This window comes from Misgurnus anguillicaudatus, chromosome 8, assembly GCF_027580225.2.
Source record: "Misgurnus anguillicaudatus chromosome 8, ASM2758022v2, whole genome shotgun sequence".
Classification (NCBI taxonomy): domain Eukaryota; kingdom Metazoa; phylum Chordata; class Actinopteri; order Cypriniformes; family Cobitidae; genus Misgurnus; species Misgurnus anguillicaudatus.
In genome coordinates this window covers 34,501,356-34,639,159 of record NC_073344.2, presented here as the reverse complement: position 1 = coordinate 34,639,159, position 137,804 = coordinate 34,501,356, and the positions used below count along the sequence as shown (strand labels likewise).

At 37.0% G+C, this 137,804-nt stretch overlaps 10 protein-coding genes and 1 long non-coding RNA gene across 16 annotated transcripts; 8 read left to right on the top strand and 3 right to left on the bottom strand.

The window, feature by feature from the left end:
- Nucleotides 1-6,480: 6,480 nt before the first annotated feature.
- cep20 (centrosomal protein 20) lies at nt 6,481-8,409 on the bottom strand. The gene is made up of 5 exons (XM_055213971.2): nt 8,252-8,409; nt 7,817-8,014; nt 7,404-7,488; nt 6,882-7,002; nt 6,481-6,770 (listed from the first exon to the last, which is right to left on the bottom strand). Exons 1-4 carry the CDS (start codon nt 8,277-8,279, stop codon nt 6,885-6,887), a joined length of 429 nt encoding a protein of 142 aa, XP_055069946.2. The 5' UTR covers nt 8,280-8,409; the 3' UTR covers nt 6,481-6,770; nt 6,882-6,884.
- Nucleotides 8,410-10,262: 1,853 nt separating this feature from the next.
- ube2g2 (ubiquitin-conjugating enzyme E2G 2 (UBC7 homolog, yeast)) lies at nt 10,263-35,169 on the top strand. The gene is made up of 6 exons (XM_055213972.2): nt 10,263-10,386; nt 10,743-10,778; nt 17,113-17,158; nt 25,480-25,598; nt 34,067-34,207; nt 34,904-35,169. The coding sequence occupies exons 1-6, from the start codon at nt 10,344-10,346 to the stop codon at nt 35,014-35,016; spliced, it is 498 nt and encodes a 165-aa protein (XP_055069947.1). The 5' UTR covers nt 10,263-10,343; the 3' UTR covers nt 35,017-35,169.
- Nucleotides 17,890-21,751, bottom strand: LOC141365863 (uncharacterized). 3 transcript variants are annotated; one of them, XR_012370816.1, is made up of 5 exons: nt 20,151-21,751; nt 19,971-20,078; nt 19,787-19,890; nt 18,613-18,762; nt 17,890-18,503 (listed from the first exon to the last, which is right to left on the bottom strand). It is a non-coding gene; the product is annotated as an uncharacterized lncRNA (long non-coding RNA). The 3 variants fall into 3 exon arrangements; XR_012370814.1 differs by having other exon boundaries at nt 19,971-21,751; XR_012370815.1 differs by having other exon boundaries at nt 18,613-18,758; nt 19,971-21,751.
- LOC129429644 (uncharacterized) lies at nt 28,798-32,914 on the bottom strand. The gene is made up of 7 exons (XM_073870069.1): nt 32,670-32,914; nt 31,601-31,686; nt 31,415-31,483; nt 31,103-31,326; nt 30,847-31,018; nt 30,599-30,717; nt 28,798-30,009 (listed from the first exon to the last, which is right to left on the bottom strand). Exons 3-7 carry the CDS (start codon nt 31,467-31,469, stop codon nt 29,692-29,694), a joined length of 888 nt encoding a protein of 295 aa, XP_073726170.1. The 5' UTR covers nt 31,470-31,483; nt 31,601-31,686; nt 32,670-32,914; the 3' UTR covers nt 28,798-29,691.
- A 5,819-nt stretch (nt 35,170-40,988) lies between the features above and the next one.
- Nucleotides 40,989-61,832, top strand: tspeara (thrombospondin-type laminin G domain and EAR repeats a). The gene is made up of 12 exons (XM_055214218.2): nt 40,989-42,119; nt 45,287-45,507; nt 46,998-47,224; nt 49,043-49,133; nt 49,219-49,375; nt 50,163-50,294; nt 51,423-51,655; nt 55,208-55,397; nt 55,666-55,898; nt 58,475-58,653; nt 60,270-60,371; nt 61,289-61,832. The coding sequence occupies exons 1-12, from the start codon at nt 42,008-42,010 to the stop codon at nt 61,440-61,442; spliced, it is 2,031 nt and encodes a 676-aa protein (XP_055070193.2). The 5' UTR covers nt 40,989-42,007; the 3' UTR covers nt 61,443-61,832.
- Nucleotides 61,833-62,514: 682 nt separating this feature from the next.
- Nucleotides 62,515-81,577, top strand: usp40 (ubiquitin specific peptidase 40). The gene is made up of 31 exons (XM_073870762.1): nt 62,515-63,213; nt 63,289-63,356; nt 63,452-63,565; nt 65,017-65,181; nt 65,339-65,485; nt 65,842-65,985; nt 66,160-66,288; nt 67,809-67,937; nt 68,288-68,395; nt 68,672-68,966; nt 70,910-70,991; nt 71,078-71,249; nt 71,642-71,726; nt 71,821-71,891; nt 72,011-72,372; nt 72,747-72,897; nt 72,976-73,036; nt 73,138-73,191; nt 73,274-73,362; nt 76,605-76,691; nt 76,775-76,811; nt 76,886-76,950; nt 77,048-77,122; nt 77,216-77,324; nt 77,808-77,887; nt 79,379-79,497; nt 79,615-79,680; nt 79,760-79,970; nt 80,194-80,289; nt 80,439-80,536; nt 80,728-81,577. Exons 1-31 carry the CDS (start codon nt 63,018-63,020, stop codon nt 80,837-80,839), a joined length of 3,777 nt encoding a protein of 1,258 aa, XP_073726863.1. The 5' UTR covers nt 62,515-63,017; the 3' UTR covers nt 80,840-81,577.
- A 2,967-nt stretch (nt 81,578-84,544) lies between these two features.
- LOC141365587 (uncharacterized) lies at nt 84,545-85,633 on the top strand. The gene has a single exon (XM_073870068.1). It carries the CDS (start codon nt 84,617-84,619, stop codon nt 85,409-85,411), a length of 795 nt encoding a protein of 264 aa, XP_073726169.1. The 5' UTR covers nt 84,545-84,616; the 3' UTR covers nt 85,412-85,633.
- Nucleotides 85,634-102,862: 17,229 nt separating this feature from the next.
- LOC141365861 (uncharacterized) lies at nt 102,863-104,179 on the top strand. Its single transcript, XM_073870761.1, has one exon. It carries the CDS (start codon nt 103,019-103,021, stop codon nt 103,769-103,771), a length of 753 nt encoding a protein of 250 aa, XP_073726862.1. The 5' UTR covers nt 102,863-103,018; the 3' UTR covers nt 103,772-104,179.
- Nucleotides 104,180-107,888: 3,709 nt separating this feature from the next.
- Nucleotides 107,889-109,332, top strand: LOC141365586 (uncharacterized). Its single transcript, XM_073870067.1, has one exon. It carries the CDS (start codon nt 108,075-108,077, stop codon nt 108,774-108,776), a length of 702 nt encoding a protein of 233 aa, XP_073726168.1. The 5' UTR covers nt 107,889-108,074; the 3' UTR covers nt 108,777-109,332.
- Nucleotides 109,333-119,546: 10,214 nt separating this feature from the next.
- Nucleotides 119,547-125,351, top strand: LOC129451285 (uncharacterized). Of its 4 annotated transcripts, none has more exons than XM_073870760.1 (2): nt 119,547-119,745; nt 119,834-121,033. In XM_073870760.1, the coding sequence occupies exon 2, from the start codon at nt 119,850-119,852 to the stop codon at nt 120,591-120,593; it is 744 nt and encodes a 247-aa protein (XP_073726861.1). In that variant the 5' UTR covers nt 119,547-119,745; nt 119,834-119,849; the 3' UTR covers nt 120,594-121,033. The 4 variants fall into 4 exon arrangements, with proteins under 4 accessions (XP_073726861.1, XP_073726859.1, XP_073726860.1 ...); XM_073870758.1 differs by having other exon boundaries at nt 119,551-119,745; nt 119,827-121,033; XM_073870759.1 differs by lacking the exon at nt 119,834-121,033 and adding an exon at nt 124,146-125,351 and having other exon boundaries at nt 119,587-119,745.
- Nucleotides 125,352-127,479: 2,128 nt separating this feature from the next.
- Nucleotides 127,480-128,918, top strand: LOC141365860 (uncharacterized). The gene is made up of 2 exons (XM_073870757.1): nt 127,480-127,630; nt 127,712-128,918. The coding sequence occupies exon 2, from the start codon at nt 127,735-127,737 to the stop codon at nt 128,479-128,481; it is 747 nt and encodes a 248-aa protein (XP_073726858.1). The 5' UTR covers nt 127,480-127,630; nt 127,712-127,734; the 3' UTR covers nt 128,482-128,918.
- Nucleotides 128,919-137,804: the final 8,886 nt, after the last annotated feature.

The window sequence follows — 137,804 nt, the reverse complement described above, 5'->3', positions numbered from 1 at the left end:
ATGAGTTTATTATTATTATGTTATATGGAATAATGTATTAATAAAGAATAAGTAAGTGTGTCCAAACTTTTGGTCTGTACTGTAGCTTATTTATAAGCCATGCTAAATTTTATTGATATTTGTGCTTTTGAGCATATAGGTAGATTATCATTTAATTTAATTTGGTATTGGGACATGTTGTCACACTATGGGGTCATCTATCACAGCTGAACCTGGCTGCCACTAAATAACAATCTACAGACGTCTATGAAGAATTTAAAATGTAAAACAAATATAAATCAATTATATTTAATCACTACTGTGCCCAACAAATATTGAAATTGATATAGTGTGTCATGAAATGCATAACATAAAACAACTTGTCCAGAGTCTCTTGGTTAAAATGTACTTTCATTATACTGTAAACTATATTTAGCTCTTGTATATGTGTTTGACAGTGTAGTTTTATTATGAAAAGATAAAAAACTTCACATTTATTTGAAAAGCCACATTGATAAAGAAAGAATTTGTGTAGTTAAGATATTACCAGCTTTCCCGTGTGACAACTAACCCCAGTCACTGGTGTATATGCATATATCAGAGGTTTTTAAAATTTACAGTCTTGATCCAACAATCCTAAACTTAGTGGTTGTGTAGTGCCAACGCCTTACCCTACCAAAAAGGCCAACACTGTAAAAAATCAAATGTTGCTGTCTTAAATTTTTAAGTATAATCTAATTGGCTGTCATTTTAACTCTTGACAAGTGATGAATTGTTGTAATAAAAAAAAGGTTGAAATTGCTTACATTATTTTAATGAGTAAATGTATGTTACTTCATCGCATCATATTGCTTATTTAAGTAGTTACCCCTAATACAGTACATACAGTATAAAAGCAAAAGATAAAGACAGCAAGGGAGATTCCCTAGATTAGATGCTATACACTTCATCTGGAAGAGGCGAATCCCCCAGAGATCCTTTTTGGGGCCGCTATCGTTACGCACATCACATTCCGTCCTCCTTATTCCCACAACATGCCCTTGCTATCTAATGGAGCTTCCTATATAAGGACAACGTCCAATGGCATTCACTAAATCATGTTTCCAGGGAATAGGACCATTGCTGGTATGCTTTAAAGGGCCTTGCAATGATCCAACAGAGAGATGGAGGACGAAACATGGCCTGCAGGCAAACCGGCGACTCTGTCACTGGTCAGCATCAAACGTGCGACGGAAAGCGAAGGAGGTGGAGTGCTTGGAGACAGATAGAGGAATGGTGTAGAGCGAGAGAATAAGAGAGACAGGCAGATCCATGTGCCATATAAGGACAATGGGGTCTCGCCTGGAATCTCGCCTGCATTCAGTGTTTAGAAGGTAACAGCACAATATTTGGATGGAGTGACTAAATATGGTGCAACGGCAGTGTCATTGTTAAGACAGACAGACATTTATTGGGATATCTCTCTTATGTTTACTCACCAACAATAAACTTCGGAGTAGCTGCAAACTCTCATGCCGTGCAACGGTTCACACACACCAATTAAGGAATGCGAGGTATTACACCTGCTCGTGCAGCAATAGAAACAAAAAATGATTGTTACTAGGTACTGTGGAAAGACGTGTTGGTATGTCATCTTATAATATAATAATATTATTATTGAATAGGTTTCACCTTATATGGTACTAGTATACGGTAGCTGTCAGCAATACCATTTATTTAAAGCAGAGGTGTAGGTGGTAGCTACTGTATGTTATTATGAATGGAAATGGGTTAAATCCTTTTTACTAATCAATATTCAGTTTAGTATAAAACTTAAACTATACTTCGTGAAATCATGTGTCGTAGGAAAGAAATGATAATAGACAGATTTGGACATAATAAAGACACGCCATCTAGATGCTTGGTTGTAAGTGAATGGAAGAATCCTCTTTCTGTAATTAGATCTGTGTCTCAAGAAGAGGAGGGAGGGGACCAGAAATATGTGCTAGATTAAAATTGAGCGAACTACAGTCTGTTCAAAGTAGACAGCCTCAAGAAAAACCAGGCCAAAAATTCATTTGGAGTAAAGCTATTTAGAGTAAGCTGTATGATTAGTGCATAAAGATTTGCCAACATTAATACAGTGAATGAGAAAACCGTACTAAACAGACTCTTCAACACACCGAAAAGTGTCAAGGTGCCACTTATGGCACGAAAAATATGCACCCCAGATGTCATTGAGGCTGTACCACTTTTAAAGGGACATTCCACTTTTTTTTTGAAAATATGCTAATTTTCCAGCTCCCCTAGAGTTAAACATTTGATTCTTTCCGTTTTGGAATCCAGTGGGCTGTAACGATATATCGCGTGTCCAAGGCCTGTCTAAAATTGAATCTGCATCGCGATTCTGTTTCATGCGCAGCTTGTGCGTGTACTATGGCGTTTTGGTCAGTAAAAAGTCCGTTATCAATCTAAAATCATTATGAGTCTGAGCTGTTATAACGTGCATTTGAAAAAGCAACACTCGTTAAACAAAGTCATTCAAAATATCCTTTATTATCATGAAAATACAATTTGAAGAACAGCGATATACATATTCCTGTAGAAATTTCCTGGAATAGGGTTTGTAACGCTACTTCTTCTGTGGCACAACTGGCGTTTCTGCACGAGAGCACCACTGCGCCACCTGGCTTTTGGATGTGGCGGCATTTCACCGTAATTCATTTAAATTCATTCATTGAGAAAACGCGGTTTGCACAATAAATCGTTACAGCCCTAGAATCCATTTAGCTGATCTCCGGGTCTGGGCTAGCACTTTTAGCATAGCTTAGCACAGTCCATTGAATCTGATTAGACCATTAGCATCGGGCATAAAATAACCAAAGAGTTTCGATTTTTTTTTAAACTTGACTCTTCTGTAGTTACATCGTGTACTAAGACCGACAGAAAATTTAAAGTTTGCGATTTTCTAGGCAGATATGGCTAGGAACTATACTCTCATTCTGGCATAATGATCAAGGACTTTGCTGCCGTAACATGGCTGCAGCAATGATATTACGCACTGCCCGAAAATAGTGCCCTGCTATTGAAAGTAACCAAGGGACTATTTTCGGCTGCTGCTTAATATCACTACGCCTGCTGGAGCTATGTTACATCAGCAAAGTCCTTCATTACGCCAGTTTAAGAGTATAGTTCCTAGCAATATTTGCCTAGAAAATTAAACTCTTAGTACACGATGCAACTACAAAAGTAAAAGGAAAAATATCGAAACTATTTGGTTATTTTTTAGCACGATGCTAATGGTCTAATCAGATTCAATGAATTGTGCTAAGCTATGCTAAAAGTGGTATCACCAGACCGGGAGATCTGAATGGATTTTAAAATAGTAAGAATCAAATGTTTAACTCTAGGGGAGCTAAAAAATTAGCATATTTCCAAAAAAGTGGAATGTCCCTTTAAAAAGTACATCTTTGTACCTAAAGAGGTCATCTTAGTACCTCAAAGACACATGGTACCTATTAGGACCGTAAAGGGTACTTCCCCTAGTAACATAGCTGAAGGACATATTATGACATTTTTTCGAGCAATGCAGCAATACACATAATAATTTATGTATGCACTGTCAGAAAAAAAAGTGCAAAACTGTCCTAATCTCTAGAGATTTGGAGATATCCCCATTTCTGAGGTTAACGTGTGTTTGGATATATTTACTGTATACTTGGAATGCATTTCCAACGTAGCAGCATGAAAGCAAGCAAATATTTTGACAGCTCATATTTACAACGTTTCCCATGATCTGTCGGCTGGTGAAAATAACAGCAGGAAACCCTTTAATGAAAGAATCTCACTGCATTGTTTAAATGGTTCAGATACCCCATATATGTCATCATTTTCTTTGTGAAAGGCTAAACATATTAAGGAAAGCATCCAGCATTACCTTTCCTTTTAAGGAAAAGAGAAATTTTAATGTTTACAGTATGTGAATGCGTGGTTGTTTTGAGAAAACACTACAACATGACTGAATCAACACTAAATTAGTATTTTAGCATTAGGAGAATCAGATGCACTTGAGATATACTCGAATGCATAATGGCCTTTACCAGGAACTATAGTTCAAATGACATTATTAAAAGACATATTAGCTTTTCCAGGATAGTTTGAGTGACTGATGATAACCAGTTCAAAGAAAGAACGTGTACAGTTCAGCAGACTCATCTTGCAAAACATTTTCGGCTTGTTTTGGCAGCTCTTGCAACTAAAGATGAACATCCAGTGAATTGTTTTAAAGGAATAGTTCACCGAAAAATCATCATTTGCTCGCTATCAAGTAGTTCCAAAATGTCTTTGTTATTTCTTAGATATTTTGAAAAACGTTTGTAACCAAGCAGATCTGAGGTACCATTGACTTCTATACATTTAGGCATTTAGCAGACGCTTTTATCCAAAGCGGCTTACAAAGATAAGGAAACAATCAAGCGTATTGTCATAGGGAGTCAATAATACAAGAGTTGCTTATACCGAGTTACAAGTTTTCACAAATCCAAGATTATACCTGTTGAGAGAGAAAGAGGTTTTTTTTAGATAAAGAGGTGTTTTTACAATCAGCATCAATTTGTCAAGTATATTTCAAAAAGATTTGTTTTTAGTTGTTTTTGTAATGTAGCAAGAGATGTGGCTGATCGGACTCATTCCACCAGCATTCCACTATACAAGGAAAAATAATACAATGGAAGTGAATGGTGCCCCAGATCCGTTAATAACATTTTCATCTTCATTTGTGTTCAGCATAACACAGAAATTTATAGAGGTTTGTAACAACTTAAGGGTGAGTAAATTATTACAGAATTTTCGTTTTCAGTGAATTATCCAACTTTCCCCCTTTAACATCATCTTTACAATTTTGAAATACAACTGCAAAATTGTGTATGTGGTGTTTAAAAGGTTTTACAGTGAATGACAGAATGAAAGTATATACTGTAAAGTAATGCATTTCATTGTGATGGAAAGGACACTTTTCATTTTTATAACATAGGGGAGAGCGGGGCACAACCTAACGCTTTTTGACTTTGGCTCTATCATTTAATTTTTTTTAAAAGTTAGATTAATCTTTTTTTTATTACACAATCAACACACACATTTCTGCTACAAATAAACACTTAAAGTTTGTTTGTGGGACCTACCATTATCATACAATAACTTGTAACAAACAGAGGGTTTGTTGTAACACCTACTAGAAAATTTGGTTTAAACACCAATAATTCAATAAAATATATACTAAAGGTGGATATTGTTTATATATCTATAATAGATAGATATCCACACATTCATCCATCCATGATCCTTCATCTAACCATCCTTGTATTATGCATCAATGAATATAGATTTTTTTGAAAGGGCTTCACAAAAACAACAACACAAAAATAATAATAGTTAGTTATTTCCCCTGATATTGTATTAACAAATCCTAGCCATCAGTTTATGAGTTGCTGACTGTTTCAAAATGGTGTTATGTTTAAGGTAACAAGACAGTCATTAAAATAATATAAAATTGGATTTTGTGACATACATCCCAACACAGAAATTGAAAAAAGCACAAGTTGAAGAAAGGTACTTTATGCCTCCAAAACACTCTTTGTTTAATATCTTAATGAAAAACACATCAAAACTTTTCACAAATTCACCGAAGATCACCTCAAACCAAAAGCACAAATTGCTTGGACCTGTACAGGGTTCCCACACCTTCTAACCTAGCTAACTTCAAATTCAAATTCAAGGACCTTTCAAGGTGCAAATTCCCCTCAAATTCACAAACTAAATGTGGGGACACATTTCAAGTGAGAGCAAGGTTACATCGTGTTACTTTTTAAGATACATTGTTACAGTTCCCTTTTGAGGGAACTCGCGCTGCGTCACTGCGGTGACACTTTGTGGATGCCTCCAGGGGTAAGTGCATCTGAATGTGTATATAAAATTCAACCAATGATGAGGCTTAACATCAAAGACAGGGTGACACGGGAGCCAGGAAGTATATCGCTATCCGAAATATTGCCAAAGACGCCGTTACAGGGACGCAGGAAGTATGGCACGGGAAACACAGCGTCTCGTTCCCTTCTCAGTGAACAACAGTTACATATGTAAACCGAGACGTTTTCATGAATCAACATTCGCACACAGAAGATATAAGCATTTAAAGCGAACAGTTTAGCATGTGTCCTTAAAAAATCTAGAATTTTTATGATATTATCCTACACTACACAGGAAATAATATGGATTTTTTCCCCCAGAAAACTTATTGCATAAAATAGATTCAAGCACTTTTAATGACCTGTACGTATATTTTCAAAAACTTCCCAGGGCCTTGAATTTTCTCCCCCAGATTCACAAACTTTCAAGGATTTTATGGACCCATGGGAACCCTGTGTATAAATATGTAAAGTAGCCGTGTTACAATTAACCCCGCGTTAGTGCCCCGTTCACCCCTATTGACACCAATAAATTTGTGTATACATGAAAAAAGAACAAGGCTTTAGTTATTTTACTGCAAATGTAATATGCTATTATTTATTTAACGAAAAGGTACAAAACATCAACACCTGTTGTTAAAAAATTATAATATATTGTAATATATTGCACCTAAAAACATCTCTGTAATCCTATTCAACTGACTTACATTCAAGAACGGAATAATAACATTTTATAAAGACAACAATTGATGACACAAAAAAGACACTAAACAGCCTAACCTAAACAAATTTTGGCATCTTTGACAGACAAACTGATCAAATGTTTTTTTTCTGTGAGCGTCAGATCAACTGTAAAGAAAATACAAAAAGGTCACTTAATGTAAGAAACTTATGATTACAGTTGTTTTATAAAACCAAAAACTTAATCTTAAACTTATGTCCTATGATATTTTGTCTCACCTGTCAAGGTGATGACTCTGCATTAAGATGGCTGTGTGTTGTTGAACCTCTCAATAAGACTTTTCCCTTGTTCTCTTCCTTACTGCTGAGGAAATGATGGAGCAAGCCGTACAGCAATGGCCTATCCGACAGAAAAAATAAGGATCTGAATGCTTTACCCATCTACTACTGTATACAATGAAAGTGAATGGTGACCGAGCGACGTCATGCTCCACGCATAATAAATATTGACCATAACAGTATCAGAACAGTAGTGCACTTATGTATGGCTTAAGAAAACTTGGAATAAAGCCCACAAGTTGTATGGCCTATTTGAATGTGCTTCAAAACAGAAGTTTTACAGCCCTTAGGCACCATTCACTTTCATTGTATGAAAGATATCAGGTGCATTTTCTCAAAGTGCTTTTTTGAGCTACATTCTGTATAAGTACATATATTTGTAAATAAACACTTAATATAAAAGACCAACTAGCACTACAGTTTTAGTCTACTGTAAGGGTGTTAGTCAAAAATTATGCTTACACTGTTTTGCTACTTGCATCTTCAGCAACATTGAGCTCATTGGCCATGAACTGACGGTCCAGGGGAACTTCAGGTTGACCTGATTCTGAAAGATGAGAAGATGTTAACCTACAAAACCATGTACTGTAGTATACTTTACTATCTACAATAGTAAACTGTAGTAAATACTACACTTTGTAAATGCATACATACTGTACTGTAGTGTTAACTATGGTGAATTAATAAAATGTAGTAAATGCTGCAGTATACGTTTATATTTAACAATGCATACTTGCAAGGATAAAAGAAATGAATAGCAAGAATGCACTGTAGTCGCTTTGGATAAAAGAGTCAAACGCAAAGTTTCAAATAGTTTACTATACTGCAGCAAACTAAGTTATTTTTTATGTGGGATATGGCTCTTATATGCTCACCTGCGGTCAGTACAGATGCTGTGTATCTATACTTGTTGAAGTCCAGGTATTCTCGGATGAGTTCATTGATCAGCAGGTTCTCGTGGGAGAGAGGCGGTCGGGGGGTGCTCTGATCATCCAGGGCGCTGAACACTTCGGCCCGGATCCTCGCCTTCAGCTGCTGGAGGACACCACGAGTCTCGAGAGTCTCTTTCAAAGCTATAGTTCATTCATTAAAACAATACACACAGACATCAGTGACTCGAGCAGATCCGTGCAACACTAGCATACACAAAACCAGTGGCGAGATCTAGTGGTTACGCTTGGAATTTAATTAAACATCTTATCATTTTATCAAACCAGATGATGAGAGACTATATATAGACAACATTTAGACATGAACATAGCGTTATGACACGCATTATATTATTATAATATTTTGGTTTATCAACTCACCGCTTTTCAACTCGGTTACGGTTGCCATTGCACTTCTGTGACGCGTCCGCTAGAGGTCAGTGCCTCTCTTACTGCGCACATAGATGTTTGCTGCTTAGCTTTTCCACACAGTTCCAGTCAGTCTTTGGCGCACAGATAAAATATCCCATATGAAAAAATGCAGTAGTATACATTATTTTTATAGTAAGCTGTAGTAAGTTACTATACTTGTTAAGTTGTACTGTAGTATTAACTATAGTGAATTGATAAACTGTAGTAAATACTACAATACAATATTATTTAATATTGACTATGGTAATGTTCAAAAGCACAATAGATATTACCACAACAATTTACAACAATAAATACTAAAGTATACAAAAATCAGATGATCGTTTTTGTTTTTAAATAAAAAACAATACATGAAGTACACAATTTTTAAATATAAAACTTTAAAAGTCCATATAAACAATATTCTGTACACTGTATCAGGGCTGGCGTCAAGGGGGGGGGGCATTCGCGGGCCGTGCCCCCCAAACAGGTTGTTGTGCCCCCCTACACAGTTTTTGATTAATTTAATATATATCAAAATAATTAAAATAAATTAAACATTGAATGTTTCATGACTTTTAATGTAATCAAACGAGGAAAATATAGTTGATATAGGTTTTCTTTAATAAAAATAGACCAGTTTCTCTGATTGGTTGTATTGCCGGGTCTCATGCGTCATTAGGCTTTAGCATTTACTTGATACTAGCAACGTGTTTTTTTTTTTGCGGCATTTTATGGATCGTGTAAAATATGGAGATTAGAACATTTAGAATGAACCAGCACCGCCTGCTCCACCTGACTTCATGCAAACACCGATTGGCTCCAACTCGGAGATTAGAGGTCGAGGTGGAATTTTCAAATCTACAGGACACTGTTTTAAAGGGATAGTTCACCTAAAAATAAAAATTCTGTCATTACTCACTCTCATGTTGTTACAAACCTGCATAAATTTCTTTGTTCTGATAAACACAAAGGAAGATATTTTGAGAAATGTTTGTAACCAAACCGTTCGTGGACCCCATTCACTTCCATAAAAGGAAAAAATAATACTATGTAAGTAAATGGGGTCCAAGAACAGATTATTACAAACATTTCTCAAAATAGCTTTCTTTGTGTTCATCAGAACAAAGAAACTTAAACAGGTTGGTAACAACATGAGAGTGATTAAATGATGACAGAATTTTCATTTTTGGGTGAACTATCCCTTTAAGGAAGTTTAATGTTTGTACACGCCGGCTTCAGCTTTTTTAAAGGTAAGTTAGCGTTGTTTTAAATTACGTAAGCTTAAATGTGAAGTGTGGCTATAGACCGTTAACAGCATTGCGACGTGATTATGGTAAAGCGGCTTTCATAACGGCTTTTACTTAGGACGCGATGTGCGCTGGGCTGCGCTATGAAACTGTTCATTTCAATGGCTTGCGCCGCGCGAGGGCGGTTTGTTGTTGCGTCGAGCAAAGCGCGAGCGCAGCGACAGTCTGTAACAGTTGTATAAGTGTGTGCTTGCACTGTATTTGTTGTTTTAATGCCTTGTTTTTGCAAGGTATTGTTGCTAATTGCGTGCCCCCCCCCGTTGGAAGCCACGTGCCCTCTGTCAGTTATGGTCTGGTGCCGGCTCTGCACTGTATTATGTATTGTTACATGTACATTATGCATGTATGGTTTATATATATTCTTATAACTGATAATGTTTGTGTGTTTATTTATGTATTTATTTTTTATGGACCATGGATGAATGAAATGAATGAAAGATTTACTGGTTAATTATTGACATCATTGATTTAGTAAAGTAAAATTTTTGCCTTTTATTGTATGAGACAAAAAGTATTAATAAAATAGTAATCCAAAGTGAAAGAAGAAAAAATTATTTATTTTTCATTTCCAGATTAGTCCTCGCGTAATAGAGGCCACGTGATATAATGCGGAAGTGATTGTCAAGTGGAATCGTTTCCGCCTAGTGAGAAACTCTTTGCTAGCTTTTTGTCCCGGAAGAAGAATATTTTTTGTCCTGTCAGTTGTCGTCATCGATCGTGCCAAAACAACTCCTTACTAGACTGGAATAGAAATGGCTGGAACAGCTTTAAAAAGACTCATGGCAGAATACAAACGTAAGTTATCTAATGCGCGAAATGATTTTCTGAGTTTTACATTGTAGCGACAGTTTATCAACTGGCTTCCCTCAATCAGTATTATTTGCTTCCAGAACTTTACCAACACTTGCTGACACTTTAAATTATTTACATAATTTGGGCAAAACGAATGACCACAGGTCTTACTTCTTGTTTACCTGCGTCATTCAGTGACACACCGTAACCTTGACATATTGTATCAATGTATGGGTTTATTTATTGTGTTGTACCTCCTGACACATGCTGTATACTTGTGCTATAAACTGCAGCGTAGTAAAGAAGGTGTGATGATGTAGCTGTTAGTACTTAAATTCAACACATTTCTTTCTTAACAGAACTAACACTTAATCCTCCAGAGGGAATCGTGGCAGGTAAGAAATTGAACTGCTAAATTCACCTGTATGTTTACACTGAGTAGTTACACTCTAAAAACAAACGGTGCTATATAGCACCAAAAGTGGTTCTTTGCTCGTAATCATAGAAGAACCGTTTTTAGTGCCACACAGCACCGGCGAAGCACCAGTGAAGCACCCGTGCGGAACCACATAGTGCCACGCAGAACCATATTTGGTGCTATAGTGGTTCTACATGGCCCCTATATGGCTCCACACAGGTGCTTCACTGGTGCTTCACCGGTGCTATATGGCACTAAAAACGGTTCTTCTATGATTACGATCCAAAGCAACAGTTTTGGTTCTATATAGCACCGTTAGTTTTTTTAGAGTGTAGTTTATTTAACATTATGATATACCGTATAATTGTATTATTACTATTATTGTAACGAAAAATGTCATACAATAATAATATTACAATAGATCAGGGCCGGTTCTAGATATTTGGAGGCCCTAGGCAAAATTTATGTTGGAGGCCCCTCACACCCCTCAAATTTGTAAAATAATATGAGAAAGTGTTTTTTCTACCCTGTAAGAAATTTCTACCCTGTAAGAAATCATTTAAGCACTACAGTGATTAAACATTTTTTCCCATTCTTTTCTGTTTTATCAAGTTAACAAATTGATTAAATTTATGTAAAATTTAATTAGAAATTATGCAAAACCACATGTGTTTTAAACATTTTAAGGCGGGTCAAATTTTTTGTTGTTGTGGCTGCAATAATTTATTTAAAACACCACCTTTTTGGGATAACACAGGATAAGAGTAATTCCTCTCTTATTGAACCAATCTATAGTATTAAGCTATCTATTAGACCAGTGATTCCCAACCGGGGGTACGCGTACCCCAGGGGGTACGTGAATAGTTTCAAGGGGGTACGCGAAAAGATTTACATTTTGCTTTGATCTGATTTACTTTTAATAAAAATGTCTTTCGTTTGTCCAGTCATTGACCTACGATTGATTTTTGTGAGGAATTGTAAAAAGGACAACTTTGTAATTTTAATCTTATCATTAATATAATTAGCCGTCAAGAGTAAATGCGCTGCATGATCCAAAACGCAATAGTGATGTCCAACTCAAGAACGATCTGACTATTTTTAATGAACCTGAATAGTTTCTAAAGACACAAAGTTTATTAACTATAATTAATGTTTAAATAATGTTATAATATTCATTCCCGCTGCCGTTGCATTTTCAAATTATGCAAAAAAAAAAAACTTTTGCATTGTTCTTGGCTAACATATTTTGTCCCATATGATGTCTTTTGTATTTATAGAGAATGCCTTAACACATTTTGTTTCTCTTTATATTTGAACAGAATAATTTAACTTATTTGCACACTTTAATTATCAGTAACTTAAATTGAGATTTTAGTAAATTTAGGGCATTTACTAAAAAGTACGTGAGAGCTCAATTCCAAATAAGCGCCGGAGTTGAAAATTTGCGTGTGATTTACTACAAAGGCGCAAATAAAATACACAGGCACAATAATGACATAAGCACATTTCTCTAATGACCACTACAATCTACTAAGAGCAGCGCAAATTAGTACAGGGTCGCAAATAAGAGACCTCGGCAGGACATCGCAATGAAAATGCGGACTGCGGAATGTGAAATTCCAGCTAAGTAAAACTACACTATGAACCGGAGGACGAAAGATGAAGGGTAAAATAAGTTTTGAAATACCTGATTTTACTTCTTGTGAGTTCTCCTCCTCTTTTCTCCAGCAAATTAAACATAGCATGGCTTGGCAAACTATATTTTAAAGTATGTTCCTCTGGCAAAATGTAATACTCTCCTCGCATTAATGTTGCTTCTAAAATGAAAACTTCCACAAATGTATATGCAATAAGGTCGCAAAATAACACCTTTTCAGAGCTAAATATCTATTGCGTGTCTTTAGTAAGTTCAGTCGTTATTTAACGCCAAAATGATGGTTTGCGCAAGCTGTTAGTAAATCTGGCCCTTAAAGGGGTCATATGATGATTTTTTTAAATTTGTAAAATAAGTCTTTGGCGTTCCCAGAGTCCATATGTGAAGTTTTATCTCAAAACACCCTACAGATAATTAATTATAGCATGTCAAAATTGCCATTTTGTAGGCCTGAGCAAAATGTGCCATTTTTGGGTGTCTTTGCAATGCAAATGAGCTGATAAAATGCAAACACTGATCGCAATGGTAGTGGTTTGTTAAAATAAACATGCTTCATCAGTCAGTGCTTTTTACTTTAATGTTTAAAATTAATTAATTAATTAAAATTACTAATTATTTGTCTTTAAAACACAACTTTGGTTTAGTTGCGATGAAGGGGTACTTGAGCCTTACTGATAGGGCTGTGGGGGTACTTAGGGCTAAAAAGGTTGGGAACCACTGTATTAGACTATGGATATATTCATATGTATTTCAAATTGCAATACCTTTTTATACCTTAAATATCCAAATCAGCTGCCACTGGAAGTTAAACAGATAAACTACTAAGATTCAAGAATATTTTATTGTCATTCTAATACACTACAAGAAGTGCAATGCAGAACGAAATTACGTTGCATAGGACCACCACAAAAACACACAAGTAAACATCATCAGCAGCCATAGATAAATGAGAATAAATATACTATCAAAAAAATAACAAGCAGAGACATAACACAGCTAACAAATCCCATATATACAATAATAGTCAGCATATACATATACACCCCACAGCCAATTTATTTCACCTAATCTATAGCGTGGTATTGTTCAGCAGTCTGATCGCTGTCGGAAAAAAACTGTATAATGAAAAAGCAGAATAAAAAAAAAAAAAAATGCTTCATGTTTTCATGATTTGAAAACTAAAATAGTGTAGAAGACTTACAAGATATACAGACAGTTACTTTAGGTAACGCCAGTGTTGTTTGCTGTTTGACTTTAAATACAAACTTTTTAACTTGGCTATTTTGATAGTCAGCTCCCCACACGATGCTATCGTGCACACGCATTCAAAGTGTCTAAACACAGAGTCAGCAGCGCTCAAGTTTGATCTGTCCTGAAATGACGTTGATACACAGAACAAAGCAAAGTTTATTTTTTAAATGCATTATTTCAAAATACCTGCATCATGTTCCTGCTAAGCAGGAAACAAAGGACGCGATAGCCGCTTTCAGCATCACGCAAAGTCGGTCATCTGCAGAGATTTGAATGCTGTTCATCTAGGCTTCTTTAACTTCATGAGGCGGTGCAGGTGGATGATATCAAAGCACCGCGACAGCGAATCAAAAAATCATACAGAGGAGTCTGCTTATCAATGGTTCTCGCGTTACTTTAATGTCATCTGATTGCGGTTCTTGCGGCGGCCGCCGCTGCATACAGTCGAACTCACCTTAAAACTTTATTTATTGCTATATATAGTGATTGTCGGACTAGCGCACATGGATTTAGCAGTTATGGAGGCCCCCCTCCAAGCTCTACACTGAATTCATGATAAATTAATGCATTTTATAAAATGTCATAAAACTGGGGGCCCCCAGTTTGAGAACCCCTGCGATAAAGACAAATGATAGTTTATATTTGACTTTATTGTGGAAAAAGCTATCTTTTTCTGAAATAGCAAATTTCTTAATATTTTAAGCAACAACACTGGAATATATTTTAAAAGGTTTATTAAAGAGTAAAAAAGTAATGGTAAATTAAGGTAAATGTCTAGTGCTGGGCAAAGATTAATCGCATACAAAATAAAAGTTTTTTTGCATAATATTTGAGTGTGTGCTGTGTGTAATTATTATGTATATATAAATACACACACATTCATGTATGTATATTTAAGAAACATGTACATGTGTATATATATTTGTTTATATTATATTATATATATATATATATATATATATATATATATATATATATATATATATATATATATATATATATATATATATATATATATATATATATATATATATATATATATATATATATATATATATATATATATATAAAATCTGAAATGAATGTATGTATGTATGTATGTATGTATGTATGTATGTATGTGTGGTTAATTATACATAATAATAACACACTCACTTTTATTTTGTATGTGATTAATCACGATCTTTGTCCAGCACTACTAAATATTTAATAGCTAAATCATTTTACAATAATCAAAATAAGGTTGTAACTAGGGCTGCACGATGAAATTAGATTATTCACCTTGATATTGTAATTGTGGTTATTATTTCCGATTAATTTTTAGTTTTGAAATGTTTTAAAACTTTCTATCAAGCAGCAGCTTCACTCTAAAAATGGCTGGGTTATTTTTGACCCATGCTGGGTAAATATTGGACAGAACACATGCTGGGTTAAAAAATGACCCAATGCTGGGTTATTTTAACCCAACTGCTGGGTTATTATACCCCATGGTTGCATAACAACAACCCAACATTGGGTCATTTTTAACCCAGCATGGGTACATTTTTAACCCAGCACGTGTTCTGTCCAATATTTACCCATTATGGGTCAAAAATAACCCAGCCATTTTTAGAGTGTTGGTAAATCCTAAACATCCCAAGCTAAATAATATAATGTAAATAACAAATAATTTTGGGAGTTATGTATTCGTAAAAAAAATTGCTGGCTAAAAGACAAGTCAACTTATCAATTTTAAAATGTCTGATATTACGTGCCCAAACGCACAAAAATTATTTTTTTGATTAATTGTGAAGCCCTAGTTGTCACGTTGTCTTATTTGTATTTAGTTTTTTTTCAATTTCACTTTATGTTGGTATGCTTAAATTAATTCAATTACAATTAATTCAATTTAATTCGCACACAAAATAATGGTTTGTATTTGCATAATATATGTGTGTGTGTGTGTGTGTGTCCTGTGTGTTATTATTATGTATACATAAATACACACGGTAACGTTTGGATGAAGGCAGTCAGAGGCAGCAGATCCATATGCAAGCAAACTTTAATAAATAAACTCAAAACAAGACATAACACAAAGAAGTTAAAACTGCAGGCAGAACACAGGAACCAACGCATGCATCCAACAAAGACTGACAAAGGACAACTGAAACACTAGGGCTGCGTCCAAAATTGCATAGGTACTGAATTAGATGATGAAGTACACAGTATGTTTTTATAGTACGAATATGAATGAATTCGGACGTACTACAATTGCCATGTTGAAACATCACGTGACATACATCGTCATAACAACATGTTAGTCGTTAACTGGAATGACGTTAAACTAGCGAGATTTAACCACAAGGGGCAGCTGTTTAATATATGTATTTGCATTTGAATAGAGCTGCGTTGCCGCTTTTGGACATTTTTTAATAAAACAACGCCCCTTCGTCGTCTTCTTCATTGGATAACTACTCTCACAGGGACTCACGGGATAGCAAAGTGTCCATTGAATGAACACTTCGGGATCTTGCCAGAAGTAATAGATGCTATGAATTCGGACATACTAGTCGCTTAGCCTACTGCTTTTCGCAGCTTTACTACAAAGTATAGAAGTAGGCGGTTTCAGACGCAGCCCAAGGCTATATATAGACCATTTCAGCAGTAACAACATAAACAAGCGGCTGCACGTAGCTTCCGGTAAACTCCGCTAAGAATAAATAACAACAAAGTTCTTTAAACGTAGTTTATTTATATAACAAGCAAAAAAACAACACATAGATTACCTAGGAAACCAAAACATTTGTTATTTTCGACGAGGCATTTGTTCAAGAGATCAGTTTAGCAACTAGTCAGACCATAAAAAAAACGAAACCGGAAGTATGGTTCGGATCCAGACGTGTATCACGTGCTTCCAATGAAACCGTCTATAGGCTACACATGGTAGAACAGGATAACAAGACATGCCTGGGGAGACAATCAACACACCAAACAATTAAGAAACAGAACTACAGAGAACTACAAACATGGCTAACAAGACATCTTTTTACACAAGACAAAACTTCAGAATAAAAGACAAGGACATGTATGTATTTAGAAAACATTTACATGTGTGTGTGTGTGGGTATATATATTTATATATTATATATAAATAAAAATGATATATACGTTTTTTTTTTCTTAAATTTACATGTTTGTATGAGTGTGTATTATTTATATATACATAATAATTACACGCAGTACACGCACATAAATAATGCAAACACAAACTTTTATTTTGTACGTGATTAAAAGAGATTAATTGCTTGTCAGCACTAGCAATTGACAAAATCGGGATCAGAAATGGCCAGTGTTTGTTGAAATCAGTATCCGCCAAACAAATCCTATTAGTGCATCTCTAACTAATGTCAATCATATCTCTCTCCAGGGCCTGTGAATGAGGAGAATTTCTTTGAATGGGAGGCTTTGATAATGTAAGTATTTTTTTTATGTCTAAATCAGAAATGTGTCTTATTTTGGGCTTTCATTTTGTTCATCGAAGCTTTATAAAGTTACAGGTCATCTAATTATTTGTAGACTGTTTTCTCTGTCATGTTTATAGTGACCCAGCAGAGGGCCACAATCTCTCACTTAATATGAAAAATACACAGCTGATATTTATAAGTACTCACTAGGTTATAAAACTGTTGCACAAAATGAGAATTGCTCATGGAGAGATGCTTTGTGCCAATTTGTTCACAATGGACACATGAGATAAAGAAAATCTGTGCATTTCATAAAAAACCCTAGAAAAAATTAGCCAGACTCACCTTTGGTTTCTGTAGCTCAACTAGTAAAGCACTGCATGGGGTGCACAAGGGTCATGGGTTCAATGCCCAGGCACAGCAAAACCACCAGTGTTAATTTAACTCTATGAGAGTTGATTTCAACACTATACCAGTGTTTATATAATTCTCACTGCCCAGAGTTAAAATAACACTCCAGCTAGTGTTAAAGATTTTACTCCACCTTGGTGTTGATAATTTTACTCTGACAGTGTTAAAGAATTAACTCCAAACACTGCCTTTAAAACACCCATGAGAGTTAATTACACTAAAGTAGAGTCAATATTAAAACACTGATAGAGAGTTACTTGAACACTGAAAAAAGTACTTCATCATACATCTTTGATTATTAATGACAACAAGAATCAAATGAAACAAAGTTATTGACCACAAATTTATTTAACACATTTATTTGACATTATTAAATATTTATAAAAAAATAAAGTATCACTGTTGAACTTTTTCAACATTTTCAGAAAGTGGTTATGTATTCAGTCCTTTCAATTTTGCCAAGGAGTTTAAATAAACATGGATAAGTGTTTTAAAATCCATGTCTGACACACATCTAGGGCAAATCACAGCAAATCTTTCACTAAACATTCTGTAAAACAATACATCACAAAAGTAATCACAATTTTCTTCAGCACATATTAATTAGAAATTTGGGCAAGGATAGAATGCATGCTGAAACCTTAAATGAGATACTAGTTACCAGCTAGTTAAAAAAAAGTTTCCTCTCAGCTCTCAATCTCTAGTTTTCCCAACATGTAAACTGTTGTTTGATTAAATTAGTTAAAGTGAAGGAGTCCATCATCATACATTACATTAAAAACAAAGTCAAATGCTAAAAGGGAGCCTTCCGACTGACGGGGTGAGATTCTTATCAAAAGCCACGTCAAAAATCTCAAATCTGGCCACAGATCCTGCCAACCGCAGTTAGGTGCGGTTGTCATCCTACTCGTTGCTGAAGATGTTCTTCAAGGCTGGTACAAGACTATAAAAGATAAAGAACAACAGTTATTATATTAGACCTATACATCTGCATAACATTGAGAAAATCAGAGCCATACAGACAGATTTAGAAAGCAGGCTCTCCTACTTACCTTATGATACACCACAAGCCTGCTCACTGCAAATCTGATGCACTGATTCCCTTGAGGTGATGGTGGAAGGAGATGGAGCAGTAAAAAGCAGTGTTGCAATGTCACTATCACAGTCTATGATGCTCTCACTGGTTCCTTGTAGGAGTCTTCCTTAAACAACATAAACAGACATGTCACAATACTGTACAATACATAATAGAGGTCGACCGATTTATCGTCTGGGCCGATTAATTGGCCGATTTTTAGCATATTTTTAAAAATCGGCTTTGGACGATTTTGCTGCAAAATTAGTCAGATTAATAGGCAGGCGCATCTGCGGGCACCTAAGCGTTGTTGTAGAACTCGTGACGCTGCCTCTTGCTGCAAGCAGATCGCTCCCGTGTGTGTGCAGCCGTGCCTTGTTCACAGACAGCTTTAGTAAACAATGGTGGGACAAAACGTCACTGTCAGCACAATCAGTCACTTATAGCGCCTCAGAAATGAGAATGTAAATGTGTTTAGAAAGATTTGCCCTAAATAACAGTCTCAACTAAAAAACAGACTTTACTATGTTAACTTTATGATGAATAAATAATTTATCAGGTCTACCAAATAAGGATTTTATCCTACAAAGCAATAAAAGCCATGATAAAAAACTGATCATAGATGATGACATCAGAGTGTCAGGTAATATCTGTGTCTGATAAATGCATGGTGCAGAGGAGATTGTAAAACTCTTCAGAAAGACCAGTCATAATTTTTTTTAATACTTTGACTTAAATAGTGACATTTTTACATTTAAAATATCTGCTAATGATGAGAACATTTTGATTATTATGTACATATAGAAAATCGGCCAAACATATCGGCCATCGGCTGCCCTGATTTCTAAATATCGGCATCGGCCAGAGGAAAAGCCATATAGGTCGACCTCTAATACATAAGATGACAGACACATTTCAATTTGACATATGAATAAAGATTTTAAAAAGTCATCATTTATGAAACCATGTATTTTGACAAATTAAATTAAAATAATGAAGTGCATTTACCAATATGTGCAACAAAAATAGACTTCCACTATTCTGCTTAACGGCACAAATGACCATCTTCCAAAACACAACAAATGTTTGCATGTTACTTCTTCACACACATTTAATTATGCATAGTGAAAATACTATGTGTACTCTTTTACCTCTTTTGCCTCGGTCATGGAGTCATCTGTTGTCTTAGATTACTTGGAACGACTTTGGTCAAGTTCAGAGGGTAAATGACAGTGGCAGAAGCTGCTTGTTGCATCTGGTGACAAAAATTCGTGAACACACAAAAACTGAAAAATAAATTAGTTTTATAAAACAAAGATAATCATCACACTGTACCTTCATTTTGTCCTCTAGCTGTTAGCAGCACATCTTGCAAAATGTCTTCCTCGATTTCAGTGTCATCAACAATGCATACGTTAGTCCACAGTCAGTTGGGCTTACCACCTATGACAAAACACAAATTGCATTTTATATATGTAAGGAAGCAACAAATAAATAAACAGTAAAAAAAATCACCTTCACTAATGAGCAAAAATAAATCAATCCTGCAGTTTGATACATTTCCTGGAGTCCTGATAACCAACTTCAGCAGCATGTTCCAAACCTGAAATAGTGATTGAATAAAAAACTTTGTATTATCAAACAAAATTTACTATAACATTAAATGTGAAAATGTTTTTCATAAAGTTATTGCATCTTATTATAAAGTAATTTAACAAAAATATATGCAATAAAAAAACTGTGGCTTAGGTGAGTGACTTGGTTAACAAAAACTATTCAGGACAGGTTTTAGTACATTGATGATGAGTGTTCTTTTAATGTATTCCCATGAATCCACCTTTAAAGACCTCAACGCGCTCACGTGCGATTCCTTAATTTTCTACCTTCTGTAAAGTTGTGCATTCAAATCGCGCGTGGTCATGCGTCGTCATACGTAGGTCAGACGCGCGTGAACAGCTTTGAACGCGGTTCAACAATCAAATCCAATTCCAGCTATCTGTCACTATTAGGGCGAATTCCAATCGTTAGTCACCATCCCTATGCCCTACTCCCTTCAAAGTGCAGATATACTCGTGTGTGAACTCTGAAAGAAGCAGCACATATTTAAAATGCTACATTTTAAGACAAGTTACATTAGGCGAAAAAACAAGCAAATCATTTTCTCTCACGAAGTGAATGGCGCAGCCATTTACCACACCGCGTGTAACAAGCAGAAATAACTAACATTCACAATTTAATTACATTTACACAGCGAAAATAACCCCCAAAGTCTAATTTATTAACAGTCTAAAATGAAGATATTGTGACAAATGTACAATTAAGGTGTTAGTGATAAAGGTTGAATACCACAAACACCTGCATTGCATCATGTTTCTCTGCCCACAGTGCTTGACGCACTCCATAATCTGAAACCACCACCCTGAACGTAAAAGAACTGCACTAACTTAACTGTTTAAATGTACCCGCAAATACAAAATTAGCTATTTTTGCGTTGTTTTGCAAATACGTCGAGCACATACAGAATTATAGATTTTATTAATTATGTAATGTTAGACAAATTGTAGTGTTAGTTACCTCAATACAAAATTAAGAAAGCACATTTAATAACGTTAGTCTCTTAATAATAATTGGTTAACGTTACATATTTGTCCAAAATCACTCAAAAATTGAACTCATTGCATTATTTAAACAAAACTGCACCGTCATGAGGTAACGTTAAACCGATTAAACAACGTCAGCCAATTACCAATTGAAATTCAGTTCAATTTTAAAGATTTCCTTGTGGTCACTCACCAAAATATTAACGATTTAACAAACCTACACGGATTATTTGCAGTTTATTATACATTTATCACCATCATATTTAACTTATTTGACTTACCTCAGTAACATGAGTCCAGGTCGGTCGATGCTGAGTAACTGACTTTCCCGCTTCAGAAAGAAGGGGCGTGGCGTGAATCTTAACTCCCCGCAAACGTAATTATTGGAACACTGGAAAGCAACACCCCCTTGTGGAAGTTTCTGACACTGTGAGTGATGATAAATTATAAACGAACACTACAACTAACACCTGACCACTCTAGAGTAGCGAACTCTGTAAAATCAACACTGGTGGTTTTGCTGTGGGGAACACTCAGTGAAGACTGATACAAATGTATAGTCACTTTATAAGTCGCTTTGGATAAAAGCATTTGCCAAATGCATGAATATAAATTATATATAAAAATTGGACAGTTGAAGACTGGAAAAATGTTGCCTGGTCTGATGAGTCTTGATTTCTGTTGAGACATTCAGGCTATGTCCACACGAAGCCGGTTCTGCCACAGATATACACTATACATGGAGAAGAAGACTTTGAGCATGCGCATAACCAACGTATGGTGTTGTCCATTATCGCTTGTTGGTCACCACAATTGCATAGAAGCAATAAATTTTGCTGTAATAAAGCTAGTAGGCTTTAGTAGCTTCTGTAGCACGAACACAATCACGTAGTCCGCCGTTATTGTTGTTGCTGTTACGTGTGACGCTTCCGACACGTGACGTGATGACGTTTTCGCTTCACAAAATATACGGATTGGCTGTACAGACGAAACCGCAAGGGTGTCGGTTTTAGGGGTGTAACGGTACGCAAAAATCACGGTTCGGTGCGAACCCCGGTTTTGAAGCCACGGTTCGGTTCATTTTCGGTACAGTAAGGGAAAAATGCAAACATTAAACTGCAGGTTGTTTATTACTATAAACTTTTTTTTACAATTTGTTTACACTTTTTTTAAACACTTTTTATTAAAATATAACACATAAAATATATATAAAATGAAAAAATAATAAATAAAATACTACTGCAAAGTTCTTTTTTACATTATTTTATAACAGAAGGTAACTCTTTTCTACTAAACTCTTTTTTTCTACTAAAACCTTGAACTAACAAACTCAATTCCTGAATACATTTATGAACTATTAGCCTACATTTTTGCCACCAAAAATTTTCTGTTTTGATTTATTTTGGATTGTTTAACTCACAGTATTGAATTGGCTATGTACCATCTCTGTATAAAAATAATATTACTGCTCTATGTGTAACTGCATAGCAAGCAACATGATGATATACTTATTATACACTCATTTTGAGATTAGTGAGGTGCATACATAGCCATCTTGGATCTTTTGCACGTTTCTCCTAATCTTTGCTTGTGTCATCAATGTAAGCTGTGACTTTACTTACGAACCCCTCCGCAGCTGAGTAACAGCTGAGTAAGCCCGGGTTACAGCTCTTCTCTGTCCCGACCAGCTGATCGCATTGTGACAATGATATGATTGACGTGATGTGCAGATGAAAAATCTGATCACGCATTCCTTATTCTCGCTGTCACAGAAAGCGCGTCTCATGAATGCGTAGCAACGAAAGACGTGCATCCTCTCACGGACTTTTGAAAGAACAAAGCAGCGCGTTGACACGCGTTTAACATGCGCTTTTAGATACGACACGTAAACGTTTACATCAATAATCAAACGAATATACAACTAAGTAAATAAAAATCTTTCTGCGGGCCGAATTATGTTATATGTTTGACAGAAGACTTGCGCTGAACGCGGAGACTTTCGCCACTTAATATGTTCGTGCGGAAACGCACGTATTATGTTCCGCACATGCACACACAAAATGCATTCGGCCTTTCGGTGCACGTGTGCACCGTGCCGAAAGCCCTGAACCGAAACGGTCCGGTTCGAATACACGTACCGTTACACCCCTAGTCGGTTTCAGATTTATCCACTTTAGGACCCGGTTTCAAAAAATACCGGATTCAGTCTCCCAAAACGCCGGATCTGTGTGGATGAAACGCCAATACGATAACAAATTTATACGTATACGGTGATACGCGTCTCCGTGTGGACAGCCCCTCAGATGGTAGAGTCAGAATTTGGTGTAAACAGAATGAGAACATGGATCCATCATGCGTTGTTACCACTGTGCAGGCTGGTGGTGGTGATGTAATGGTGTGGGGGATGTTTTCTTGGCACACTTTAGGCCGCTTAGTGCCAATTGGGCATTGTTTAAATGCCACAGCCTTTCTGAGCATTGTTTCTGACCATGTCCATCCCTTTATGACCACCATGTGCCCATCCTCTGATGGCTACTTTCAGCAGAATAATGCACCATGTCACAAAGCTCGAATCATTTCAAATTGGTTTCTTGAACATGACAATGAGTTCACTGTACTAAAATGACCTCCACAGTCTCCAGATCTCAACCCAATAAAGCATCTTAGGATGTGGTGGAACGGGAGCTTTGTGCCCTGGATCTCCATCAACTGCAAAATGCTATCCTATCAATATGGGCCAACATTTGCTTTCAGCACCTTGTTGAATCAATGCCATGTAGAATTAAGGTAGTTTTGAAGGCGAAAGGAGGTCAAACACAGTATTAGTATGGTGTTCCTAATAATCCTTTAGGTGAGTGTATAATGAAAAAGTTCTTAATCTGAACAATTATGTTTACTGCTACCCATAAAATGAAATCAGTATCAAATACACATACCTTTTAAAAATTGCATTTCGCTTTAAAGTGGAGCTGCACCATGGGGCTTAATAAGTCTGGAGGTAATGCTGCACCTCAAGGCCCACTAAGCCTACTTGTGGAGCTGCACCACAGAATTTTAATTCTTCAGAATTGTTGAAGTGATTCTGGATGCAGTAGTTATACATTTCAAATGAACAAGGTCTGCGACTCATTACATTATGTCTTAAACAATTACTTGCTAATAACAAGACTGGCAATCACTAAGGTGAATAAAATTCATTAAAGTCTATAGAACTGCAGAGTTTGTTGAATTTGTCCTGCGGTAAACTAATCTGGTGGTTTGATCAGTTGTTTAACCCGATAAGTACTTAAGTGAAGCCTAGTGCTAAGTGAAACAAGTAACTCCCCGACTGCTGGTCTACAGATACGGAAGTAAGTTTGTTTGATGTGCACTCTTGTCACGATTTCCGATCTGCCCATAGAAACTGTATTGTGATAGACAGGTGGATATGGTAAAGTTAACCGGGAGGCATTTGCATTTAAAATGGGCCTTTGAGTTTTATCACTGGGTGAATTTGAGTGATTCATCTATTCTGTCTTGGCAATAACGTATGCACTTTGTAGGATTTATGTTGGGCGAAACTGTGTCAGACACACATACCGAAGCACGTTTACAAGGCGATAACAAATCTCAGCATACAGATTTGTTTACCAAGTTCAGTGGTGTTGAAAGACAAACTTTTAAAACGAAAATGACACCGTAACTAAACAAAAGTTGGTAATTTACAGGCTTTTATGGCAGAGTTGAAAGAAGATGAAGAAGATACAAAGTAGGACTAAATGTTTTTGGTTTGTAAATGATTTGCTTGTTTCTTGGATCAATTGAAAAATGCTGAATTAAGTTTTCATCTGCGACTGTAAAGTCATTTGGTCTCACTTTCTATAGCCTATAACTACAAATACATGTTAAATTAAACTCTTCAAAATGCTTTGTATTATACCAAAATACAAAAAATTGTTTGTCCAGACATCCACATACAACCAATGCTAAAAGGGGCAGAAGTGCGTGGCGCAATTTTTGTGCTGTATGCGCACTGCCGTTTTTTACATTGTACGTGTAGGTCATGCATGCGCCTGCAGGAGAATGTGTAGTCCAGGAGAAGCATTGCATCTTGTTTCGCAATGCGCATGCGTCGAACGTGTGTACACATACGAGTCAAATAAACTATACTTAGAAAAGCTATGCGTTCGACCATTTGCATATATGTGAAAAACAGACTATACTGTGGGCTTAATGTAACACATTTCTATGTTTTCTTCTGTTAGGGGGCCAGAGGACACATGTTTCGAAGGTGGCGTGTTTCCTGCTATCCTCAGTTTCCCGTCAGATTATCCCCTCAGCCCTCCTAAAATGAAGTTCACCTGTGACATGTTTCATCCTAACAGTGAGTGCTCTTTAATACAGGGCTTTATGCAGCATTTAGATGTTGGGTTTGGTGGCTAAAATACATTTGAATGTTAAATTGCAATGATGTACTACAACTTTTGTAAGTCTAGCTTATTTGCAAGTCACTAGTTGCTAAACTGAACTCTTGAACAAATACCTCGTCGAAAACAACAAATGTTTTGGTTTCCTAGATAATCTACGTGTTGTTTATTTTGCTTGTTATATAAATAAACTACTTAGAAGTTTGTTGTTATTGATTCTTAGCAGAGTTTACCGGAAGTTACGTGTTTTCCACGAAAGCCGCTTGTTTATGTTGTTACTGCTGAAACTGTCTATAGACAGTTTCATCGGACGCACATGCAATCTGCATGGATCACGCATCTGAGCGGAACGTTACTTCCGATTTCTGTTTGTTTACCAGTCTGACTAGTTGCTTAACTGAACTCTAAAACAAATACTTTGTTGAAAGTAACAAATGTTTGGTTTCCTAAAGACGACGGAAGAGGGCGTTTATGGATTACCGCTATTTGATGGGAGGTTTGGCAGCCAATCTGTAGTTAAGATTGTATACATTATAGTAAACATTTTACACAATAAAGTGTAGTTTGTGATATGCTTTAGTTATGATTTGAACTAAGGTAATCTACTTGTTGTTTATATTGCTTATTATCAGAAATAAACTACTCTAAAAGGACTTGTTATCCACACTATTCCTGATGTAAATGCGGGCGACGCCATCTTTGAGCTCAGATGGGTAAAACTTCCGGTGAGCCACTACAGCTATTAGTAGTCCTATTGCGAGGGATACGAGTCTGCCGTTTTGACTGGCATTTTTATGCTTATTATGAAATCCAGGAAGACCGGCATAATTTGTGCAGTTAGGGGTTGCCATAATAGATGATACAAACGCAGTAAATCTCTACAAAACATTTGTTTTAACTATAATACACGCACAAGAACTGAATGTGTATGTGGCGCACGTGCATTTATTATCCACACTTCCATCCAGTAAAACCTTTCATAGAAACTGACAGTGAACAATAAATACAATCATTATTAAAAACAACATACTATGCTGATAAAAATATGCTGATTTATTTATTCTGCTACTATATATTATTACAAAAATGAGATTACATTAACTGCTTATTAGTTAATGTTTATAATAGTTTGTGATGTGTTTACGCGTACCATTACTTTTGTTATGTTTTAAATGATTTTTTTTAAGCAAATAATTTCATAAGCTCATGTCTTATACTGCATAATAATATTTCAATAAAACGAAAACTATACTGAAACATGTAATAGTAGTTTAATATGTTTATTATGGTTTCTTTAAATAACTTACAATGTTGAATGAGAAGCATAAGTAACTGCTGCTGTCGGATCGCGTGAAGCTTGATGTGCCACCATAAAAACTCAAACAAGTAAATTAAACATTGCCATTTAAAAAAACTCGCAACAAGGGGACAGTTGGGACATTTTAAACCATCACCTGAAGGTTAAAAACATCTCTGTATATTCCATGTATTAAACACTCGACTGACTGTCCCACTGTAGAGATACTGGTATGCCTCTGTGCTTTTATATTTGCTCATTGAAGACCCGTCACCCCTGAGGAACAACATGAAACGATTGAATATATCTTCATATGATGTATCAGGACACTTCTTAATTTCATCCTCATACTGGCTCATACATGAAATTATGTCTGTAATCATCATGGAAAACGCCGGGTCTGGTTCAGTGACAGTACGCACCGGAAGTCGCATCCATAATTTGCGCAAAGCGTTATGGGGCGTAGGATTAGTGTGGATTGATTCTTTGCGGAGTTTACCGGAAGTTACGTTTGTTCCTGAAAGCCGCTTGTTTATGTTGTTACTGCTGAAACTGTCTATAATCAAATAATATAATTTTAATATATAATGTACTGTATATATATATATATATATATGTTATATATATATATATTACTTGTGTGCATTTTGAGGCAAAACAAAGGGCACTGATTAGGGCTGGGCGATTAATCGAAATCGAACCGCAATCGCGATGTGAAACGTTGCGATTAGCAAATCGCGAAAGGATGCGATATGATGCGATTTGAGAAATATGCGGAGAGGCTTTGTGACAGTCTAAACAATTGAGCGAGCGCAAGTATGGTTGTGCTTTCTCCGTGAGAGGTACGTCAGCCAAAACAGCTTCTCCTAAACTGACAAGGGGTTTCAATTTAAAGCATGCGCGCAGCCTGTGTCTCTCAATGCTTGTTAAATACTTGCGTCTGGTTCTGCATCGCAAGATTTTTCGCGCGCGTCTTCCACCACAGACAAGGTGTTTAAACTTGAAGCACACGCGCAGCCTGTATCTCTATGCTTATTAAATACTCCCGCCTGTCTCCGCAAGTCCGCATCGCAAGACTTTGCGCGCGTGTCTTCCACAACAGACAGGTGTTTAAACTTGAAGCACACGCGCAGCCTGTGTCTCTATGCTTATTAAATACTCCCGCCTGTCTCCGCAAGTCCGCATCGCAAGACTTCACGCCCGCGTCTTCCAAAACGCATGATGCGTTAAAACTTTACACCCACACGCCCAACAATGCTTTCAAGCCCGGCTCCTTATTTAAAACAAATTAAAATACCATTTAACTGGGTTGCTAATGTCACTTGAATGAAATGACATGACATTTAACGCATTTGGATTTTATATTCATTTTAAAATTCCCAAATGTAGCTATTTAATATTTTGATAGTTATGAAGTTGAGTATAAGTTCTTTGTTTACAAAAAACAAACATGCATACAAATCTTTCCAGTTAAACTCAGTCACCCATTTAAATATTTTAACTTGTTGTTAAAGTTGCAGCTATAATGAATCCACTTATTTAAATAAAGCTAAAGACCATTTTACATTTCATACAATAAGAAGTGTTAATTATATTCTAAATTTCTTTGTTTTTGTTTCCTTATTTTCACAAAAAAAAAAACAGTTAAAACACCAGACCCATAAGCAGTATCAGTAAGATCTAACCATCTAAAGAGGCAGATGCACATTGCATACAAAATTTAATCGCAAATCGAATCGCAATCGCAATTCCTGGCAGAAAATGCGCAATTAGATATTTTCCCTAAATCGCACAGCCCTAGCACTGATGTATTTTAAGATATGCCAGTGGAAGTTGGTTTCAGTTTGGACAGCACACAGTAAAAACAGAAGTGTTAATTTAACTCCTAAAGAGTTGAATTTGACTCTGTTTCAGATAACATTTGGTCCCACTCGAAATCAGTGTAAAATTTACTCTTTGGTCAGTGTCAAGTTTTTAGAGTTAATTCTACTCAATATTGTGTAAAAAATAAAAATGAAATGTGTAAAAGTATTTAACACTGTAGTTTAATCACACTGTTAAGAGTTATATAATTACACAGTATAGATTACATTTATCTACAATTTTACTTAAAAAAAATGACACTTTAAGTGTAATATTTACTTTTCATTTCTCTATAGTGTTTTAAAAAATAGATAACTAATAAGATCCAGTGTTACTGAATTATAGAACTATCAACTATCCAAATAAAAACAAGCACAATAACACAAGATCACAGAACTCACAATTTATTGTAAAGCATTACAATGTCATTGAATTTACATTGCAAACCCATTGCCTTGTCTCTGACAGAAACATGTATAAAAACTCATAAAAATGTTTACCAGAGAAAGCAATATGGCATGACAAGGAGAGTTGTGTCATTCCCTCCATACATTTGTATGTCAAAAGGCCTAGGGTAATGCAGGTTATCAACATGAAAAAAATCTGATCACCTCATATGCATGGAAATGTTCTTGAAAAAGTTACTGTACCTAAAGGCACTGTGAGTAGCAACAGTTTTTCAAACATTATCAGAACTGACTCAATCTGATAAAACACTGGCACTTCAGATTCAACTTTGCCATAGATAACCAAGTTTGGGCGATAAACAAACCCATTATGTTTAGCCCAATTAACCTTCATAACCTGAATGCTACTGGGCACTTGCATTGCCAAAGCAATTTCAGAACCTCCTTTTACCATAAAGAAAACACTTCATAGTTTTATCTAAACTAACGCACCATTCTTGCCCGCAACTCTGCAACTCTAGAAGTCTCCTTTGTTTCCCCCAAGTCGATGTTAAAGATGGTTGTTTGCACAAAAGTGAAAAAGCTGCTCAGAGAAGAACTGTATGACGTACCAAAGACGTAATGGGCTTTAAAGAGTTTATCAAACGCTCCAACTGAACCTGTTGCCTTGCATGGAAGTGCATGCTTGTCAACCACAATGAAGTAGGAGTGAATGGTGCTCTGTGTGGATCCCTGGGCGAGAAGGTAGGGCTGACTGCTTTGGGTGATGTTGTCTAGATGCTGCTGCACACTGGTTCCAACCTACAACAAAACACATTCAACAGAATTGTTCTGGTGACTAACTTCTGACAATAGATCAGATCACCTACAAACTGTGCACAAGAATGAGGTGATGGAAGATATATTTTAAACAACTTTTAAAGAATTAGTACACGTTGAAAAATGTTTTTGCTAATAATTTACTCACCCCGGTGTCATCCAAGATTCATGTCTTTCTTCAGTCGAAAATAATTTTTTTTGAGGAAAAAGTTCCAGGATTTTTCTCCATATAATGAACTTTCATGGTGACCAACGGTTTGAGGGTTCAAATGAAAGGTCAAATGTTGTCTCAATGTAGCTCAATTGTTAGGTAAGAACCCCATTTCTCTGCTGGGATCATATCGAGACTTTGAAGCTATATTGAGACAGACTTTGAACCCTCATTTGAACCCTCAAACCGTTGGTCACCATTGAAGTCCATCATATGGAGAAAGATCCTGGAATGTTTTCCTCAAAAACCTTAATTTATTTTAAACTGAAGAAAGAAAGACATGGACCTCTTGGCTGACATGAGGGTTAGTAAATAATCAGCAAAAGAAAAATTAAAAGTGAACTAACCCTTTAAGCACACCTTTTGAAATCTGATGAGCTGATCTACAGCTTGATACGCAGAAAGCTTTCCCGGCCTCTTTCTACCTTGTGCAGACGGTGGTAGCAGATGTAGCAGCAGCAACATGTCACTGTCCCAGCCTACAAATAAGTAAATAAAAACCTGGTTAACATTATGCCATAGCATAGCAATCAACTTGCACCATTAAGAAAATGTACACTTCATACATACATAACCCACAATAACAAGTAAAACAGTTCCATTCATACCATTCTCAACTTCAGCAGCGGACTCAGCTTTGCGCATTAAATCCAAGAGTTCTGTGGTGGGTACAAGTCCATGGCTTTCCTTTATTAGTTTTGCTTTTAAAATGGTTGGCCACTTCTCCAAGAATTTGTTGGCCGTGGCCTCACCAAACAGAAATCTGAAATCTTGTTCTATCTGCAATGTAACACACAGAAGTGATGAGTGATACCTAATACTACATTGGATATTTTGGTGATGCGGTGAATTAAGATGTCATACCAGTCCTGGTGTGTCCAGAAATCGTGGGAAGACCAAGACGACATCTGATGATTTGGCTTCATCGTTGACCATTGCTTGCCGATATATGAAGGTCATTTTCATCTTCTCACGGACAGTCTTTTCATCAGCAGAGTGTCTCAAAACAGCAATAGCTGTTTCCACATCCTCATTTAAAATGGCTCTGTCAAAGGTGAAGGGCTGACGAACACGACCTGGCCCACCAACTTAAGACAAAATAAAATGTTAAAAACTAATTTCTGTACAATTCACAGGTCACCAATATAATCACATGTCACTGATCAGTTAACATACCTTTAGGAGATTTGCTGACTGAGGCACCTCTTTCCTCTGCTGTTTTTCTTTGCATTATTATTGTATTAACTGAATATAAAGCACAACAGAAATGATGATTGACCTAACTAAATATCATAACATAATAGGTTAAAGCTGTATTATTTTGTCATTGCGTGATGTATAGGTTATATAGCTTTAACCTACCTTCTTTTAAGAAAGCATCAAATGTCAGCTCAGACAGCTAGACGTATTTCTGCTCTTCCCCAAATTGAACACGCATCATTTTGCCCCTGTTTACAAAGAAAATATATATTCAAAATCCAAAGTTAGGCTGGTTCAACTATCACTGGCATAATGCAATATGTCGGAAAGCTTTGTGAGGCGATATTTTAATTTAAATTTACGAACGCGCGATTTTGCTTAACAGTCGCTGATGAGATCTGGGATCAAGATGGCTGTAAAGGGCTGAACTTGGATCAGTTCCTCGCAATCGCATGAATTTTAAAGATGTGGATTACAGCGAATGAATAAAATGAACATCTTTTATGAATTTATGTTGTGGTTTGTTGTAACTTAATTATTGGTGCATAGGAGACGCGTTTTTGTGTGTCATGGCAAACAAACTAAATATTAGATAGCATGTCATTAATATGAACGTCCGCGATTTTAATATTTATGAATAGGAATAACTTACATACGTCTGTAAAGCTGTTAATACATAAATAATTAACGTATTAGTCCAGTCAAAACGTGATATTATAGGTTTTAGTGTGTTTTAAACCTAAGTAAATGTGCGTGTGGTGCAACCACACTTTACGTAACGTTAAAAATACACACGTATTCTCGATCACATTTCATTGTGCCGTTAGCTCATCAGCTATTTTAATTCGAACTAACCATTTAAAATTGTTAAGCCATGTTAAACAAACACGTCATGCAATCACTGATCCAAGTTATCGTTTTAAACGACCAACATTAACTATCAGAAGCATGCTGATATAAAAGCCTAGATTGACGTGGTCTGGGAAGCTAAAAATACCTTAACTAAGGTATTAAATCTTTTGTTGTTATAGTGACCGAATTATTTTACGCATAAGTTAAATCATTCTGACCAACTTCATTCGTGAAAATATTGCAACAAATAAAGAAATACAGATCGATACGAATTGCTATGACTTGTAAATATGACCTCAACTAATATCAGCACACTTTTAAAATGATGCAAAGTTTAAAAAATACCGTGTTGTTGTGGACAACACATGATTTTACTTACCTAGCAATATCAGAGGCCTAGCGTTGCTCCTTCAGAGTCTTCCGCCACCGAAATGCGTGCAAACGTTTGAGACAGCACAGACTAGAGCACAGCAGAGTGGTGGGTATTCATCACTGCTGTAGAGTTGAAATTGTCACTGCGTTTCTGCAGATTTTACCATTTGCTTTTAACTCCACCGATAGAGCAACTTTACTCCCCCAAATGTCTGGGTTAAAATTACTTTACTCTGAAACATCCCATTTTTTACTGTGCACTTATATTTATTTTAGTCTAGAACTAGTCTAATCCCTGTCCGGGAAACCGCACCATTATAACTATAGAACAAGTTTAAGAACAAATTAATGTGCGTACACACATGTTTTGAAATAGGCGGACATCAGGGGCGTCGCTAGACCCCTTTTACTGGGGCACGTGCCCCAGTGTAAATCTCATCGTTTCATTTAGTCTGGATCTGGAGTCAGTCATCCAGGCGGATGTTTAGAGACAGAACTATTTAGTTTTTAACGTATAGTGTTGGGGGGCTGCAAAAAGCACTTTTCTAAAGCAATAAAAGCCTCTCATCCTTGTCAAGAGCCTATTTAGACCTACAGGAGTCCTAAAGTGTCTTTATAGTCGGGGCATTTCCTTCGCTCCAGCTGTTGGATGCGTGGACAAGTGTTCAGGGAAGTAGACCCAGATAAAAGTCTTCCTGCAGGTCACAGATAGCAGCAGAGCCAGCAGTCCTCTGATGGTGCCGGGTCTCGGAAAGTGTTTATCAAAGCGGGGCGGCTCAGATTCTGATCACTGCGACGAATGAGGAGATAACATCCAGCGTGCCGATTTAGTGCGGGGGTGGTTCATTCAGGTCTTATTCTGGGTAAATGATCTTCTATAGTTGTGTCTCATACACTGGTGTTTGTGAGGGGACCTCACCCAAATATGACATTCACCTATAATTTACTCACTCTTATGTCATATTGTGAGTAAATTATAGGTGCATTGTGTAACTTGGAAAAGGACCACGGGTCTCCTTACATCTAAGTCGGAGTCATGTTTCTACAGTAGCCCGAACTGTCCTTAGAGCATGTGTGTCACTACATTGTCTCATTCGATGACATGTTTGTCCTGTGGTGGCTACCGTAGCTTCTCTATGCGTTTTGAAAGGAGGGGTGAGCTGTGGACTGAGCAGCTGGTTGCAATTCACAATCTTACCACTAGATGCTGCTATTATCTACACACTGGACCTTTAAGTTGAACGCAGACTAAACAATTGATATTAAAATGCTGTTATGTAATTATGTGGGAACCAATGTGGTGACGCTCCAAAAAGCACATCCATCATAAAAGTGACTTCAGTATGTCTTTCGAAGAAGGATATGATGTTTAATATGATGTTGTGTGGTGTCTGTTCTCCGCAGTTTATCCAGATGGACGTGTGTGCATCTCAATCCTCCACGCACCTGGCGATGACCCAATGGGCTACGAGAGCAGCGCTGAGAGATGGAGTCCCGTGCAAAGCGTTGAGAAGATCCTGTTGTCTGTGGTCAGCATGCTTGCCGGTCAGTGACTATATGTTATTATTCAAGGCCCTGCGAAAAATACATAAATAGATACAGGTCATTGAAAGTGCTTGAATATATTTTATGCCAGAAGTTTTTTTTTGCATAGTTGTGTTTGACACATGAAAATGTCTCGGGTTACGTATGTTACTGTTGTTCCCTGAGAAGGAACGAGACGCTGCATCTCCCTTGCCATACTTCCTGCGTCCCTAGCAATATTTTAGATAACGATATACTTCCTGGCTCCCGTGTCACCCTGTCTTTGTCGTTAAGCCTCACCATTGGTTGAATTTGATATACACATTCAGATGCACTTACCACTGGAGGCGTCCCCAAAGTGTCACCACAGTGACGCAGCGCGAGTTCCCTCGAAGGGAACTGTAACAATGTATCTTAAAAGGTAACACGATGTAACCTTGCTCTCACTTGAAATGTGTCCCCACATTTAGTCCTTGAATTTGAGGGTATTGGACCTGGAAAGTCCTTGAATTTGAAGTTAACGTGTGGGAACCCAGTATACAGCTACATAGCATGATATTTTGAACCAGCGGTCCAAAGGTTATGCAATTTACCAAAACAATTAAATTAAAGCTAGAATCCTCAGACTTGAAACTAAGACATAACTTATAAAGCAAATTCAGACAAGTATGGTTTTAAAGTGACCATCTAATTCATTTCTTCTGCTTGCTTCTACAGAGCCGAACGACGAGAGCGGAGCAAACGTGGACGCTTCCAAGATGTGGCGTGAGGACAGAGAGCAGTTCAATCGGCTTGCCAAGCAGATCGTACGCAAATCTCTGAGTCTCTGACTCGTCCACACACAGACACACGCGCACACACAAACACACACTCCCGGACAGCGAGGATTGACGTTTACGATGGACATAAGCTCTGGACAGAAGAGCAGAGTTTCTGTGCTGAGTGTTGTAGTGTACCACCCCCCTACCTCCGCCAGTGTGAGCACTTTATTATAACCAGGCTTGCCGGTCCAGTCCCTTCCGCTGCGATAAGTGGATGGATAGTTTGAAGTATGCAAAACGTCACACTTTCACCGGACAGTGTTTCTTTAGAGAGTCAAGAATCAGTCGCAGAATAAGTACACGAGACAACGATTCACAGCCATTTTGGACTGTTGCTCTGGTTTGCCTGTTACCTGTCCATACATCCATGAGATAAGCAATGGAATGCAGCTTTTGGTTTGATAATAGTATGCCGATGCATGCTTTAATGCCTCTTTTTAGTAAATTGCGTAAGGAAAAACATAGAGGCAGTAACCAAGACTCGATCAGATCCACCTGTTTGTTTATAAAGTGATTATATTACTGATCTTTTGGGAATGATGAAAAATATGTCTGTGGATGTAGTTATAATAAAAGGCATTTTAATGATATTTGATACAGTAATTTGATAAGTTAGGATCTTAAGTTAAATCCACTCAGTGCATTAGTTCAAATTTGGAATTACAGAAAGAGCAGAAGTTTGGTTTTGATTTACAGTAGTGCTTTTATTTTATTTAGTTTTTCATCTCTTCTTTAGGATTGTTAAGTAGAACCAATTTTTAAAATAATAAATGTTAGTGATTTATGAACTTTTGGAGTTTTTTTTCCATGCAGACCGTCCATTTTGATCAGACTGATCAAGCAAAAGTACTGGGAAGTGGACTTTCATAGATTCATACACACTCTAAAAAATAATTCATTATTTAAATAAACTTTTAAGTTGCAAACATTATATTAATGACATAAAAGTATTTAACTTTCATACAGAAATAACAATTTGGTCATCATTGGGGGGCGTGAGATCAGGGTACCAGGGGCAGGGGGCCCCAGTTTTATTACATTTTATAAAATAGATGAATTTATTATAACGTCTGTGTAATTAAACCTCAGAAAAATAGTTACCAAACAACAGCACTACATTGTATCATTTAATACGTTTTGTTGTAATTCAAATGCTTAGTTTGAGATCAAAAAAACAAAGACATACAGGTTTATATGTAAAAATCGAACAATTTTTTAAAACTTTTTAAGTCTCGTAAGTCTCTTTGGATAAAAACGTCTGCAAATGCTTACATTTAAAGGGTACATATATCATGAAAATCTCCCCTGTGATGTAAGACGGGGATAATACCGGCCCTTAAATGTTTTAAAAATTACATTAAAAGTTAAAGGAAGCAGTTGTTGCTGGCCAGACTTAAGCGATCCAGTAAAAAAAATCTATATTCTAACTTTTTATAAATACTGTAATATTTCATAAAAATATAGAAATTAAAGGGAAGTGGTTGGTGGTCGCTGGTCAAACATCGACTGGGCATCAAGCTGATGGGAGGCCAGTAGACAGGCCCGAATTGGCCATAGGGAGGACCGGGAGAATTCCCGATGGGCCGGTCTGTTTTTTTGTCCTGCCACCGGGTTGAAGGTTGCTCTCCCTAGGCTGCCAGTACTTATCCAGCCCCATTTGCGTAATTTGCAAGTGTCGATGTCCCCGCCGCTGTATGCCCAAGTTTATTGTGTCCCGAGTCCCGCTTTCTTCTGCTTTTCAAAGCACTTACCCGTGAACACCAATTTTTTAGACGCGTCTGTATTTGAGTGCGCTTGTTGCGCGTCTAGATGTAAAATAAACTTGAGCGCGACTTGATACGATCGGCCTCTAAAAGGAAAAGGATCTACAAATAATTTTTTTAATCTAAGTCATAGATGTAATAATGAATCGTCTGTGAATAGTCATTATTCATTGTTTATTGCAAGAGTGACAACATCTATTTGATGCAAAACTCATCTGTTTATTGGAAAAAAGTAAGTTTCATATGAATATCTCAAGTAAAACAAAATATATATATTTTGTTTACAACATATTAGTTCAGACCTGTGACCTTTTTGTAAACACACAGCGGCCATCTATCCTGGAATCTGATCAATGGAAACACAAAGCCTGCAGTTAAGTGATGAGTTTTTCTGTCTAAACACGTCTGATATGGAGCTCAAAGCGCAGCTCAGCCTCAGGGTCGAATGCAGGACCGCAACAGCTTTCAATAAAGAGCTAACATGGCACACGCCTCTTTCTCTATCACTCCCTTTTCTTTTTCTACTCCATGCTCGTGTTGCACCCCTCTTGACCTTTGTGGCCAATTTGATCTGAAACTGGTTGACTTTGTTGGAGTCCAGCAGCTTGTTGTTCACGCTTTCATCCACCCATCCTTGAGAATGACGTCAGGTTTGACTCGGGTCAAAAGCGCAACTTTAGTTAATTAGTAATGATGACTTGCAGTTTCATACCTGTATGCGTTTCGCAAGACCGTTTTGTGTACTACAGTAGACCAGGTAAAGGTTTGGACATATTTGTTTGTAAGCAGCACCTTTGACAAACAGTTAACTTGTAGCTTCGATCAAAATTTCTTGATCTTAGTGAAACGAAAAGTTTACCCAAATTAAAAATGCCATCATATTATCTTCTTATGGGGTTTAAAGCTTCCTAAAGGGTATCCATCCATCATTAAAGTTATCCAGATGACTCCAGTGGGTTGCGTATCCATGGCAACATATACAAATCAATGCTGAAAAATCAAATATGGCGGCACATCAGTAACAACATATTTACTGTCTCATGACTAGTTGGGTCATTCTACAGAAAAGGTGGAATTCGGGTGATGGAAATTTGCTTAAATGAACTTCTTTCAAGATACCCAAAACTTCTTTAATAGCATTAATTAACTTGTCAAATCTATGAATCCACAAAACGGGGAGCTTAATCTATTTTTAACTTTTTAATACATTTTAATAAAGAATCCATGAGTCATTTATTTCTCATTGGTGTTACTGTTATTTAAACAATATTAATGTTGATACTAAATATTTTTTATCATTACAGCTTGTGTATTTAGTTAAAGGTTGAGTAGAGGAATGATAACAGCAAGAAAAATAATTGATTATTAATATTTGTTTAATTAAATTCTTCATCTTTACCCAGCATTGTATGAAATTATTTGATTCTCAGTTTGAGTTTTATCTTTAAAACCAACAAAAACAAAAATATTCAAGCAAAAAGGCTTTGATGCAAAGACTGAAATATCAACAATGTCTTACGTCCCATATCAACAACAAAATATTTCTAGAAAGTACAAGAAAATACATTCATAACACCAAAACTTGGTTTAACACCAATGACACAATGTAACACCAATGACAAAATTAAAATATAAAAAGTACTCATTAGAGAAGTAACACTAATGACGGTAACACCAATGATGGTAACACCAATGGACAATTTACAGAAAAAAAATATTTTAACAAAATGGCTGCCATTAGCCATGTGCCATTTCATCAGAGATGTAACAATCACATACTTATTCAGTATGATGTATTTTTATGTAAAGATCTTAACAATCCCAGCTATAAAAAAGAGTAACACTAATGACATCCAAAAAAACTTATCTCAAAATTCTTAGATATATCATGATATTTTAGACAAATAAGGTAAGACATCTCACAAACCTTTTGCCTTCCTCCACTGGCCTCTTGACCCATGAAAAACTTCAAAGAGCTGATGCATTGTTTCAAAATAAAAGTGCTTTGGGTAGGGTAACACCAATGACAAATTTGGGGGACAAATCTTTATTTGATATTATTCATATTAATAGTGTATTTTTACCATTTCAGTGTTGTAGTAAATTCATGCAGGGTTAAAGGTAAATGTAAATTTTATTTGTTTTACAAAAAAATGGTTTTAAATAATAAGTACACAGTCCAACTTCCATGATCAAAGGGACAGGGCAATTTTCAGGACCAGACATTTTAAAAAAAGTAAAAAAAAGAAAATTAAATAAATAAACTCTCTCATCATTTTAAGGACAGTCTATATTTATTAAATATATATCATTATGGGATTATTGGGTCAAATTAAATGATTAAGGGGTCCGAAAAAGCAAGGGACAAGCATTTCCACCTTTTTTGTAGAATGACCCAGTTATCATTTGTGTGAGACATGCTAGAACCAATTGGATTCAATGTTATCAACATGCCGCCATTGTATATGATATATAGATGTGTTTAGCTCCATATAAGGAGAAAACATGACTGCATTTTAATATAAAATGATAAAGGAAGTCATATACATCTAGAGGCTGAGTAAATTATCCAAGAATTGTCATATTTTTAAATTTTCACGAGGGTTGAACAAAGCCAACATTAAAACGGACTCTAAAAGAGCAGTTATTACATGAAACCTGAAATACCTGCCTCAACTAATGAGTCAAACCAACCCATTCAGCCATCATTTGGCCATTAGTGGATTGCTAGTATCTGAAGAGGGAGAGACCGAGAAAGAAAATGAAAACAAAATACCTGCCAAACTAGGCAGGGATATAACGGTTTCAGACATGAATGATACCTCAAATTGTGCAGCTTGTTAATGACACCGGTGCTATTACTTTTCTAAAACCCTTTTGAAACAGCATGTTGATCCCAGAAAAGTCCCATAAAATTGCCAGCGTGCCTTTAATGTGAACGCAAACATGTCCCGTGATTGGAGTTCTCGATGGAGCTAGCATAACAAAACAGCACGCCATGCGCTCGTTTATGATCGAAAAAAATGCACATGGTTGTTCGAGAGAGACATCGTGGATAATAAACTTAAATTAACGTGTAGATTTTTAGCTAAATTGCATCCAACGGCTCAGTCCACAGCTCACCCCTCACTTTCGAAATGCATAGAGAAGCTACGGAAGCCACCACAGGACAAACACATCATTGTCTAAGACGACATAATGAAAAAATGCAATCTGCAGAGCAGTTTGTCCGTTTAGGGCTACTGTAGAAACATGGTGGCGACTTCCATGTAAGGGGACAGAATGGGTCACGTGACGTCCGGACCTCTAACTGTGGGTTAACGCCAGACGCAAGTTCAATGATTTGCGCGAGTAGATTACATACAAAGTCAATGCAAAGATGCAATCAGACGCGTCCTCGCGTGGGGCGATGCGTATGACGCAATAGTCAAAAGATCCCCTTTTTTTTGACAGTCTGGAATCTTTATGCTGCATTCACACCAGCTGCTGTAAAGGCGTCAAGCGTGAGTGATTTCAATGTTAATTCAATGTAAAGACGTCTGGAGGTCTTTTGGCGCGAATGAGGCATTTAGCGCGGTGTGGCAGACACCGCAGACACCTTATACGTGCGTCTAGTTCCTGCGAATTGAGGGTTGCTGCGGGAAACGTGCGAGTTGAAAAAATTGAACGTTGGCTAAAATCTGACAGCGCTATTCGCCTCAAACGCGTCTTTCGAGCAAACTCGAGCGAAAAATTCGCATAACGCAAAATTAAATTCCATAACTGTGGGTTTACACCAGACGCGTTTGAGGCGTCAAATTTGCGTCTACCGCGCATAGTTGGACGCTTGACCATTTTGAATGTTCTTGCTTCATTCGCGCATGAAATTCTAGTCATTGAGACATTAACATGGAAATGTGCGTCATGGGAGGGGCTTCTGCGACTCCGCTCGCTTCCTGTAATCACGTCACTTCTAGAGCAAGATTGACTAATAGATCCTGATTGGTTAACGCAGCGCCTTTTTCCTCCAACGTTCAGATTTTTCGACTCGTGCGTTTCCCGCAGCAACGCTAAATGTGCGTGAACGAGGCGGAATCGCGTCTACAGCGCTGGGCGCCTCGTTCGCGCCACCAGACCTCTAGACACGCATCAACGCGTCTTTACATTGACTTACCATCGAAATCACTCGCACTTGACGCCTCTACCGCGGCGGGTGTGAACGCAGCATAAAGGTTCCAGACTGTAAAATAAAGGGGGGGGGATCTTGTGACTTTGGACAAAGAAACACCTGGAATATCCCAACAACAACATAGCAATGTGTGCTACATTGTAGTCCACTCATAACACTGCAAAATTTGCATTGAAATGCCATAGCAACCAGCCACATCACCCTAGCATCATTGACAAGCATCATTCTCGGACAATTTACAAGGTTAGAAAGAAATGTTTCTTTTAAGAACCTTTGACAGTTCGGTTCCTTGGGGAACCAAAAATGTTTCTTCCATACCACTGTGAAGAATGCCTTTGAGCACCTTTAAGATTTTAAAGATTGTTGACTTCAGCTCCATAAAGGTCAGCGAGAGAACAAGAACCAGATCAGGACACACCGAGAGCGACTCCACCCAGACGAAGTAAATCAAAGCAGCAGGAGGGGGTTATGAAGGAATGAAACGTTAAGATTAGGAGCTCAGGAAATCTCCTGTTCTGTCTGCCTTTCTCCCAACCTCTGCACCTCCTTCTGAGCCCCTCCTCTCTGGTGTTGATTTGAATGTCTCTCTAAATACAGCACTCTCCCCCCTTGAGCTCTCATTTCTGATCTGTTAACATGCTCATCTGATACCGCAGGTGACAGGTGATTTACCTGCTGCTGTCTGGATACATCTGCACACCTGAGCTAGAGAGAAAAAAAGAGTTGAAATATTACGTTTGTAGATGGTTAGACTTTGGTTAATGCGGCTCTGAAACTGATGAGTGTTGAAGTGAATGTGGAGGGTTTTTTTTTTTTGGGAAGCAGTACAGAAGAACCCCATTGATAAGATGTTGCACTCTTCATATGTATTTGTGAACTGATGGCTCTTTGATTTTCATCAAATCAAACAATGAGGGACTCAATCCATTCCGGACAATTTAGGAAACAGGACATGAAGACATCTTGAGCGCATTCTGCAGTTTACTCGCTGGACCATCTTTAAGTTCATTTCACTGTTATTGTGGCTGACCAAAATTTGACAAATTTCATATTTGAGAATTGAAGGCTAATGGAAGGTCAAATGAAGTTGGTGCCATCATGGTTATTTCCAATACAATGGTGTCTGATTTTTCTTCCACTCACGGAAAGTGTGACTGTAGTGCCATGGAAACCATGTACAGGTAAGGAACGTGCATGTAACCCTGTTTATTTGTTCTTTAATGTGATGTACATGTATAATATTCAGTTACACTGTAAAAAAATGATGTAGAAATTACAGTATTTCTGGGTATTACTGGCAACTAGCTGCTAGTAACTTACTGTAGATTTTACATTTATGGTATTTACTAACAGTTCGTTCGAATTTAAATGAACATGAAATATTTTCAGTTTTTATGTTTTACAGTAAGTTACTGGCAATAGCTGCATAATTACAGCATTTTTTTACAGCGTTATTTATTTATTTAATATCTGTTTGATGAATGATAGGTGTAAAACATCCTTACATTAAAATTGGTTCAAACTATTTTGAGTTAATTTACCTTAAAAATATATATTTTTCCACAAAATCTTTTGAATTAAGTTGAATTAACTCAAAATAGTTTGAACCAACTTTAATGTAAGGATGTTACAAAATTTTTGAACCAGCAAATCTTTTTTTACATTGTAAATGGCCATATGGACTATACTTTAAAAGATACTCTTACCCAAGTGTTTCTTGTAAATTAAATGACATCAGATTTTTAAACAACACGAGGATAAGTAATGAGAGAAGTTTCATTGTTTTAGGTGTATAATTCTTTAAAAATAATTTATTAGTTTGTCGTGATGATCTGTTTATATCCCCATCAACAGACACCACAAAGAGTACTAATAAACTTCTTATTAAATCAGGTCCAGATTTTAGAAATCTTGAATTAGATTTTAAACCCTACAATCTTAAAAAAAAATCAAGGTTTATGAATGCTCTTTGAACCATTAACATCCACAGAGCCCTTCTGAAAGAAATTATTATTTTAAGAACCTTTTGAAAAAAAGGTTCTTCTACAACATCGTTGTTAATAACCATTTCTAGCTCATTATTTATAAGAGTTTATAGAATTATCTGTACCTTAAACCTTAGTTTCACCTTTAAACATTACTCTAAATGAAAAAAAAACCATTGTGTAATTTCTGTAAAAATGTATTTTATCAAAAATACCCAAAAAAGAAAATCCTCTCATCATTTACTCACTCTCATGTTGTTACAAACCTGTATAAATGTCTTTGTTCTGATGAACACGTAGGAAGATATTTTGAGAAAGGTTTATAACCGTTAAGCCCCATTTACTTCAATAGTATTCTTTTTTTCTACTATGGAAGTGAATGGGGCTTATTCCTCAAAATATCTTTCCTCGTGTTTATTAGAATATAGAAATTTATACAAGTTTGTAACAACATGAGAAGTCAGAAAATGATCAGATAATATTCATTTTTTTGTGAACTATCCCTTTAAGGCATCATATCACTATCACATACAAAGACCAAACCATTTAAACGCTCCACAATGGTCTATAATATATATAATTAGGAAAATGACCTCAGCTAATAGACTGTTATTACAATGGAAGCTGTAAATACCACTATGGATGAACCAAAGAATGCTGGGAATGTGTACATAATTGACTTAAAGAGATAGTTCACCCAAAAATAAAAATTCGGTCATCATTTATTCACCCTCAAGTTGTTCAAAACCTAAATCATTTTTTGTTCTGCTGAACACAAATGAAGATATTTTGAGCAATGTTTCTTACCTTGACTTCCATTGTATTTTCTTCCCTACTATGGAAGTCAGTGGTGCCCCTCATTCTTGCTTAATTACAAATATCTTCCTTTGTGTTCAGCAGAACAAAAAAATGTATACATGTCTGTAACAACTTGAGTGTGATTGAATATATATATATGACAGAATTTTTATTTTGGGGTGAACTCTTCCTTTAACTAAAGTCATTTTATTCAATATCTCTGTGTAATCTATGTTCTGTGTAATTTTCTGTTTACATGATTTACAGAAAAGAAATAAGCAAAAGTAGTTATTTATTTTAAACTATGGTTTAGTCATAGATAGTGACAATAAAATATTACATGTGCCCTACATGATATAACTTTGTACCCCACAATGTTTTGGTTTGTAGTGGCTAAGCTGAGATTTTGAGAATCATGTGTAGTCGATAAATATTCAGTCTCCTTTCTCTTCTTTGTATACTTTACATTGAGGTCAATTTACATACTTTGGGAGATAAACTATACAGAGCTTTTCCAATCCACAGATGCGAACACGCATGGCCAAAGGTATTAGCGTTAGGGTGTTTCTAAAGCCACATTTGAAATATGTAAAAGCATTGCGTTGGACAATAATGCATAAAGTGCCGTTAGTCATTTTAAGCCAATCATTTGGTCCATTAATGCCATGTGATGAATCACTCTGTAATTAAGCTATAATTTTAATACTAATAAAGTGATGGCACTACAAGAACAAACACAGTCACAAGATGTTAAATATAAATTAATTTCATGTTGTTATAATGTACATATAGCGCGAATGGCATGACGCGGATGATGCGTCCCACACAAATTGAGCGTTGATGCATGATCCGCGCAAGTTGAAAAATCTGAACTTTGGCAGATTTTCGCGCCCCGTTAACCAATCAGGAGCTTGCTCTAGCAGTGACATGATTATAGGAAGCGAACAGAGGCAGAAAAACAAAACAACAATGGAGGACAATAATCTTCACTATATGAGACATCTTCGTACTTCTACAGGAATTAAAAGGATCTTGTTTGGAAAAAAGTGAGTTAGGAGGACGAACAATCTGGTAAGTTTACTCAAGCCCCTCCCATGACGCGAATTTACGCATGAATGTCTCGAATGATTAGAATTTTACGCGAATATTTCAAACTTAAAATGTTCAAGCGTCTAACTACTCGCGAATAGTACGTTTTTGTTGCCTCTTCCGCAACTGGTGTGAACGCACAGTTATAAAATGATTTTTTTTCTGAAATTTCAAAAGTCATCAGTTTTTTTGCCCCATGATTGTCCAACTGGTCCTTATGAAGGTTCCTCACAATGCCATAGAAAAGGCAATTTTGGTTCCGCAAAGAACCATTCAGTCAAAGGATCTTTAATAATAATTTATTTTATACTATACCTTTATACAGTCCAAAGGACTTTTATCCACTACAAGAACATAAAGGTCCTATGATAATAAAGCCAAAAAATGCTTCTTCTTTGGCATCGTGAAGTGTACCCTTTTTTCTGAAACTCTCATCTTCTCTCTTTAATCTATGTGTCGTCCTTCTCTCACTCCAGAACTTCATCCTCTGGACCTGCTCTCTCGCGTACTGCCCCAAAATGGGAAGGCTCTGGCCGGGGTCCGAATGGTGCAGGCCGGAGGTTCTCGCGGGGTGCAGATTCTCAGTCCTACCCAGGCTCTCACTTTTCCATCCTCTCAGCTCTTCATTCACTGCCCTTTCTTCCCTACCGAATTCTCCATAGTTGCCACTGTTAAAGTCCCTCAAACCAGAGTGAAGGTTAGATTTATAAATGTTATAGTTTTGTTTTAAGAACAAAGTAACATTTTATTTGCACACAGGTTTATTCATAGCTTTTGAGACCTAGTTTTCAGGTATCCAGCAAAGTATATTTGGTCTTCATGTACAGTAAATATATTAATTTGTATTTAAAAGCATTTGGATGTTTTTCGTAAGGGTTTTATGTTCACAAAGTTTAAAGGAATAGTTCATCCTAATAAAAAAATTATCTTGTAACTTACCCTCATGCCATCCCAGATGTATTTGACTTTAGTTAAACAAACGAAATATTTTATAATAAAATGTCGTCATGTTCTTATATGGAGGTTATAATGGCAAAACATTCATTTGGGTTTATATATGCACTGTAAAAAGTGTTTCTGTGCCTTAGTAGATTTAACAAAGATAAAACGAGTAAAATGTGTTAAAAATAATCAAAATTTGAGTTAAAATAACATAAAAAGATGAATAATTTGAGTAATTCTAAACGAACACTTTATTGAGTAAATTCAGCTTCATTTTATCATGTATAATCCACTTAAATTTTTAAGAAGGAAATTAACTTAATAATTTTGTGTTGAAACTACATGAATGATTTTAGTAAACATAGCTAACTAGGCAGTAGACTCGTAGTTCCCAGCATGCTTTGCATGGGACAGCATTTGGACAGTGAAATTTTAATTTAAACGCTATTTTATGTCTTTTTAACTAAAAAAAGACTTTTGAGTGTTTAATGTTCATTTATCTTCAAGATTTAGGGTTTTTGTTTCATCTTTGAGTTTTGTAGTTACCATTGTTCAGAAGACTGGCGCTTGTGCATAGACTGCATACTGAAGTATGGCGCTTTACAGCTGCCCAAAACTAAACTGGGTGGGCGCGTTGATTGAATAAACAATTCGTGCCCTCATCTCACAGAAAGATAAAGTCTAAATCAATGTTAATGGAAACAACAACAAACCATAAAAAAGTTACCTGTACCAAGAAAAGTAAATTATACTGAGTAATACTAGAACTATTAGTTAACTCAACTTAATTTTGTTGCGTTTGTATTAAGTAATATTACAGTGTTTATTATACTTAAAAAAGGCTACAAGTTGACCCAACTTAAAACATCAAATGCAGCCACTTGCCTCAATTTTTATAAGTTAGATTTAGGTATTACTTTTTACAGTGTGTCTTCTGAAGTAAGACGATATGTATTTGACGAAATTGATTCATATTTTAGATTATTTATGCATGTATGGCAACATATCAGCATGGTGGCACATCGACAACGTCAGATCTCATTGTTTCTTGTTTGTCTTGTGACTAGTTGTCATTTATACGTGTTTCGTGGTTTTTCATTTTTGAGTGAATTACTGTATTAAGTCAAATAATAGTGTTCATATGAACATTGCAATTCTCCACAGACACAAATACACACTTGAGATTACTAAAGGAGAATAAAATCTGAGAAAAACTCAAATCTGTATCCATTTCTTGTCTTTCAGAGGAATGAGTATTTATTCGCTGTGGTGAAGGAGGATGTCAATCAACTCCTGCTTGGTTTGCGTTTCTCTAAAGACAAAGTTCATCTGCTCTATCAGGGCTCAATGGGAAGGGAACGTCTCAGTTTTAAAAGAATCAGGCTGGCTGACAACCACTGGCACAGTATAGTGATAGCTGTCAGTGGTTATCATGCCACACTGACACTGGATTGTGGAATCCCACTGGAACTGTGAGTATAACTAACTAACTATTCACTAATATAGTACTGATATATACTAATAGACCTATATTTACATGTTAAGACCCCATGAAATGATTTGATAGGGGTGGTTATATTTAATGTCAACGCAAGCAACAAGATATACTAAAGCTTCTGCCCAACAGCTAATATTTAAACACACTCTAAAAATGCTGGGTTATTTTTAACATAGTGTTGGGTCAAAAAGGTACAGCCGTTTGGTTAAAAATAACCCAATTTTTTATTTGACCCACCCAACAATGGAATAAACAACCCAGCATTTGGGGTTGAAACAACAAAGCATACGTTAAATTAGGTATCAGGTTGGGTTCGTCCCTTTTGAAAATAACCCAGCATTTTTTAGAGTGTGTCTTGGTTGACAATTTTGTTTTATTTTTGTAACATATAAGATCAAAGTTCATATTTAATTTGACATTTTTGACGTTTTTGACATTTGATGGTTGAGCATCTCTTATTGACCATGTGTCAGTAAACTCAAATTTATTTATATAGCACTTTTTTACAATGTTGCATTGTTTTAAATAGGTTTTACATGAAAAACGCTTGAAATTAATTATATATAGAATAGAATATATAGCCTAGTTTTATTGAATTATTTATTGTATTATATAGTTTATATGTTTTTATATAGCATTTATGCATTCTAAGAAATGCTGGGCTTTCTTCAACCCAAAAGTGTATACAGTTTTTTACTGTTTAATTATATCATATAGTGTTATTTATAATATATAATATATACTGTATAACTTATCAATCAATATAAAATATGTTATCGATATTAAATATATATTATTTAACAGCATGCACTCAAAAAACATTTTGTTGGGTAAATAAACCTATATGCTGTGTTGTTGTTACCCAATAAAGTGACCAACACCCTGCAAACCAAATGGGTCAAGCTGTAAGTTTGTGTGGGACAATTATAAATAGTATAATTATATAATGTTTAAAACATTTGTATTCTGTCTTTTAGCTTAAAAAATACAGGGTGAGGAGCAATACAGCAGCATTTTTGTGTTAATAGGCTTTATGCACAGCTGCACTACTTCCTGAACTTCAGCCAGCTCCTTGTTTCCTGTCTGCCATTATTGGACAAACTGATTAATCCAGGTGTGTCTGATTATTGTTGTTGTGACTACTGAGGTCAGGCACACCTGGATTAATCAGTTTGTCCAATAATGGCAGACAAGACACAAGGAGCTGGCTGAAGTTCAGGAAGTAGAGCAGCTGGGCATAAAGCCTATTGTCTAAGTCATACCATTTTAAGGTACACTAAAAGTGAAAGTTGGATCTAAAATACTTAAATTAGTAAAACTTCAAAAAAAAAAAGTTTTATCAACTTAAATTTCCTCATTTTGAGTGAAAGATTTAATGGGAAAACACTTCAATTAGTAACAACTAAAAAATGTAGGTTACTAAGTAAAATTTTTAAATTAAATTAAACTTTTAATAGTGTAGCTGAGGGCAGATTTATAGAAAAATACATGTGTGTGGTTTATCACGGAGAGACACCCACTCCACAGTTTGATTGACAGCTATCATAGCCTCTTAATAACAATGTTCCCTGCAAAGCGGGATGGGTCACCCTATTACTCAACCATGAGTTGAAACAATAATGTATAACAGTTGATTATGTCCAATACTTACCCAAACATTTGTTAAACCAACCCAATATTTTCTGTGTTTGTGGCTGGCAAAATATTTGTTGTTTTTAGAGACCTTTTCAGCCACAAAAACAGAAAAAAACATTTAAAGTTAAGTTCATATACTTACACTGTTGTATTTCAGGATTCATAGACAACCATTCCCATCTGACCTCAACACCGAAGGGTCCAGGATCCACATTGGAAGTCGAAAGCAACAGAAAGGCCTGTTCTCTGTGAGCTTTGCATTATTTTCCTAATTATTACGCACCTTAAATTTCATACCAGTTGGTCTAACAACGACCTGTGTTCTTCTTAAAGGGTTTATTGCGGCAGGTCGTCCTGTTGCCTGGATCAGACGCGACGTCACATGTGTGCCCCTCATCCAGACCTTCACTGATCGAGCTTTCGATACCTACGATTCTGTCACACTTGCCAGTCAAATCCCTAATGAATGAAGTTCTCCTCCCTCCATATGGTAAAAGGCATAAGTATACCCTAAAATTTATATTTTGTATAATGTAACTTGAAGATAGTCCATAAGACTGATTCCAGATTGAAATTTAAGTATTGATAATAAATTATTGGATCATAACAAGAATGTAAGAGTATATTTGTACATATTATAAATAAAATAGTATTTATTGCTTAATAACTATTCCTTCAAGGTTAAATTTAGGTCAGGATAAATAGTAAAGCATAAGGCAATAAACACCACATATATATCAATTAAAGGCATGCTGATAGGTACAACAGAGATTCCTAAAAGAAAATAAGCTTGCCAATGCTAATACTGAGTTACAACGAACCACAATATATTTTTTTCGGCGATGTAAGACCACGCTGATGACATATCTCCCATGGTCTGCTTGAGGTCTCGTCCCAAACTAAACACCTGACACTGGGTTTGCTTTGAGAAGGAAAAGAGCTGTGAAACCGCTCACAGTGGGTTCTGTCAGTGATCGAGTAGGTGCCGGTGATGAGCGGGTTTACGCTGGCGCACTCGCCGGGCATCTGTTTACATACCCTGTATTGACAATTCAAATTAGCTAATGGCAACTTTGATCCACGTTACAAATTAAATCTTTGACACTCACAGAACGAGCTGACATGTTTTGGATTTTACGGTTCCTTGTGCCCCCTCTGAAGACTGCACTGGGTAGATCCATTATAAACAAGCATCTCATTTCATTAACAGGTCCGAATGTTGGACCTTTGTATGGAATGTTGGCATGTTAACGTGTTACGTTTTGTTTAATGTGCAGAGACTGAGGTCCGTGTGACTCTGGGGTCTAACCCAGCATGCACTGGGGCAGAGCAGGGGCGACTCTGGTTTGACACTCTTAAAAGGGGCCTTTTCATATGTGATGGTGCACACTGGCATTCTATGTTACAAGGTAAGATGATCAAATCTAAAAAATACATTCAAATTAACAAGGACGACGAATTTCCTAACAAAATTAGGGATGGGCCAATAAATTTATTGATAAGGACTTCCTACTGATCAAAAGCTGTGCATAATATCGGCTGTGCAATTCAGAATCATTATCGGCAGATATTATTAGTGTGTATCGCCATTTATTGTCCCATCCCTAACCAAAATTACTAACCAACAATTGAATAATTGTCTTAATTCAAATGTTTTATTGAAGATGCATTCAAAATTTTGTATGTTGCATTGATGTGTTTGGAGTATAAACCGAAGCTCAGCTTTGAGTAGAAATTGAATTTAAGTCAGATAAAATGGTACAAAAGCTTTCAGTGGGACGATACCCTTAAAAGGTCCTTAAGTAATACTTACAATTTAAATACAGATTTACCTTTGAGGTACTATATGCACCCTTAAAGGGCACCTATTTCATTGCTAAAAAACATTATTTTGTGTATTTGGTATAATACAATGTGTTCACGTGGTTTATGCAAACACATTATTTTCTACATAGCGTACATTTTTGTAGCTCCAGATATCCCTATCTTCCTCAAACACCTTCATTTTGTACAAAACTTATCGATCTGAAAAGCGCTGCTGTGTCCCTGATTGGCCAGCTAATCTGTACATTGTGATTGGCCTGAATAACTTTGACATCGGCCGGAAATGTGTCGCTCCTTACCATGTTTGAAAGATTCGCTCACAATGCGATGCTAACAGGAGTTAACTTACAGGCTGTGAGTCTGAAGTGGGAGAAATTATGATAATGTCGGTCTTGTCTACGTTAACAGGCCCAGGAAGTAAACTTTTGCCTACAATCCGTGTGTTTGTTGTAGTCCAAGAAAAGAGATTTACGTTGGAAATGATAACTCGCATCATCGTTTACGTTGGGATTTGTGCCTTTTGCATATCGTTAACATGTACTAATACACACTTACACACCAAAGGAAATATAAAATTGTGAATCGGACGATAAAGTAAAGGTGTAGTTTTTGAAAGGGTACTACCCCAGCGACAGCTTTTGTACGTTTATTCTGAGAGTGTGATGACTTTTTTGCCAATTTATCAGCAACTATAAAGTTTTTTCAATCTTCAGAGAAAAACAGGTTAGATTATGTTGATGATTACCAAGACCTCTACACCAGCTCAGAGACGCTGGACATTGAGCTTTTCCAGATCCCCTCTGTTGGGCTGTTTGCTGCAATGGCTCACCGGGCCACCAAACCGGGTTCTGCCATCTATCGCTGGGATGGCCGCCATTTTCAGCTCTATCAAAACATCAGCACTTTCAAGGCCCAGGCGTGGAAACAGTTCACAATAGGCGGGAAGGTAAGACGGGTTAAGTTTTTTCAAGCATCAGGATGATCTGACTTGAAATACAGTAGGCCTACTTTTAAGGTTGATTTCCTGTGGTTATACATCTAAAACTAATTTAAAGGAGACATATTATGCAAAATCTACTTTTACAAGGAGTTTGGACATTAATGTGCGTTGGCAGTGTGTGACTACAACAACCCTATAATGATGAAAATCCACCCTCTCGTTCTTTTTTAATCCACATTAAACAAAAGCAGTCTCATTAGACATGCTGATTTTACACGAACAAAGCCCCGCCCATGGCCACTGACTGAGTGGTTAATTTTACCCAAAAGCTTTTCTGAATGTGTTTGTTAGCACATTGTAGCGCTATTACAGCTAAAGATACTATTGTCTCAGGAATCAGATCTATTTTTAAACAAAAGTGCACACTGTCTGTTTTAGGAAGGGAGTGAGGAGCTGTATCTCATTTGCATTTAAATGTACACACATGAAAACAGCGCTTTGGGGGGATTTTGGACATGCTATAATAAATTATCTGTGGGCTATTTTGAGCTGAATCTTCAGAGACACATTTTAGGCGCACCTGAGACTTATATTACATCTTGTAAAAATTGGCATAATATGTGCCCTTTAAAAAACAGTATTTCGCTATTGTTTAAAAACAAATTATAGATGCAGGTTGTATGATTTTCGAGTGAAGACGTAATGTACATAAATATTTCTACTTTAAAGGGAAATGTCCACAACAGGTGTCTATTTAATTCAATCCCCACAAGCGTTTTTCAAAAAAGTTGCCCGCCAGCATTTTTTGTGATTTTCACAAACATTTCACAAAATGCCTTCCAGGAATTTTTTTCTATAAATATATAAACATACAATATATTTAAAAATGAAATAACAGACCCTCTGCTTTTAAACAAACAAACAAACAAAAACTAAAAAGTTTCAACCTACCTTTATTTGTTCTCTTATCATCTCTTAAAGGTGCAGTGTGTAATTTTTAGAAGGATCTCTTGACAGAAATGCAAAATAATATACAAAACTATATTATCAGGGGTGTATAAAGACCTTTCATAAGTATATTACCTTAGAATGAGACGTTTTTATCTACATACACCGAGGGTCCCCTTACATGAAAGTCGCCATTTTGTGCCGCCATGTTTCTACAGAAGCCCTTAAAGGCGGAGTCCATGATGTTTGAAAAACGCTTTGGAAAAGGAGACGGGCCGACTACCAAAACACACTTATAGCCAATCAGCAGTAAGGAGCGTGTCTACTAACCGACATCCTTGCCGGGTTGCGTATGTGTGGAGCGGTTCTATCAACAGATTCTATTGGGGTAGGGGCGTGTTTGTTTAGGTGATTTCAAATATCAACATTGGCTTTCAAACATCGTGGACTCCGCCTTTAACGGACAAAATGTTTTTACTAAGTTGTCTCCGACGATGGCATGTTTGTCCGGTGTAGCTTCTCTATGTGTTTCAAAAGCAAGGAGTGAGCAGTGGACTGAACAGTTGGTTGCAATTCACAACCTCACCACTAGATGATGCTAAAATTTACACACTGCACCTTTAAATATGGGTTGGTTTCTTTAAAAATACCAAATTTGGAGCAAAAAGCAGAATTTTTTTTTTGTAAAGGACTTTTGTTAGAGATCAGATTCAGAATGACGATCAAAGCATACACAGAGTTTATAATGTCGTTAAATTAACTGATGCTGAAGGACAAGTTTGGTATTTTACACCTAAAGCCCTGTTTTCAGATTGTTCACGACGAAACAGAACAGTCTTGACCGAAATTTTGACATATGATGCCGGCCCAAGAATTTTTGGGAGTTTGTTGTATTACCCCCCACCTCTACAATGGCTGCATAGGTGCACTGGAACAATCCTTCCTAAAATGCATTAAACTTTCGTTTACAAAGACGTGAAACTCACCGAGTGCCCAGGGGCGCTCACCGGTATGCTCACACAAAAATCGCTGCAAAAGATGCTTTCCAACAGGTTTTATCATAGTTTTTGTCCAACTCCATTGACTTGTATTAGATGTGCTGTGAGGTACGGTATTACTCAGCGCCGGGAACGTTGTTTGTATTCTTGCAATTGGCAAAGGTGAATTATCACCGTCAACTGGGCTGGAGTGTCTATTATTCAAGCTCTCAACGGATGTGAGGCTCTATACGGGTGTGAGGCGTTTGGAAAAATAGGTCCACAAGTTTACAACGAATGCTAAAACACCTGTTGGAAAGCATCTTTTGCAGCGATCCCTGTGTGAGCACACCAGTGAACACCCCCGACCACTCGGCGAGCCCCACGTCCCTGCAAACGAAAGTTCAATGCACCCCAGGAAGGACTGCTCCAGTACATCTATGCAGCCATTGTAGAGGTAGTGGGTGATACAACAGAAACCGAAAATTCTCAGGCCAGCATCATATGTCCAAATTTCAGTCTAAATCGTTCTATTTCATCATAAACAATCTGAAAACAGGGCTTTAAGTGTAAAATACCGAACTTATCCTTTAAGTTTTGTATAAATTGGGTAAGAGCACCACCTAGTGGATAATAGCGGAATTATAGATTACAGTAAAAACTCGTCAGAAAAGCGTCATTGGCAGAGAAATGTTTTTTCTTAATTGACGAGATAACTAAAATACTAAAATTTACAATATACACACTTGCTCGCTATATGCTAATATTAAATTTAAGCTAAAATCTTTGCATTAATATAAATAAGTTCTTGGAAACATTATGCATCAACTACCCATCATTGATTAACAATTGCAAATCGCTGATCTCATAGTAAGATTTTATATTGATTTTTAGGATATTTTGAAGGAGTTTTACTTCCGTAGTGAAGTGAAACATGATTTCACCAAGTTTTCACATTGTTGGTCCTGGAACAACATTTTAATCAACAAACCAAATAGAAGGACCAGGTTTCGAGTCTACATTACTGTAGGTTAAAGGTCCAATGTTGATATATTAGCTGAATATAGCAATGAGATAATATTACATGCTTAAAATAAAGTTGATAAAAGTTTCTTCAAAACCATAGTGAGGTTCTGTGAATACTAAAGAATCTTTATGTATTAAATGGATCTTCTATTGCATTATGCAGCACCTTTATTTTTAAGTGTGTGGTTGTGCAGCTGCGGATATCAGTAACTGGCATTTCATTATAAACGAATGACAGATAGTTTAAGCTCAAGGCAAAATGTCAATCACAGAAATTCATTTTATTTGATTCTTTCCCTTCGCTGAATTTACCATTTAAACACTGCCTGTCTGTCTGTCTGAGGTGTAATTGTTTCATCTTAATTGTGGAACAAAGGTTGTCTAAACCTGTGGCGTTCTTGATCATCCTCATTATGTAACAAAGAGGGTCTGTATGTAGATCAGAAAAAATATGACTCATCCCAGGCTATATCTATCGTCTCATCTTCACACTGTTCTAAATTTAGAGAGCGGTATGATACTCAAATGACAGTCTGACTGATAAGTGTAACTTTATCTCTTTTTGTATCAGGCTGACTTATCATTGTGTGTGTTGTATATGTGCCAGATGTTCTTGGCAGTGTCGAACTCCGTGGGTCCAGTGGAAGGAGGACGAGAGATGTCTGTGATCTATAGGTGGAGCAATAAGAGGCTGAAATTTGTGCATTATCAGACCCTGGAGACACACAGCGCTCGCGACTGGGAGGCTTTTCATATTGATCACGAATATTTTTTAGCTGTGGCCAATCACAGAACAGGTTGGTGTGATGCTGATGTGGTTGCCTAAGGCTGTATTACACTCTTAAAAATAAAGGTTCCTTAAACCCAATAAATTCTTTCTCACATTTTTGTAGTCTGACGAACCTTTCCCCTTACGAAGAACCTTTTATGTAACACAAAGGTTCTGTGGACGTTAAAAGTTCTTTATGGAACCATCCACCCAAACCATGAGACTTTTAGGAACCTGTTCATTCACTGAAAAACATTTTCACACTAACTTTTAACTTTTTAATGACTTCTCTCTAGGGAATGGCAATCACAACATTGACAGTGTTGTTTACAAATGGAACCCAGGCACCAAGAAGTTTGAAGTAAACCAAACCATCCCAACATCAGGAGCTTACGACTGGGAGTTTTTCACCGTAGGGCCATACAACTTCCTTGCAGTTGCCAATGCTTTTGATGGCACCTCCACCCAAATAGATTCATCGATTTATATCTGGCTTGGTGGAGCATTTAAACTCTTTCAGAGTATAAGGGTAAGTTAACATATAGCATGATTTCATATCTGTAATAAGGCTGTTAAACTAGATGATCTACTGTGTTTTCGCGTCACGTTTGGTATCAGCTCGGGTCACTTGGAACCCCAACCGAGGTGGTACGAAAAAAGTATCGGGTACTACCTACTGCACCCAATGGAAAAGCTCCCAAAAGTAAGCTGACCCACCCAAACTAAATCAAACTGTGGGGTACTATGCAATGGAAAAGCGCCACAAAATGTACACAATATTTGAGTTACTTTTTTAAAAAAGTAATGCGAGTTACTTTTAAATTTAATTATTTCAATTTAAAAATACAATAATTTACTGAATTAAACTAAACATATTAACGTAGAATTAAGCACTCTGTGCACCTGAGCGGGAACAGTCAGAAATAGAAATGGCAGGCCAGAGCTTGACATTATTGTCATAAAAAACACCTGCAAGGCCTGAAAGAGATCAAGCCTCAGCCAAGTAAGAAAAAGTAACGCAAAAGTAACGTAATCATTACTTTCCATGAAAAGTAACGCAATTAGTTACTTTTTTGGGGAGTAACTTAATATTGTAATGCATTACTTTTGAAAGTAACTTTCCCCAACACTGGTTTTATGTCCAACTAGTTTTTTTGCAACTTTGCCCATGTTTTCTCTGAGAATCGAGCTCTTTATCTGTGCAAATAAGTCAGAATGTATGAATAGCATTAGACCCCGCCTTTAAACGACTCTGACTGGAAACACGGATGTAAATGACTTACAATTCCATATTGTGTATAACATTAAGAAATCTGTAGAGGTAAATGCAGGGGAAAATCATGAAACATGTCAAAAAGATGAAAAAAGGACTCGTAGAGGTGTTTCCCAGTTAGTTACATTTACTTGACACCTGTTCTGACAGAATCACCACAGGGCTCACATCTCGCTGGGGTTTAAGTATAGGGTGAATTAAAGCTTTAACCATCATAAAAGCCATGAAGTTGTACAGTACTTGAGAGATTTATTGCTTGGACTCATGCTGTCAAACACTTTATCAGTGCAAATGACTTCACCTGCAAAAGCTTTTGTCAATTACAAAGCAATACTTAATTTTTTAAGAATATAAAGAATTGTTATATACTCACTGTTATGTTGATTTAAATTTGTTTGATGTTATTTTTTTGTGGATAACAAAATAAAAAAATTCAAGAATGCGGCATTCTAAAAAGTGTCGGAATTTTTAACAGGATGGGAATTGCTCTCGCATGTACATTCAAAATAACTTTTTTTGCACACCCCAAATACGTGAAATGTGATCCGCTCCTAATGGGGCGTAGGCTATACATCAAATGCGAAGCGTGTATATGCATCGTGTTCCTCGCTCAATATTACTCACTGGATTTAACGTTGGTGAAGGCGCACTTTCCTCTTGAGCTGCGTACACACCAAACATGAAGCAGTGCTTTTCTCGCTCTACATTGCTTTCCCGCTCTACCTTACTTGCGGGATTTAGCTTTGTGTCATGCCAATTTTTCGGTTGAGTTTATTATTTTCAACTTGTGCAAAAACGCGTTTGAGGCGAATAGTGCGTTTTTGGGCAGTCATGCCGCCCGATTTACGCCGTTCTCACCGCTCTGCGCAAGTTTGTGTCTATTCATATCTTTGCATTCTCTTTGTATGTAATCTGCTAGCGCAAATCGTTGAATTCGCGTTTGATGTGTACACCCCATTAAAGTCCCTGTGATCACCTGGATAGTTCACCCAAAAATAAAATACGAGTTACTGTACTCTGTTGAACACAAAATAAGATATTTTGTTTAATGATGGTAACCACACAATTAACGGTACCGGTGTAGTCAACTGTGTAGTTACCATCAATTATCAAATATCAATTATTCATACCTTGTTCTTCACACAAGACTATATCGTATGGCTTCAGAAAACAAATTTATGTGGTGTTCAACAGATGTGGTCACGAAATATTGCAAAGAGATAATAATCGCATTATTAAATAAAAATAACACTGGTCAAATAAAAAGCCTCAAAATAAAATAAACCATAAAGTAGTTTATAGTACAATCGGAAGTCGATTGAGTAATGGCCACTTTGATTCGAGCTATAAAAGTATTAAACAGCTTCAATCACTGCTGAATTTGCTTTAAATCACTGATCTAATGTACATGTCAGGAGACAGACTCACAGTCTGTGATGCTGTCAGCCCTGCCGGCTGGGAATTTCCCTGTGTGCAGATGTGTTTTACAGGGAAAAGAGGACAAGAAGTGTTTTTGTGTGTTTGTGTTCATATCAAGCATTTAGATGAGGTTAGACTATAATTGAAAACTTGACATCAGCTAACATCACAGTCATATGTCTGTGTGATGTGTAAACTCTTAAACTTGTTGATGTGTGTGAAATCAGTAGGGTTGTGCTTCCCAAAAATATTATGTCATACACTATGGTGCTCAAGAAATAGTTTACAAAAAATTTAATTTGGCAAAAAAGCTAACCAGTATGTTATAATTAAAGTTTGTTCCCCGCTCACCCCATAACAGAAATTACATTTCCACCTTCTTTCATACTATTGTTTTTTTTTTTTTTTTGTAGACATTTGGGGCTACAGACTGGGAAATGTTTCAGATTGGAAACAGAGTCTTTCTAGCGGTTGCAAATGGACACATGCTGTGTGAAAGAGGACCGAGCCTCTATAACATCAACTCAACTATATACGAACTTGACATGACAACCAAGATGTTCATCAAGTTTCAAGACATTGTCACATACAGGTAACTCCTAAACTTCTGTTTCTGTGCCTCTCAATACATTACGATGATGAGGAGAATACAAAATATGTTATTGTAGCCTTAAGTGATCATTATAGTATGTTAGATCCAGAGGTGGGTAGAGTACCCAAAATCTGTACTCAAGTAAAAGTACAAGTACTTATACAAAAATGTACTCAAGTAAAAGTAAAAGTATCAATCTAATTATTTACTTGAGTAAGAGTAAAAAAGTATTAGATGAAAAAACTACTCAAGTAGTTAGTTACTCGTTACTTCTGATCTGATAGAGAAGTAGCCAAAAAAGCACTGAATTTCAGACTTCTTGGAGGGTTTTCACAAACCTCTCCTTAAGAGTCTCATTGTTCTGCCTATATACAAGTAAGCAGCCTATCTCAGTCCTGCAATGGGTACATTATCATCACATAATGTGTCGTTTGAGAAAAAATCTCAAACACACACACACACACACACACAGATGTTTTTCTGACGGTTAACTCTGTATTTATTTTCATGTTCACAACACAAACTTGTCAGCGTCTGCCTTTGAACATGCGAACAGTAAACAAATAAGAACGTGTGTGTCTTATTGTTATCATGTTTTTATATGAATAGGTTATTTTCATTGCCATTAAAGTGCAATTACTGAACATAAACAGGAGCTTAATAAAAATGATCATTTTAGAATTTCATATGGAACTTACAGGATCTGTTTTTGCAAATCATCTCTACATTTATTATAATTTATAATACATGTTTCTTTCAAATCAATCTTTATTCTTTTATTTTTATTCATTCATTCTTTAGGAAGGATTTATACAATCCCGTTTTTATTTGAATGTATTTTCTACACATTAGTGAGGTGTCCGGATTTGTGTATAAATGCAGTCATTACATTATGCTGTTAAGTTTGTTTAGTTGTGGGGAAATTATATAGAATTGGCAGATGTGAACGTGCTGTTTGTATGGTTTAACTTACATTAGGATTTGTAATCGCTTGCACAAGAGTGCATATTGCAAAAAAAAAACTCGGACAGTGTGTGAAATGACCATTAATACTGTTCAAATAGACAATACTGTGACACTTACTTCAGGCTGGATCTTGAATTCCTGTTCGCTGAGATGTTTATTGAACAAAGCACGCATCACATTATGAAACTATTCTTTTTGACCTCTTGGAGTGAAAACATAGACCGAACTTGAAACCACGCATGATCTGCCTCCGATAACTCGCACAACGCACACGCGCCCTCATCTGCTTCTCCTATCCCCTACGCGGCCGCGCGCGCTAAAAGGGTGACCTCGCGGTCGCGCGCTAAAGGGTGACGCAGCCTTTTTCGCGCAACTTTCGAACACGCCCTATAAACTTAAAAAAATATATATATATTCATTAATTATTACCATTTGACAGTAGCGCAGTAACGCCGCCGAATGTAGCGAAGTAAAAGTACAGTTTTTTCACTAGAAATGTACTTGAGTAAGAGTAAAAGTACCCATCCTTAAATTTACTCTAAAAGTACTAGTTACCCGAAAAATGTACTCAAGTAAATGTAACGAAGTAAATGTAATTCGTTACTACCCACCTCTGGTTAGATCTGACTTGTTGTCCTCTTGTATTACAGTGCAGTGGACTGGGAGTTCTTTTCAATTGGAGATGAACACTTCTTGGTGGTTGCCAACTCTTATGATGGAGTGTCCTACTCTTTGAACAGTGTTATTTACAGGTAAAAGCCCAAAACCTAAATGGAGTATATGCACAAGTAAATGTAATGTATCCATACAATAAAAGAAAAGATTACTGAACATTTCCAGCTTTGTTAAAAATGCAGATGTTAAGATCCTCATGTCACGTTACAGATTCTGGCTGTCTTTCAGTTTTGATCCTACTTGATCTCAGTGTCGCCTTTGACACTGTTGATCACTCAATTTTAATTTCTCATCTTGAAGCTGTTGTTGGTGTTTCAAACACTGTTCTTATTTGGTTTAAGTCTTACCTTTTTGATTGGAAGCAGTTTGTTGCCATGGGTGGATTTTGATCTGATGTTAATGTTGTGCAGTCTGGTGTCCCCCAGGGGTCAGTTTTGGGCCCTCTTCTTTTTAATATTTATGTTTATCCCCTTGGCCAACTTTTGAGATCACTTGGTCTAAAATTTTACTATGATACACAGATCTACATCCATTTTAGACCTAATGAAACTGTGCCAGTTAGTTTTCTTTCTGAGTGTATTTCTAAGATGAAAGTTCTAAGATGAAATTTTCTTTGTCTTAACAGTAAAAAGACTGAGATTATGCTTGTTGGTTCACCCCACCAACTACGCAAATTAGAGCCAGGTAGTCTAACTCTTGATGGTTCAAAAATGTGGAGTTTTAAACAAGATTGAGGAATCTAGGGGTGATTTTTGATGCCAATCTAACGTTTGAGCCCCAATAATTTTAAAATTTAATTCTTCTATCTTAGAAATATTGCCAGATTGCGTCATATGCTGTCTTTTAATATTGCTGAGAAATTGATAACCACTTTTGTGTTTTCTCGTATTGATTACTGTAACAACTTGTTAGCTGGAGTTTCAAGAGCTATACTTAAACAGAATGCAGGTTTTGCAAAATTTGAATTGACTCACTTTTTGTTTTTCAATGACAGGTGGCAGGGATATGAGGGCTTTGTGCCTGTCCATTGGCTGCCCACTATTGGATGCAGTGACTGGGAATTTTTTACCTCAGCAGAAGGTTCATACCTGGTTTACTCCAGCGCTAAAGCACCTCTCTCCAAAGTCTTCAAGCTAAGGGTTCATTGAGGGTGCAACCCATTATTCGGTTATTGGTGAGAAGAAGAGTTAGACGCTTGGCAATGTCAAGAAGTGAATCAGACTGGAAGCTGAATGAATGTGCATTGTGATACTTCAAGGGAAACTACCTCATGTCCCTAAAAAGACTGTCAAGATGCAAGGGAATAGTTTGGGGGGACTCTGTCACATGTGTCCTAATACCATACGTTTAGTTAAAATGACATTATGGTTTATCAAAAGACTTGTTTAAAGAAATGAACATAAGTATGCTTTTGAAATTTGTCCTTAAACTAAATGTTTCACAATAAAAATAATCAATAATGTAAAATAATATAATATGTTATTTATATGTAAAATATTGCATTTTATCATCTTTATTTGCACTATAATAAAACTATTTTGCTTTATGTTGCTATTTTTTTTTCAAAGTTAGCATTCAGGAAGAATTTTATATGACTACATTATATCTACTGTGTTCCAGCTTTTAGTCAGTTATTATTTAATATTTTTTCACATTTAAGTGTAAACATATCAAAAGTATGGCATAACTTAAATGAAAATGATGTAAAAAAAAAAAAAATCAATATAAATCAAACTATGAAACATTTTAACATCTTTACGGCTTCTTGAGGTTTCACCTTAAGCTTTTCAAAAATATTAAAGTTTCCATCTCTTCTGGGCTCCTTCCCCAATTCTTTAATCAAAGTCATGCCTACTGTTTTAAGTATTTAAATTTTAGTTTGTCTAATAAAATTAATATTGATCAAATTAAATGTCTACCAAAAAATAGCATCCAAACATTTAAGTATACGCCTACAGATTATTTTTGCTGATTTTAAGGTTCATAATGTTTTTTCAAATGACCCTAAATTACCAATTTTGACTAAAAGTATAAAAACCTTAAACATTATAGTGTGGAATAACAGTGATTTTATATAAATACAACTGTAATCGAAAAGTTTTAAACTACAAAACCCATCAAGGCAAATCACACTGTGCTGCAGGAAACATGTAGTTTTATAAGATAAACAAGGTAACTCGCATGAATGAGAGCCGTCAGTTTTGAGAACTACAAGTACAACAATGCACCGCGGCCCGACGCATCCATCGACGAAACATGGCTGCGTCCTTAAACATGAATACTCATGTAAACCGATTTAATTTCTCCATTTATCACTATTAAACAGTTGTTTGATTCGGATTAAACTATCGCGTTTAAGAAATCATTTGGTAAATACGTCAAATACGGAACTAATACAGCAACTGTTATCGAAACCTGATGAAATATGGAAGCAGTAGCGCAGTCACCTCAGATTTCCACTTTGCTTTTTGAGGACTCACGACACCTGTGATTGACCCAGTGTGTTCAAACAGGAAAGGAGCATTTTGTCCCTCGGTTGGTTTATTAAAGCGATGTTTAATCCTGTAAAATCATCTTATTCTAGAGTGAGCCCGGCGATTGTCAATCGTGAGCTGGGAAAGACAAAGATGAGATAGCAATAGGTGAAACTTTCAGTTTTCCGTGTAAACGAAACTCGGTTCAGTTAAAGAGCAGGAGGTATATCGATACTAAGTTTTGTGAAGATGTTCGGGGATCTGTTCGAGGAAGACGGCGAAGGGTTTTCCTCCACACCTGGGACAGGTAATGCAGTAAAGGGGAGAGAGTCTGAGCCTCCTCCCCCCAGAGGTAAAGTCAAACTCTGCGGGATCAAGAATCAGGGTGGCACCTGTTACCTCAACTCCCTGATCCAGACCCTTCTGTTCACACCTGAGTTTAGAGGTGAGTTGAGATTTTAAATAAGTTTATTTTACTGCATAATGTTTTACCTATGTGACATAAAACTATCTCTTACAGAGGAACTGTTCAGCCTTGGACCGGATGAATTAGGGTGTCTGGCTGACAAAGACAAACCGGAGGCAAAGGTGTGTGTGGGGAAGAGCAACACTATAGGTGGAGATGAATAAAAGCTTTTAAATGTGTTTGAAAAGGAAATCATATTTGTGATGTATTGTCTCAGGTCCGTGTGATACCACTGGAGCTTCAGAGACTGTTTGCTCATCTTTTGCTGGCGGACGAACAGACGGCCTCTACAACAGATCTGACAGACAGTTTTGGATGGACCAACAATGAGGTACAAAGCCTTGTATGGTTTGTTTTCACTTGCCGTTATACACAGATGCTGCTTTCCAAAAGCAACTAGCAACTCTCGGCAGAGCTCTTAAACTTCTTTTGTTTACAGACCCTTTTACAGCGCATGTGATCAAATAGCCTGCGTGCCCATTTTGGCAACAGAAGTGGTGTTATTCCCCATTGGTTCTAATGTGTTAGCAACTAAAATTTTATTAAAACGGGTTCCCAGCATCAAAATGTCTGGTTGTTGCGTTTGGTTGCACTAATATAATATACTAATATACGTATCTGGCAACTTTATTTTTGGCCGTTTGCTAACGTCTTCTATCCACTCCACTATAGTACACGGATCTGGTAGCTGTGTTGAAAATGTTGATAAAGTCAACTTTTTAACATGACTTTCTCTATCTGTGTTGCTTCACTGTTGATTCTTACCATACTTCCCTTGCCAAAATGCGTGCGCATACGCTGCCACCTCATCACTGTGTACAAAAGGGTCTATAACTGTTTAACTTTTATCATTTTTTTACATTTCAAGTATTGACAACATATAGACCATATTCTCCTTATGACTAAAATTGCACTTCCTGTTTTCTTTTTTTTATATTCTAAAGATGTATAGGCTAAACCGCCCTTCCATTGTACACTACATTCGGATGAGTATGTCGGAGTTCGCCCCCTAGTGGCAGTTGTAATGAAATTTCAGTTTAATTGTATACCCGTGTCAACATGGGAGATAAGTTCATTCCAGCGAAAGAGCCTTTAATCTACGCATATTTTTATACTTTATAATTTACTAGTAATCAACCATTTTTAAAGGACTCAAGTGTTACTGATAAAATTAACCAAAAAAGAATATATAATGATTTTGATAATACATCACTTTTGGTTCGCGTATCGCTGTGTAGTTGCACAAGTACATTTTTTTAATGCCTCTAAAGCTCAAATTGGATCTGATAATTACACACCCGCAGATGGTTGGCACATGTAAAGTTGAAAGGTAAAAGTTACCATGCTGAAGCACCTGAAACCGCCATTTTAAGCACTGAATGAATGAATGACAAGCTCGCCTCTCGCTCCTTGGTAACATCGTGCAAGGCAAAAAAGAGGGTAACATCAAGTGGAGAAGACTAGTAATTAGATTAACGTTTATCTTACGTTCAATGTTTGCGGAAATAAATATGAAAGAAAAAAATCGATTCTGCTCTTTGAGAATCGATTTTGAATCGACCACGTTTTAAAAAACGATTAATCGAAAAATTTTTTTTTTTTGCCCAGCCCTAATTATTTGTATTAGGAATCAACTAGTCAAGTCTGTGACGTCTCTATAGAACATACATTAGTAGTCTAGTTTTAAAGAATAGTGTAAAACCAAGTCAAAAAGAGTGAGAATAGATGGTTATCTTATAAAAATAAGATTTTTTATTATTAATGTTTTGGTTCTGTCTTTAGGAAACGGCTCAGCAGGACGTTCAGGAACTGAACCGGATCCTGTTCTGTGCTTTAGAAAGCTCTTTAGTGGGCACATTGGGCAGCAGCCTCATACACCGCCTGTACCACGGGACGCTTGTCAACCAGATCACCTGCAAGGAGTGTGGCAATATCAGTGAGAGACAGGTCAGATGGGAGTGTGTGTGTGTGTGTGTGTGTGTGTGTGTACTTTAGTTGTTTGGCACGATTTCAGTTCAATTCACTTTAATTCAATTCATTTTAATTTAATTCACTTGAGTTCATTACACTTTAATTTACTTCACTTTACCTTGCTCTGTCTCAGGAGGATTTTCTGGACCTGACCGTGTCAGTGAGGGGTGTGAGTGGATTAGAGGAGGCGCTGTGGAACATGTTTGTTGATGAGGAGCTCTTTGAGGGTAATAACCTGTATCGCTGCAGCAGATGTGACCAGCTGGTCAGGGCTGCTAAGGTCAGTCGTTGACCCTCACGGCCAGTTAGATTTTTTTATTGTTTTAGCTTGTGATTTTGTCATCCCAGATCTTACTCCACTTTCATAAAAAATTCTGATAATTTACTCACTCTCATGTCATCCAAGATTTGTGTCTTTTTTGTTCAGTCGAGAATAATTTATTTTGGTGAAAATGAAGATTGTTTCACTAGATAAGACCCTTATGCCTTGTTTGGGATCATTAAGAGCCCTTTGAAACTGCATTGAAACTAGAAAACTTCATCCCTGATTTGTATGTGTCGCTGTTCACAGTAACACACTTTAGATAAGGTCAGTCATTATAAAAGTGTTTAACTTTGCTAAATCTTTATTTGCAGTCTGCTAAATTGAGAAAGCTTCCACCTTTCCTGACCATTTCCCTGTTGAGGTTTAACTTTGACTTTGTCAAGTGTGAGCGCTATAAAGAGACGGGAAGCTACGTTTTTCCACTCAACTTTAACCTCAGAGCGTTTTGTGAGCAGGTAACAGCACCTACAGTAGCCTCATAAACAAAGACTATACACTTGTACACTGAAAGCTTTTACTGTCAGATTAGAACAACATGACAAGATACAATAATGCATCGAACAGGAATATAATCATGAATATAATAATGAAAATAATATAAATATATGCCCACACTGTGTTTTTGACAGAGCAACTTGCCAGACTCTGAGTATTCGTACGAGCTCTTCTCTGTCATCATACATAAGGGAGGTTGTTATGGTGGCCATTATCATGTTTACATCAAAGACCTTGATCAACTTGGCCACTGGGAGGCACCGGTGAGTCATTCTTTCTTTGCAGTCTGTACAGTATGGTCCATGGTCACAGTATCATGGATCTCACAATTGTCTTCTGTCACCACCATTGGACAATTTTTACTATTATGTGTTTTATTAGGTTTTTATGTAAAAAGTACAAATATGTGACCCTGTCTTTATCTATAAAAAAACCCCAACCAAAGTCAAATTTGCGTGATTTACTGTTTTCTACATAAAATCATCCTGCATAATGTAAAGTACATTTGGTAAAAATATAAAGATTGAAATCGATGTGAAAGTAAACTTGGATGCTCCTAGTATCGTATTTAGATTGACACTTTAGCTTGGATTTCACAGGCATGTTTAAATAATGTATAGATACATATATAAATAATGTATAGATACATATGTACATATATTTACAATACAGTTTGCAATGTTTCCAACTCTGCTGAACAAAAATGAAGATAATAAAAAAAATGTTTGTAACCAAGCAGATCTGGGGCACCATTGACTTCAATCAAGGGTGCCCCAGATCTATCATTTGTTATCTTCATTTTTGTTCAGCAGAACAAAGAAATTTGTACAGGTTTGTAACAACTTGAGGGTGAATTAATGATGCCATAATTTTCATTTTTGGGTGAACTATCCCTTTAAGATATGTTAAGGTACTGTTAGGATATGCTGCTTGTAAAGTGTTTGGTTGAGCCATGGTACACATGAAAAGGGCTGTCTAATTTTGAGCCAGGAAAAACCCTGTACAAATATATATAGTATATATCAAATATGAAATATGTGACCCTGGACCACAAAACCATAAGGGTCATTTGTTTTAAATTTATACATTATTTGAAAGCTAAATAAATAAGCTTTGATGTATGGTTTGTTGAATATTTGTCAGAGAAACGACTATTTGAAAATCCTGAAGGTGAAAAAAATCTAAATATATACTGTATATAAGCTGCCTTTAAAATTGTCCAAATGAAGTCCTTAGCAAAACATATTAATAATGATAAATATATTTTTGATATATTTACGGTGGGTAATTTACTAAATATCTTCATTGATTAACTCTTTCCCCGCCAGCATTTAAAAAAAAAGTTGCTAGCATGTGCCTGCATTTTCCTGGTGGAGAATAGTGGTATTGCTGAAAGACGGAAATTCTCGTTATCGGCAGAATGGCAGGGAAGCGTTTTCTCTTAATTGACGAGTTATCTCGTCAATGGCGGCGAAAGAGTTAAACATGATCTTTACAGCCTAAAAGAAAAATCAATAATTTTGACCCATACAATGTATTGTTGGCTTTTCCTACAAATACATACGTGCTACTTAAGACTTAGTTTAGTGGTAGAGCATTGTGGATTAACTCCCAGGGAACACGCGTGCCGCTGATACAATGTATACCTCGTAATGTGCTGTATGTCTTTTTATAAGAGCATCTGCCAAATGCAAAAATGTAAATATCTCCACCCCCAACCTTTGCCAAAACCTTTTCCTCCTCTTGCATTTTGCTATATTTCTCTGCTTTGTTTTGTCGTTAGGAGGAAGATGTAAAAGTTAAGACAAAGAGCCGGAGACAAGAGACCCGTGTACAAGAAGAGAAGGGCGACAATGAGAACTCCGTGGACACAGATGATCCACTTTCTGTTCTTACTGCCATTCTGTCTCAGGTACAGCATCACTCCAAAAAGCTGCAAGGCTACATGAGGTGTTAAATTACTGCTCATACTTTTCTTCATAAAACCAATGTTCAATATCTACTTGGGACTTGGCGTGTGGTCAGGAGTTGTCATCTTGTCTCCATGTATAGAACAAGTGCAATTCAAGACCCAACACGCCAGCTAGTGCCATGCTGAGCTAATCATAGCCTGTTTGGTGCAACCAAGAGTCATATATATAATGTTTAATTTTAATTATTTGAATCAATAAAAATCAATTAGCTGAATTAAAGGAACAAAACTACACACCGAACACTATTGTTTTGAACATTTTACCTACTGATTTATTTTCCATTTCTCAGGAGGAGTCAAACTGTGTGCTTGTGGACCAGCTGGGCCAAAAGCTGTTGAATAAAACTGGCACACCTTGGAGCAAAAAATACAAAAAACAGTACGGCACCATTAGCAAGGTTAGATTTATCATCTTAGTTTTACATTGAATTTTCCTTAATTTATTTTGTGTAAGTGGCTTTGATTAAAAGTATTTTGTAAATTATTATAATACAGGAGGCAACAAAATGAGCAGTGCCACAATACAAAATTACAGGAGGGAACCAGGACTACTTATGTAAAATTAGAGTAGATATTTAACTGCAGATGATAAAAAGAGTGTATGAAGGTTTCAGTAAGCAGCTTTTTGAGGTAACTAAATCAGAGAGTCATGCCATGGTCCTCTTATCCTACAGTTTCTTCAGAACCACCCAGAAGTGTTTCTGCTGGTCTCTAATGGAACCCGGGTCACTCTGAAGACCGTTCCTGTGACATCACAACCTGGGCTGACAGAACCCGTCAGTCCAACCTTGTCCAACAGCAACACGGAGCCAGAAGTGGAAGATACAGTTGATGGATGCCACTGGTTTGACCTAAATGACTCTACTGTAACAGCCATTTCAGAGAAGGACATAGAGAAGCAGTTTCAGGGAAAAGAGAGCGCCTACATGCTCTTCTACAGGAAGTCTACTATGAAAAGACCTCCAGAAGGTACTTTGTGTGTACACGTGACTAGGGCTGTCACGGTTATGAAATTTGGCTGGCGGTTAATTGTCTAAGAAATTGTGACGATTATTACGATTAATTGTCTGTTTTATTGCTTTGACATTTAATTCTCATACATTTTTTTTCTTTGTTTATGAAATAATTTTCACACATTATTGTGATTATTTAAATGAAATCTTTTGCAAGATTTACCAGGCAGTAAATATTAATACACATAACACATATTTAAAAGTAATCTGATACAGTCTCGTTTATACAGGCGGTGCATCTCCCCCTTGTGTTTTTTAAAGAGATGTGCAATCATTGCGGTGATCTGAAATCATTGTGAAGAGGTCAAACAATCACGATGAGACGATTATTTAATCATTGTGACATTGCCCAGTATTATGTTGGGTTCACACCAGACGCGTTTGAGGCGTCAAATTGAGTGTACTTGCTTCATTCTGGCGTGAAATTCTAGTTATAGAGACATTCATGTGGAAATTCGCATCATGTGAGGGGCTTCTGCGACTCCGCTCACTTTCTGTAATCACGTCACTACTAGAGCTAGCTCCTGATTGTGTAACACGGGGCGTTTTCCCACCAAAGTTAAAATTTTTCAATGTGTGCGTCTCCCGCGGAAATGCTAAATTCATGCCATTCGCACAAACTAGATGCCCGAATGAGGTGAAATCACGTCTACCGCGCCAAGCTAAACACCTCCAGACACACGTCAACACGTCTTAACTTTGACTTAACATTAGTCCCTTTCACACATACAGTCTTTACTGGTAATTTACTGGTAAATTGCCGTTAACATGTCATGTGTGAACAGAACCTTTCCGGTAAATCAGTGCTCCCAATTTACCAGTAAGACAGGTTGTAAGATTACCAGTAATTTACTGGTAAGCGCTGTGTGTGAACGAAAATTATAAGATTACCGGCATTTAGGACGGACGACGTCAGACCGTGCTGACAGCTTCGGGCCAATCATAGCGTTTTAATACAGATGACGCGTTTACCCCCGCAGTGTTTACTGACGTTTCCACACACATGCTGCTTGAAAGTTGAGCACACCTGCAGTTTACGTCCACATTTCTTTCACCAAAGTTGTTAAAACAGCTTACCGCCGAATTGCCGACGTCCTTAGCACGCCCTCTGTGAAGCCTAAAGTGCAAACAGTACTGTTGTTAAAAACGCATTTTCGGTTTGACGTCGTCTCATTCAATGTTGTTTGGTCATGAGCAACTTCGCGACTGTTTACCACAGACGTGAAAACAACAAAATACGGACCGTGGTTATGAACGACGTGGATTGTTTACAAATACAACACTGAGCTCGCCGCGTGCTACAGGTACTTCCGCTTTCTCAACGAATTTACCGGTATTTTGATACTGATGTGTGAATGTCTTACTGGTAAAATAACGGAACGCCACTGCGTGTGTGAACAGCACATTTTTGTATTTACTGGTATATTCATTCTGGTAAATTCATGGTAATTTACCAGAATTACTGTGTGAAAGAGGCTAATGAAATCACTTGCGCTTGACACCCTACCACGGCTGGTCTGAACGCAGCATTAGGGAGTGACAGATATACCAGCAAAAAAGTGTAAAAGGTGCTCAATCATTTATAGCACCAAATTTTACTGTACATTTTTCGTCTAATGTTAAATTTGTTAATATGAGAGTCACTGATTTATTTATTATAGTAGAATGTTGTTGTTTTTTAATTTGCTTGTGTAATGGTTTCAGTTTTGATATTTAAACGTCTACTGCACATCCAACATGATGAATGCTGTAGTCTACCACGTTAAGCTCTTATTGGATACAAAATATTAATTTCGGCCCTTTATGTGTTCGTTTGTGGTGCCAATTCATAATTTTTACTAATAAATATTTTATCAATTTTACTGTTAAAATATTGAAGTGTCTTATTGTCTTAAACAGCAATAGGAAACCCTGCATACAAAATGCCTCCTCACCTACTAAAGATGGTGGAAGATGAGAACGCAAGGCTTCAACAGAGAAGGTGGCTTCTCATTCACAGTTGAACACCCTTGCACACTAGTTTAGCATTTTTTGGTCTTACTTTAAAGTCTTTTGTGTCTCTTCCAGAGCCGAGTTTGATGCCACCAGTAACAGCATTGAAGTACGGCTGCATTTGGCTCCTCATTACCACTGTGAAAACGGAGCCTTGCACCCCACCGCCCCGGAGAACGACTCTATAATCACAATCACGTTTGATCGCAGGAAGACTGTGGGAGACTTGCGATTGGCCATTTACCAGGTGGCATCACTAATCTGTCACCCCATCTCCGTATTAAGCAGCCTTTATGCATAAAACAGCTTACTGCCATCCCTAATGAAAATACCAGCTAAAACCAGCCTGGTTGGTTGATTTTAGATGGTCTCCCAGCCTGGTGTTAGCTGGTTAAGCAGGCTGGTTTGGGAGGGGTTTTTGACACTTTTTTTGCTCGTCAGGCTGGGAGGACCAGCTTAAACCAGCTACGTCCATCTTAAACCAGCCAAGCTTCTGATCCAGCTGGTGGGTCAGGTCTTCCAGCCTGACCGGCTAAAGGTGGCCGGAGCCCCTCTAGAACCAGCCTGTAACACCAGCGGTATTTTATAGGGATGTAGTCATTTATTTGAAGTATAATGACCTTTGACATTGGTTTGTAGATGCAGGATCTTTGGGAAGGAGACATGGCTTTGACTCTGGCTAAGAATGTGCCAGCTGGTTTACATTTGTATGATACACTGACAGGTTAACGTTTGCTTCTGCATACTCACTATCAAACAGCTACATGACATAATCTTGTGATTCTTGGTGATCATTTACATCTCTTGTGTTGTTACAGATGACCAGATGTCCCTATATAGTGCAGGAGTGTGTAATGGCACTGATCTCTTTGTTTGGAATGGAAGAGAGGTGAGGAACTAGGTGGCGCCTCCTGGTGGCTGTGTAAAATTATAATAAAAAATAAATATTATAATAAATAATATATAAACCCTTAAAGCCAGAGTATTTTTTCTTTCTCTGTCTTTCAGGTGAATGGTGTGGTGGTTCGAACTGGGGCTGAATGGGAGCCTGTATTACTGACTGTCTTGCGTCCCTCTGCAGAAGAGCTGGGTTGTGATGATCAGTCAGAGGACGGAGACACAGGCGGTTCTGGTCTGGTGCGATCCATGAAAGGCTTTGCTGGTGGGGCCACACTGGGTGCGGTGCTCGAGGCCTTAGGACCCCAAGAGGCCATGCTGTGCCAGGAACAGAGTCGCCCTGGGGCAACTGGAGGCGGTGCCAGTGGCTGGAGGGTTTTTCCACCTCAGGACCTGCAGAGGACACTGAGAGAGTTGTCTCTGAAGGATGGGGACGCCCTATTGCTCCTGCAGCCGGAGGAACTGGACACTAGGTTAGGAAACCATATTCTACCTCTGTTAGATTTACATAGATGCCACTAAATATCTAACTAGGTTCTTAGTATGTATTGTAGGATATTGTAAAAATGGATCCTAGACATCTTTGTTTTGCTAAACACAAAGGAAGATATTTTAAAGAATGTTCTGGGGCACCATTGACTTCCACAGTAGGAAAAATAAAACTATGGAGTGAATGGTGCCCCAGATCAGTTTGGTCTCATTCCGAAATTATTGCATACATTTTTTTGTACTTCTTGTGAAAAAGGTTCTGCCTAATTTACAACACATACATATGCATTTGAATTTGTTCCTAGACTCATTCTCATGTTGGGTTGCATTTGGATACTGTTGGGGTTTTTCTCCACAGTATGTTTAGCGTCAATGGTGACATGGTTACGGTGACGACGCCCTCAGACTGTCGATGGCTGCAGGTGGAGTTTTGTCCACAGAATGGAATGAGGCAGGAAGAGGAGGAACAGGAGAAAAAGAGGAGTAAAGTCTCCGCCTCAGGGAACATGGTAAACGGATGCACACATACAGACTGTTGTATACGATTTGTCGAGTTTGTACTGATTTTTTGTGCATGACTTTTATAGCTGCTGTCTGAAGTGAAGGACAAAGCTCTTGAGGAACTTCACCTCCAGGATAAACTCAGCGGTAACAGCACTTAATAATGACCACCAATAGCATTTCAACATGCTACATGCTTAATGTTACATCTAGAGAAGGAGCTCATGCGATGTTTTGTTTACAATCAGGTGTGGAGTGCTGTCTGAGACAAATGGATCGAACTGGAAAACTTTTGCCTCCAGGTACCTTCTCAGATATACCACCATCACCCCGAATGCCGTAACATTAAAAGTTAACTTGTTAAATATGTTCACGTGTCTTTAGCGCATGAGCATCTGACTGTTCGGGATGCAGGGATCAGGTTGATGACGTCGCTCTATCTGTGCCCCGGAGCAGCGCCAGCAGCACAACAGGTGCATTTTAGCTGAATTTTATTTAAAGTAAATTACTTACATAGGGATAGTTCACCTATAGATGAAAATGTTGTCATTATTTACTCATCCAGTACACTCTCAGAAATAAAGGTACAAAAGTTGTCACTGGGACAGTACCCTTTCAAAAAGGTACACCTTTGTACCCAAAGAGTGCATATTAGTACTTTGAACTGCCAAAATGTACCTTTAAAGGAACATATTTGTACCTAAATGGTACATATCAGGACCTTTTTTAAAGGGTACTGCCCCAGTGACAGCTTCGTACCTTTATTTTTGACAGTGTAAGAAAATAGTTGACTGGTACCTGGGTGATTCTCACGAAAACTTGGTTTTAAAAATGTCAAGCATGAAAATGTAAAAATTGCTTAAATTTACTTTTTTTCCCACCAGACATTGAAAAACAAAGTCTGGAGTAAATGGGAACATTAATTTAAAAACTTTTACTTATCATTTAACACTTTTTGTAACATAATTTAAAAATTTAGTCCTAAAAAATCTCATTACCGCAACAGTCAGAAAACATCAACACTGACATATTTTCAAAATGACATGATAAACCTGAATGAACATAATTTGTAGATTCTGCACATGCATTTAAAATCAAAGTATTATGCTTCTATTAATTCAATTAACATTTAATAAGCATCTGTTGCGGTAATGATAATCAAAATGTTGTGTAAGCATTCTGACAAGACAATATTTCAAATTAACTGTAAAAAAATGATCTTACCTGGTAGCCATCTTGAAGTAACTGGTCCATGTGCTTGGTCACTCAAAATCAAACTTTATTAAAATTCTGTATGTGTGCTTAAACTGTTCTCAAAAAGTGTTGCGGAGGATGAGAACATCAGGCATGGACAAATCATTTTCCTAATTGTTCTTCATTATTATTATACATGAATATTCAGTAAATATTTTTTCTGTCATCTAAAGTAGTCTAGCAAAACATCAATTTATTTTTTTTCTTAATATTTTTGTGTTAATTTTATTAAATTACAACATAACGCATGTTCAAACACAGCCGGACACATTGCGGTAATGAGAATTTCAGCAGAAAATGAGATAAAATTTACAATTATAAATTCTTATGTTGAAATCACACATTGTGCAAGGTAGAACACAGTATTGTGTTAATTCTGATGCTTTTTAATGTTACTATATTACACATTTTAAAGCTAAAATCATTAGTGCCGTGGTGTTTCAATGGTTTCGTGAGAATCACCCACCTATTTGCATCCATTGTTTTTGTTTTTCCTACAATGGAAGTCAATGGGTGCCATCACCTGTGTGCTTACCATCCTTTATTAAAATATCTCCTTTTGTGTTTAACACACTGAAGAAACTCATACAGGTTTAGAACAACATGAGAGAGAGAGAGAGAGAGTAAATGATGACATAATGTTCATTTTTGGGTGAACTATCTCTTTAAGAAAAAATGTAATCCTAAGAAACTATTCAAATGTAATTGACCAAATGTAATGAGGTTGTGGCTAGAAGGGATACAGCAAGCAGTGACATTTGGCCAGATGAGCACTGTTTTTATCCTACTCCTACCCCCAAACCTAACTCTGAACACAATCTTTCACGGGATTTAGTTCCGTAGCTTTATCCCATCTAGCCTTTTCATTCTAATCCTAACCCACAAACGTGACCCTAAACCCAACATTTCACAGAATTTAGGCCATAGCTGTATCTCATCTAGTTAGAACCATTTTTTCCTCTTTATCCTACCTCCAAACCTAACCCTAAACCCAACATTTCACAAGATTTAGGCCGTAGCTGTATCCATTCTAGCCAGAACCGCTTTTTCATCCTAATCCTACCCAAAATGTGACCCTAAACCCAACATTTTACAGGATTTAGGCCGTAGCTGTATCCCATCTTGCCAGAACCGCCTTTTCATTCTAATCCTAACCCACAAACGTGAACCTAAACCCAACATTTCATGGAATTTAGGCCATAGCTGTATCCCATCTAGCCATAACCGCTTTTTTCATCCTAAAGCTACCCACAAACGTAACCCTAAACCCAACATTTCACAAGATTTAGGCCGTAGCTGTATCCATTCTAGCCATAACTGCTTTTTTCATCCTAAACCTATCCCCAAACGTAACCCTAAACCCAACATTTTACAGGATTTAGGCTGTAGCTGTATCCCATCTAGCCAGAACCGCTTTTTCATCTTAATCCTACCTCCAAACCTAACCCTAAGAAAAACATTCCGTTGGATTTTGGCCGTAACTGTATCCATCTAGCCAGAACGTAAACCCAACATTTTACAGGATTTAGGCTGTAGCTGTATCCCATCTAGCCAGAACCGTTTTTTCCTCTTAATCCTACCTCCAAACCTAACCCTAAACCCAACATTTCAGAAGATTTAGGCCGTAGCTATATCCCATCTAGCCAGAACTGCTTTTTCATCCTAATCCTACCCCAAACGTGACCCTAAACCCAACATTTCACAGGATTTAGGCCATAGCTGTATCCCATCTAGCCAGAACCGATTTTTCATCTTAATCCTACCTCCAAACCTAACCCTTAGCAAAACATTTTACTGGATTGAGGCTGTAACTGTATCCATCTAGCCAGAACCTAAACCCAACATATTACAGGATTTAGGCTGTAGCTGTATCCTATCTAGCCAGAACCGCTTTTCGTCCTTATCCTACCCCAAAACATAACCCTAAACCCAACATTTCACAGGATTTAGGCCGTAGCTGTAGCCCATCTAGCCAGAACCGCTTTTTCATCTTAATCCTACCTCCAAACCTAACCCTAAGCAAAATATTTCATTAGATTTTGGCCGTAGCTGTATCCCATCTAGCCAGAACCTAAACCCAACATTTCAGAGGATTTAGGCCGTAGCTGTATCCCCTGTAGCCAGAACCGCTTTTTCATCCTAATCCTACCCCAAATGTGACCCTAAACCCAACATTTCACAGAATTTAGGCCATAGCTGTATCCCATCTAGCCAGAACCGATTTTTCATCTTAATCCTACCTCCAAACCTAACCCTTAGCAAAACATTTTACTAGATTTAGGTTGTAACTGTATCCATCTAGCCAGAACCCAAACCCAACATTTTATGGGATTTAGGCTGTAGCTGTATCCCATCTAGCCAGAACCGCTTTTCGTCCTTATCCTACCCCCAAACCTAACCCTAAATGCAACATTTTTCAGTATTTGCTGTATCCCTTTTAGAATTTTTTTTTTCTTTGCAGTTGTTCTTGTACTTCAGTGTTGGTCTAGTGCCTTCTGCTGGTCAGGAGCTGGAGATTATTGTAGATGAGTCTTTAACTGTTAAAGAGGTGAGCATTTAAAGATGTACTGTCACAATTATAGACAATTTAGTAAATGTGATGTTTTAAAATGTTGCTGCTTGTTTTTGCAGTGCCTTAAGGAAATGTTGCACATGGCAAGGCTTGAAGGTAAAAATGTTTATAATGTTCGGATTAAATGGCAATTTAACACGATCAGCTTTATTAATGTAGCATCTCTCCAGGTGATGCGTGGCACTTAAGAAGCCTGGATTGGTGTGAAGAGATTGGAGAACCCCTTATGGATGAGGTAGGATACAATGGTTGCCTAACAACCAACTAGCAAGTGAGGTTGATTGGTTTTTTTTTTTTTTGCTTTATTTTTAACTATTTTACTTGTTTCCAAGAATGCATCTCTGAAAGAGGCAAAGGTTAACCACGGAGACACACTGGTGCTGGTGGAAGGGCGACTTCCTCCAAAGGTGCATTCTTGCTTTAGAAAAAATAAATTGTGAGCTTAAAAAGAAATCAAACTTTTAAAAAATGACACCTGTGTTTTCTCACTTGATTGTCAGGGTTACCTTAAGCTGCCTATCAGGATGTACATGGATACGTTTGATAACCCCAGTATTCCAGAGATCAACCTAGAAGCAGAATCTCAAAGCATCAAGATGTCGGCCACAGGTTAGACTTTAAACCTAAAAAAGTATAGTCTGTTTGTTGTTTTCGTGTATGTGAACGTACGCGTATAGTCGAACTCTCCTTTGCAAAGTATAGTTTATTTAACTTGTACGTGTACACAGACAATTGACGCATACGCATTGCGACAAAATGCATTGCATCTCCAGGGCTACATACTGTACTACATTCTCCTGCAGGCACATGTGCGATCTTCAAGTACAATGTATGCAGGGTTTAAAAACTCTGGCAGTGTTGATACAGTACTTACAAGTGCACTTTTCTGATGACGAAAATTGAATCACACTCCCTGTACATAGACCCTCACGTACGCTTATGAGATTAACCATACCTTTTACATTCATGTTACATTTATGCATTTGGCAAATGCGTTTATCCATAAAGTGCATTACAAGGCATGTATCTGATCAGTATGTGTGTTCCCTTGGGGTTGAACCTACAGTATGAACCTATGTTTTTGTGTCTCAGAGTGGTCTGGATCGGAGATGAGATTCGTTGGATATGTTGAGATATCAGATGAGGCTTCACTTGACGATCTCAAGACTCAGGTTGGTCTTGCTAAAAAAAATCTAACGGCACTCATTTACTTTTCTCTCATTTACAAGGCTGGACAGAATCCTTTGTATATAATTTATAAAATAATTTTAACGCTATCCAGTTTTGAGTCCTCTCATTGCCCAGCCCTACTACATTTTGTATTTTTTAGTGCATGTGCAGGGTAAAGGTGGCCCGCTGGTCAGTGTAATAATTTTGGTATGCCTACTAATACTCTTGTGCTGAGTACACACCAAACGTGAAGCAGTGTGTTCCTCGCTCTAGATTACTTGCGGTATTTAACTCCATGTCATGCAAAGTTTGCACTTGAGGTAAATATTTTCAATTTAGTGTGAAAATGCACTTGAGGCGAATAGTGCATGTATTCGCATTATTTGCATTGGCCAGATTGCGTCATTTGCATCGTCCAGATCGCATCATTTGCATTGTCCAGTTCGCGTCATTCGCATCGTCCAGTTCGCGTCATTCGCATCGTCCAGTTCGCGTCATTCGCATCGCCCAATTTGCGGCATTCGCAAGGGCCAATTCGCCTCATTCGCATGGGCCAATTTGTGTCATTCTTATTGTATAATTTGCGTCATTCGCATCTTCCAATTCGCGCCATTCGCAAGGGCCAATTCGCCTCATTCGCATGGGCCAATTTGTGTCATTCTTATTGTATAGTTTGCGTCATTCGCATCGTCCAATTCGCGCCATTCGCATCGCCCAATTCGCGCCATTCGCATGGGCCAATTCGCGTCATTCGCATCACCCAATTAGCGTCATTCGCATGGGCCAATTCGTGTCATTCGCATGGGCCAATTCGTGCCATTTGCATCGCCCAATTCGCGTCATTCGCATTGCCAAATTCGCGCCATTCGCATGGGCCAATTCGCGTCATTCGCATCACCCAATTAGCGTCATTCGCATGGGCCATTTCGCGTCATTCGCATCGCCCAATTCGCGTCATTCGCATCGCCCAATTCGCGCCATTCGCATCCCCCAATTCGCGTCATTCGCATCGCCCAATTCGCGTCATTCGCATCGCCCAATTCGCGTCATTCGCATCGCCAAATTCGCGCCATTCGCATGGGCCAATTCGCATCATTCGCATCGCCCAATTAGCGTCATTCGCAAGGGCCAATTAGCGTCATTCGCAAGGGCCAATTAGCGTCATTCGAAAGGGCCAATTTGCGTCATTCGCAAGGGCCAATTTGCGTCATTTGCAAGGGCCAATTTGCGTCATTTGCAAGGGCCAATTTGCGTCATTTGCAAGGGCCAATTTGCGTCATTTGCAAGGGCCAATTTGCATCATTCGCAAGGGCCAATTTGCGTCATTCGCATCACCCAATTCGCTTCATTCGCAGCGCCCTATTCGCGTCATTCGCATCGCACAATTTGCGTCATTCACATCGCTCAATTTGTGCAATTGAGGGCTCTAATCTCCAGAAACAGTCCCGCAAACCCCACCTATCACTGAGAAAATTATTTCTAACCTTTGACAGGTGATGACTTTGCCAGCCCTTCAGGATGTATGTGTGCCCAGCCCTGCATTCCTGCGTGTATGGCTGCTGGAGGGAAAAAACCTGACCAGGATACTTCGAGGAAAACAGCAGACACTCAGGTTGATAGTTTTGTCTTAATTCCTTTCTGGAAGTTCTCGTTGGGCCACTTGGGCACCCTGCTTACTAAAATACAAGCTTGAAACTTTATTTGTTGGGTAAATGTTGTCCTCCTGCAGGAAACTGAAGCTGGGGAATGGGGTGGAGTTGTGCGTTCAGAGGTTGATGAAAGAAGAGGACCTGGGGTGAGAACATTTGTCAGTAATAATAATAAATCAAGAAACAATGTATCGTTAGACAGAAAAACTTTTTTTTACTTTTTAGACTGAAGGATATACTGCTGACGGTTCAGGTGGGGGTGCCCGGAGAGAAGGCGTATTATCCCTCGGAGGAGTTTTTGTGGGACACTGGCCGTGACGGGACGGCTAAAGGCCTGTACGCTGCTCTGGCCGCTCAGTATGGTCTCACCCCTGACAACCTGATTCTGGCTAAACACCTGCCTGACAAACACACCTGGATGCCCATCTCCAACTGGGTGAGGAAAGCTGTGCACATGTGACTAGAGAGATGCGTTTCAAATGAGTATTGGTGTTTAGAGGTTTAGAGGTTTTTGCATCTGAACTCCTCATATACAGTAGTCCTGACATGGATGTTGTGAAACTAAAGGTAGCTTGGTACTGTGAATAAGCTGTTTATCAGCATCAAGTACATGGATTATGTGTTTTATGAAGTGTATTAACCCTGCTGTAAAATCACAGACTCAACAGGTCTCAAAAAGAAAGAAGAAGAGAAAAGCTGAAAGTCTACAGGCAGCTCCTTTCTACCTGAAAGATGGGGATATTATAGGTGTCAAGGTAAACTAAATGAAGAAGCTTTCATTTAAACAAGTGTTGGGAGAGTTTTTTTAAAAGTTAGTTTAAAGAAGCGGTGTGTCAGATTTAAAATGGACGCCAAAAAATGAAACTCGAACTGACTCTCTCTTTTTCTCTCTCTCTCTATGTAGAATCTGTTAATAGACACTAATAAAGAATTCAGCACTCTGCAGGATGAGATTGGTCAGCAGAGACTCAGGGAGGAGGCAACCAATCATAAAACAAGGGGACATTTCTTTTTTACACATTTATGCTTTCTTGCAATATTAATTGTGTATTGACTTAATGAGCTATCTACAGCGATCTGCTTTAACGTTTAGGTGCTCTTGGTTGTTATGCTTGCTTCTGAAAAACATTTTTGTTGCATTGTTGATAAAGACAACAATGTGACTCCTTTGGTTTGATGTTGTCCACTAGGGGGCACACTGCCGTTGAGGACTGTACACAAAACACAGGCCCCAAGAAGTTCGGCCCAACTAAGAACCGGAAACCAGAGGTGGCCTTATCGATAAACGTAGGAGTGTTCAGGTAACCCAAACTGCAAACAACCACCTCGGACATGAACGTTGGTCAGATGGTGGCGTCAGTCTTCAGAACGTGCCAGTTACTAAGCCAAAAGCTGGTGATGCCAATACAGAAAGTCCACTGCTCATCTGAGTCCAGACCAGACTGAAGATGGTGGTAACAGCTTGTCATGGAAAAATAAGATCTTATGGGCACACTAAAAGTTCTTTCCTGGGGTTCTTTTGGGTGATGAATCGGAAAAATCACGATGGACATTCAACCTTCTCAAGCACACAATGCGACATCTTAAATCTAACCTTTTTATGCAATCCAAAGCAGTTCTCGGCAAGAGAAGACAACATTTTTTTGTGAATGCCCGCGGTTTCCCTGCGTTGTATATATGTGTGTGGATTTATACATGATAATGGTGGTGGTTGTTTCTGTATGGTATGAGGAAGAAAATGACCCCTTGTTCTTATAAACTGAATCATCACAATACTGTATACCATATTTGTTTTACACAGATATCTGCAATGGTGTTTAGTTATTTATCAGTTGCAATGTTTATGCTCTTGAGACATCAGATCATGATACTGTAAAATAATTTTGGGATTTAAACATTACTTTATAAAAATAAATAGAAGACCCTATGTCATTCCAAACCCAAACTCTGGCTCCGCCCCCTCTACCACAGAATCTGCAGGGAATTAACTATGTGTGCTAAAAGAATGCAAAAATATATAAATTAAAGACTGTTTTATTCACATTTACAACTCTGTGGTCATTACAATATAAGCTGTCGTTTATGCTGTGTGGTTGCATATCAAATAGCATTTGACCAAAAGTGGTTCTGTACTATACCAAAGAAATAGTTGTGATTTATGTCATTTACTGTATGTCCCACTTTATTTGGACCAACTTGCTTCTCCAAACCACAACCTGCAAGTATGATTATTGTGTTTGTTTCATCCCGAGTGTTCTGGATGTCTAGTTTCTTGTAATGTCTTTATTGTAAAGTACAATTTGCAGCAGTGGCATAACCAGAAATGTTCTAGTGGGTGGGCCTGTATAAAACAGGGTGGGCAAAGCATACAACATATGTGACCCATGCTGTCCAAATGTGCGCACATTCTAATTTTGAGTTACAGGCAAAAGACAGTAGGCTATGCATGTCATATATTTAGTTTTTTATATAAAAAAATAAGTAGCTGCATTAAAGGTATAGCGGAAGATTTTTGTTTTCCGGGTGGATCACCTATATTATTGGTCATCCCAGATGTCAATCATTCTGATGATATGTTGACGTATAACCGTCATACGTGCTCGTCCCTAGGTTCGCTTTCTGCACATGCGCACTTTCACGTGTATGTGTGTTGTGCTACGGTTTCAACCATTCATTGAAGCTCGCGTTCTCACTGTGTTTTTTTTTCAAAATGTCTGAGGACTATGAAGAAAGAAACAAGACCACAGTGTTTATGGGAGACTATTTCCCACGCTGGTGTGAGCTAATAGGACAGGTTGGGCTTCCCACGCGAACGTTCTACTGGAAAGGTACATTTTGTCATGCTATTTGGAGAAATCCATTTAAAATCACTGCTAGTAAAAGTTGATGTAAGCTATGATTAGCGATGGCACGAGTCACGAACCGCACAGACACGGTAAACATGCCGACAGCAACTTAAAAACAGAGCGAAGAGAAGAACTACGCTCCTGCATGCTCTCTCTTTGTCTCGTGCACGCGTTTAACAGGCGTTCCCTCTCGGGAGGAGGTAGATTGTGGCGCGTGTGCATTTTTTTAAAATGTGGAGGGGCGGTTCTTTTAAATAATTCGGGAAAGTTTTCCGCTATACCTTTAAGCCCTTGTCCAGCGATCCCAACGCTCTAAATGGTCATTAAACATCTAAATGATCTTTTTTTGTACGTTTTAGACTCGTCCTAAATGCATAATCTAATAGGCAAAGTGGCACACTTGCGTGTCTGCATTTTGGTTTCGTTTTTTAAAAACAAGCAGATATTAGAAAATAAAGTAAAGGACTTGCTGGATGTTAAAATAATTATAAAGAGACAAAGTTCGGGAACTGATTTGATGTTTAAAGAGCGACAACACTCGGAAACGATCTTTCGCGCATTTAGACACCGCGTTATTTCGCGAGTGCGACCCCTTTATACACAGAGAATTACAGTTTTAAAAATATCTGTTTCTGACAAGAATTCATGCTGATATAATCTGTTATGTCTTAGTTAAATGTTGGGGTAAAAAAAATATCTGATGTGTAGGCTATATTTATATTAGATCCTTGCATTACGGATCTAAAAGCTTTCTGTCTCAATGTCAATCCAACAATAAAAGAAAGAAAAAACATGACACATTTTTCCTATAGTTATTGTTTTTGACTGTGTGTGTACCAAATCTATTAGTTTTACCAGTGATTTTAAGGTATGGATACAGTGATTTTGTTTTTAAAACGTCAGAAATGTCAAAAAAATTGACTTTGTTGACTCTATCAACTTCAAACTTCAGATGTACCTCTGTCATTTTTTGTCAGATTAAGTCATTCATCGTTTTGATTTTTTTTTTTTAAATAAAGAATGTCAAAATAACACAAACCAATTTTTTATAATTTGCGAGCAGGGGTCACATATATAAACTGTGTGTCAAATCACGCTTCAAAGGGGAAAATAATAAAATAACTTATAATACAACATGTTTGAACTCACCTTTACATGCCCTGGGTCATCTAGTTAAAGATCATAACAAAGTCATTTATATTCATAATCGAGCATATCTGTCAGTTCGCAGAAATTTGCGCAGAGTGCAGAGATAAAACGCTCAGACGCTCGGTAATCATGAAAGAGCGAATACATTTTAGACGGTTTCATCGGACGCACGTGATACACGTCTGGTTCCTAACCTTACTTCCGGTTTCGTTTTTTTAATGGTCTGACTAGTTGCTAAACTGATCTCTTGAACAAACGCTTCGTCGAAAATAACAAATGTTTTGGTTTTCTAGGTAATCTATGTGATGTTGTTTTGGTTGTTATAGAAATAAACTACGTTTAAAGAACTTTGTTGTTATTTATTCTTAGCGGAGTTTACCGGAAGTTACGTGCAGCCGCTTGTTTATGTTGTTACTGCTGAAACGGTCTATATCCGATTTATTTATTGTGGAGAACAGTTTTTTAACAAACATTTTTTTAACATGTGAAAAGATGTCTTATTCAATGCGGAACAAACTCTGTAAAATTATATAATTTAATGTTTCATTTTGACAAGTGTAGAGTAGGTCTGAACTACGAAACTGCATAAAATTGAGAGTGGAAACTTTATATATTCAACAAAATTATGAATAGATCAAAGTTATGGCATCTGACGTTTTCATAGTGTTATTATTTATTGTTGTATGTTGTTGTTGAATTACTTAATTTTGTCCGGAAAATTGCTTTCTGGTTGGGTGGGCCACAAATCAAAGTGGGTGGGTCCAGGCCCACCCATAGCTAAGCCTCTGATTTGCAGTAGCCTAATCAAAATCTATGAAAGTGAAACTTTCAAGATTCACTTATATCATTGTGTATCAATTGTTTACCCAGCATGCATGCTCTTTCTTCAGAAGAACGTTTTTACTGGAAATCACACAAAACGTGTTTTGTATGTGACAACACACCTCGAATTCCAAGGTCTGCAAATCTATGTACTTCCTCATTTCATGAGGTCTATATAAGTAAGAACCATTTGTTATCAAGTCACACTGAAAGACAGAAGGAGATTTGTTAACTTCGTTTCAGGTCATTGTGTGAAATCTCAACCATGGCTTTAGTGGACAGAAATGTTGCTCTGGAGGCTCTTTCTGCTCTGACAGGTTCTACTGTGAAGAACTTCACTGGATACCAAGGAACAAACAATCCTGATCAACTCAATACATACAATTTTATTACTGCTGCAATACTAGGACAAGAGATCCTAAGATCCTTAGCAGCTACAGGTAGCGCTCTGGCCGCTCTTCAGCACTTGGACAGACAGCTGGCTGGAAACTTCAGCCAAAATCTTCGTAAGGAGTTGTTTGTGAACATGGATGAATTCTTTGACCCACTGTATGATTGTGATTTCACACATTGCTCTGACAAGTCAGTTTGCTGGCGTGGTAATGAGCCATACAAACGTCCATGTGGATGGTACCGTTTTGCTCTCAAAGTCCTGAATAAGTATCCTGATGGAAATACCTGGCTGGGCACGGATGGATGGAGGAGTCACTCAGTGGCTGGTGAATGGCCCGTCTCCTATCATGGAACCAGCATTGAAGGTGCTAAAGGGATCATGTCATCTCATTACAAAGCAGGTCCCAATAAAGTTTATGGAAGAGGAGTTTATTCAACATATGACATTGAGGAAGCTTATGTTTATTGCACCGAATTTACATCTAAAACAAATGGAAAAAAGTACAGATGCATTATGCAGAACAGGATCAATCCAAAAATGAGAACACAGTGCAACAGAAGGAGCTACTGGCTGATAAAGATTCCTGAAGGCACCTCACCTGCTCAAGAGAAGGAGATTGTGGAGAAATCAATGCGACCTTATGGGATTCTGCTGAAGCAGATGTGAGAGAGGACATGTTTGAAGTAATCACTTTGATTGTATTGGTCATTGGGAAGCATAAGTTGAAATTTAGGACTTATTGGATATTATTATATGATGCTTGTTGTTGCTGTTAATTTCTGGAACACATTTAGATTGATATTATTTGGTATTTATTTTGTTTGAAATTATTTCCTCAATCTTGTCAGTGGTGAAAGAAGTTTAGTGCTTGCTGGATTATCATATAATCATAATAATATCATATTATTTCTTTAAATGTCTTACCCTAACCTTGTACATTTTTTATTGTCTTTATTAAATGTCTTGAAGCATGTAGTCATAAAAACTGCATTTAATAAATCCATTATGTGTGCTGTGTCTGTTTAAATCAAATATTATGCAACCTTTTTACTCTACTTTAATTAAAAATGAAAAGACAAAAAAGTAAATAAGTACACTCTAAAAGTTCAACTCCGTGTTGAGTCAAAAAGGCCCGAACCCAAATAACGAAAATCTTTATATTTGAAAATGGTTAAAACAACCCAGCAATTTGGATTGAAACAATTTAGCATAGGTTTTTACAATCCAACGATTGGGTTCGTCCCTTTTTGACCAAACACTTGATTGAAAAATAACCAAGCATTAAAGGAGCAGTGTGTAAATTTTAGCGGCATCTAGTTGGTGAGGTTGTGAATTGCAACCAACGGCTCAGTCCACTGCTCACCCCTCGCTTTTAAAACGCGTAGAGAAGCTACTGTAGCCACCACCGGAAAAACAGGTCACCATCAGAGACAACTTATTAAAAAAGTTTGTCCGTTAAGGGCTTCTGTAGAAACATGGCGTCCAAAAATGACGACTTCCATGTAGGGGGCCCTCTGTGTATGTAGATAAAAACATCTCATTCTAAGGTAATAAACACATAACGTCTCATTACGAAAGGTCTTTATACACACTTAATAATATAGTTTTGTATATTATTTTGCATTTCTGTCAAGAGATCCTTCTAAAAATTACACACTGGACCTTTAACAAAGTGTTATTCTTCTTCAGACATTGTTTTGCTGACTTAAAGCCAAATTGAAATATATCATAAGTTACAACGTTTTAAAATTAGCTTTCATATATGGGGGGTATATTTAAGATATTGTTTTGATAGTATCCAACATTAAACTTACTGTAGAACATACAGATGGGCAACTTTGTTTGTGAGAACTGAACAAAATGCAAGATTACCTGATTCCTTCTTCCCTGTACAAATGAAATACACACCTGTCTATACAAAAAAAGAAAAACATTTAAAAACAGGCATTAAACTATTTAAAAACCCAAAGGGTCCCTAAAACAATACCAAACCACAAACCCAAGTGACAATGTTAAAAAATCTGAAAAAAGAGAAACCAATACATAAAACGACATGAAAAGATATATGCATGCAAAATAGGAATTTGGCGTATGTATTATTTTCACACTGCGTGCTATTCATACACAAATCATTTATTATTACCTAGACATTATGCATTAAGTGTGTGTGTGTGTATGTATATATATATATATATATATATATATATATATATATATATATATATATATATATATATATATATATATATATATATATATATGTATATATATATATATATATATATATATATATATATACACACACATTGTAAAAAATATAATATTAATAATAATAATTTTGAATGATGTATTGATGTTCAATATAAAATCTAAATCTATATTAAATTACTTCTTTAATTTCTTTGCATATATTTATGAACTTACAGAATTAGAGGATTTTATCTACACTAGCTTGAACTACAACATGCATGCCTTAGTAAGTATGCATTCCATTTGAAAAACAAATTACCTGGAAATCATACTGAAAGTATTTTATTTTGAGGAATCTGTAACCAGATCTTTATCTTTTTAACCAGGTATGCTATGTTTTTTCGTTTGATTGTTTCGTATTTGAGTTGGAATGTAAATTGGCTTCTGAATTATGTTTTTCCTACCTGGTTAATAAATTGTTATGTTTGATTTTATTCTGTGTTGCTCGGTAAATGTTGACACTGCAAGTAATAACGATGTATCTGTAAGGACTGAAATCAGGCTAGGATCAGCCTAAATCGTATAGTCCAACCTCTGGCAGCGACCAACAATGATTTGCTTATGACCATTGACCAGTATATTAATTATAAAGGCCCATACTAGGATCATGTGCGACTGTGAGAACCGAATGAACGAGTGTAATACCAGAGCTAAATCAGAATAAACAAACATCCATCCAAAAGTGTTAAAAGTAATAATCAATCCGATTTGCATGATCAACAATGAGATCTTTATCTTTTTGGACTCGGATAAATCTACCTAAATTAAGTAATGGCAAACGTCATCTGCAAATTCCGGAAAAGGTCATACGCGCTAGAATCCTTCACCATGCCGTTGGTTTCCGCCATTTGGACCAACGGATGGATGGGTTACATATTTTTCCCCCTTACAAAGTCCCCCCCCCCAATATATATATATATATATATATATATATTCAAACTCTAGTCATCTTTTTTTTGTTATTAGGAGCACTGTAGCCCCTGACTGAAAATTTTAGGAGCGCCAGCAGAAAATTAATGGCACACCTTGAATCAGCCTGCAATGCATTTATTCACATTTTCCCAAAATAACTGCATTACTGAAAAATACTAAATAGACTTAAAGGCGGAGTCCATGATGCTTGAAAGCCAATGTTGATATTTGAAATCACCTAAACAAACACGCCCCTACCCCAATAGAATCTGGACCTTCTGTTGATAGACCCGCCCCACACATACGCAACCCGGCATTTGATTTGATTTGATTGGCTATAAGTGTGTTTTGGTAGACGGCCCGTCTAATTTTCCAAAGCGTTTTTCAAACATCGTGGACTCCGCCTTTAACTCTACAGTCCCGTTAATTATATAATCCCTTTAACTAATTCTAGGGATATGATACATACATATACAATAAGTTATATCCAGATAGCATATTGTAATGAGATGAGGGGCATGGCAATATAAATTATTGTATCCTTTACATGTTTCTCATCTTTTATTCAGTTTTCCTTAATTGGGCACTGCTGTCTAAAACTTTTATTCTAATCTAGTTTGTTTTTGGTGTTAATGTGGGCTAAAAGTTCTCCCACTCTCTTTCTCTCTCATCTCTGCAATGTCTAAGTCTCTTTGGAACAAAAAAGGAGGCGTTTCCCAATTTTGGGACGTCTTTGTCACGGATCAGCCAGGTGCTGTCACACTCACCCCTCATTATTCACCATCACAATCAGCTGAGTTTTAGTTGCTGAACCTGTCACCTGTAATCACCACAACACATATAAACCAGCCACAGACTCTGCTCAGCCTCGTCTCTGCAAATTATACTGTATGCTATAGACCAGTGTTTCCCAACCCTGGTCCTCGGGCACCCCCTCCCAGAAAGTTTTAGATGTCTCCTTATTTAACACACCTGAATTAACTCATCAGCTTGTCAGGGACACATGTTTACCATTTTGGAAGGAGGCTGATGAGTCGAATCAGGTGTTTTAAATAAGGAGACATCTAAAACTTTCTGGGAGGGGGTGCCCGAGGACCAGGATTGGGAAACACTGCTATAGACTAACCCGACTGTCTTATATCTCTGAGAGGATTCTCTTATCTTGTCGTCGTTGGAGTTTGGAGTATTGGAGATCTCTGGATACATTGTGTGGCTCTGGGGTGTGTCTGTGTGCCTGCGCGTTCACCTGGACTTCACCATTCAACCATTTACCATTTACTGTTTCAGTAAACTGTTCCTTTAACTACATCTCTGCCTCCATTTTCTTCAAACTGAAATAGGTGTTTTTCCACCTCTTTGTCTGGTTTGCTCAAATTAAGTGCCTTATATAAAAAAATACATAGTCTTCTCACTCTCTGTTGCTCGTTTTCTGGGTTATTTAATATTTACTGTTATGGCATGGTATAAAATGGTTTACGAATAATTCAAGATTACTTCATAGTTTTTGAATAGATTACACTGAATTATCGTTCTTTTTTGTAATTTTGGCACAATAAATAGTTTGTATCCCTTTAAACCTTTTTATTTTTCTGAATTACATGATTAATATGTAGTTGCCTTCCCTTTTAGCGACTTAAAATTATGTCACACTTTATTTAAGGCGTATTCGTAAAGAAACACTTTCCATACGTCTGCACTTAGACACTCAGAAAAAGTGACATGCTGCATTCTTTTTTATTTTTTGTACATAAATCATTGATCAAGAGAAAACGCGATAGAAAAAATAATGATGTATGGCTTTACAGGGCTTCCGTACTTTTTTGATTGGATGGTTCAAAACGTCTACTCCCAGTCTGAAAACACCCCAAAATTGGGAAACGCCCCGTTTTTGTTCTAAAGAGACCTGGGCTGCATTCAGCCCCGACAAAATGTTGCACAACTGATTGGACTGCAGTTCTGACACACCCACCAGGAAACATGTTGTTCAACCATGAAACCGTAGCAAAACGTTGCACACCGGTGTGAGCTTGAACGTGCCCCTGTACTTGGAGAAAACACCTTCTCGGAAAAAAAAACGCATTTGGGAATCGCCCACTCAATTTGAAACAATCAGACAAAGAGGTGGAAAAACGCCTATTTCAGTTTGAAAACGCCTCAAAAGTGGTCTCGCGGTTCTGAGTGAGATGTGTTGACCCGGGTTACGTAGACCCATCGGTAGATTCAACTGAGTGCATGGTGACATTAAACGATTGACGCGTCATGAAATTGAACGGTTAAAACCCAATCGCGCATATTCCGTATTTTTGTCACGGGTGATCGCATATGTGCGAGTACTTGTAAAAAAAATTTTGGTCACAGTCTGGAGCCCTTGGTACCCCCTTATTGGCTGGTGCCCCAGGGCACTTGCCCAATCCCGTCTATGGATAATCCAGCCCTGGTATTGGGACTATTTCTCCACCCGCTCCTTTAGCTCTGGAGTTCAAACTCGTGAGCAGGACGCAGTGCAATTATGACATATAAGAAAGCAGAGTAACTTACATGATACATCACTCAACTGCGATATCAATTAAGTACAATGCTAAAATATAAGAATATGAAATATATATATATAAGAAATGAAAATAATTTAAATCCCATGTTTAAACGCCACAGATATATCAGAGCCAGCAGTCGATTTCTGAAGGACTTGCTGAGGCAAGGCTGCCTTGGGTGGGGTGTGAGTGCTTGAGCTCCTGGTGATTCTCTGGAGCTCATCTCCGAAAGTGTCTGAGCATATTTTTAAATAGAAAAGATCTTTATTAACCAACCGCATATTTAAACTTTAAGCACATACATTTACGCCTGAACAATCAATCACTTATTTGTCACTTAGTCACATGTACCAGTGAAATTATCCATCTGTCCATACATACAATACATATAATCTGACAAGGGGGTAGACAGGTCGACAGGGTACAGGTATTGAGGAGGAAGTACAGCATTACATGAGGGAGGAGAGGCTCCCCAGACTATGCTCCAAAGGGACTACAGTGTGGGAACAGGGAAAAAAACACCTCAGCAACATAAGCACATAGTCAGTACACTTTACAACATGAACAACACATGACTTGCAACAGGGTAGCGGGGAATGGGGGGGGGGGGAGCAGCCATCCGGTCCTGCAGTCTAGTGGCAAAAAGCCTTAGCTTGAATCTTCATAAGAAAAATACTCAGGAGACAAAGGTTCCAGGTGCCAAACTAAAATTACTTTATCTGCTTTTGCCAACAAAGTGAGACAATTAACGGCTCTCAAAGAGGTGCTCAAAGATCATCTGCCCTCCCAACATATGACTCTATTTTTATACAGTAAGATCAAACACTTATCTGAGATGACGTATACTCTTTGAATTGGTCACTGTCTGCCACAATTAATTTATTTGTTTGATGTAGCAAAAGTGCAGCTGAATCCTTTCTCATATCTAAAATGATATATTCTGCTTATTGGTTCTCATGGCCTTGGCCTAGCTTGCACAGATCTTATTATTAATATAGCAAAGTACAGCTGGACTTCTCCTCAAATCTTAAAATGACTCTGTTTATTACTTCGATTGGCCTTGGCTTTCCCTTGCACAACTAACTTATTGTTAATGTATAAGTACAGCTGGACGACTTTTCTAATCTAAAATGACGTACTATTGTTTATCGTTTCTTTCGGCCTTGTTTCTCATAATAATCGTGGCGAGAACAATCGTGGCATAGTGGCAGGATCGCACCTAGACTCTTTTAATTATGAAACGAAAGTTAACTGAGAAAATGAAATCAACAAGTCAACTAGGAAAACAAAAGTTTAACCGGGTGTCATCATAACCTTAGAAACAATAGGCCTAGTATAATTTTAATACAGTGTATGATCAGTAATATATCCAACAAAAACTATCAGGCTGGGGGGACAAAGCGGTGAAGGCGAGGGATGGGGGTACTGTGTGGGTATATATATATATATATATATATATGTACGTGTGTAAGAGTTTGTGTGTGTTTAGGCCTGGAGAGAGTTCACCTGGCATCCAAATCTCGTTGCCTCAGTCCGCAGGATGTCAAAGACATTGATTAGGTCCAAACAGAGTCAACAATCAGCAGGTGTCTGTGGGAGATGGGGCAGGAACACAAGAGCATCTTGTTGCAGTGCTCTTTCGGGGAGTTGTTGTTCCAGCAGCGGCCTTGGCCGAGGCCAGTGCTGGTTAAGGGGGGCTGAAAGCAGATAAGATTGGAATTATTTGGTCTTCAGGCGAGTAGTGGCATTCCTTTACACGACTTCTCTCTTAGTCCATTCTGGTCCATCAGGTTTTTCAAATCCGTGAGCTTCTCCATGATGTTATCCATATTGCAGGTCATTTCCATGTTGTTATCTATAATGCGGTTGACAACTCTTACAACTACATTTTGTGACCAAATAACATATACAGAGGGGAACCATTTTCTAAAAACATTTAATTCCTTCACAAAAATGTCACATCTACCCCTGAGACAGCCACCCTACTGTGCGGAGACAGAAGAGTTGTAAAAGAAAGCAGAATTAAAATGAAAGGATTGTAGTGTAAATGCAGCATACAAAATATGTAGTAAAATCAGGCTTGGCTGCAGGATGAAATGACTGAGGGGGCATGTGAAATTGTTGAGGGGGCTTAACTTTATATCATCAATGATACACTGAGATCTCGTTTTGGAAAGACATATTTTTAAATGCAGCGGCCCATAAAACACTCCATGCAACTCCACAGCACAAGTAAAAAAAGGAACTGTATTCTTACAGTTATTCAAAGATTCACACATTATTCCGCATTTGAATATTAGACGAGAGAATTAATTTAACGGCAATGGACGTCTCATATGGCAATAAATGTGTATAGGCTATAACTTAACATAGCAGCATAATGAAATTAATAAACAGAGAAGGAAGAAGGATTGACATGTAAATTGTATTATTATTACCGGAAAAACAGCAATATTACTGAACTAAACTCTGAGGTATAGGCTAAATGCGCCAAACACGCTGTTAACCGCAAGTTTAAATAGCCTAAGCAATAAAAGTGAATAAAACATTATTATCTCTTAAAACTTTATATGACAAAATTATATTTAAAGGAAATGTATTCTTACAGTTATTCAAAATTATTCCATATATTGATTCCTGTTTAAGAGCGCGTTAGTCTCTGGCCTCGCTCTGTTATGTAATAGCTGATTGACAGGTGTGCATCTCCGTCTTTCAAACAGGTATCATTATAACCTTATAACAATAGAGTAAACTTTATAGTTGCTTCCACTGTGTTTATCTGATATGAACAACACACGGCGGCAAATTAGTATTATTTGAAAAAAAATTTTATTTATTATTTGCAAATTATTATCTTATTTGAATAGATTTTTATTGCTGCTTCCACAGACATTAGGGTGTATTTTACAAACTATAGGCTATTGTTATACCAGTGCTTATGTGTATTTAAATGTCTGAAATCTAAAATAAACATTATGAGGTTGAAAACACTGCATAGTGTTGAAATATGACAGCGCTGAGCTCGTCCATCTGGCTCAGCGTCAACCAACGCGAAAGACGTTTAAATCTGGCAGTAATGTCACGTTCCTGAACATTCAAAATCCCATATGGGGATAAGGTTAAATTCAGAGGTGGGTAGTAACGAATTACATTTACTTCGTTACATTTACTTGAGTACATTTTTCGGGTAACTAGTACTTTTAGAGTAAATTTAAGGATGGGTACTTTTACTCTTACTCAAGTACATTTCTAGTGAAAAAACTGTACTTTTACTTCGCTACATTCGGCGGCGTTACTGCGCTACTGTCAAATGGTAATAATTAATGAATATATATATATTTTTTTAAGTTTATAGGGCGTGTTCGAAAGTTGCGCGAAAAATGCTGCGTCACCCTTTAGCGCGCGACCGCGAGGTCACCCTTTTAGCGCGCGCGGCCGCGTAGGGGATAGGAGAAGCAGATGAGGGCGCGTGTGCGTTGTGCGAGTTATCGGAGGCAGATCATGCGTGGCTTCAAGTTCGGTCTATGTTTTCACTCCAAGAGGTCAAAAAGAATAGTTTCATAATGTGATGCGTGCTTTGTTCAATAAACATCTCAGCGAACAGGAATTCAAGATCCAGCCTGAAGTAAGTGTCACAGTATTGTCTATTTGAACAGTATTAATGGTCATTTCACACACTGTCGGAGTTTTTTTGCCATATGCACTCTTGTGCAAGCGATTACAAATCCTAATGTAAGTTAAACCATACAAACAGCACGTTCACATCTGCCAATTCTATATAATTTCCCCACAACTAAACAAACTTAACAGCATAATGTAATGACTGCATTTATACACAAATCCGGACACCTCACTAATGTGTAGAAAATACATTCAAATAAAAACGGGATTGTATAAATCCTTCCTAAAGAATGAATGAATAAAAATAAAAGAATAAAGATTGATTTGAAAGAAACATGTATTATAAATTATAATAAATGTAGAGATGATTTGCAAAAACAGATCCTGTAAGTTCCATATGAAATTCTAAAATGATCATTTTTATTAAGCTCCTGTTTATGTTCAGTAATTGCACTTTAATGGCAATGAAAATAACCTATTCATATAAAAACATGATAACAATAAGACACACACGTTCTTATTTGTTTACTGTTCGCATGTTCAAAGGCAGACGCTGACAAGTTTGTGTTGTGAACATGAAAATAAATACAGAGTTAACCGTCAGAAAAACATCTGTGTGTGTGTGTGTGTGTGTGTTTGAGATTTTTTCTCAAACGACACATTATGTGATGATAATGTACCCATTGCAGGACTGAGATAGGCTGCTTACTTGTATATAGGCAGAACAATGAGACTCTTAAGGAGAGGTTTGTGAAAACCCTCCAAGAAGTCTGAAATTCAGTGCTTTTTTGGCTACTTCTCTATCAGATCAGAAGTAACGAGTAACTAACTACTTGAGTAGTTTTTTCATCTAATACTTTTTTACTCTTACTCAAGTAAATAATTAGATTGATACTTTTACTTTTACTTGAGTACATTTTTGTATAAGTACTTGTACTTTTACTTGAGTACAGATTTTGGGTACTCTACCCACCTCTGGTTAAATTATTATTTAACTCAAAAGGATGAACATTTTATTTGCAACCATGAATACAAAAATAAAACAGAGGGGGCACAAATCAGATCTGAGGGGGCAATGCCCCCTTTTGCCCCCTCGTGGCACCGGGCCTGAGTAAAATACAACTTAAAGAGATTTTTTTGCAAAACTCAAATTAGTATACACTAATCACTAGTATAACCTGAACAACAACCTGAACAAGTTTTTGTAAGCTTGTATGCATTCATCACTTAAAAACTGTTTCTTTGGAAGAATGAAAAATAAAATCTGAAAAAAAAGTATTTTGTACACAAACATATTTTGGATTCCACTGTCAGCAAATCTATGCACTTCCTCATTTCATTAGATCTATATAAGGAATAACCATCAGTTTGTCATCAGCTCACACTGAAAGAGAGACATAGATTTTTATTTCAACACGTTGGGCAAAAACTCTATCCTGTGTACTATGGACCGAAATGTTGTTCTAGAGGCCGTTTCTGCTCTTACAAGTGCTACTGTGAAAGCTGGAAGCCAAGGAGGATGGAAACTCGATGTATCCAATTTAATTACTCATGTCTTCGAGAAAAACTCCAGCTCAGGTTTATGCAAGGTGCTGTTTGTGGACGTGCATGATTTCTTTCACCCAAAGTATGACTATGATTTTAGAAGCTGCAATGACAAGTCGGTTTGCATGCGTGGTAATGAGTCATACAGTCGTCCACTGGGATGGTACCGTGTCGCTCTCAAAGTCCTGGATAAGTACCCTGATGGAAATGTCTGGCTGGGGACGAATGGATGGAGGAGTCACTCAACGGCTGGTGAATGGCCCGTCTCCTATCATGGAACCAGCATTGAGAGGACTACGGACGGGCGCAGGAGAGGAATCTATTCAACGTATGACCTAGATGAAGCCAGTTGTTACTGCACAGAATTTCGATCTCAGAAGACCGGAAAAAACTTCAGAGTCATCATGCAAAACAGGATCAATCCACAAATGAGAACAGCGTGTGATAGAAAAAACTACTGGCTGATTGAGATTCCTCCGGGCACCAGTGCTGGTGTAGAAACTGAGATTGTGGTGAAATCAATTCGCCCGTATGGGATTCTGCTAAAAGGGATCTGAAACTTTATTTGATTGTTGAGATTGTTTGCGGATTTGGAGATTTGTTATGAGATTAACTTCTGGCATATGTTTAAATTGATTGTTCATATTTGGGTTTGATTAGTATTTTTATTGGTATTTGGTAAAAATTGTTTAATGCTTATTGGATTGTGCTGATCTTCATTTTTTTTCTTTAAATGTCATTGAAACAACGTTGTTTAAAAGTCTGATTGTGTTTAAATGCAATATTATGTCATAAAAACTGCATTTAAAAAAATAGCAAATGCTCACACAATTAATCATTACTATGTTAACACTACAATGGCACATGAACGGTGTTTATGACATTCCTATATATTTTCATTTGAACATTATCACTGTTCACTTTTGTCTGTTATATCAAATATTATGAAACCTTTAAATAAAATTGCAATATTAAAGATGATTATAAAAGTGCAAATGTGAAACTAAAGGGTCTCACAAAAGTGTAATATTAAAGGGATAGTTCACCCAAAAAAGAGAACTCTGTCATCATTTACTCTTTTACCCTTATGCTGGTCTAAACCTGTATGAGTTTCTTTATTCTGATGAATGCAAAAGAATATATTTTGATAAATGATTTAAATGAAACCAATTGGCTTTATAATAGTGGACGAAACAAAGTTACATATCACAGTATCTCACACTTTACAGTATCTTGTTTTAATGCTGAAGATCCAGTTGGTGGCGGTGTACACTAAAAAAAAGTGCAAGGCATCATTATGTTTATGCTATAACACAAGAATTCATACATTTATTATGAGATGGCTAATGTGTGTGAAATTGTACAAAGTTAACAGTGAAAAACGTCTGCTATCATAAAAAATGAAACCTTACCCCTAACCCTAACGTCACAGGGGTCAAGGCAAATCATACAAAAAATACAAATATGGTTATTTATTGTACATATCAACACATTCGAAAAAGTGTATCAATTTTGATTTGTTGACAACTGTTTTGTACTGTAGTTGTGTTCAACTTTTGCCTGCCTGTGTTTAGCATTTATAAAACAAGTGCATTGCAGTGTAAAATGTGTGTTTTAGTGAGAACTGTAAAATACGTACGAATTGCCATGAGATAGCATTGATAAAACTATAGATCTACTCAAGCTGCTAAACCCTTCTGGCCGACAATAAGTAAACATACAGTAAAGGCAAGGTACAGGTCTAGATTTTTAACTGACATAAGATTGCATTACTAGTAATAAAGTGCCACAGGTATGTTGGCATACCTGCCAGATAAGAAAATAACAACATGACATTACGAGTTGTCTATTTCTCTGTTTAATAACCCTGGGGCAGATATTTCTGTCATGTGTACACTGTAAAAGTGAAACGTTCACTGCAAAAATGTTCGTTAATACAATACATAATTGGATACATTTTGCATGACTTCCACAGTAAGGATTACAGCAATATACTGTGAAATATACTCAAAACAATTTACTGTAATGTTATATATGTGATATTACAATGCATTGATGTAAAAGCACAACTGTATACTTTAACTTCACAGCTTCAATGACAAAGCAATTACTGTGATATTACAATACATTACTGGGGAATTACAATATTTTGCTGTACATCATTACAACAAGGCGGTGTACGTTTACAAGTAATGTAAAAGCTAACAATAATTTACTGTGAATTTACAATGTATACTGTGGAAGTCATGCTAAAATTGTCCAATAACTTACTGTAAAAGTAATGCAGATGAAGCTTTCATTTACTGTGAATTTACAAACATTGTACAACTAACACCCTCCCCCCCAAAAACAACTCTGAGGTAAAGTCAATGTTAGCCCAATGGCATATTTATTAACAAATAAATATTTTTCAATGTACAGCAGATGCCAAGAATTTCAAAAGTTCAAGAAATTCAACTTTCTACTCATAAAAGCCATCTGAAAATGCAGAGAAACTTGCAATTCAACTACCAGTCTCAAAATGTAACTAGCTGTTTCACAATAACAGTAATGGACAGGATGGGAATGAGGCCTTCATGGCAAGATAAGAGAGCGAGGGAGAGAGCAACGAAGGAATGTCGTAAAGGGGTCAGGCTCTCCTCTCAGTCATAAACATTATGATGAGTCTACACACAACAGCATTATGTAAAAATCTTAGTTCAAAGTTGTTTTGAAAAATGATAAAAAGAACAAGGCTACTCAAAACTGAGCCTGACAACTACCGCTGCAAAAAAAAATAAAAATAAGATGCCAAATTTTATGTCATTGGTTATATGCCACTGCAGTAAAGGCTTATTGCATTATTACAGTTAACGATTATTCGATTGATTGATCGTTAATTTAAACAATCATCGAATATGGGAAATTGCATAAATTGACATCCCTAATTGTGAAAGACTTTTGATAGAGTTCCCATTCAGGGGTGCGTTTCCCGAACAACGTAACTCGTGCATGGACCAACATAGTACGATGCATAGTTGGAGAAACTACCTTGTCACGACTGTTTCCCGAAAGCATAACTTTGTCGCACATTCATCGTTTGAACCATGTTGGTTTAACAACATAGTTGATGATGTCACATAGGAGGTGAAGTACTAATTAATCTGTGCGAATCGATTTAATGTCAGATTATTGCTCTAAATAACAGTTTTGTTGCAAAACGAGATAACCACCGTTTTTTTAATTGTTCAGAAATCTCGTTTTTTGGTTGTGCATTCCAATTAATGTCAATGCAAATGTAGTTGGTTTGTTTTGATTTAAACCTTCATAACTCAAAAAATACAGCAAAGTAGCACCATAAAACAAAATAATAACATGATAACATAATAATAAACATGTTTTGACAAAAATGTTAAAAAATGTATTTATCTCGTTTTGCAACAAAACTCTTCATATATTGCATCGGAAGACTAGTTATCTGTTGTTTATTTTCAAGATATTAAATTAAAGGTGCTCGAAGTGAATTCACGCGTTTTAGACCATAAAACATTTTTTGTTACATACAGCAAACATCTCCTCACTATCTGCTTGCTGCCTGTCCGCTGATCAAACTGTAAAAAAAGTGTAAAACAAAGTGGCCAAACCTACCACCACGAAACATAACAAAGTGTTCCAGCCAATAAACGACAAAAAGGATTTGGGGGTGGGGGTTGTGCGCGTTCATGAAAGCACGAAAGGGAGGGGGAGGAGTTAGCTACACTCCGTTTGTTTGAAAACAGTTCAAACATCAACAAAATGTGACGTCACACAGATTCGCTTAGAGCGCTTTTAATGCGCAAGTTCCCTCTTACGTCACTAATCCCAAGCTCTTAGAACTGCGCACATGCACAGTTTTCAAATGCAGCGGTTTAATTCTGATTACAAACTTAAAAACGTAAAATAAATTTTGTATATATTTAGAATGATGGATATGTACTACATGTTTTTTTGCTCAAAAGCATGATCAACGTAAGTCTACGTGGTGAATAATAGCCACCTGGTGGATAATAGCAGTATTGCGGAAAGCCGGAAATGTTCGTTATTGGCAGGGAAGCGATTTCTCCTAATTGACGAGTGAACTTGTCAATGGGGGGGGAAAGATTTAAGGGGCGGTATTATCCCCTTCTGATACACGGGGGAGACAAATTTCAATTACCTATTTTTTTCACATTCTTGCAGAGAATGGTTTACCAAAACTAATTTCTTTGTTCTTTTTCACATTTTCTAGGTTGATAGAAGCACTGGGGACTCAATTATAGACATGGAAAAGTCAGATTTTCATATGTCCATTTTAACTCTTTCGCCGCCTTTGACGAGATATCTCATCAATCAACAGAAAATGCTTCCCTGCCAATGACAAGTATTTCCGTCATTCCGCAATGCCGCTATTATCCACCAGGTGGCGCCATTCCGCAAGTTTTTAAACCCGGAAGTATTGCCCTAAGGCAAGTGGCTGCATGTCCGTGTCTGTTTTAAAGATCGCTCTGAATGTGATCTCTATGAAAAGTCCGTCACAAAAATGAAATTATCTCTGCTTTTTGCTCAAAATGTGATGTTTTTGCATAAACCTACCCATATTCAAAAGCTGATTACAAAAGAACTACTGAAGTTAGGATTAAACTTTTTTTTTTTTTGAAAGCAGAGGGTCTGTTCTTTCATTTGGTATACTGTATGTTTATATATTTGAAGAAGAACATTTTCTGGAAGGCATTAAAGGAATAGTCTACCCTTTTGCCATATTAAACAATGTTATTACCTCAACCTAGACGAATTAAAACATACCTTTCTTTTTTCAATGTGTGCACTGTACAGTGCGTTGTGAATGTGTTAGCATTTAGCCTAGCCTCATTCATTCCTATGGTACCAAAAAAAAGTTTTATTTTGTGGCACCATACTTACTGGTATAACTCCTCATGTAACAGTCTTTAAATAGGGAAAACACGGAAGTGTTTGGTGGCTTCCCTGTTTGGTACAATAGGAATGAATGGGTCTAGGCTAAATGCTAACACATTCACGACGCGCTGTACAGTGCACGCGTTGAAAAAAGATAAATATGTATTAATTCGTCTAGGTTGAGGTAATAACATAGTTTGGTGTGGAAAAAGAGTAGACTATTCCTTTAAACTTTTGTGAAAATCATGAAAAACGCTGGCGCTGGCTGGCAACTATTTTAAAAAATGCTGGTGGCGAAAGAGTTAATGGTTATCCAGTCACCAAGACAATAAATCACTTTTATTTATAACGCCTAAAAATGTAAGCATTAACTTTTTTTATTAATAAAACTTTTACTTGGTAGACCAATACATGTTTACATCATGCAGTACAGCAAGGTTCCAGCTTAGGCTGACAAACTGGACCAAGACCACAGACGTCACTTTTAAGATCCTGAAACTGTGCTCTTCTTGTTTCTTATTACATCATCGGTTTCACCGACTGTCTTGTGTCCTTCTGCACAGGAACTGAGGATCAGTCAGGGAGCAGATACAAAGATACTGTAGATCCGGACTTGTGCAATCCACAGAGGGTTTCCTAGTGGGGTCACACAGTGCTCAAGTGACATTAACATCTATTTATAGAGTAGAAAGAAATCAGCTTTCTACTTCTGTTCATCCTGAGGCCACCCAACCATGTGATGTTTATTGAACATCAGATAACGTAAGGTTGTGCAGCCATAAATCTTTTGTTATTAAACTGTTCAAAAATGTATTTGCATTGTTTTCTGGAATCTGAAATGTTTCTTGCTATGCAATGAGACAAAGTGCATTGTACAAAACAACCATAAGAATGAAAGTGAAACCATCCTTCAGTCACGTAGATCTTTCCATGTGCTGTGGCTTAAAATAGCAGCTACTATACAACATGTGTTACCTACAATGATACTTCTCATTGCATTAGAAAAGTAACAGAGAAATGTTAGCATTGTAGTTTGTGTCTTGAATACAAATATATGTACATATTTGTGATGTGTTGAAATCTTTATTGTCTTCCATAGGTTCAAACATGCAATAAACACTTGCATATAATAAAAAAATATGATCAGCTAAAGACAACGACTTTTTAAATAGACATTAAGAACATGTCCACATCTTAAATGTGAAAGTAAATGGGCGATTCTTGCGATTAGAATTAGACTTATGAGGTAAAAGTTAATGCAAAGAAAGAGTATCAAAATAAGAAGCATACAGTTACAAACATCTCTTCATGTACTATTTTGCACATGATTTCAAATGACATCATACAAACCAATTTGTTTTTTTTCCACATTTAAGGGGACAATTTTCATTACCGCAACGTATCCATGACTGGATTTGGGTTCGTTGACATGGAAATATTTATAATTAAAAAATCTAAAAAATAAAAAGCTTCAGTGCATGTTATACTATAAACATTTACAGTAAAGAAACATGTGGTATTTGGTGATCATTGGTAAATGTAGAGACAATAATAAGGAATATAAATGTGTCCAAGACCAATTTTCTCATCCTCCGCAACAGTTTTCAATCATTGTTTAAGCCCTTAAGGAACTAACATTTTCAAAAATTTTTTTTTTGAAAGGGACATAATTGACTGTGATACTCAAGATGACTACCAGGTAAGCAGTTCTTATTTTTTCTCTCCAGATAAAAGTTGAAATTTTGTTTGTCATAGTACCTAGACAACTTTTTAGTTCTCATTACCGAAACATGAGTTTGTAAATGCATATATTTAATATAATGCGGTAATGATAATTTTTGATAATGCTAATCTAAAAAATGTAAATAATTCTATAGGAAATATTTTTAAATCCTCTAAAAATACTGGCTATAGTAAGTTCAGACCTTAATCATGTGCAAAAAAAAGTGTTCAAACTTAAAGCATTTCCAGATGTAATGTGACCCTTATTGTGTATCCAGAACTATTTGTCATGAACAAAAGTGACAGGCCCATTTAAAAACATCCCAAACTACAACTGAGATTCTTAGTCATTGTTGGCTAAAGGAAAACATTGGAAACAAGTGATAAGCATGCTACAGTCTGAACGTTCATACAACATTCTCTCACGTTTAGTCTATGTGATGTTAAAAAAAGAAAGGATCTACTCGTTTCATCAAAGTTTAACAAGTATATAATACTAAAATTGTGGATTTGGTATGGACATTGGAGGGTTTAAGTGTCTTAAAGTATATGTTCATCATTGTTTAAATAGGTGGGTGGAACCTCTTCCCATCCCGCCATAAACTACACCCCTGGAAAGCACCACTACTGACAACAGCAAACCCACTTCCTGTTTCAAAGTTCATACTGTTGCCAAATATAAAGCAGACAGAAGTGCTTTCGCTTAAAACCTCACCATTGTCGAGCTGAAAGACTTTTGACTTATTCCAGGCTGTTGAGAGAGATCAACATTAACTCCACAATGGATAAGGAAATTTGTCTGGAAGCGCTCTCTGCGCTTCTTGAAATTCCTATCAAGCCGGGATCCAAAGGAATGTCGAATGTTAATGAGCTCAATGTAGAAAATTTATTGGCGACAGCCTTTTTTGGAAAACTAATGACGGGTCTAGCGTCAAGTTTTTTACCGCAGTCAGTGCTTGGACTTTTCGACGGAGGTCTACGCAAGGAGTTGTTTGTGGACATGGATGAGTTCTTTGATCCAAAGTATGATTATGATTTCACAAACTGCAATGACAAGTCAATTTGCAAGCGTGGCGATGAGCCATACAAACGCCCATGTGGATGGTACCGTTTTGCTCTCAAAGTCCTGAATAAGTATCCTGATGGAAATACCTGGCTGGGCACGGATGGATGGAGGAGTAACTCAGTGGTTGGTGAATGGCCCGTCTCCTATCATGGAACCAGCATTGAAGGTGCTAAAGGGGTCGTGACATCTTATTACAAAGCAGGTCCCGGACAGCTGTATGGACGAGGAGTCTATTCAACATATGACATCGAACAGGCTTCGGGTTACAGCAAGGAATTTACATCCAAAACAAATGGAAAGAAATACAGAGTCATCATGCAGAACAGGATCAATCCAAAAATGAGGAAAGTGTGTAAAAGGCAGGACTACTGGCTGATTGAGATTCCTGAAGGCACCTCAGCTGCTAAAGAGAAGGAGATTGTGGAGAAATCTCTCCGCCCATATGGGATTCTGCTGAAGCAGGTGTAAGAAATGAAATAGACGCGGATCATAAGTAGCTGTGAATGCTGTTAAATACAAAAGTGATTCATTTGTTGTTAACGTTTTATCTAATTCTTTTTCTTGATTTTTCATAAGAAAAAGCATGCATTTTGATGAGTACTATGTCACGGAGCTTTGCCTAAGGACATTGTAATTTTCTTTTAAAAGATGTACATTGGAGGAATTCTTAGTAGCGTCTGGTAAGAAGCTGTATATGCAACTCTTTTATATTACAAGGACGTTTAGATTTTTATCTTTTATAATCTTTTCTTTATTCAATGATGTGAAATATTATATTTGACTTTGTTTCTTGTAGGTCTATTTTGTTTTACATTGGCTATCGTATTTCACTGTAAAAAATCATATTCTGTTTAAAAATAAATATATAACATAAGATTGTGCTGAACTATGCATTCAAATATTTTAAAGATTATGAGTTTTGTTTACATTTAATAAATAATTTAAACTGTATTTACATCTGCGGTAAAGCTATGGGTAACACTTTACAACAAAGTTATATTTGTTAACATAAATGCATTAGCTAACAGGAAGTAATAATGAGCAATAGTTTTCCAAAATGTATTAACCTTTATTAATGTCAGTTAATTCCAGTACAAATGTTCATGTTAGTTAATCGTACATTAACTGATGTTAACAGTTTTAAAACTGTATCAGTAAATGCTGAAGTTAGCATACACTAAGATTAATAAATGCTGTAGACGTGTGTTAACTAATGCATTAACTAATGTTAACAAATACAACCTTATTGCAAACTCTTTTTAAACTGATAAAGTTGCACTGTAATAAAAATATAACAACCTTTAAAGGTTGTACAATTTAAACTATACAAAATAAAAGACTGCAGGACAAAACACTATAAAGTATTTTCGATAAATGACATTTATCAGTGCAAGAAGCTTTATAATGTAAGGATTAAAATAAGAGATTCAAAGAGATTTCAGATTTAAAGCGTTTTATTATCAAATACCCAGTTAGGAAAGCAGGTTTCCCTGAGCATTACTGACCACAATGAATGCCAAGACTATACACAAATACACATACTACATGCATACATAGCCTACATACAATGTATAAACATAATTATAATATAAAAACTATGCTGCATAAATTTAGGTTATGCTATCAGCAAATGTAGAGTATTAACTTATGTGCAATAAACAATAATGCAGTAACGTGCAATTTGAGTGCAAATACAATATGGCAGCAATAACATTAACAGATGTACAAAATGGAAATGAAGCTACATGAGTAGCAAATATACAGTGGTGGAAATAGCAGCAATAACATTACAATGTTCAAATAAGATAAAACAACCGGACTGACTCTGAGATAAATGGTCCACAGCTGTTTAAGAGTCTTATAGCTGAAGGGAAGAAGGAGTTCATCTGGAAGTCGAAGAATTTACACTCCTGTACCTCCGTGCTGAGGGTACTGTAGGAGTGTGACTGTCCATGTTTGGTAAGATCTTAGTTTCACTTTTAGTTTTAAAATAAACAGTAATCACATGGTTTATGGGAATCACCTGATATCACTTGAGGTGCTATGAGTCAGATCAGCATTTACTGCCTTTAGTGTACAAGCAAAAAGTTGTTTTGCAGGCACTATCCACTCTTCTTGATGTTTATTTAAAGCTTATATTGAAAGGAATTAAGTCAATATACAGTGTTTCATATCTGAAGTCTTTATTGGAAAAGTTTGGATGTGTTAATCATCTATTTTTTGTGATTTCACAAACTGTACTCATGAGTCAACTTGTGGTAATAAGGGATACAAACTCCCATGTGTTGCTCTCAAGGAACGAAATAGGTAGGCTACTCCCAATCCAGGTCCTCGAGTACCCCCTTCCAGAAAGTTCTAGATGTCCCCCTATTCAAAACACCTGATTCAACCCACCAGCTTGTTGGGGAGGCATGTTAACCATTCAGGAGGCTGATGGGTTGAATCAGGTGTTTTAAATAAGGAGACATCTAAAAGTTTCCTGTAAGGGGTACTCGGGGACGAGGATTGGGAAGCATTGGGCTACTGCAATAGAAAAATAACAGAAAAATGTGGGCAGTCATTAGCATTGTAGTTTGTAGTGATGCAAAGTCCGATTCATTTCTGCAAACCGGCTCTTTTTCGGACAGTTCGGCTCATTGAACCGGTTCAAAAAGCCGATTCACCGGTTTCTGATGTCATCAAGAAATTACATCACTACGCATTTATTTTCTAACTACTTGTATTAATGAAACATTCAAATAAAGTCGTTTGTGTCAACACATTAAAAAATTCAAATAAAAAGATGTTTTTGCGAAGGCATAGCTTATTTATTGCCTTTCATTCACAAGTTAGTCATGTTTGTAGTCACAGTTTCAATTGCAGATCGTAAATGCCAGATACAACTGACCAGTTTTGACTAGCCTACAACTTGGATAAGATTGCTAAAAGTTTGGCACCTACAGCACACATTAGAGACACTAATGCACAATTGCGGAAGTATAAAGAATAAATAAACTTGTCTTTTAAACTCATTGGTTTTCCTTAAACAACTAAAAATTGATTTGCATGCAAAATAAAACATACTGAAACTAAAGCTTTTTAATTAAACAAGCATATTAAGAAACTAATAAAACAAGAAACTTTGTGCATCAAGCTCGTTTAAATCCTTGGTGATACACACGCAGTGTCAGCAACTCATTCGTCAGAATCGTTGGCAATCCTCGCCTCGGCAATCATCAATAAACTTCGACAATTGATTGAACCCTGGCCCTGTCCTAAATGGCGCACTTCATGTGGACTTTCTGTCTCGCGGCCTTAAATTGCGTGTGCTCGCTTAGTCTATGAGTGTGTAGGGTGTCCCATCAGTCATTTTTACGCTCATCAGCGCCCCCTTTGCAGCCTTGATGCGATCTTCGGCGAAGCCTGCTCTACAGCAGGCTCCGAGCACTTTACCAACCCAGAAGTCCTTGCGAAAGAGCAATCAAACCAATCAGACGACGGAACGAAGGAGTTCACACTGATGGGCAACTTCTCTTCCTATTTCCGGCGTGACGCTCGAGTCTGTCCCAAAATATGACTCTGGTGCGCCCTCTTGGACTTGCATCAAGGGTGCCTAAGGTAACTAAAGTTCGATTTAGTTCGATTTGCAAAATGGCTCGACCGGTTACTTCATGAGAACAGGCTCAAAAGAACGATTCGTTCAAGAACCTAACATCACTAGTAGTTTGTGTCTTGAATTCAAATATCTGTACATTCCCGTGATGAGTTGAAATCTTTATTGTCTTCCATAGTTCATGGAGGTTCAAAAAAGCAATAAACACTTATCGATAATCTCAAAGGAAAAAAATTATGATCAGTTTAGGACAACTGTAATTTTTTTATAGACATTAAAGACATGCCCACATCTTACATTTTTTTCTGAATTGCTATAAGACATTTCTGAAAAAAACCCGCACTCATTTTCTCAAAACCTTAAACACAAATCCAAATTTTCAAACTAAATTCACAAAACCTTTGACTCTTATAGCAAAATTGAACAATCCTTTCGAAACCATTTCACGTGTACTCAAAATCAAACCAAGCTTTTAAATCATACACAATAATATAAACAATATAGAGCGTCCATTATACATTACCTTAAAAAATTGGAAAATACAACATCCAGGACATCTGCTTACAGAAAAATACAGGTTTATTGTATATTACTACACACTCGCAAAATACTGTTTAAAAATACCTATTATTGTATCACAAGTTTAGTTTATTAAATATAGTGAATACTTTACTGTAAGCATTGCAAGTAATAATCAGTTTTCGATATGTTGTGTATGCACCACTTGTATTTTGTAAAAATTCAGCAATCCAACTGCAAAATTTTGCCAATTGAATCGTCTCTGGTGTCCTGCTCTTACTCTTCTTCTGCCTCTCAGACCGTTTCCAATCCATACAATTGGTAAAAAAATACCATTAGAAAAAAATGTGAACAGTTTTGAGTTGTTGTGTTTACTCGATGATAACTGTGTTCAAGTTGTGTAGTTGTGTTCAAGTTTTGCCTGCCTGTGTTTAGAATTTTGCAGAACAAGTGTGAGTTAATGTTAGAATTAATGTTGGGGGGGGGGGGTAATAGCTATTTTTAAATACTTGGGTTAAGCTCTTCCCATCCCACCATAAACTACACCCCTATATAAAGCAGAGCAGAAGTGCTTTCGCTTAAAACATCACCATTGTCGAGCAGAAAGACTTTTGACTTGTTCCAGGCTGTTGAGACAGATCAACAATAACTGTATCCACAATGGAACAGCTAATTTGTCTGGAAGCACTCTCTGTGATTCTTGGCGTTCCTATCAAGCCGGGATCCAAAGGAATGTCAAATGTTAATGAGCTTAATGTAGAGAATTTATTATTTTCAACCTTTTTTGGAAACCTTTTCAATGGAGGTCCAGGCAAGGAGTTGTTTGTGGACATGAATGGATTTTTGGACCCACAGTTTGATTATGATTTCAGATACTGCAATGACAAGTCAATTTGCAAGCGTGGCGATGAGCCATACAAACGCCCATGTGGATGGTACCGTTTTGCTCTCAAAGTCCTGAATAAGTATCCTGATGGAAATACCTGGCTGGGCACGGATGGATGGAGGAGTCACTCAGTGGCTGGTGAATGGCCCGTCTCCTATCATGGAACCACCATTGAAAATGCTAAAAAGATTGTGAAATCTTATTACAAACCAGGTGACAGAGAAAAATATGGGCGAGGAATATATTCAACATATGACATCGATCAGGCTTTTGATTACAGCAGGGAATTTACATCCAAAAATGGAAAGAAATACAGAGTCATCATGCAGAACAGGATCAATCCAAAAATGAGGAAAGTGTGTAAAAGGCAGGACTACTGGCTGATTGAGATTCCTGAAGGCACCTCAGCTGCTAAAGAGAAGGAGATTGTGGAGAAATCTTTCCGCCCGTATGGTATTCTGATGAAGCAGGTGTAAGAAATGAAGCGGGAGACGCTTGAACTTTCAAACATCATATCACGCGAGATAGCTTTGTTTAATTAAAAAAAACATGTAGTGAATTATAAGTTATAAGTGTTGCATGACCTTCTTCATTTTTTCGTACGTTATCGGAAAGATTCGGTAAAGCTGACCTTTCTTTTATAAATCTGATTAAACTAAAGACTCTTCGGAGATAAAAAGGATGTAATACTACTCTATAAGTACTCCAGATTTACATCAGAAATGCAGAAACAGCGTGTGTTACATGAGCTTTAAAAGAGGTACAATGAAGGAAGATATATGCAAGTTATGGTGATGCCGACTAAAAATAAATTGGTTTCAAAAGCTCTTTTATATACACACAAGTTTATATTTGTATGTCATTTTTTTATTATTATTAATGTGAAAAACAAATAGGTCTATGCTTATTATTGATTTAGTTTCTTACTTGAAAAACATATTTAACCCTTTAACTGGTGCATTCTTTGGTGGTGAAACGGTGATGTACACCTTCAAATTAATATAAATCTGCCTTTTTTGTCTAGAAGCCTAAGGGGTTGTGCACACCAAAACTTTTAAACGCGTCTAAAAAGTTTTGGTGTGCACAACCCATTATTTTGGTCTTGGTTTAAAGAAGACACTTTTTTACGGAAGTTTTTTACGGAAGTGTCTGGAGGTAAAAAATATTTTTTATAGCAGTTTACATTTATTTGTAATAAATAAAAAATGCGATATAGTATTATTTTTGAATGCATAAAAACTGAGGTTTGTGTTGGTTTGCTGTGAGGTTTGCTGCATACTCTTGTAACAAATGAATAAATTACAGTAACTGCTTTATTATTACTGCTTAAAGGTTTTGAAATATGAAAACTACGTTCTTAGACCTTTCCAACAGATGCAATATAGATTATATTACTTTAAAAATAGTATGAATTAAATACTTATTTTGTTACTGATCTCTTACTATATAGATTCTTTTTTATTTTAAGGTTGTTTCCTCATGGGGACCTCAAAATGTATCCACAAGGTAAAATTTACTGGTATTCCTATCTTTGTGGGTACATTTGGTCCCCACAATGTGATGATTACCAGGTACACGCACACACACACACACACACACACACACACACACACACACACACACACACACACACACACACACACACACACACACACACACACACACCTTCTGGTGTCCATGTTTTGTGGGGACATTCCATAGACTTAATGCATTTTATACTGTACAAACTGTATATTCTATTGTGTTTTTAGTATCTAAGCCTGAGTTGTTATTAATAAACTCAATACTGGCATAAAAATAATTTTATCTGAGGTTAAAATAAGATCTTAGTTTCACTTTTAGTTTTAAAATTAACAGTAAAGAGGTCAAACACATGCTTTATGGGAAACACCTGTTATTGCCTGAGGTGTTATAAGTCAGATCAGCATTAATTGCCTTTAGTATAGAACAAAAGTTGTTTTAGAGGCACTATCCACTTTTCTTGATGTTCATTTAAAGCTTATATTGGAAGAAAAAAAAAAATACAGAATTTTTATATAAAGTTTTTATTGGAACATTTTTGATGGGTCAATCATCTAGTTTTTTGCCACAGGAATACTTTGACAGAGAGAGTGATTATGATCTCACCAACTGTACTGATGATTCAACTTGTGGTAATGAGCAATACCAACGACCGTGTGGATAGTATCGTGTTGCACACCTGTTACTCATTCCCCATCCTATTTAAAACCAGTTCATTGGGTTTATTATTGTAAAATATTGTAGGCTTCAGATGAGACGTCCTTCAAGAGCTTACAATCTCTGGCTGTTCATCCGTCCTTTGGATGAAATGTTAAACCAAGGTCCTGACTCTCTGTGGTCGTTAAAAATTCCAGGATGTTTTTCGAAAAAGAGTAGGGGTGTGCCCCGCATTCTGGCCAAATTTGCCCATTGGCCTATCACTCTGTATCCTTTCCACTAATAAGCTGGTGTGTGGTGGGCGTTCTGGCACAATATGGCTGCTGTCGCATCATTCAGGTAGATGCTGAACATTGGTGGTGGTTGAGAAGAATCCCCCTTTCATATGTAAAGTGTTTTGAGTGCTACTGTAACATTGGTGGAGGAGAGACAGGCAGAGGCAGAACAGAACTACAAATTGACTTGAAAACATAACAGGAAGTGTGAAAAATGTCCAGGTGGGTGGTGAAGCGGAGGTAGAACGGGGGAGGAACGGTGGGCCAGGCATGTGCGTGGCAGCCATCTTGTGAACGGACACTGGCGTGGGGGCTATCTTGTGAAAAAGTACAGGCATGGCGGACATCTTGGATACAAGTACAGGTATGGCAGACATCTTGGGTCAGACATGTGCAGTGAGTCTGGGGAGCTCATAGGTGACCATCTCGGCTTTGACAGAACTCTCAGGAAACATGCAGAGGTCACATTGCAAATTTGGGTTACCATACATTGGGAAAAAATATGTCAGCTTTTCTTCACTTATAGCTCTATAAACTGTACACAAATTTGTGATCACTTCAGTCCCCTTAAAATTTCATATGAAAACCAAGACAGGGCAGACTTCGGCTTTCCCCTTGACTTTACCCTAAGAATTTCAGCATGTTCTTCAATCCGCAGACGACGGCAGCGAAGAGTGTGCATGCTGACACAAGCAAGCTGGTAATATACTAGTTGCGCAATAGCTGGGAACTGAACAGGTATTAAACCACAACAATGTGTGACACTTGCTTTACATGCCAACATGTGAATTTTGTTTCTCGCTCCCTGTCTCGTCCTCGATCCAGAGGACATTGAGACAAACAAACCCAGTTCAACCTGTTTAATCTCCTTATTCGTTTACATATATATATATACATACAAATGTGGCACCCAAAGGTGTTATTCCAACCACAATTTACCTTTAAGAAGGTACTATTTGGAACCTCTTAAAGATTTTGTAAACACCTAAGTCTTTGTAACACCGACTACGCCACCCTGGGAATTGCACCCAGGGAAATAATGGCACACAGGTAAGTTCCCACAAAGATTCAGAGGAGACATGAATACAAAAATAACAATACTTTATTTATACAGAGTAAAACCACAATTTAATGTAATATCTTGATCACAAGACTAGTGAAGCTAGCTTCATTTAAAAAATTCAATTCAATTCAATTCAATTTTATTTATATAGCGCTTTTCACAATACTCAATTGTTTCAAAGCAGCTTTACATTAATAGAAGCAGTAAAAGCACAGAAAAACGACAGATAGCATAACATAATACACAATAGCATAAGCAGTCAAATTTGCTGCGTCTATGACGCGACATTATGAGCAAGCATATTACTAATGTAACGTCTAGAAGAAGAAGCTAAGTTAAGCCAAAGCAGGCTACCTCCCCGGGGTAAAAAACCCCCTAGGAGAAAAAAAACAAAAACCCCGGGTTGTTTAGCCGAGGAAATAAAAATAAAAGTCCTAGGAGGGAAAAACCCTTGGGAGATATACATGTATATACACACATATAAACGGATAAGGAGCTTAAGCGGAGATTAAGTGGATATTAAGCGGGTCCTGCCGGTGGTCGTTGGTCAGGCATCAGCTGGGCATCACACTGAAGGACGACCAGTAGATCAGAGGTGTGCCGACTTTCACATCTACCGGAACTGGGTCTGTTTGTCCCATTGTCCTCAGGGTCAATGGGACCCAGGGACGAGACAGGGAGAGAAAAACAAAATCCTATTAGCGTAGGGGCCGTTCACATGTAATGCAAGTGTCACACAGTGATGTGGTTTAATCAGCTTAGTTTCAGACAGACTAACTATTGAGGCATAATTGTTTTATCCACAGTTGAGGATTTTGCAAATTGGGGGCCCACTGCGACGGTATATATGGTAACTAAGGGTCACCTTCCGATTTTTAAGAGAAAATGAAACCTGTCGACCCGTTTGACTAAGGCCTGTAACCCCACTGTCGTCGTTAATGTAGGTTCAGTGGCAAACGGGTCTATATTGCATACTATTTACAAGATCACGAGAAAACGCCAACATCGCAACCTGACCATACGTGTCAACCCGTTTGACTAAGGCTGGAGGCCCCACTGTCGTCGTTAATGCAGGTTCAGTGGCAAACGGGTCTGTATGGCATACTATTCACAAGACACAAGAAAGCGCCAAAATCGCAACCCGACCATACGTGCCAACCCGTTTGACTGAGGCCGGAAGCCCCACTGTCGTCATTAATGCAGGTTCAGTGTACAAACGGGTCTGTATGGCATACTATTCGCAATAGAAAAAAAACGCCAAAATCACAACCCAACCATACGTTAATGCAGGTTCAGTGGCAAACGGGTCTGTATGGCATACTAAAAACACTAGATTAGGTAACAGACATCAAAAGTTCAGATCGGATCACAGGGAGAAATAAAGAAAAGCAAATTTCCACTTCACCACACACTTTAAATACAAATTACTTTGGGCTCACTTCACCACACGCGTTTAAAAAAAAAACACAAAAGTTACAAACCACTCAGTGAACAATTACAAAAAAAGAAATATTTAGAGAAGTTACATTCCTCCCCGGCTGATCTAACAGTTGAATAGAATACCACGCTCCACAAAATAACCAAATAAACACTAAATTGTGAAACCAATATTAAATCAAATAAACAGAAAACACAAAATAAACCACATCATACTTTATAACAAAATACAAAATAAAGTAAACAAACTAGCACTCATTCCTCACTTAACCCATTTACCACACGCACACTATACACACACACACACACAAAACGACGTGTCCTTCTCACACTATACACTATAAGTCACACACACACACGAACTTAACTCGTACACACCACCACAACCGTACCATACAACCACGCAAACCTCCTCTGGCTGAAACAATGCGGGGGTGCGCGAATACCCGCACGGATTAATACCCTGTCCCACAGTTATTCCCAGGAGCAGGACAGCATAAAGGAAGGGGTGGACCAGGCGTCGCAGAAATGTATGCCGCCGGGCAGGTACTTAAACAAAAAAGTACCTGCCCAAAAAGAAGAAGGGGAAGCTGGGTCAGCTGGGTCACTGGGTAATAATCAGCTACCCCGTGTCATATGGGCTTATACCCCCGGAGCGCTTTAAGCTGATAAAAGAAGAGTACCGAATTAGCGATGGAATTTTCATAATGGGCATGCGATAAATCAGTAGCATACCCACCTGATTATTTGCGAGTCGGCACTGCTGACATGTCAAAGGATGGACTAACTCCGCACGGCATGTATACTATGTAAACAAATAGAGCGCTTACAAACAACAGGTCCCTTTACATTAAATAACTCACAATAGTATACAAACCTGATTAATAGAGTCAGCCGTTCTGCATGCTGTTCTAAGGTTTATTGTTTGTGTTAATGCAGCAACAACTGCATCGCGTTCTTCATAAAGTCATTGAAGCATGAAAAGTGTGCTGTTCCACTTTGTTTCCATCTCTTGAACCGGCTTCATCTTAGGCCTGCCAATCTGTTGCTGAATTGCAGCAGCTTCTCAGTTGCATTTGTCGTTGACCTTCAGAAAGAATACCACATTTCGGCACAGATCTCTAATGGGAGTAACTAGCTTAGCTGTTTGCAAGGCGTGTCTTTTAGGAAGCACATATGCTGGGTCGAGCTTATTACAAATGCCCTGAAGCCCTCATCCTCCACCACAGAAAATGGCTGTGAATCTTTGATAATTTCCACCAAATTCTCATCAATGTCTTTTTGTCTGGCTGAAAAAAAAATGTATACTGTGTGAACTTAATGTAGTTACCATGTTTTTTTTTTCATTTTTAAGAATTTAAACAATATATATTTTCAAACCTTAATTTGCTTATATAGTAATACTGAAAGCATTGCAACCGAAACAATGCAACACTTTCTCTTTGTCTTGACTGAGTTCATACTGTATGTAAAGCAAAGCAAACGTACTTTCCGTTTCAAAACCATTGACTGTATTTCAGGCTGTTGAGGCAAATCAGCATTTTGTCTACAGTGGTTAAGGAAGAACATCTGGAGGCACACTCTGCTCTTCTTGAAGTTTCTGTTATGACATTCCTGGATAAAGTGGACTGAACTCAATGTACTGAATTTGTTGTCTTTTCTGGAAAATATATGATGGGTCTTTCATTTCTACGACAGGAGCTGTTTGTGAACATGGATGAATTTTTTGACCCAAGGAGTGATTATGATTTCACATACTGCAATGACACATCAACCCTCAGCCGGGGTGGTGAAAATTACAAACGCCCGTGTGGATGGTACCGTATGGCTCTCAAAGTCCTGAATAAGTATCCTGATGGAAATGCCTGGCTAGGTACAGATGGATGGAGGAGTAACTCAGTGGTTAGTGAATGGCCTGTCTCCTATCATGGAACCAGCATTGAAGGTGCGAGAGAGATCATTAAATCTCACTACAAAGCAGGTCCTGGAAAAATGTATGGGAGAGGAATCTATTCAACAAATGACATTAACGAAGCTAGTGGTTATTGCAAAACGTTTACATCTACAACAAACAGGCAGACGTACAGTGTCATCATACAGAACAGGATCAATCCTGGAGAAAAAAAGTCCGTGACAGATAAGTACTGGCTGATTGAGATTCCTGCAGACACCCCAACTTATAGAGAGAAGGAGATTGTGGAGAAATCAATTCGACCGTATGGGATTCTCCTGAAGCAGGTGTAGACTGAGTAGACTTTAATCTATTTCATAACCCCTTTTTCAGATTTTAGTTTTCATACTTGACCAACTGACAGAACTGATCACTGATTTCCAGGTTAAGCAAGAGTTAATAAATGTGTTTTATCTTACAGAATTCAATATAAACACAGATTGCACAAAGATTTGTTTATGTGTGTTTGCTTTTGTTTCGCCCTCAGCATAGCCTATGTATTTTAAAGACTTAGGGAATTATGTTTTCATTTAATAAATATTTATTTAATGTTTATTAAGTAATTTTACTGAAGAAAAGTTTTCATATAGCTCCCATTATATTTTTATTTTGAACTGGATTTATATTAAAGAAAAAATATGCTTTATCCAACTGATGGAGTTGTAGTACAATACTATAACCTTCATTAAAACTTCAACGTATATTTTATTCAAGTTTAACAGATAACTTTTAAAAATAAAAGACAAAATTTCTTTATTTTTGCACTATAATTTTTAAATAAACTACATTTCTAAGTGAATAGAGCTTCATAAGATCTTAGTTTTACTTTTAGTTTTAAAATGAACGTTGTCTAAGAGAGGTAAAATACATGGGAAACACCTACACCACATTGGAAAATATGACTATTTTCTAGAAATCACGTGTTTGTTACACAAAGGCAAAAAGTTGCAGGAAAAACTAGTTTAACATAGCAGTAATATTGAAAATAAAAGTTGCAGCACTGGTTATAAGCTGAGAATAAAACACTGAAGTGCATGAAGCATCAGACCCAATCTGAGGCGCTAACTATTTTAAATAAATGGAAAAAGATTTTTTATTTCTTCATTTATAAAAAGAAGAATCTTTTAATAAATAAGTAGTCAAAGATGTGATTCTGGAGATCCTGTCTGCTCACTTAGACATCAGCACTTTAAAGTGAAGCCAAGAGAACATTAATAAGATGCTGCAGTTATATTAGCTACTATGAATGTGAAAAGGTGCATTGCTCCGTTTGGCCATTCTACCAACAAAACAGTACCACCTTGCAAAAAAATAGCCACTCATCAATCACCAGAGGCTCATCAACCTGGGCCAATCTGCATAAAAGTCTTGTAGTGTATTCCAGGCATTAACAAAAATGTTGGTTAATTTTTGAGCTAATAGGGCTCATTATTGTGCCAGATACTACCATAGAAAAGTTAGTATGGTTGTATAAATCACACTTTTATTTGAAAAATGAATAATACTCTTATTTCTTCTCCTGCAACAGCTCTCAGTATTCAAATTGTCTTGCTTTCTACAACCACGCATTCTCCTTCTTATATATTATATGTTACTCTCTAAAAAAACAAACGGTGCTATATAGAACCAAAAACTGTTGATTTGAATCGTAACCATAGAAGAACCGTTTTTAGTGCCATATAGCACCGGTGAAGCACCGGTGAAGCACCTGTGTAGAACCATATAGGGGCCATATTGCACCACTATATCACCACATTTGGTTCTACATAGCACTATATGGTTCTACACAGGTGCTTCACAGGTGCTATATGGCACTAAAATGGTTCTTCTATGATTACGAGCAAAGAACCACTTTTGGTGCTATATAGCACCGTTTGTTTTTAGAGTGTACATTGACAAAGTGTCTTGGGAGGGGAATCTTTCCTTATGCATGTTTTGGAGGCGAAAATATCTTCAGCAAATATACACTGTATGATAATGTTGTTTTTAATCCTTTCCTCTAGAGACTAAGGGAGAGTTAGAGATCCTGTAAACAACTACAAAGGGGCTTAACAGGATGGCAGTGGTTTTATATTACACCTTAACAACCCAAAAGAACCACCAAAGAACCTCTGAGGAACCGGTAAAAAAACAATAAAAAACTTTTCTGTGTGCATGTTTGAGACAACTGAAAATAATGTGCATCGACAGATCTTAAAGGGACAATAAGTAGGATTTACCCCATCTAGTGGTGAAATTGTATTTTGCATTCATATGAATTGTGCTGTCTAGCGCAGTAGCGCCTCAATGCAGAACACAACCTCCAGGGGGCGGGGTTGGATCCAGATCCAGGGGCGGAGCTGAAACTTACAGCCTTTAGGAAACAGGTTTCCTAAAAAATTTTTACGTTTGTTTTAATGTAATAAAAGATTTCAAATACATTTGTGTTTTTATGTGTAATAAGTAGGATAAGGTACAGCCAAGCGAGTCGCAAATATGTCCCTTCAGTGATATCACCCTGTCGGGAACGTCTCCCTTACCTCCACTTACACTAACTGTGATCATCACTTTCTAAATTATGAATCTTTCTCGACTGTATTATTAATCAAACGTACACTTAAACTGATAAGAGCAAATGTTGGCGACCACAGGATGCAACTAATTGCGGGCTGCAACAACGCAAATATTCTGGTTCATTTGGCGGAACAAATTATATAAAGTGGGAGGAGTTGGATCTAGATCCAACCCCGCCCCCTGGATCTCGTGTTCTGCAGTGAGGACCATCTCGTCTAGCACCTCGCTTTTCCAAATGCGTGTTGCAACTACAGTAGACGTTATGTAATCACTGATCTCCTTGTCCGTTTCAGCTAGTTCACGTTTTCTGAATGAAAACGCGTTGTGGAAACGTGTTGGTAGGCTAGTGCTTTTTGTCCCTCTCTGCTATTATAGTTTATCAGTCTGGCGGAACGACATGGAAGCCTTCTTGGACATAGATATTTATAAGGCTAAATGTCTCGCCCGCGCTGCAGGCGAATTGAGTGGAACTTTCTTACCACAGGCAGCTCGCTCACTCGTAGCATTGAGTTTTAATGGTGCAGGTACTTTTAAATGACCATAACTTGCTCACTTTTCTACACATTTTCAAATGGTTTGGTTTATTATAAACGTTCATTAAAAAAAATTCATTGAACATGTTAAAGCATCCAGAATTATAGCCACGTTAATAACGTTTTTAAGAAACCAAACCGTTTGAAAATTGGAAGAAAGTTATGGTCATTTAAAAGTACCTTCACCATTAAAACTCAATGCTACGAGTAAGCGAGTTGCCTGTGGTAAGATGGCCGCCGGGTGATGACGTTAGAGACTTCGCCGTAACACATCTAGCCTTTATACATATCTATGTTCTTGGACTTACCCGTTCAATGTAAATAAAGAGAAGAAATTCGGGGCTTACAAAGAAAAGTCAGGTCACTGGCAGAGGTCATTTAACACCAACGAGGACATATTTATGAATAAAGACATTGATTTTGATTAATAAAACACTTAAAATCCTACTTACTGTCCTTTTAAATAAGCCCATACGGCAAAAAATAAATGTTCCAATACAATTTTAAATATTTCAAAATATACAAAAAATGCAATGGCCAAACATATTTTTAAATTTGTTTACAATTTTTTGAGCCAAAAATTAATATATTTTTAATATATTTGAAAGCATTTATATTCACCTAACATTAGAAGAAAAACTTTGTATGTTACATACTTTAGTTTTAAAAATATTAAAATTGAATATATTTTCAACTGCAAAAGTATACTTATCATTTTACATTTTATACTTGCTTATACATTTTATACGAACTTTAATATTTTTGACCAGGACGTTTTTTTGCTGTGTGGGTTGTAAAATTAGAAATGTATTTGTTGCCCCTGAAATAAATGTTGAAATATATGTTAATATAAAAATATCTACAAAATGTATTTAGCATATATTTAAAACATATTCTGTCTAGACAGCTGTATTTTTTGCCTTATGGCTGCCATTGATTTGTCTCAAGAGACACAGTAACATATTTTTCTAACATGTTTATAAAAGATGCTTAAACATCTAAATGTAACTAAGGCCTAGTCCTGGCTTTAGACAAGCCTTGTCTGTGAAACTAGCACTGGAGTTTAAAAAATGGGGTTGGCTAAGGAACACGACCAAACCAAAATAAGGAAGATATGTGATAGAGAAAACTATTGGCTAATGTTCTGGGAAAAAAGACAATAACATCTTGGATGACATGGGATTGAGTAAATAATCAGTACATTTTCATTCTGTGGGTAAACTACTCCTAGTGAGTGACATCATATCCTGTAATAGAGACACTTCTTCCTGAAGGTCTTGATGAGTTGGTTCAGGTGTGCTTCATTAGAGTTGCAGGTCTGGATGCTGAAGAACTCAAAGCTGATAGCTCACAGAACAGCCTGTATGAACCACAAAGCCGAATAAATGCAGGCCCTCTCTGGCCACAAGCAGTCTTTATGTGGGTGTCTGCTTGTGTTTTAATGAAAAATCACAGGTGAGTGTAATTGTCATTCTACCACACCCATTAATCTGTCTATTAAACTCTTGCTCTCCCTACTGCATCGCCTATCCACAGTTTGCAGCAAACCAGACTGAGCTATGGGTCGAGTAGAGAAAGAAGTTCGTCTCGAGTTACTTTCTGCACTCACTGGTGCTACCGTGAAGCCCTACACTGATTTGCGAGCACGCAATACTACTGAACTCAATATATATAATTTATTGTCTTCCTTCTTGACTGATGAATCTCATGTGCCGTTACGACTAGCAGGACTAGGATTTTCCAGCTCGCATGAGGTGCTGTGTGTGGACATAGATGAATTATTTGACCCGAAGTACGATTATGATTTCACAAACTGCACTGACAAGTCAACCTGCATGCGTGGTAATGAGCCATACAAACGCCCATGTGGATGGAAACGCATCGCTCTCAAAGTCCTGAATAAGTATCCTGATGGAAATACCTGGCTGGGCACGGATGGATGGAGGAGTCACTCAGTGGCTGGTGAATGGCCCGTCTCCTATCATGGAACCAGCATTGAAGGTGCTAAAGGGATCATGTCATCTCATTACAAAGCAGGTCCCAGACAACTGTACGGACGAGGAGTCTATTCCACCTATGACATCGACCAGGCTTCCGGTTACAGCATGGAATTTACATCTAAAAAGGATGGAAAGACCTACAGAGTCCTGATGCAGAACAGGATCAATCCAGACATGAGGAAAGTGTGTCAAAGACAGGACTACTGGCTGATTGAGGTTCCTGAAGGTACCATGCCTGCTAACGAGAAGGAGATTGTGGAGAAATCAATTCGCCCGTATGGGATTCTCCTGAAAGAGGTGTGATGAATGAAGGGGAAATATTGTATGTCTTTTTCTTGTTTATATTATCACTCGTGAGGTTCTTCAATCTTGATTCTGTAACTAATACTGTGAGAATGTGATTTTCAGAGAGTGCTACTTAATAAAATTGTTGCAAGATGATGCATATGCTGTAGTTATGTAAACAATGTATTCAAAAAAAGTTTCTAAAGAGGTGTTTTTTCATTTCAAATGCATGTTATAAACCACTCAAACTCTGTGATTTCAGATTGATAAGAACTTTCTAAGGATCAGAGTCATATTACATGAAAGAGCTGTGCATAATATTGCCTTTGCAATTCAGAATCAATATCGTATTATTAGTGTGTCGGACAGCAGAAAAAAATGCCTTTTGTCTCCATTTACATGAATAAAAACTCACCCGTGTGACATTTGGTGAATACAGTGTGAAGTATCAACATCAAGGTTACGTGTTCAAATTCTTGTCTTTGTTGCCATTTGCTATTTGTCTATGCCATTATTCTACTATGTTATGGTATTATCATGGCAGATTATGCAAAATAAATATTGCTTCTCCAGTTTCAAAAAAGCAACTACAATTTAATCATATACTGTAAAATTACTATTACTAAGTAAAATAAGTCTGCAGGTAATGCAGCTTGGTTAGGCAAGGCTGTGGCTTTCAGAAACCAGAAATGTTAATTTATATGCTTCTGAGAATTAGTATAAGTAAAGTGAAAGTGGAAATTATAAGAGTATTTTTAAACCGTCATCTATTCTGGGATTTCCTGGCTTTGTTGCATTTATTGGCTGAAAACACACAGGTGGGTTGTATGACACTAGCCAACCATAAAAATAACTGCTCTTTCAATACTTAAAAGCTGCTTTACAGAAAATGCATGTTTTTATTTGTTTCTACGTCTCTAAAAAAGACCATAGAAATGAGCATGCTCTGTAAAGCTGCTTAAAAACAGTATTAAACAACTTTAAAAAGTAAAAGTTGGATCAATTAAAAAAAATCTTTACAGTGAAAAACGAAATATTTTAGGTGTTCTTTTTTTAAGTAAAGCAGCTTTCACTTTTTTACAGTATAATTGCACAACAAAATGTAAAATAATTGGCAAAAACATGGCCCAAAATGAAAAATGTCAATTAAGTTAACTCTCAAATGTGTTAACCTGTAAAATGGATTACAACAATCTAGTGTTATAGTATAACTCAACTTTTTTCGTAATGTCTTAATTATAATTAAGGTTATATTATAATTCTTAGTAATTTTCCAATGTATAAACCAATAAATAAATGAAAATATCCAAAGTTAGGTTTAAGGTTAGGTACCAATGCTAACAGAATAAATGTTTCATTTTGAGTAAGGGTATATATGTGCTTTAGCAAATTTTGCCCTTCATTACAACTATGAGGGGGGTGACGTTTTTGATAACTTATCCTTTTAAATTATATTAAGCCTTAAAGTTCTGCATAATTAAGGGCGTGGCCACTTGAGTGAGCGAGTTGCCTGTGATAAGATGGCCGCCGGGGATGACGTTAGAGACTTCGCCGTAACACATCTAGCCTTTATACATATCAATGTTCTTGGACTTACCCGTTCAATGTAAGTAAAGAGAAGAAATTCTAAGCTTACAAAGAAAAGTCAGATCACTGGCAGAGGTCATTTGACACCAATAAGGACATATTTATGAATAAAGACATTGATTTTGATTAATAAAGCACTTAAAACTCTACTTACTGTCCCTTTAAATAAGCAAAAAATAAATGTTAAATATAATTTTAAATATTTCAAAATATACAAAAAATGGCCAAAATATATTTTTACATTTGTTTACACATTTTTGTCCCATTTTTATGTCATTTATAATATATTTTAAAAATTAATATATATTTTAAAGCATTTATATTCACCTAACATTAGAAGAAAAACTTTATATGTTACATACTTTAGTTTTAAAAAGATTAAAATTAAATATATTTTTAACTGCAAAAGTTTACTATAATTTTATACTTGCTAATTTTATACAAACTTTTATATTTTTGAACAGGAATTTTTTTGCTGTATGGGTTGTAAAATTAGAAATGTATTTGTTGCCCCTGAAATAAATGTTGAAATATATGTTAATATAAAAATATCTACAAAATGTATTTAGCATATATTTAAAACATATTCTGTCTAGACAGCTGTATTTGTTGCCGTATGGCTGCCATTGATTTGTCTCAAGAGACACACCAGTAACATATATTTCTAACATGTTTATAAAAGATGCTTAAACATCTAAATGTAACTAAGGCCTAGTCCTGGCTTTAGACAAGCCTTGTCTGTGAAACTAGCACTGGAGTTTAAAAAATGGGGTTGGCTAAGGAACACGACCAAACCAAAATAAGGAAGATATGTGATAGAGAAAACTATTGGCTAATGTTCTGGGAAAAAAGATAATAACATCTTGGATGACATGGGATTGAGTAAATAGTCAGTACATTTTCATTCTGTGGGTAAACTATTCCTAGTGAGTGACATCATATCCTGTAATAGAGACACTTCTTCCTGAAGGTCTTGATGAGTTGGTTCAGGTGTGCTTCATTAGAGTTGCAGGTCTGGATGCTGAAGAACTCAAAGCTGATAGCTCACAGAACAGCCTGTATGAACCACAAAGCCGAATAAATGCAGGCCCTCTCTGGCCACAACCAGTCATTAGGTGTGTTCGACTTCATGCAGCGCTGCGCAGACCGATCGGCGGCTGACTTGAAGCAGTGCATTCCGGTTAGTACTTTTGTCCGACTTCAGCTGGCGCTGCAGGCACGTGACTGTGTCATATGGTTTTTAAGTACCGCGAGAGCGATTCAAGATCAGCCACCTGAGTTAGCCAGCGCAGTTCGCGAAGAGGAGCTGCACGGGCTGTAATGACGACACAGCTGTTTCAAGATTGGTCGGATTCACCACATGACAACAATCACGTGTATTTCATGCTTATTTTCACGCCCTCAGTTCCACAAATGCTCACAAATCTGTATTTTTATAACAGTTAAAGCTATTTTCATGTAGTCGCGATGTTATATTGTGTCATCTTCATCAAAATAAAATGGAAATAGAAATGAAAAAACGTAGACCCCACTACAATGGTATTTAAATAATATATGCTTATGTTAAACTTTATTCCTGTAAAAACAGATGCTGTAAGCCTCTTCAGTTCCACTCATGCTCATACACGGACATTCAAAACAGTACAATTCACTTTTTATGTAGTTTACATCTTACAAATCATGTTTATTGTGATAAAGCAAGCAAACGGCACGTGATCAGCCATGCCTGACGTAAATGCTGCAAACTACGGGAAGCACAGCGCGTCCGACTTCACGTCTCCGTTTTCAGCTCCTCCCCGCCTGCACGCGGCTAATCTCGCCGATCGGTTACATCCAGCCACAGCCGATGTCGAACACACCTTTTATCTGGGTGTCTGCTTGTGTTTTAATGAAAAGTCACAGGTGAGTATAATTGTCATTCTACCACACCCATTAATCTGTCTATTAAACTCTTGCTCTCCCTACTGCATCGCCTATCCACAGTGTGCAGCAAACCAGACTGAGCTATGGGTCGAGTAGAGAAAGAAGTTCGTCTCGAGTTACTTTCTGCACTCACTGGTGCTACCGTGAAGCCCTACACCGATTTGCGAGCACGCAATACTACTGAACTCAATATATATAATTTATTGTCTTCCTTCTTGACTGATGAATCTCATGTGCCGTTACGACGAGCAGCACTAGGATTTTCCAGCTCGCATGAGGTGCTGTGTGTGGACATAGATGAATTATTTGATCCGAAGTACGATTATGATTTCACACACTGCACTGACAAGTCAGTTTGCTGGCGTGGTGATGAGCTTTACAAACGCCCGTATGGATGGAACCGCATTGCTCTCAAAGTCCTTGATAAATACCCGGATGGAAATACCTGGCTGGGCACAAATGAAGAGAGAAGGCACTCAGTGGATGGTGAGTGGCCCGTCTCCTATCATGGAACCAGCATTGAAGGTGCTAGAGGAATCATTTCATCTCATTACAGAGCAGGTCCCAGACAACTGTATGGACGAGAAGTCTATTCCACCTATGACATCGACCAGGCTTCCGGTTACAGCATGGAATTTACATCTAAAAAGAATGGGAAGACATACAAAGTCCTGATGCAGAACCGGATCAATCCAGACATGAGGAAAGTGTGTCAAAGACAGGACTACTGGCTCATTGAGGTTCCTGATGGCACCTCACCTGCTGAAGAGAAGGAGATTGTGGAGAAAGCCATCCGGCCATATGGAATTCTGCTGAAAGAGGTGTGATGAATGATGGGGAAATATTGTATGTCTTTTTCTTGTTTATATTATCACTCGTGAGGTTCTTCAATCTTGATTCTGTAACTAATACTGTGAGAATGTGATTTTCAGAGAGTGCTACTTAATAAAACTGTTGCAAGATGATGCATATGCTGTAGTTATGTAAACAATGTATTCAAAAAAGTTTCTAAAGGGGGGTTTTTTCATTTCAAATGCATGTTATAAACCACTCAAACTCTGTGATTTCAGATTGATAAGAACTTTCTAAGGATCAGAGTCATATTACATGAAAGAGCTGTGCATAATATTGCCTTTGCAATTCAGAATCAATATCGTATTATTAGTGTGTCGGACAGCAGAAAAAAATGCCTTTTGTCTCCATTTACATGAATAAAAACTCACCCGTGTGACATTTGGTGAATACAGTGTGAAGTATCAACATCAAGGTTACGTGTTCAAATTCTTGTCTTTGTTGCCATTTGCTATTTGTCTATGCCATTATTCTACTATGTTATGGTATTATCATGGCAGATTATGCAAAATAAATATTGCTTCTCCAGTTTCAAAAAAGCAACTACAATTTAATCATATACTGTAAAATTACTATTACTAAGTAAAATAAGTCTGCAGGTAATGCAGCTTGGTTAGGCAAGGCTGTGGCTTTCAGAAACCAGAAATGTTAATTTATATGCTTCTGAGAATTAGTATAAGTAAAGTGAAAGTGGAAATTATAAGAGTATTTTTAAACCGTCATCTATTCTGGGATTTCCTGGCTTTGTTGCATTTATTGGCTGAAAACACACAGGTGGGTTGTATGACACTAGCCAACCATAAAAATAACTGCTCTTTCAATACTTAAAAGCTGCTTTACAGAAAATGCATGTTTTTATTTGTTTCTACGTCTCTAAAAAAGACCATAGAAATGAGCATGCTCTGTAAAGCTGCTTAAAAACAGTATTAAACAACTTTAAAAAGTAAAAGTTGGATCAATTAAAAAAAATCTTTACAGTGAAAAACGAAATATTTTAGGTGTTCTTTTTTTAAGTAAAGCAGCTTTCACTTTTTTACAGTATAATTGCACAGCAAAATGTAAAATAATTGGCAAAAACATGGCCCAAAATGAAAAATGTCAATTAAGTTAACTCTCAAATGTGTTAACCTGTAAAATGGATTACAACAATCTAGTGTTATAGTATAACTCAACTTTTTTCGTAATGTCTTAATTATAATTAAGGTTATATTATAATTCTTAGTAATTTTCCAATGTATAAACCAATAAATAAATGAAAATATCCAAAGTTAGGTTTAAGGTTAGGTACCAATGCTAACAGAATAAATGTTTCATTTTGAGTAAGGGTATATATGTGCTTTAGCAAATTTTGCCCTTCATTACAACTATGAGGGGGGTGACGTTTTTGATAACTTATCCTTTTAAATTATATTAAGCCTTAAAGTTCTGCATAATTAAGGGCGTGGCCACTTGAGTGAGCGAGTTGCCTGTGATAAGATGGCCGCCGGGGATGACGTTAGAGACTTCGCCGTAACACATCTAGCCTTTATACATATCAATGTTCTTGGACTTACCCGTTCAATGTAAGTAAAGAGAAGAAATTCTAAGCTTACAAAGAAAAGTCAGATCACTGGCAGAGGTCATTTGACACCAATAAGGACATATTTATGAATAAAGACATTGATTTTGATTAATAAAGCACTTAAAACTCTACTTACTGTCCCTTTAAATAAGCAAAAAATAAATGTTAAATATAATTTTAAATATTTCAAAATATACAAAAAATGGCCAAAATATATTTTTACATTTGTTTACACATTTTTGTCCCATTTTTATGTCATTTATAATATATTTTAAAAATTAATATATATTTTAAAGCATTTATATTCACCTAACATTAGAAGAAAAACTTTATATGTTACATACTTTAGTTTTAAAAAGATTAAAATTAAATATATTTTTAACTGCAAAAGTTTACTATAATTTTATACTTGCTAATTTTATACAAACTTTTATATTTTTGAACAGGAATTTTTTTTGCTGTATGGGTTGTAAAATTAGAAATGTATTTGTTGCCCCTGAAAGAAATGTTGAAATATATGTTACTATAAAAATATCTACAAAATGTATTTAGCATATGTTTAAAACATATTCTGTCTAGACAGCTGTATTTTTTGCCGTATGGCTGCCATTGATTTGTCTCAAGAGACACACCAGTAACATATATTTCTAACATGTTTATAAAAGATGCTTAAACATCTAAATGTAACTAAGGCCTAGTCCTGGCTTTAGACAAGCCTTGTCTGTGAAACTAGCACTGGAGTTTAAAAAATGGGGTTGGCTAAGGAACACGACCAAACCAAAATAAGGAAGATATGTTATAGAGAAAACTATTGGCTAATGTTCTGGGAAAAAAGATAATAACATCTTGGATGACATGGGATTGAGTAAATAGTCATAGTACATTTTCATTCTGTGGGTAAACTACTCCTAGTGAGTGACATCATATCCTGTAATAGAGACACTTCTTCCTGAAGGTCTTGATGAGCTGGTTCAGGTGTGCTTCATTAGAGTTGCAGGTCTGGATGCTGAAGAACTCAAAGCTGATCACAGAACAGCCTGTATGAACCACAAAGCCAAATAAATGCAGGCCCTCTCTGGCCACAAGCAGTCTTTATGTGGGTGTCTGCTTGTGTTTTAATGAAAAATCACAGGTGAGTGTAATTGTCATTCTACCACACCCATTAATCTGTCTATTAAACTCTTGCTCTCCCTATTGCATCGCCTATCCACAGTTTGCAGCAAACCAGACTGAGCTATGGGTCGAGTAGAGAAAGAAGTTCGTCTCGAGTTACTTTCTGCACTCACTGGTGCTACCGTGAAGCCCTACACCGATTTGCGAGCACGCAATACTACTGAACTCAATATATATAATTTATTGTCTTCCTTCTTGACTGATGAATCTCATGTGCCGTTACGACGAGCAGCACTAGGATTTTCCAGCTCGCATGAGGTGCTGTGTGTGGACATAGATGAATTATTTGATCCGAAGTACGATTATGATTTCACACACTGCACTGACAAGTCAGTTTGCTGGCGTGGTGATGAGCTTTACAAACGCCCGTATGGATGGAACCGCATTGCTCTCAAAGTCCTGGATAAGTATCCTGAAGGAAATACCTGGCTGGGCACGGATGGATGGAGAAGTCACTCAGTGGTTGGTGAATGGCCCGTCTCCTATCATGGAACCAGCATTGAAGGTGCTAGAGGAATCATTTCATCTCATTACAAAGCAGGTCCCAGACAACTGTACGGACGAGAAGTCTATTCCACCTGTGACATCGACCAGGCTTCCGGTTACAGCATGGAATTTACATCTAAAAAGAATGGGAAGACATACAGAGTCCTGATGCAGAACCGGATCAATCCAGACATGAGGAAAGTGTGTCAAAGACAGGACTACTGGCTGATTGAGATTCCTGAAGGCACCACACCTGATAAAGTGAAGGAGATTGTGGAGAAATCAATTCGACCGTATGGGATTCTCCTGAAAGAGGTGAAATGAAGAAAGGGGAAATATCGTATGTCTTTTTCTTGTTTATATTATCACTCGTGAGGTTCTTCAATCTTGATTCTGTAACTAATACTGTGAGAATGTGATTTTCAGAGAGTGCTACTTAATAAAACTGTTGCAAGATGATGCATATGCTGTAGTTATGTAAACAATGTATTCAAAAAAAGTTTCTAAAGGGGTGTTTTTTCATTTCAAATGCATGTTATAAACCACTCAAACTCTGTGATTTCAGATTGATAAGAACTTTCTAAGGATCAGAGTCATATTACATGAAAGAGCTGTGCATAATATTGCCTTTGCAATTCAGAATCAATATCGTATTATTAGTGTGTCGGACAGCAGAAAAAAATGCCTTTTGTCTCCATTTACATGAATTAAAACTCACCCGTGTGACATTTGGTGAATACAGTGTGAAGTATCAACATCAAGGTTACGTGTTCAAATTCTTGTCTTTGTTGCCATTTGCTATTTGTCTATGCCATTATTCTACTATGTTATGGTATTATCATGGCAGATTATGCAAAATAAATATTGCTTCTCCAGTTTCAAAAAAGCAACTACAATTTAATCATATACTGTAAAATTACTATTACTAAGTAAAATAAGTCTGCAGGTAATGCAGCTTGGTTAGGCAAGGCTGTGGCTTTCAGAAACCATAAATGTTAATTTATATGCTTCTGAGAATTAGTATAAGTAAAGTGAAAGTGGAAATTATAAGAGTATTTTTAAACCGTCATCTATTCTGGGATTTCCTGGCTTTGTTGCATTTATTGGCTGAAAACACACAGGTGGGTTGTATGACACTAGCCAACCATAAAAATAACTGCTCTTTCAATACTTAAAAGCTGCTTTACAGAAAATGCATGTTTTTATTTGTTTCTATGTCTCTAAAAAAGACCATAGAAATGAGCATGCTCTGTAAAGCTGCTTAAAAACAGTATTAAACAACTTTAAAAAGTAAAAGTTGGATCAATTAAAAAAAATCTTTACAGTGAAAAACGAAATATTTTAGGTGTTCTTTTTTTAAGTAAAGCAGCTTTCACTTTTTTACAGTATAATTGCACAGCAAAATGTAAAATAATTGGCAAAAACATGGCCCAAAATGAAAAATGTCAATTAAGTTAACTCTCAAATGTGTTAACCTGTAAAATGGATTACAACAATCTAGTGTTATAGTACAACTCAACTTTTTCCGTAATGTCTTAATGCCTATTTTTTCTTTCAGTGATTGGTTATATTATAATTCTTAGTAATTTTCCAATGTATAAACCAATAAATAAATGAAAATATCCAAAGTTAGGTTTAAGGTTAGGTACCAATGCTAACAGAATAAATGTTTCATTTTGAGTAAGGGTATATATGTGCTTTAGCAAATTTTGCCCTTCATTACAACTATGAGGGGGGTGACGTTTTTGATAACTTATCCTTTTAAATTATATTAAGCCTTAAAGTTCTGCATAATTAAGGGCGTGGCCACTTGAGGCATTTTTGGTTGCGACAGGCATCGCCTACTACTGAAAAGCTTTGATAAAAATGGTATACCTGGTAATCAATAAGGCTCAAGTACCCCTTCATCGAAACTAAACCAAAGTTGTGTTTTAAAGACAAATAATTAGTAATATTAATTAACTAATTAATTTTAAACATTAAAGTAAAAATCACTGACTGATGAAGCATGTTTATTTCAACAAACCACCATCATCAGTGTTTGTATTTTATCAGCTCATTTGCATTTAAAAGACACACCCAAAACGGCACATTTTTGCTCAGTCCTACAAAATGTCAATTTTGACATGCTATAATTAATTATCTTTAGGGTGTTTTGAGATAAAACTTCACATACGGACTATGGGAACGACAAAGACTTATTTTACAAATGAAAAAAAATTCATCACATGACCCCTTTAAGTGCCAGATTTACTAACAGCTTGCGCAAACCATCATTTTGCCGTTAAAAAACGACTGATCTTACTAAAGACACGCAATAGATATTTAGCTCTGAAAAGGTGTTATTTTTGCGACCTTATTGCATATGCATTTGTAGAAGTTTTCCTTTTAGAAGCGACATTAATGGTTGGAAAGTATTACATTTTGGCAGAGGAACATACTTTTTTAAAAATATAAAAATATATAGTTTTGCCAAACCTATGCTGTGTTTAATTTGCTGAAGAAAAGAGGAGGAGAAGTCACGAGGAGAAGTCAAATCAGGTTTTTCAAAACTTCTTTAACCCTTCATCTTGCGTCCTCCGGGTGCTTTTACTTAGCTGGAACTTCATACTCCGCAGTCCGCATTTTCATTGCGATGTCCTGCCGAGGTTTCTGTACTAATTTGCGCTGCTCTTAGTAGATTGCAATGGTCATTATGGAAATGTGCTTATGTCATTATTGTGCCTGTGTATTTAATTTGCGCCTTTGTAGTAAATCACACGTAAATCGTTCTTGAGTTGGACATCGCTATTGCGTTTTGGAGAATGCAACGCATTTACTCACGACGGCTAATAATATTAATAAGATTAAAATTACATTTAGATCTAAAGTTGTCCTTTTTACAATGCTTTCCTCACAAAAATCAATCTTATATCAATGACTGGACAAACGAAAGACATTTTTATTAAAAGTAAATGAGATCAAAGCAAAATCTAAATCTTTTCCCGTACCCCCTGGAAGCTCTTCACGTACCCCCTGGGGTACGCGTACCCCCGGTTGGGAATCACTGTCATAGAGGAATAAATACTTTCATTTTTCATTGACTGATTGTACAAAGACAAGCTGTAATGTCAGTTAATCAATTGATAGATAAATGTTGAGGCATGACGTTGCATGGGGTGGAAGAATAGATGCCATAAAATGGGTACCAAGGAAACTAATCTAATCCTTTTGTTTAAACATGTTTATAATAACTTATTGAATTATTGAAAATCCATAACATGACATTATAAATTAACAACATGTTTTTAAAGCTACATTACTTGTTGTGGAACAACATTGTTTTGTTTATTAAATCAGTTCACGTGTGCACTCGTGGCCTAATGGTTAGAGAGTCAGGCTCAGGCTTGCCTGAGAGTTGCCGGTTTGAGACTCATGACGGCCTGGGACTAAAAAGTGGCTCTGGACTTTCTCACCCAAAGCAGCCCACCCTACTCGCAACACACCACAGCACACTGGCCCAACATAAATGCTAATAATACTTTGAAGAAAATCTCATTTATTTTAAAATAATGCATTAGAACTATCTGACAATGACATCTTACATTACATAAAACCAGGTTAAACCAGTGTCATATCTGAGGGTGAAGATCTGTCACTTTAAGTTTTATAAATCATTTTTGAAAATTAATTTACTGAAAAGCTACCAGAAAAGCCAGGTAACCAAAGGTGTACGTACCTCTCTCTCTCTCTCTATCTCTCTCTCAAAGAAAACAAAAATCTAATAAAAAAATGTTATTAGCTTTAATAAGCTTTATTAAAATGTATTAAAACAAATGTCATTTCATTGCTTGTGATAACATTTCTGCCCTCTCGTGAATTCTTCCATTCTAATTTAATCCACAATATACACACATTCATACTTTATCATATCTGTATGCTATAAAATCTGTTGTTTCTACACCAAATAGCCAAAACGGAGTGACTTAAACTGCAATTCAGCGACGGGACCCTAGAGGCTGGCTCTAAAAGGGAGTCAATTCCCATAGACCTTTATGTTAAAATGCACAACTTTACAGTAGAAAATAATATTAGTTTACAGCCTGGTACAAAAAGTGTTTTTGGTCTATATAGCTAATAGGCTTCATGCCCAGCTGCACTACTTCCTGAACTTCAGCCAGCTCCTTGTTTCCTGTCTGCCATTATTGGACAAACTGGTTAATCCAGGTGTGTCTGATTATTGTTGTTGTGACTACTGAGGTCAGGCACACCTGGATTAATCAGTTTGTCCAATAATGGCAGACAGGAAACAAGGAGCTGGCTGAAGTTCAGGAAGTAGTGCAGCTGGGCATAAAGCCTATTCAACTCAATGTAAAGACGCGTTTATGCGCATCTGGAGGTCTCGAGGCGCTAATTAGGCTTTAGCGCGGGAAATGTGCGAGTTGAAAAATCTAAACTTTGCCGGAAAATCGTGCCATGTTAACCAATCAGGAGCTTGCTGCCCTCCCATGACGCGAATTTCCACGTGAATGTCTCAAATGACTAGAATTTCACGTGTGGCTTTCACGTGTGAATAAAGCGAGTACCCACTAAACATTGGATGTCAGATAGACGTGCAAATCATGTCTATATTGGGTCCGTCGGTCCATGACCAATTCTGGATGTCTATTCGACGTCCAACCTAGGTCTACTATTTGGATGTCCAACCATGACCCTACTTGGACGTCATATTTATGGTCAACATTTGACCTTTGAACCGGGTAATTTTTTGTTGGACATCATTTGGACGTCTATATATACATGATTAGGCCTATATGTGTTTATTTACAAATATCAACATTGTTTATATTTGTGTATCAACATGATTAATACCAGAGTTCCCACACCTTAGTTAACTTCAAATTCAACGAACTTTCAAGGACTTTCCAGATCCAATACTCTCAAATTCAAGGACTAAATGTGGGGACACAATTCAAGTGAGAGCAAGGTTACATCCTGTTACCTTTTAAGATACATTGTTACAGTTCCCTTTCGAGGGAACTCACCCTACATCACTGCGGTGACACTTTGGGGACGCTTCCGCGGGTAAGTGCGTCTGAATGTGTATATCAAATTCAACCAATGGTGAGGCTTAACGACAAAGACAGGGTGACGCGGGAGCCAGGAAGTGTATCGCTATCTAAAATATTGCCAAAGACGGCGTTACAGGGACACGGGAAGTATGGCAAGGGAGACGCAGCGCCTCGTTCCCTTCTCAGGGAACAACAGTAACATACGTAACCTGAGACGTTTTCATGTGTCAAACACAACTATGCAAAAAAGCATTTTGGTATGAATCAACATTTGCATACAGAAGATATAAGTGAACATTTTAGCATGTGAGCTTAAAAGGCTAGAATTTTTATGATATTATCCTACACAGGGAATAACATGGATTTTTTCCAGAAAACATCTTACATAAAATAGATTCAAGCACTTTCAATGATCTGTATCTTTGCATGAATATTTTCAAAAACTTCCCAGGGCCTTGAATTATCCCCCTACCCAAGGCTCCCAAACTTTCAAGGATTTCAAGGACCCGTGGGAACCCTGTAATTTTTTAAATTACACTCAAATTCATCTAAATTTACAATTAAAAAATCAGTAATTAGTTTGTTATATTAAAAGTATATGACCATACTAACAATTTAACATGAAAAACAAATTTACATATTTATTGTTAAAAGTGTATAGGGTCACTTAAAACTGATGTAATAGTGATTTAAAGGTGCAGTATGTAAATTTTAGCAGCATCTAGCGGTGATGTTGCGAATTGTAACCAACGGCTTAGTCCACTGCTCACCCTTACTTTTGAGACACATGGAGAAGCTGTGGTAGCTGCCACCGGACAAACATGTCATCGTCGGAGACAACTTAGTAACTTAGTTGCTTCTGTAGCAAAATGGCGGCACAAAATGGCGACTTCCATGTAAGGGGACCCTCTTTGTATGTAGATAAAAGGTCTCGTTCTAAGGTAATAAACATATAACTGTTCAGTATGAAACGTCTTTATACACCACTGATAATATAGTTTTGTATATTATTTTGCATTTCTGTCAAGAGATCCTTCTAAAAATTACACACTGCACCTTTAAGATATTGGTGGCCTAGTGGTTAGAGAGACTTGTTTGTTACCCAGAGGTGTGAATCCAGCATTAGGGGTGTTCAAAAGGCTCAAAAGTCCTAAATATCTCAGATGCCTTAGACCAATCAGGAAGCGCAACGTCATCAGAGCGTCACAGAAAGAGGAAGAAACTGTGCTAAGAGAAAAAGCAGGTGCTGCACGTGAGAAACGTATCGCGTGCAAACTAACTAATCTAAGCTTCATTTAATCTAACTTCAAGTGTGTAACGTTATTGAGTTGCTGTGTGCGTACATGCAAATCAAGTGTGTATTGAGTTGCTGTGTGCGTACATGCAAAGTAAGTTTATATTGACAAGATATTTCTGTTTTTGTTTTAATTCAGACGTTACACGAGAGCTCATAATGATTGACAGTTATGTGCAAGGCCGCCTTAATGCACGGGCTTACCTGGGCTGAAGCCCAGGGGCCTCCCAAGTTCAAGGGCCTCCAAAGTTTGCGTTCATGATGAGCTGAAAATGTCATATTGTTTAGTAACTTGTCAGGTTTTCTGTCAATCACTCTAATTGCACGTTACATGGCTGTTGATTGGTCCGTTGTAACTTCACGTGAAATAAATTGTTAGACGTAACATATTTTCTATTCCGCGTAATGTGCGCGTTGTCAACTTGACATTCCTGCACGTTAGTCTCTCTCTCTCTTTCGTGCGCGCGCTTGCTCGTTCGCTCTCTGTGCTCGCGCAGCTGTCTGAGTCTTCGGCATGCAGAAGTCTCTCCAAACGTGCCGAGAAACTGTGCCGCTAAATTAAGAAAGGAGTTCGCGCACATAATGCTGTTAGTTGTTATAAAGTTTAAGTTTACTCGCGTTTATATCAGTGACGCGTGCGCAGCTGGAGCGATGTAGTTTGACGCGACGTTAGCTCACAGTACACACATCTGTTGGTTTAGAAAGACGAGAAAGAGACGCAACGGTAAAGGTTCAAGTCTAAAGTAAAGGGCGACAAGACTATCTCAAATGATCATCCCCTGATAGCACCATTCATATTTATAATCTCATTATCTAAAGATCTTATATACAGGTATGTTCCCTGTCTGTCTTGTGCATATTTATACTTGGTCGTTTAACATGCTTATGTATGCATAAATACTAAATACAATGCATACTATATCTTCAGATAAATAACTGATTTAAAAACAAGATTCTGTCTATAAAGACTTAGCTTTTGTTATCATTAATGCATTTAACAAGATTCTGTCTATAAAGACTTATCTTTTGTTATCATTAATGCATTTTCACTTTAAAACTAACTTTAACTTATTATATTTTTAAAACTGTGGTGAGCATTTAGTTATGAGTGGCAATTTTCTGCAAATTTGTATATTCCAAAAACTATATAAATATAAAGCTTATAGGTATATACTTTCACACATTTTGGTTTTATTATCACCACATGTTGCTGTGTGTGGTTGTTAAATAAAGTGTCTTGTGTTTATGCTCAAGTAGGCTCAGTGATATGTTAATAACAATATTATGGTGTTTTCTGGCTCAAAGAGGGAAAGCTCACTGTGGTATGTCTCGAAAGAAACTAATGCATTTTGTGATGTAGATTACCTAGATATTATTACACTTTAAAAAAAATGTTGACTATAAATCGAGGGGAAGGGGGGCCTACAAAACCTCTTAGCCCCGGGGCCTCACATTAGGTTAAGGCGGCCCTGGTTATGTGGCTTATATCATTAACATCATTCAGTAAATCAACGTATTCTTGTGTTATACTACATTAAGAGATGTTTATGAAACACAATCTGGTTTATTATTTGATGTTCGTGTTATTTTAGTTGATGATTAATCTGTAGCAGTCATTATTACACGTAATTTTGGGTGTTTAAGCGCACAGTGATGCAGCATTTACGTGTTGGTGGCGCCCTCTGTTGGTATATCAGGGAATCGTCACCCAGTGTTATTTAACTATGGTTATGTGACCTACTTAGATCTTATTCAGACTAAATACTGCTAATTATTTAAGTTGTTAATAAGAAACATTTTGTGTACATATTAATATATATTTATTTCCTTTATGTTCAATTTGTTACAGAAAAACCACACACAAGTTTGTAATTCAACAAAGTCTTCAGTAAAGCAAGAAAACCTTTATGTCCTCTAGTGCTTCTTTTCACAACTAAGCATCTCATTCAGTTCTGACCGACTGCCTGCTGCTTTCCGCACCTATAACTATTCACTACATTCCGAACCCTACATTTCAAGGGGAATTATTTTTTTGTAACTTCTCCGTTTAAATTATATTAAGCCTTAAAGGGACACTCCATTTAAAAAAAATATATGCTCATTATCCAGTTCCCCTAGACTTAAACGTTTGATTTTTACCGTTTTGGAATCCATTCCGACGATCTCCGGGTCTGGCGATACCGCTTTTAGCATAGCTTATAGTGCAATTCATTGAATCTGATTAGACCATTGGCATCGCATTTAAAAATAACCAACGTTTCGATATTTCAACTCTTCTGTAGTTAAATTGTGTACTGAGAACGACGTAAAATCAAAAGTTGCGATTTTTAGACCAATATGAAACTATTCTCCCATTCCGGCATATTAATCAAGGACTTTGCTGAAACCATAATTTTTATTTAGCTTTGTTTTGGCAATTGACAAGCAAATAAAAAGTTAAGGTGCAATGTGTCAAATTTAGGAGAATCTATTGACAGAAATTGAATATAACATAACTATGTTTTTAGTGGTGTGTAAAAACCTTACCTAATAAACAGATGTTTTTATTACCTTCGAATGAGCTATTTTTATGTACACCCTTACATAAAAGTCGATGCCATGTTTCTACAGTAGCCCTAAACGGACAAATTGTACTACAGAGCATGTTTTGTCACTATGTTCTCTCAGACGATTACGTGTTTGTCCTGTGGTGGCTACCATAGCTTTACTATGCATTTCAAAAAGATTGAGTGACCTTTGAACTGGGCTTGAAATTTGCTTATTTGTCATAGTTTTTTCTTTATACTTTACTTACTGTACACTGTAAAAAATGCAGCTTAAAGTTAAAACAACTTGGTTATGTAAGTCAATTCAACCTGAAATTTTAAGTTTTGACTTGTGAAAAGTTGACATACGTAACTTATAAAACAAAGTTGAAATTGTTTAATTTGTTAACTTATCATAAAAATATAGTTGATTGATATAATTTTTACAGTGTACTTCTATACCTGCTTTTGTAAATTGACGCATTCCAATATTTATATGACACACTCTTTTATACCATGTATACCTATTGTACGCAAAGGCATTCTTTGGATTCTGTGGTCTGTAAAACCAGTAATACACTGAAAAAAATGATTCATTGCATTTGATGGATTTTTTTGGGGTAGGTGGTTGCAGTCAATTTATTTAAGCTACATTTAAACCAAAAAGATTAGTAACGTAAAGTAAAATATAAAACTTTTGTTTAAATGTAGCTTAAGTGGGTTGGTTGCAACCACTTACCTTGAAAGGATTTGTTAAATTCAATGAATCATTTTTTT

Excerpts from the sequence above, each read along its gene's own strand:
- cep20 (XM_055213971.2), bottom strand. The coding sequence starts at position 8,279 with ATGGCAACCGTAACCGAGTTGAAAAGCG. Across the intron at positions 8,015-8,251 it reads CGTAACCGAGTTGAAAAGCG|CTTTGAAAGAGACTCTCGAG; the intron begins GTGAGTTGATAA and ends AATGAACTATAG. Across the intron at positions 7,003-7,403 it reads GATGCAAGTAGCAAAACAGT|GCCATTGCTGTACGGCTTGC; the intron begins GTAAGCATAATT and ends TCTGTCGGATAG.
- ube2g2 (XM_055213972.2), top strand. The coding sequence starts at position 10,344 with ATGGCTGGAACAGCTTTAAAAAGACTCATGGCAGAATACAAAC. Across the intron at positions 17,159-25,479 it reads GAATGGGAGGCTTTGATAAT|GGGGCCAGAGGACACATGTT; the intron begins GTAAGTATTTTT and ends TTCTTCTGTTAG. Across the intron at positions 25,599-34,066 it reads TGACATGTTTCATCCTAACA|TTTATCCAGATGGACGTGTG; the intron begins GTGAGTGCTCTT and ends TGTTCTCCGCAG.
- LOC129429644 (XM_073870069.1), bottom strand. The coding sequence starts at position 31,469 with ATGCAAAGAAAAACAGCAGAGGAAAGAGGTGCCTCAGTCAGCAAATCT. Across the intron at positions 31,327-31,414 it reads AGTCAGCAAATCTCCTAAAG|TTGGTGGGCCAGGTCGTGTT; the intron begins GTATGTTAACTG and ends TTTTGTCTTAAG. Across the intron at positions 30,010-30,598 it reads AGCTCATCAGATTTCAAAAG|GTTGGAACCAGTGTGCAGCA; the intron begins GTGTGCTTAAAG and ends GTTTTGTTGTAG.
- tspeara (XM_055214218.2), top strand. The coding sequence starts at position 42,008 with ATGGAAGGTCAAATGAAGTTGGTGCCATCATGGTTATTTCCAATACAA. Across the intron at positions 47,225-49,042 it reads TGTGGAATCCCACTGGAACT|GATTCATAGACAACCATTCC; the intron begins GTGAGTATAACT and ends GTTGTATTTCAG. Across the intron at positions 55,899-58,474 it reads AACTCTTTCAGAGTATAAGG|ACATTTGGGGCTACAGACTG; the intron begins GTAAGTTAACAT and ends TTTTTTTTGTAG.
- usp40 (XM_073870762.1), top strand. The coding sequence starts at position 63,018 with ATGTTCGGGGATCTGTTCGAGGAAGACGGCGAAGGGTTTTCCTCCACA. Across the intron at positions 63,357-63,451 it reads AAGACAAACCGGAGGCAAAG|GTCCGTGTGATACCACTGGA; the intron begins GTGTGTGTGGGG and ends GTATTGTCTCAG. Across the intron at positions 80,290-80,438 it reads GGGATATTATAGGTGTCAAG|AATCTGTTAATAGACACTAA; the intron begins GTAAACTAAATG and ends CTCTCTATGTAG.
- LOC141365587 (XM_073870068.1), top strand. The coding sequence starts at position 84,617 with ATGGCTTTAGTGGACAGAAATGTTGCTCTGGAGGCTCTTTCTGCTCTG.
- LOC141365861 (XM_073870761.1), top strand. The coding sequence starts at position 103,019 with ATGGATAAGGAAATTTGTCTGGAAGCGCTCTCTGCGCTTCTTGAAATT.
- LOC141365586 (XM_073870067.1), top strand. The coding sequence starts at position 108,075 with ATGGAACAGCTAATTTGTCTGGAAGCACTCTCTGTGATTCTTGGCGTT.
- LOC129451285 (XM_073870759.1), top strand. The coding sequence starts at position 124,169 with ATGGGTCGAGTAGAGAAAGAAGTTCGTCTCGAGTTACTTTCTGCACTC.
- LOC141365860 (XM_073870757.1), top strand. The coding sequence starts at position 127,735 with ATGGGTCGAGTAGAGAAAGAAGTTCGTCTCGAGTTACTTTCTGCACTC.